This window comes from Nipponia nippon, unplaced genomic scaffold (genome assembly GCF_047370975.1).
Source record: "Nipponia nippon isolate SJK-2023a ecotype South Korea unplaced genomic scaffold, ASM4737097v1 scaffold_10, whole genome shotgun sequence".
NCBI lineage: Eukaryota > Metazoa > Chordata > Aves > Pelecaniformes > Threskiornithidae > Nipponia > Nipponia nippon.
In genome coordinates this window covers 33,256,481-33,397,949 of record NW_028262291.1, presented here as the reverse complement: position 1 = coordinate 33,397,949, position 141,469 = coordinate 33,256,481, and the positions used below count along the sequence as shown (strand labels likewise).

Sequence of the window (141,469 nt, the reverse complement as noted above, 5' to 3'; positions counted from 1 at the left end):
TTTAGCCCATAAAGAGTAGTTTGCTCCCTGGGCAAACAGGATCTCCTGGGAATTTCTTGGGAGCTTCTGCAGCTCTCAGTCCTGTCCTGTCTGTGCTCTGCGCCATTTGTAGCCCGTCCGTGTGCCAGCATATGGCTTACAGAGCTGAGCAGCACCTGTAGCATCCCCAAACACTGCTGTGCTCCCTAGCGTCTGATTGCTGGTGATGGTGCTGTGCTGTCCTGTCCTCTCTGGGACTTGTCTTCAGGTCACTGGGACAGTGTATGGAGCAAGTGGAGTGAGCCCACGGAGAAAAATTTCACACTGTGCAGGCCCCAGCAGCTCCACTGGGGTTTATAGAGGTGACTTGGCCCTGGCCTTTGCTCTGAGGGAAGATGATTTGCTCAGCCAGCAAGGTTGTATCTCAACCCAATGGGCATTAAACCAGTTCAGAGGGGAAACCTCTGCTGAGGGGGGTTGGACCTGCAGGGCTGGTGGGAGGGAGGTGCTGGCAGGGTTGGGGATCATGGCATTGGCAGTATGTGAGGCTGCGGCAGCAGGATAAATCAAAGGGGGTCCTCGAGAGGGAGGAAGGTTTGGTGAGGTTATTACTCCCTGGCTTGCTTTGTGTCCATATTCATCAGTTAGACCTTCCTGGTCAGTTAGTTCTTCCAGGGAAAGGCATTTACTGGGGATGGCTTGTGATTGATGCTCTTCTGTCCTGGGATTTGACAGAGCTGACACAATCATGAAAATGAGCTTAAAACAAAAGAGAAGCATGGCAGCCCCCTGCTCCATTTGTTGTACTAGTGCTAAACACTTGTACGAAAGATATGCAAAAGCTGCAAGGTATATGTCCTGTCATATAAAACTGCTGTTGGACTAACTTCGCAGTAACTGTAAAATGACTAATTGCACTTACCTTTGAGAGTTTTTCATACCTTACTCTAGTTAGGTAATGATTCCTCATGACCCCTGGAGTATGGTTATACTTTTTGAATTTGGCCAAGCCTGCTGTTACAAAAAAATATCTTGGGACCCTGAAGTCCTCAGTTGCTCTGGTTTTAGTGGCTGTTTGCACGATGTTGGAGCTGGCGTGCCTGTGTCTGGTGGCAGACTGTGCCAATGCATGGAGGTGAGTGGCACTGTCTGTATTATAGTCTTGCTATTTTACAAGTGATCAGGCCTAGAGGAATATCACTGTGCTAGTCAAGAAATGAGCCTCTCAAGTTTTCATAGATATGCATGGCATTAATTCCTTTCCCTTAATCCCTTGCTTACAAAGTTAATTTCACTACTTAAATAGTTTCTGGTCTCTTGAACCATGTCAAAACACAAGTAAGAATGTGCTTTCAACAGCAGAAGAGCAACTCAGTCTATTCTGTTACTGAAAGGGAAAAGCGTATGTGAAAGTGAAAAATGGCGAGATGAGATAAGAAGGTTTACAGTACTTCCTGAAATCTTGGTATGTGAATTGTGTTAGAGGTCTCAGCAGTGTTTGGGACAAACCTTAATTTGTGCAAACTACTTTGCTAATCCCTAGTCTAGACACTCGCATTTCCAGTGCCTATTCATCTTTATTTCTGCTTTCATCTAGCAAATTTTTTTTGGTCTATCACAGAGCATCAGTCAGAAGGAACTGGGCTCTTCTGCTCCCATAACTCCCACTTGTTGTTCCAGCCTCAAGCATGGGGCTACAGGGTGTGTAGCTACATAGAGAACTTACAGGTATGAACTGTCCTGTTGATGTGGTAAAAGTCTTAACTCTGCACTCAGCTGTACATACTGTGCCTTTAATATACCCAAAGCTCATATGTGCTTATATTGACATCTCATTTCTTATGAAGTGAGAGGTGTTAATTTGAAGGGAGAGGAAAGAGACATTGGTCCACCCTCCTTAGAGGGTCTGGCAGAGGACGGACTACTATTGCATAGAGAACCTGTGCTGCTCCTGTCAAGTATGTTTTCAATTAACAGTGAAAAATGTCCTGTAGTCAAACATCTATATTCTAGGAAAAGAATCTGATAAAGCAAGTCAGTCTTTAAATATAAGCTTTATGTTTGCTTTGCCAGGCTTGTCTGTAGCTGTCTGGGCTCCACTCAGGATGGTGTTTGCTCTCTTCTCTTTATTGGGCTTTGCTGTTGTGTGCTTTGTAATGAGCTGTAATATCTAGGGCTTTTCTGAGGAGCTGCTACCTTGCTGTTTCTTCCATGTTTTGTATTAGCGCAGACCTGATAAACTGTAGAGGTCTATGGGGCCTTATTGAATTGTATTTATTGTTTTCAGACTTTTTTCCCCCCATTTGTTGAGACAATTTTGAATTCTAATCCTGTTCCCCAATACGTCTGACACTTTCGCTGGATTTCCTGTGGATTTGTTAAATGTTCTCTGTCTCAATATCCAAGGTGCTTACGAAAATACTGAACAGTGCTGGATCCAGAACAAACCCCTAAGACCTGCTCTCACCACAGCTCTCACTGGCTCTCTGCTCTGACAGTGAAGAGCTGGTAATTCTGCTCTGACGGTGGCTTTCCAACCTGTTTCACCCATTCTGCATTAGTTTCATCTAGACTATTATTTCTCTAGCTTGATAATGACAACATCTTACCAGTCCCTATCAAACACCTTACCAAAGTCATGATGTATCTATGTACTGCTTCTCTACACCCTGAAGACTGATTACTCCATCACAGGAGAAAATTAGGTTAGTCTGACATGATGCGGTCTTAACAAATCTCAGTTGGCTCCTATTTATTACCTTGTTATCTTCTTGGTGCTCAAGATCAGTTGTTTGATTACTTGTTGATTACCTGTTGATTACCTGTTGATCAGCTGTCTTTCTGGAAGCTGAAGCTAGGCCCTCTGAGCTATGATCCCCCGAATCCTCCCTTTTCCCTGTTTGAAGAGATACTGCCTGAGATAAAAATGAGAAATGTTCTTAACTGACAATTAATTCCCAATGCTCTTTTACCACTTTTTAAATTTGATGTAATGTGAGTAATGTGAAGTAACGTGAGAACCGTAGTATCTAGAGGAATTACCCCTAATCGTTCAATTTTGAATGTGTCATGCCCCTGAAGGCACTAATGGGCCTTCCTGTCCCTGCCCACTCCCCGGGGCTCCCCCGACCCTGCCCACGGCCCAGGACCCCATTTCAGCCCCCTGGGGCTCCCTCCACCCTGCCTATGGCCCAGGACCCCCGGGGCTGTCAGCCCTTGCCCCAGCCATGCCGCAGCAGGGCTGGTCTCCAGCTCCCCACAGCCAAGGTGGGCCCACGGCCTGTCCTGTCCCCAGAGAGGTGCCCAGTACCCGGGGTTGGGGTTGCCACGGTGCCCCCAGCTGTCCCGCTCCTGGCTGGAGGGTGGGACAGGCCCTGGCTGCCAGGCCCTGCCCTGAGCCCCACCATGGGGAGCCCCCGGGCCCCTGCAGTGCCCTGACAAAATGGCTCCTCAAGACTTGTTGCTACTTCTAGCTTTTTGCACAACGTTCATGGCAATATAAACCAAAACCCGCTGTTGTTTTTCCAGATCTTGGGGAGACAGACATAAGTAGTAAAGGGCAAGCAAGTGACCCCAAAATATTTAAAGGTGCATGATAAGCCAGGCCTTTGCTACAGATCAGTATTGTTTTCTAGGGCAAGAGGAAAAAGAAATGGAAGCTAAGTTTGACAAAACGCCTAGTATGAATTAAAAGAGGAAAACATTTCAATTTCTGGAGGTACTAAAGTAATTATTTTCCTCCTCGTATTAAAAATACCATTTCAAGGGGGAGTCTAGGCAGCAGGCTGTGAAACCAGCCATACAGGTAAGTGAGCTGTTGCCCTAACCCAGCGACATGCCCAGCCGGGGGGGGCGGCGGTGGCGGGGGGACGATGGCGTCCCTCGCGGAGGGGCAGCAGGGCAGGGTGCTCGCTGCCTGCAGGGGTGGGAAGGAGGCAGACTTATCTGCCGAAGTGTGCCTATGCGAGTCCTGCACTAGGGTAAATCCATATGCAGCAGCTTGCTTGTGCAGTGGTTGAATAAGTTTCTTTGTGTTGAAAATAGTGGCGCTTTTTTTATTTCCTATGAAAAGACGTTTCCCACATTCTTGTATGGTAAGAAAGGGAAATCTGACCTTGGCTGTATGAGGCATAATTTGATGGGCCTTCTTCAATTTTTTTCTGACTTCATTCATCTTCTCTCCAAATCAAATAGTCCTAACCTTTAATTTCTCTTCATCCTCTAGTAGCTTCCTTCTAGAGGTCAGTTTGACAAAGCTGGCGCTCTGGCCACAGCTGCTGAGCTGTCACTGATTTCATACAACAGCGTTCACCGTAGTTTCAGTTTTCTCTGTCCCATTCGCAGGGCACTCGATTTGCTGTATTTCCCATCTCGGCAGACCGAGAGTGGGATTTCATTATGCTGTCCACAGCGACGCTCAGATCCGTAACCCGAGTTGTCATGGTTCATTTGAAATCCATCAATGCGCATGAGTAGTTCAATTTGTTTCTTCTAATGTTCATTATCTTGCACTTGTCTACACTGAATTTCATTTGCCATCATCTTACCCAACTGTCTGGTTCTCCTAGGGTTGTCTTTGCTGCAGGGTAGCCCTTCTCAGAGAAAGGGGCAGAGACATTTGTTCTTCTAAGCGCTCTCCTGCTTCAGGAATTTGCCGTGGTGCTGTGTCTCTTGAGTTGTTTCCCAGCCCATTTAGATGGCTGAACCAAAACGCTGTGTGATATTGGGGACCAGTCCACGGTCTCTTGCCCTCTAAAACTCCTAAAAGGAGCCTTATAGCAGAGGGAGAAACATGATCAAGCCTAGTATTAGAGGGTATCCAAACTATTTTACACAGAAGGATCTCAAGATCTGGGGATTGTCCAGCGCTTTGGGTGAGATGTGGATGTGCCAGAATCTGCCTTTTTTAAGGAGCTCCAGCACTCCTTCGTGCAAGGCTGGGAGCATTTTATGGCTTCTTCATGATTTGGTCTATCAAATGGCTACCATAGACAATTTATTAAAATACTTTTATTGTATAAACAATCCTGATTGCTTTATAAGCTGATATTTTACAGTTTCTAGGTTGTTTCCAACCAAAATCTTATATCTAAGAGTTCAGCATGGGCTGGAACTGTGCCTGTCCTCCCTCTCGGTGGTCCTAGTGAATGGTCTTCAGGTGCTGGCATTGCACTGACTCTGTGGCCTAGGAAAGGTAGAGGGAAATTAGGAGAGAGGAGGGATGGCCCAGGAGTTTTAGGTCTTGCATGGGATTGGGGACAGTCACATGCAGCTTCCAACTTTATCATGGGCTTCTGTGAGACTGGGCAAAGCTGGGCAAGGCACAGCAAGGAACCTGTTGCATCAGCTGCCTCTGTGCTTGCATGTGATAGCAACTGCAGAAAGGCTGAAACTGTTTTTCCTCAAAATACTGTGTTTTAGCCACATTGGATGGGGGCTGCTCTCAAACCCACGTTGCCTGGAAGGGTTTCCAAATGCCTGCAGTCTCACACGTTCTGCGTAACAAGCGCTAAAGGGAGTTTGGCTCTGCCTGTGCTGTCAGGAACAGCAGCTTTCGTCCCAAGCTCAGTCAGTAGGGATAGCGAGGCCTGCAGTTGTAACACCCTATCTGTGAGGGTTTCCTGCTTTCCTTTCCAAGCTCTTGCCTGTCCTGCCTTCCCCCATACCTGAGCCACTTCCAGACATGTGGTAAACAACCTGTCTTAATGTGTGTGTCTGAACTTATTACCTGTGTCTAAACATGAGTCGGCTGCTCTCCCTGATGCTCTGATGCTTGTCTCTGCTCTAGATGACAAGGGCTCCCCAAGGAGAGAAGAACAGCCGGAGGGGTTTTGATGAAAAGGCTTACTTGTCCTCAAAGCTGCTGAAGGCCGGAGAAGACCCCTACCGCCAGCATGCTTTTAATCAGCTAGAGAGCGACAAACTCAGCAGCGATCGGCCCATTCGGGACACCAGGCACTACAGGTACCGTGCAGCCCTTGCTCCAAGCCATGGCTGCTGCTTGGTGTGGGGAGTCCACTGCCCTCCTGTGTTGTTCTGCAATGTTGACTAAGGATGGTTTGGGTTTTTCTTTGCCAGCGTCGGTCCATTACTTCACTGTATTTCATGGTTAATCTGGAAAGGTCTCAAATGCACAGAGACCCTTGACTAATTCGGTCCCAGTTTGTTGCTTTTCTAGCATCTCTTCTCCCAGGTCCAAGTGTCATCTTGTTGTTTCAGCACAGCCTCTCCATTGCAGCTCAAATTGCTCATCTGACAGTTGTTTTTTACACAACTCCCCTCACACTCATGGCTTCTCTCAGTGACCCTCTGTCCTGGCTGTAAGGTACACCACTGTTACAGCCTTGCTTTACTCTGGTGTTCCTCACCTGCTGTGCCCTGACCGTCTGAAGCTGGTTTGGTGCCTTCTTTCCAGCCTGAGCATTGCGGTTTGGAAGAAGGCTGCTGAGGTGGGGATGAAACTAATGTGTGAATATTTCGTGGCTTGCAAAGCGCTCATCGTTCTCTCCTTGTTTCACTGGGAGTGAATTTATTCTGCTGACTAAACTCATCTTTAAATTGCTAATAGTGCTCAGGTAACTATTTTATAGTTTCTGGAGTACAAAAAGATAATGTTGTACCTTGTAAACTGTAGGTTTGATAGTGATAGGATAGTGTAAAACAACCTACTTCAATGGAGAAAAGATAGAAGCAAACTAACCATGTCTGAAATGCTTGTCTCTCTGGGCTGGAACATAAACCCCACCTAGGGTTGCAAAGCAACACTTCACAGCTGCTGGGAATGGAAAACCAGGCATCTAACTTGATTGAAACTGTGAAGGGGATGTCAGGACACATGGAGCTTTGTGAGCCTGCCAGCACTGACAGCCATCAGGGTGCTTTGTGAATGCAAGCAGTTGGGACTTTGGTTGTGAGATTAAAGTCTTGTGCTCGTGTTCCCCGGCATAGTACTTGGGATTGGCTTCCCAGTGACTCAGAGGCAGCGGTGCCATGTCCTGCATTACTGACAAGTCTCCCTGCCATGCAAAATTGTTGTTTTCTGTTAATCTGCTGTTATGTTCTGGCCTACAAACAGCTGACTTCAAAGGTAAATTATTGTTCATTTTGATCTGTGGTAGCATGCAGAGCATGCTTTTTGCGAAAAGCCTCATCTGTGCACTTCAGTCTGAAGAACAACATATATGTGATTGCCTGGAAATGTATGGCCATTTCAGCCCCAGCTTTGCAAGGATTCCCTTCAGCAATGGGGAGTCCAAAGCAGATAAACCTATTCCATGTTCCTTCCCTTTGCAGAGGTGGCAGTTTGGGAATGAGGGAGCTGTTTTTGAGTACCTTGTCTTGTAGCATTATTGGAATGGTTGCTGGGGTGGCAGCTTAGGATGAGGACTTAATTCAGCTGGTACAAGTTATATGTGGTTTGAGGAAAGCTCATCCTTGTGTCACAAATGGACCTGGCGCTCTGTTTAAGGAGTGGGGAGTCAATAGGTCACTAACATGTCACTTTTTCTTCAGGCACCCAAGCAGAGCTTGGGCATACTTGACTCCACATCCTACAAGCTCCTTCTGACCTAGCATGTAGCTGTTTTTTTGATCCAAAGCAAAGAGAGGGCCAACTTTCAAGCACAAACTTTATCCTCTGTGATGCTATAGTAATGCAGAGATCTTGGTAAGACTTCCCCAAATAAACATACACCAATCTCTGCTGCTTTTCCACTTCCTGATGCTTAATACATTTTATATGCATTACATCATGGAGTTATTTTGAAATAATAATAAATGTGGTATGTCTCCTGTCTGGTCTCAGGTTTTCCACTTAGTCTTTATCAAGGTTTCTTTATATGTTTGAAAATTGCTGTAAGAAGCTGCTGTCCCCTTAATAAAATATTGCAATGAAAAAGTCATAAACCAGTAGGATTGAATGTGATGATAAAAACAGTAACAGTTTAGTAACAGCCATAAAAGAACAGTAAGTAAATGTGGCAGTACAAGTAGTGGCTGTAAGAACTGAATTGTACTCCCTCCCAGGATGGATTCCGTCTATGCGTGGCCTTGAGTTGTTAAAAACACTAGGCCACAATTTCAGGTGTGGGCTCTTCATCGGGCAGGGAATTAGTGCAGACTGACTGCTGTTCGACACTGGCTGGCAGTTAAGAGGCAGACACTCTGGAGGAGTAGGTCAGCCCAAATCTACCATTCCTAGTATCTACCAGAATTGGATCCAGGATTCACATCTGAGAGTTACTCTCCTCCAAGAATCCTTGTTCTTCACAGGGTATGAGCAGCGCTGGTGCAAGCTGATCCTGACTTAATCCTTGGTTCTGAGTATGAGAATGAATGTATGTACCTAACATTATGAAGTCAGATGTGAAGATGGGAAGAATTGCTTTCCATTGCCAGCTGGGGTATTAGTGTTGAACCTCAGCAACTCCCTGATGCAGGTCACAGTGCTAGCTAGTGTTTTCCTTTCTGTAAAGTCCAGTGTCCAAAGAATTTGAAGTGCTTTACACAGTGATGCCTGGGTGTACCAGCTCCGTGCATCCTTAGCATGTGCGTGTCCTATGCAAAAACAAGATTTTACACGAATGACAGGCGAATCCAGGGACTAGAGTCTGCGATGTTGAATCTTTTTTCCCCATGAAACCCATGTGCCCTCCTCAGCATGCAGCATCGTGAGTTTAGGTATCACAGCCTCAAAACTTTGCCTTTCAACAGGCATGGTTCTTCTTAAGCTCTGCCAGCCTTGATGCAGGGACTGCTGAGGCCTCCCTTGCTGCAGCTCTACTGCGCTGTTTCTGGTTTTAGCATATTATTCTCTTCTCCTTTAGAAATTCTTGGTACATTGCTGCAGTGACTGCTGCTGGGTGATGTTTGGTTTACACTTCTGCTCTCCCATGTTACAGGTGCACTTCTGTACGCTATGACACAGACTTGCCAGCTACTAGCCTCATCATTACCTTCCACAACGAGGCACGCTCCACCCTGCTCCGCACAGTGAAGAGGTGAGTTCAGCAAGGGGTGCTGGGCCCAAACAATGGTGCCTGCAAGGGCACTGGTGGAGGGTTAGGCATTTTACAGCGGTTAGGCAAGCAGAGTGGCTGCAGTCCCCCAAGCGCTTGTGATCTTCCCTCAAGCTGGCCCACTAGGATAGGTCAGGGGCTTGGATGGGCAGTGTGGACATATCTTCAAAGACAGAATATATTTGCAGGTGGCCGCTATATAGCCCCCATGGGGGAATTGTTAGCAGCAGGAAAGGGGCTGCTGGGCCTGTGTCCACAGGTGGGAACAGTCTGTATGAGCTTGGTTTGGAAGAGCGAGGGGGGACCAAAGGGCACACTGTGGGCTGCTAGATGCAACTGAGCGAAGGGGCTTGAGAGGGACTGTGTTTCATAAACGGGAATACTCAGCCAGCCTCCTGCTATGTTACATGTTACAGGAGCTGGGCCTGGCTCAGTGAGGGCAGGGGGCACAGCTTGCAAGTCTTTCAAGCAGAAGGTGGTGAACTCCAAGTCTTGTGGAGACCGAGCCCCTGCGGTCTGAGCAGGTGCTCAGAGTCACTTGCTGGTAAACAGTTGCTGAACCTGGTGGCCCACCAGATCCTTCCCGGGGCTTTCTGCACAGACTCTGCTGAACCTGCAGGACATTTGCTATCTTGTACCAGTGTCTCCTCATATCTGAGTATCAGCAGCAGTGGCCAAATCTAACCAAGTAAATAGGTGGCATAGGGCCTGTCAGCATCCCCAGGTAGATGGGAGCATGCAATTATCTGTACCACAAAGCAATGTTCCAGCTGCTCCTTCCCTTCCCCATCACCCCTGCAGAACCCAGGAAGGCTCTTTTCCTTTTAGTTTTTGCGCAAAAAATGCCCTCTGCCCTCTCTGACTTATCAAGTCATTTCTCAAAGGATCTCTGAAGCCTGCAAGCAGGTCCAGGAACAGCCTGTGGAGGCTGAAGGAAGAGTGAAGAAGGTTGAGCTGATGGTATCACTAACAGGAATGCATTATTCATCATCACCACTTCGTCCCTTGTCAGATCGTGTGGGCTTAGAGAAATGTGCTTTGTGAATAAATAACCAGCTTTTTCAAGTTGGCCTCATGGCTAGAAGGCTGGGTTTCTTTCTGCCAGGTTTGGTGCTACTGTGTTTCCAGAGACCTGTATATATTGCATTAATACATTTTGCCTTTTTACCTCTATCATTTCCTTTTCATTTGAACCATAAAATGAGTTCTACAGAGCCACTGTTCAGAAAATGAGCAGATTTGTTTGGAACCACAGTGCTGCTAGGGCAACGGGAGGATATTTCTGCCAATTACATCATAGGTCAGACAATAAATGGTTAGGTGCTCAGAAACCATGGTAGTAGGATCCTTAAGAAAATCTCAAGGCAGCCAATCAAATAGCCAGATGCCATGATAGTTAAAATGAAGAGAAGATGACATTCAGGGCAACAGTAATGCATAGCATAGAGGAAGAAATTGACATCCAGATCCTATGGAGGTGATGTGTGCTAATGAGCAGATGAGTGTTGCCGATGCATTAACAGGCCAGGCTTGCTCAAAGCAAGGTCAACTAGAGTAGGTTGCTCAGGGCTGCGCCTGGTCAGTTTTTGGTATCTCCAAGGATGGAGACTCTATAACTTCTCTGAGCATTCTCTTCTGAAGGCTAAACAACCCAAGCTCTTTCAACCTCATCTCTTATGTCTGATGCTCCAGTCCCTTAATTATCTTAGTGGTCCTTCACTGGACCTGCTTCAGCATGTCCCTCTTTTTCTTGTCCTGGGAAGCCCAGACCTGGACACAGCACTCAAGATGTGGTATTACCAGTCTCTCAGATGTGGTCTCCTGCAACCCAGAGCCCCCAGCAAAGACCTTGAAAAATGGATGACCCATCTGTTCAAATTGGCCCCTGCAATCCTGCTGCTACGGGAGGAGTGCTGTTGTGAGGGACTGGCTGCACTCTGCTGTGGACGGTGGGGTGGATGGCATTTCCGCCCAGACCTCTGGCTACAGCTGGAGTCTTCGTTGCCAGATGGTTTACAGCCAGTGCATGTGATTGATTTACTCCTTGCTTACATCAGATGTCAGAAGTGTCCATGATTTATTGCTGTCTGACGAAGGATGTTGAAGGCTGAATTCTTGGGCTCTACAGTATTTTCAGTGTCACACAACAAGCATTGGTTAGTAGCCTTGTCTTTGAGGCACAGGAGGTTTGACAGCCATACATAGTGGTGAAGGCTCAGGTCATGGCCGCGCTGGTAGGAGAGGCATGGGGCTGAGTCCCACTTGCAGGTTGACACTGATGTTACAGAGGGAGTTGAAGATTTCACTGTACTCTTCAAGGCCTCTTCTGTAACCCAGGAGTCCTGTCTTTCAGCAAAATGCATATCTGAATGTGCCAGGCTGAGTTACTGCTGTGAGTACAATTGTCGCTCCATTCGCATACACAGTCAGCGCACCAAATACTGTGCAATTACTTTGCAGCACTTTGGGATGTCAAGTGTCAGAGGGACAGGACTGTTCTGTTCTGTTTGGTTTGTGATCTGGCTGCAGAGGACCACAGTGATATTAAGCAACAGGAGGCGTAAAATCGCACTGCCTGCTTAGCTGCTGACTAGTCAGGCTTGCAGCCTGTCATTATTTCTATATCCGTAAGAGCTTTCTTAAGCCAGGTAGAGCAGGATTACTTAGATAATTAGAATTAACTATTTGAGATGCACCTGGTGAAAGTTAAATTTGATTCCACTGTTATTATGGGCCTTTTCCCAAGTTTAGTTATCATAATTACACTATGGGGATTCTATAAGAGAAGTGGGCGTGGGAGACAACAACTGATGGAAATGAGCAGTACTAAGAGCAAAATTTTCTATGGCTGAAAACTTTTTTTAGAGGCCCAGTCTTCAGAGGTGAGTAGAATATGTATTACCAGTTGAAGTTTTCATACCTGAAATCTTTGCAAGCCTGGCTGGTGAGTGCCTGAATTTGGACACTCAAAAATCAGCTGTTAAACTTTGGGAAATTCTAGGAAGAAATATATGAATAGGGTACTGGGATTGAACTAATCTTAAATTAAAACTAGCGGGGGACTAAATGCACTCCCCTGAGCCAGATACCATCTTACTGTGTTATTTTGACAGCTCTGCAAGGTAACTCAGCTGAGCGGCAATGCTGGTACCAAAAGGTCTTGGGAAGTGACCCAGGGATGAGACTCCTGCATTATGGTTGTATTGGGTTTGCATCGCAAGGTTTTGGTAGCAGGGGGGACTGTAGGGGAGGCTTCTGTGAGAAGCTGCTAAAAGCTTCCCGTGTTCGATAGAGCCCATGCCAGCCAGCTCCAAGATGGACCTGCCGCTGGCCAAGGCTGAGCCCATCAGTGACAGTGGTAGCACCTCTGTGATAACATATTTAAGAAGGGGGAAAAGTTGCTGTGCAACAGCAAAAGCAGCCAGAGAGAGGAGTGAGAAAACGTGAGAGGAACAGCCCTGCAGACACCAAGGTCAGTGGTAGAAAGAGGGGGAGGAGGTGCTCCAGGCGCCAGAGCAGAGATTCCCCTGCAGCCCGTGGGGAGGACCATGGTGAGGCAGGCTGTCCCCCTGCAGCCCATGGACCTTAATGGTGGAGCAGATCTCCACCTGCAGCCTGTGGAAGACCCCATGCCGGAGCAGGGGGATGCCCGAAGGAGGCTGTGACCCCATGGGAAGCCCGTGCTGGAGCAGGCTCCTGGCAGGACCTGTGGAGAGAGGAGCCCACGCTGGAGCAGGTTTGCTGGCAAGACTTGTGACCCCACGGGGGACCCACGCTGGAGCAGCCTGTTCCTGAAGGGCTGCACCCTGTGGAAGGGACCCACGCTGGAGCAGTTTGTGAAGAACTGTAGCCTGTGAGAAGGACCCTCACTGGAGAAGTTTGTGGAGGACTGGCTCCTGTGGGAGGGACCTCACGCTGGAGCAGGGGAAGAGTGTGAGGAGTCCTCGCCCTGAGGAGGAAGGAGCAGCAGAGACAACGTGACCCCAACCCCCATTCCCTGTCCCCCTGCGCCGCACAGGGGGAGGAGGTAGAGAAAATCGGCGTAAAGTTGAGCCTGGGAAGAAGGGAGGGGTGGGGGAAAGGTATTATAAGATTTAGTTTTTATTTCTCATTATCCTACTTCGATTTGATTGGTAATAAATTAAACTAATTTCCCCAAGTTGAGTCTGTTTTGCCCATGACAGTAATTGGTGAGTGATCTCTCCCTGTCCTTATCTCGGCCCACGAGCTTTTTGTTATATTTTCTCTCCCCTGTCCAGCTGAGAAGGGGGAGTGACAGAGCGGCTTTGGTGGGTATCCCGATCTGCAGAGCCTTCTTACTAACCACACCTGCATGTGTGCACACGTGGACTTGCACAAGCACCTCTGGCAGCTCAGCAGCTGCCAAGCTCTCCCTGCTGCCCCTGGGATCTCTGCTGCTGGGTGGAAGCAACTGTTGTTGCCACTTGAGGATGGGAGAAATGTTTTTGTATGAGGGAGAGGGGGAAATACAGGAGTGACTGTGGGGAAGAATAACTTCTTCCCTCCAGGTCCTCAGAGGCAGCATGGGCTGCATGCCTGCCTGCTGCTGTGGGCTCCAGCCATTTTCCTCCTCTGCCCTAGGTAAAGACAACAGGCAGCTGGACCTGCTGCCCACCCTGCAAGCTGCCAGAGGGACCAGGCCAGCGCACTAATAGTCCATGCTGCCCCAAATCCTACTGGTCCCATGCAGGGAGTCCTTCAGACAAATTTTGTTCATTTATTTTCAGTGTAGAGGGAGACAACTGGTTAAAAATATCCAGCAAGAGACTAACAAGGGGAGTAGGGAAAAAAAAAATGGGAAATGGGCTATCCACCAGAACCCGTGAACAGGCCAGTTCAAATGGCTTGTTGCTGGCATCCTCCGTCCTTCAGGAGATGTGTGTCAGTTAAGAGCTGCTTGCCTGCGCAATATCTCTTCCTCAACAGGACATAGCTGTCACTCTTAAACCAGTTACTTGCTTGGCATCCTGTTCTCCTTCAGAAATAACCGTCACTCAAAAGGCATTTTGCGTGATTGATGTCTGTGCCTGATTAGTCATTAAGTGATACCATCACTTCTGCTGCCGTGACCATTCTTGCAGAAGGGAGAATCAACTGCTTTGTTGTCTGGTCCCTTTCTTTCTCTTTATTTCTGATTTCAGTCAGTATTGCAGGTACTGTTTGGTTTTGGTGCAAATGTAGAAGTGAATAGTCAGGCTTTAAGTCAATGAACTTGAACAGCTGTCTGGTTCGGTGCCTATGCAGAGAGCTTGTATAAATTCTGATTAAAAGGATGCTGTTGTAATGCTAGAGCATTTGGTATAGAAATGCATTACAATGACAATTTAAATAATGGCAAAAGAGGACATTATTTTAGAGCAAAGGGAAAAGAAGAGATGCTCCTCTGCTAACATCTGGAATAAACAAGATTACCTGTGAGCTGATGAGGGATGGACAGATCAGCAGAGGAGAGAAACTCATTAGCAATGCTGATGTGGTGTCATGCGACAGAGTGGCAGAGTAAGGACACTGATACTGAAAGAAGGAAGCTGTGAGAAAAGACAAAGGAGGTAAGGAATCCATGAGATGAGGCGAGAACAGTCTGTGTTTCTGCTGTAAAAGGCAATTGTCATTTGGATTTTGGAATCCTAGTAATAATACATTTTGTGCCTAAAAGTAATCGATCGTCATGCCAGTCTCTGCACCTCATTGGAGGAAAATACTAGGATTACTGTGTTCCTTGTTAAAAAGACAGACAAGACAAAGTGCAAAGAAGATTAAGTACCTTTCCCAAGGATCCACAGCAAATTATTGCAGAGCTGAGAGCACAACTGGGCATTGAACAATGAGCTGTGAACTCCTCGAGGAGTGTTTTCTCTCTACTGGGGAATCAGTGGGCAGGTGAGGAAGAGGGAAAAAAGTGTTTGTGCTTTTTTTTCCCAGTTATGTTGAGTTGGAAGACCTGAAACTTGGGGCGAAAATGTGAGCATTGCTAATAGTCAGGCTAGTGGGAGAAGGTGTAGAATACCGTTTTACAGCCATTATACTTCAGGATGCAGCCTGTCTGGATTGGTTGCTTTGCATTGAGTTTGCACAGACAAGAATTTCAGCGCAGGGCAACCTTGTCTGTAAAATATGCAGATGATGGCTATGCTGGGAGAAGCTGCACTTATAAGTGCAAAGAGGAACATCCCCCACCTCCCACCCCACCATGCTAGAGGGTCCAGAGAGGTATGAGCCAAGAGAAGCAAATGAGATTCAGCTTTGAAAAATGCAAGCTCAGTCATCTGGGGACATATAAGCTCAAAATACAAATACTCTCAGAGACATATGAAGCAGCATAAATCTGAAATAGAGTGGGATGTGATACTGAGCAGCAGAGCAGTCAGGATTTTGCTGTGTGAGACAGCAGAAAACTCTCCCAAACTGAGGAAACTTTGGCTCTGTATGGAAAGCCATCAGTGATGCTACTTAGCAAGATGGTAATTTATTTCTCTACAGATCCATTCCTGGGAGTATGGGATTACTCTTGTGGTATGTTTCCTGTATGAAACAAAAAAGCCCCCCCAAAAAAGAAAAAAGCCAACAATCTTTCTGCACAATTGCTCAAAATCAGAAGAGCGGGTGCCACTGAAATTAGATGGGTTGCTAGAACCAAGAGGACAGTGTTTACCTCTGTTTTTTAATATTAATGTTTGCATAGGTGTCATCATCACTGGGGTGACTAAATGCGACTGAACAATCTTGTTGAAGGCAATGAGGACCTGCCTGTGCGTAGAGGCATTGGAGAAGGAGGCTGAGAGGGGAAATATGCTGTGTGGTTGTAGTAGAGCCAGGGGAGGGAGAAGAAGGTGGTAGTGGAAAATTAGTTCAAGCATCTTAAACAAATGAGAGGGACAAAGAGGTCAGAATCAGACTGCTCTGACCCCAGGGTATCAGAGTGCATCAACCTCTGAGGAGGGCAGAAGCTTTTATCCCCTCTCCTTGTGTGCGAAAGCCCCTGTGTCCTGCAGATGCAAACCCACTGCAGTCCTGGGGGTATTGTGGGGTATGGTGCGACCAGCCTGAGGAAAGGGGGTGCTCTCAGCAAGCGTGGGGGCTGGTTTGAAAGAAAGACAAGTAACAAGCAAAAGAGGAAAAAGAAAAAACAAACCCAGAATATTGCCAAAGAAAGTTGCCTTCCTCCCAAAGAAGGGAATTGGTGAGAAAGCCCCAGCAGGCCTCATCTGTGGCATTGAGGCAGAGCTCCTTGCTGGGGAAAGTGGCAGCTCTCTTTCTGCTCCCCGACACTGATGAGCTTTGCCCAGAGCCTGGCAGATGGGAAGGGCCTCCTGGCTGCCTCGGGGCAGGTGGTGCTCTCCTCTTTGCCTCTCTGTTTAGAAGCAGAGAGCATGCCACAGCATCCTTTGCTAGCTGCCCCCAGGCAAGTCCCGCAGTCAGCTTCCTGGCTGTGGGTCCTTGTAAGGTCCGGCTGAGATGCCATAGCTCTCTGGGATATTCCTGCTTCCAGTATTGCTCCTGCCAATGAACCCTGGTACAAGGGCAAGGTTACCTCTTCCACATTACTGGAGTTTGGTATTCCTGTTGTAATGCATAGCATAGCAGATTTGTATCAGTCCTACCATTGTCTTATAATGGCAGCTCACAAAGATTGTCTTTTTCCTCCCTGGGTCCCTGCAGTGTCCTGACCCGCACCCCTCCCAGCCTCATCCAGGAGATCATTTTGGTAGATGACTTCAGCTCAGATCGTAAGTATGGACCTATTTCCCTTGCACTTATTTTTTCCCCGTCTGTTTTCCCTCTTTTTGTTTGCTTTGTTCAGTCCCCCTCCCTCACAGAGATTCTCTCTTGTCTGTATGCAAGAGAAAAAGAAATGGGAGGAAGTTCTTCTGTGTTTAGTGTATGTCCATGCATGGCAGAGGCCAGAGCTTTCTTCCTCTTTTTTTCTTTCCATTGGGTCTTCCCTTTCTGTCAGCTTGGCAGTTTTGGCCAGGTTGCCAGAGATCTCTGTCTTGTTTCATTATGCACCATTTTGTGAGCTGTTTAGCATAGATATGTATGTAGCAATGGTGCACATGAGCAAAGTGGGTAATTACAAACCAAGAGAGAGCAAAGGGATGCAATGGAGCCTACAAAAAATTGCTGCCTGGGGTCCACAGGCAGACTGGGACAAGACTGTCTGCCTGTCTCTGTGTGTCTGGGATCCCAGGTGTTCCTGTGGGAGGCCGTAGAAGGGTGATTGCTTTGGGCAGCGCCATACCTTCCCCTGCAGCTTGGCACAGGGATGGAGTGTCTTCTGCATGAGTCCCACCAGACCTGCAGACTGGAGGCTATGGGCTCTTTCCATCTCTACAGTTGCTCTTGCTCCTGGCTGTTGTGTAGTAGTGGTGAGGTGGGGACATAAGACTTCTTGCTTCTCCTGTAATGTGCGCTAGATTCAAGGACAATCTAGTTGTGTGCCATTTAAAATAATTGATAATTACTCCTTCAGAACACTTTACAGATAGCTGAGAATGCCCACCTTGGCCTGCTGAGGTAAGGAAACATTGCCCTTTTGATTTTGCAGCTAAATACTTATGTAGATTTGGCCAAAAAAATTCTTTAAAGGTAGATGCTGAGATTAGGGATTTAACTTTCTGAGGGCCTTAGAGTGTGATTTGGATAAGAACTGAGCTGTGCCCAGCTGTTGGGAGTTGGGTGTTTCTCAGCACCTCCAACAAACAGTCCTAAATGTTCCATATTCAGCATCTAGAAATTCAATTCTCAGTGGCCAAAGTGCACCAGATCAACACTGATGGATCTCTGGGACCTGTACTGCATAGGCCTCAGCCAGAAACTCCCATTTAGGCTCCTAGGTAAATGGAAAGATTTTTAAAAAGCCCCGTCCCATGACAGCTCTAATTTTTCTCACTGGCAGCTGGATATTTGTGGTGCAGCAACTCCCCTGAGGCACCTGCATGAAGGCACTTCAGTGCATGTTTGACATCTGACGCATTGCTTTAATATCCGCCTTGGTTTCTTCAAAGATACAGAGAGCTTGTAAGCTCTGGCAAGTAGTTACAGTCAGAGTGATGTGCTCCACTCCTGGAGAGTGAATGACTTGATAAGGATTCTTGTACTTACCTGAAGTTGTGACTTGGCCAAGATGAGTGTTGCCTTTTCTTGTAGCAGATGTCCAGCAAAATCTGGGTACTCTGTAATTAAGAGCACCTGCCACTTTGCTTGGATGATGCAGCAGCTGCCAAAGTGCCCACACAAGAGCAGTATTTCAGATTGCATGTATCCTTGAGAATGGAAATGCTCCTGCAGGAACGTGCCAAGAGATGCACTTTGGCTAATGGCCTTTGCATTCTCCCCGGAGAGCTCAGTCTGTGGGAGGATGACAGCAGGAAAGGGGAGGTGTGAGACATGAAAAGGAATGGGCTATAAACATGGAAACTGGGGTGAACTTGGTGGAGCAAGTGAAAAGAGCAATTTAGAAATTGTTATTCCTGTGACCTCTGCTAGGGCAGGAATAGAGAGAGGATAATAGAGAACCGAGGACCCAGTGCTCATTGGTACAGCTGGGCTGGAGCCGGTAGCTGTTCCTCTCTGTCATCTTCCTTGGGCAATGTAAATGAGGGATGGCACAAGCTTCTGGCAAGCTGCCAGCAAAGCCCTCGGTTAGGCATCCATATGTTAATGTAATGGTGTCTCCAAGGAAGCAGGTCACATCCCCGTGGCCTTTATTAAATAAAATCAAGCAAAAATTGACCCAAGAACAAATGGTGGGAAATGCCCAGACGAGCCACTGAAGGCAAAGAGGGCGGATGAGATCACTTTATATGACAGGACTCGCTTTTACTTGGCACTTCGGTGATTTGCAGCCCTGGCTCCCTGCGGTCCCTCGGTTTCATCAGTGCTCAGTGCCACGTTGCCAGCGCATGCCCCGTTGTTCTTGTGAAACGCTGAGCATGGGAGGGTGAAGGCCTGGCTGCTCAGAGTATCAGGAAACACAGGCTCAGCTGTCTGAGGAGGACAGCAAGCAAGCAGTGCTCTTCTGTGTACTCTTTAGACAACAGGATTAAGGCCATCAGACTGATTAATGTGATGTTAAGTGAAAGCAGAATTGCCCCTCCCATGGAGAAGCAGGAGAACAGTTAATTGGAGCTCTCTGTTGAAGCCAAATAATTCATGCATGTGTGCCAAATGTTTTTTTTACCTTCCCTAAGCTGAGGACTGCCAGCTCCTTACCAAGATCCCAAAGGTCAAGTGTCTACGAAACACCCGGCGAGAAGGTGAGTGTGGACAGCTTTGTAAGTACAAAGATTTTCCAGATTTTCTCATGTGGCTGTTTGCTTGCCAGCTGCTTACATGTTGTTTCTTATGGTTACAGTTTGTTTTTTTCAGTTTAAAAGTTTGGTATCCTCGTTTGGAGGCTCTGTGGAGGGAGAACCTGGCTTATCAACTTTCAGGCTTCAGGGCTCTCGTTTTGTACTTTGAATAATGAGATGTGGTGTCCAGAGGCCCTGGCTAGAACAAGGATCGCAGTTTAAGATCATTATGAATATAGATGCAGATGTAAGTCATATCCTTTTAAACTCAGAGTGCAAGATAAAAAGCCATCTAGGAGATGTGAGAAAGGGAAAAACAATCATATATCTATCATAAATAGATACAATTAAGGAAAGTTATTTCTTGTTTATCTCCTATGTGCATAAATGGTAATGCTGACTCTCTCATCTGCTTTTCAGTTTGATTCACATGTGCTGGCTTATTTCTAAACCTGTCAATGCACAGCAGGCCTGGAGCAAGGTTCTGGAAGGGGAGGTGGGAGTCACTGCTCAGCTCACAAAGGGCATCCCAGCTAGTGGGATGGTCTGTAAGAAATTACGGAGACATCTGAGGGCCAGGCTGACACCTCTGACCACAGGGCAGAATAAAGGACAAGTGGGAATAAAGCAGATAAGCAGTAAGAAAGGCAACAAGCAGAGGGTACAGCTTGGTCCCATGGAATTGGTGGGAGAGGCAGCGGGGTGCTCTGATGGGAGAGACACTGAGCAGGCAGCAGCAAGGTACCTGTGGGGAGGGCTGGAAGTGAAGGGGGAACATCATCAAGGCAGGAACCAGATGAAAGCTCAGTGGCACGGATGGAAGTGACAGGTGAGGTCATTCTTTGTCTGCTGGGAGGGCCCAGCTGGCAGTGTGTCCCCCAGGGGATGCCCTGCTAAAGCTGCTCTCTGCTCCTGATGGAGGTGTGATATAGGAGAACGACCTGCTCTTCTCCTGTAATGGCTGCACAAAATAGGAGGCTCAGTTGTTTCCCTTCCTAACCTTCCTGCTCCTCTGCTGTCCTTGCCTCATTGTAGGGCTGATTCGCTCTCGGGTGCGAGGAGCAGAAGTGGCTACCGCTGACATCCTCACCTTCTTGGACAGTCACTGTGAAGTCAACAGCGAGTGGCTGCAGCCAATGCTTCAGAGAGTGAAAGAGGTGAGCACCATCTCCCCATCTGGAATGGAGGGGCTGACTTGTCTTGTGCTGGTGGATCCTCTGCCCTCACATGCCATTAGCAGTGCCAGTGAGGACAGCATTCCCAGGTACTTCTCAGGCAGGCTGTCACAGAGGAAGGTACAGCCTGAGCTAGATGGGCAAGAGATCCCTGACAGGCTTCTATGTTCTGCTAATGTGGCATGGCAGTAGGTGCTTAGTGATGGGATGCAAAGGTGAACGCTCGAACCCCTAATTTATACCTCAGGTCTCCTGCAGGTGCTGTGCTTCCTAGTCCTGTCCACCTGTACATAGGATAGCCATTGCAGCAGCACACCCTGTGCAACTTTTCCATGGTTGCCATCTCCCTTCTTGCTGCTGGACCTTGCCATTTGCCTTGTCACTGCCAAAACTTTCCTTCCATTAATGCTCCCACCGAGCCGCCAACACATACCACCTGCATGCAGGTGGCTTCCTAGCACAGAGGAGCTGCCTGTGGGTGCAAGGATGTCCCTTTGCTGGTTCACTTGGGAAAGGATTGACATGAGGCTGGAAGAGAGAAAATGAGACAGAAATATTAGCAGATGTCACCCTGACTGCACTGTAGGGCTGGAGGGGGAGACGTATGGCTCCACTGTAAGAGCAAACTGGGGAGAGGTGGTGGGAGAAGTCACAGCCATGCTTGCAAGCAGCAGGGACTGGTCCCCTCCTCTGAAAGGAGGATAACATGTAGTAATGGGCCCCAGGAGAAGGGGTGGAAGCTCTAATGCCGCCTTATATTCATGTCTGCTTGGCTTAATATGAAGGAGCAGAAGAAGGTGAAACTTCAGGATTGATGATTTAAAAGCTTCTGCTTTTTATTCCTGCTCAGTAAATCCTCCATCTCAAAAGCCCATAAATGTTTACTTTACTACTGCTCTTTAAGTCAAGCTGCAGCAGCAGCAGCGTAGGCGTCCCTAATCAGAAAGGACCTCACTAGTTTCTTCAGGGAAGGATGTAAGTTGCAAAAGCTTGAGTGCTGACTCCAGTATTATGTAGTGAGAAGATTTCAAATCAGCCTATTTCTGACCTGCTTCCTACATTTCTGATGTGCATCCTAGTTCAGATTTCAGCCTTGCCCTACCCAGCCCTAGCACTGGGTGGTTGGAGCAGTGGCTGCAGCACTAGGCTGCCAGGTGACTGCTGGGGGGACTCAGGCTGGGCGGACGTACTCTCACTGTGCAGCCATCACAGCACGGAGGGGAATAGACATGAATGATAGCTTTGACCTAGGATGTGCCATCCTGGCCAAGTGCGCTACAGCAGGAGGAGCTATTGCAAGGCACAAAATGAAGGTTTGATAGGAAAGGCATGGAGGCTGGCAGCTGTCCGGTAACAAAATGCTGTTTCTGGCATTGCCAGCTCTCTGTTTCATCATATATTTCAGCTATCACAAGACTGTCTTTAATGCCCTGTCTCATGATGTTGAAAAACTGTTATAATCTCAACCTCTATTTAATAGAAGAATTGCAAAGGAAAGCTGTAAATACCTATACCTCTTAATGCCAATAAAGTACCCCCAATATCTTAATATTATAATATTATGGTTTTTTCAGTTTGCTCTATGATTCTTAAGTGTGGGGTCTTGATTCATAGTACTTGTTAGGAAGATGATTTATTAGTGGATTGATCATTCCTAGGCTGATGATAATGAGTTAATTCAAGGCTGACTGAGCAGAAGGTATGCTGTCAGTAGATATCAAAAACAAGCACAAAACCTTCAGGACAATGATACATGCCCTGTGACCTGGGCAGGAAATAAAGATCTGTGTCTTAGCAGCACGTCCAGGTGTTGGGGTCCCAGACTCCATTCCCCACATCCATGGCATGCAGCTGGCTAATACCCACCACCTCCATGTTTGGATGTAGTGGCCATGCATCCCTTGCTCAGCTACCAGAACTGTACTGGAGAAGCCAAACAAAGATTTATATGTGCAGCTTTGTGTTTTCTGATCTCTGGCAGCTTTGCCAGACATTGAAGAAAGCCTAACTCTTTTTTTTTTCCCCACTTTCTCTCTCTCCCTTAGGATTATACCCGAGTGGTGAGTCCAATCATTGATGTTATCAGCCTGGATAATTTTGCCTACCTGGCAGCATCAGCAGATCTGAGGGGAGGTGGGTATAATGAATGGCTTGTGTAAGTTAGGCCTGAGGGATGGTGCATGAAAAATAATTGATGTTCTCTTCAGCTTTCTAAGAAAACAGAGTGATGATCTTTCCTGATGGATTCTCTGTCCTCTTTTTCCTGCAACTTGCAAAGTCAGATCTTTTGCAGAGTTAAAACAAAACCCAACTAGTGTTTTCCTCTTGAGCTTGCATCACTGTCACAATGTTTTGCAATTTCAGGGCTTAGTTAACTGATTAAATATATCACCATGCCCTCCCTACATTACATGTACACTGAAGTCTGACAGGCACTTCCAGTTGCTGCTCCTATCTGCCAGGCTATCTCATGGCATCTTCTGAAAAGCATTTTCACCTCTCTCGTGGCAGCTGAACTCCCTTGCAGCGGTTCCTGTGGCCACCCACAGTGCCTGGTGCTTTTCTCCCTCTTCTACGGCTGGGGTTTGCTGCCACACTGCTTGCCGGCCAAAGGCTACTTGTTCTGTGGCTACTGTTAACAATGGTATAATGTTAGTGACTGTGCTGTGCTCAACTATCCACCACATCTCAACTATAAATAGTAGTCTTGAAAGAGGTGATGGTTACAATGAGCTGCAGGCCTTTGTTCCCAGACTACATCACATCCCACAAAGTCCTTTGATTAAATCCTCCTAACTTTGGCAGACAGGGAAGTGTAAGACAGACTGGCCAAAATGCAATTACATCTCACACTGGCAACACTGTCCTCAAGATATGGAGTGGAACTGAGCAGAGATCTGTAATGCTAAGGGATGAGGATGCCAAGACAGAAGCTGGTGACTTAGCTGCATTAGGATAGACTCTTGCCATTTTGGGTAGACCATGAAGGAGGTCAGGGAAGGAAAGCAGGAATAGCCTGTGACATAAAGGTGGAGACCGTCACTGAAGCTAGTAGAAAAACAATAACAAAACCTATATTTTACATGTTTTTTTCCTTGTCAGGGTTTGACTGGAGCCTTCACTTTAAGTGGGAGCAGATTCCTATAGAGCAGAAGATGTCCAGAACAGACCCAACTCAGTCTATAAGGTAGCTGTCTCTGATGGACTGTGTACAGTCCTCCAAATGCCTTTACTAAGCCTTCACCTGTATGGCAAGGAGTGCACAGGGACTGCCTTGCTGAGGACAAAGTGCCACAGTGTTCACTTGATGATGACAAACTTTTCATGTTATTTTCTGAATGCATTGAGGTCTATACCCTAATTCTGAGTATTAGTTCCTGAACATTGTAAGAATAGCAATTATGTACTATCATGGGCTTATAGGCATGCCACCTCTACAAGCCACTTCTTCTATATGTTTGTTTTTGTGGTCTCACTCAACACTCTGAATGCCTCAGAAATCCCTTTGGGGGTTTTTAATTACCTTCATCTTCCAGGTGAAGAATTAAGGAATGAAGCAGCTGAACAGTCACCCAGGAAGTGTAAAGCAGGCCTGGGAGCTGAATCTTGCCTAGTAATTTGCGCACAGAATTATCCTCCCCTCCTAAATATGCATGTCTGTGGACAAAACAGACTCTGTTGGCTGGAACAGTTATTGCCAGCCTTGCTGCTGTGTACATGGTTCTGAGGAGTGTAGAATGTGACAAATCCTGATACAGAAAGTCACAGTGCTTGTCTGTATAGGCAGACAGTTCCCCATTTATAACATAAAAGTATAATTCAATTCCTCTGTGTAATTTCTGAGCCTCTGTTTTGTACTCCAGAAACAACTAGCTTGCTAACAGCAAAGCAGTACATTCAGCAAAGTGTCTCACACCGTGTCTACTTGGTGAACACAGTCATCAGACAGTGCCCCTGTCATTCCTTCACACTGTGCATATTTGTATAAATGCAAAAGACACAGAATTACTCATGTAGTGCTTGCAGGACCATCTAACAAAGGCAGGAGGATGATCTAGTGAGGGGGATCTCAGAAGTCTGTTGCAGGTTCACGTCCCAGCTCTACTATTTTTCTCTTCTAAATGAGATACAATTTGTCAGGCCTGGACAAATTGTCCCCCCTCTAAAATGAAGATGATCGTGGTACATACACCTGCGATTATTTTGTGTGGGCTTGTGTTTTCTTTTCCAGAACCCCTGTCATAGCAGGAGGCATCTTTGTGATCGACAAGTCCTGGTTTAACCACCTGGGAAAATATGATACTCAAATGGACATCTGGGGAGGAGAAAATTTTGGTAAGTTTAGGGTGTTTCAGGGGAATGACGCACTACCATGCAGAACCACTTCCCAGTCTTCATCACCTACCAGAACTCTCCTTTAGAGAGATCTGATCTGCACGTTGATGTAAGGCTAGGGACATGGTCAGGTAATCCCCATGTCGGTCAGAATTGCATCACTGTCAGCTATGTGCAAAGTGAATGGAGGCTTGTTGTGATCAGGGCTATCACTCTCTTACAGGCATGTGCACTATTATACAGGTACTTCCTCAGTACAAGAAACAGGAACCTCCTGATACTTAAATTCTTGCTTGTTTTTGGAGAATATTCCCCCTGTCCTTCACATGACAGTCTGTGTTGCCCCAGCTCTGAAGTGGACAGTCACTCCTGCGCTCCCTTCTTATACCTGTTTCTCTTTCCCAGATAAGTCTGAGTTGCTCTCCCAGCTTGATAGGTCAGAAGGATGTTTTTCCTAATAAAACAAGCCTCTTTGTAAGTGGAATTTGGGTACAAATAGATTCAGAATGCAAATGTTTAGAAGCAGACTAGGGCATCACAAACATCTGAGGAATTCAGAGGCCCAGCGTAATCTGTCCACTCAAGTGCTGTTATCTTACAGGGCATGGTGCTGAAACCCATCTCCTTGCACTTAATGGTGGCACAGATATTCCAAGCGTCTCTCTTTGTCCAGTGTGAAGGGATGCTGCAATGTCACCAGGTGTTAGTGACAAAAGGAAGAAGAGTATTGAAAAGAGGTTCACAGAGACCTCAAGTATTTGGGGCATTCATTTAGAAATGATGCAGGTGGAGCTGAAGAGATAAAAGCCTTACTCTGTTTTGCAGTCAACTTAAATAGACTTTTCTGTAGCTAACACTGCCAAAACAATTATTCTGTTCCTACAGTTTCCATAAATATCACAGATTTGTAAATAAATCCCTTTAAAGAAGAATTTATATGGTGTTTTCTAGCACCTGGAGGATCAATTAGAAGGAAATAGTCAGGAAGAGGAAACTTTTGTTTCTCTGAACACAGGTGGGAGAGCTGCCTCTTTCTGAAATGCTCTCTGAAACCAGGAAATAATATTTTTGGCTGGTAACAGAATATCAAAGTACCACTTTTTTAAAAGAAAGTATCTAACACTGGACGCTTTTAAGACTCAGCTGGACAGGGTGCTGGGCCATCTCGTCTAGACTGTGCTCTTGCCTAGAAGGTTGGACCAGATGATCCTTGAGGTCCCTTCCAATCTGGTATTCTATGATTCTAATAATGAGTGCTTGTGTTCTCCGTTTTCTGAGATCTTGCTTCAGTTTTATGATACTCATTATATTAAAAAGAGATCTTAAATGGGACTTGCACTGGGATCTCAGCAGTGCTAGTAGCATCAGCTAAGCACTGTAGGCAGAAGTAACAGGCAACCTTTACCCAGGCATGAAGATCCCCTCTCCTGTGTCCCTCAGACTCCTCTGCATAGCCAAACTCTGCTCCTTGCTGTCAGTAGCCCTGCTCCAGCTGCAGAGCCAGCCACTTGGCCATCCTGCCAGCCTCTGAGCTGCTACTGTGTAAAAGCTGCAAACCCCAATGATGGAGAAAGAATATTTCTTTAGGTTTTCGCTTGTCTGCTTCTGCCCACCTGGGAGCCCAGCGTTGTTGTTTGGTGTGTATGTCAGTAGCTTGATGCTACGCAGAACTCTCTGCCATAACTGGCAGTAAATTACCTGCACACCCACAGTCCTTCTTGCACTTAGAGCTGATCAAAACCTCCACAGAACTGCTTCACTCTCCTTCAGATTGCTCTTGTAAAGCCTGGCAGTGGCTGGGCCAGGCTATGTGGGAGGGGGCCAGGTGTACAGGGCTTGCCAGTTTTGCCTTGTGTGGTTTCCCTGTAAATTCGTTGTCTCCCATCACTTGTCTCTTATGCTGCATCTCCACTCTTCACTTCAGAGGGCAAAGCTAAGTGCACAATGCTCTGTTAAATGGGGCCTGTCCCTGAGCCACATTGCCGCACCGCCACTGTGGTGACGGCAATGGGAATGTATTTTAAAAACAAAACAGACTACTTTTCTTTTTTAAAGCTACTTTTGTTCAGCTCTTCAGCATAATGTGAGGCAACAAATCAACCAGTGGCTTCTACTTCGAGCCTGTTGCTGTTGCATGGCAGAGGGATAGAAACCAAATTGTATTTGACAACAAAAAATATTAATTTTCCTTGAAGTGTTCAGAATGGTTAATTTACCCTCTTAAAAAAAAGTTTTCCATAGTTAATTGAAAATCAGATTTTGTGATCAAGGAAAAATGTTGATAATATTCTGAAACACTATTTTTACTACAAATTATAATTTTGAGTGGAAAGGAACTGTTTGGATAAGGTCACCATTTGCAGGTGAGGTAGGAGAGTGGTTCTGACTAATTTGGGGGGGGTGAGATGGGCCATTCCCTGCCCATGAAGGCCATTTTTAATAAACTTCTTTGAATCTTTTTTCCTGTGAGGAAACAGGATAAGAGAATGTATGGGAAGGGCACAGAGCCGGACAAGCTCTATGCACACAGCAGGTACACAGAAATGATCAGGCAGCAATTACCAGCTGCTTAAATATCCTTCCAGCTGGATGTGAGCTGATAAACCCCTTTTTTTCCACTGTGATGGGGAAAAGCCACAATGATTAAGTTGTTTAAAACACATATGGACTAGGTCACCTCCTGGAAAATATACATCAAAAAGTTCTCCTATGCTTTCCATCAGAGGATGGATGAAAGTCCTTAATAAGCTATGTTTGATCTCCATTTTCTCTTTTGTACCCAAAATCCGCATTCTTTTGCCCCCTCTTTAAAGAATTCTGTCATTTACAAACCTGGACCTGCAGTCTATCTATCTGTGTGCCTAAGATGTCAATATGGCATGAGGAATCCTCTCTTGGGAAATGGACATCACTTTAAGTTACACATGTTAGATTGAGAGTTTTGTTTTTGTTATCGGCTGGAGTGAGTCAGAACCTCATTCCAGGAGAGCAAATGCCAGCTGGACACACCAACAGACAGAAACTTATGTCTTGGCCTTTTTTTTGTTTTTAAAGCCCTTCCTATCTTTGAAGCTGGAACTCCCTGTTGAAAATAGACTGAAAATAATAAGCTCTAGGAAGGAGTCAGGGAGAGACGAGCTAGGAAGAAATGCCACAAAATACAGTCTAATAAAATGGTTTTTTACTTAGAAACTAGATTAAATACACCATCTTCCCCCCAAAAAACCACACTGTTTAAACAACCTTTTCCAGGAGCTGGAGAGGAAAGCTATGAAGAAAGCTGAAGGTTGGGAAGATGTTAGTGTGTGTACATCCTTTGAAACAGCCATTAGATCTGGATACATAATTTCTTTTTTAATTTCTAAACATCAGAGCCCCATAATTCAGGCATTACTGGAGGGAGATCCCAACTGAGTAAAGTTTTTGAAGTAATCAGTCTATACAACCTGAAGTCTTTTTGGTAAGGTCTACCAAACTACCCAGCTAATTTTCATTTTCCTTCTTCTCTTCTCACCGCCACATGAAACAGAAGTGGAAAACCCCTCCGGTGTGGCAGTGATTAAACTTGTGAGGACAGATCCGTAAGCTTGAGCGAGGTCACATCTCTTCTGTGATGCAAATAAATGCCTGTACATCAAAGCTCCATGTTCTTCTAATCCTTTAACAAAATGTTGAATTTAGCTTCAGGACCAGCTGGATTTCTTCAAGTAGCAGGGTTCTCTCCATATTTTTATAGTCACACTATTAGACTGATTTTGGCTCTCAGTAGCTCCCCCAGCAGAGACAACTGGTGACAAACTGTAACTCAGTCATCCACTTTTTTTTTTTTTTTAAATTAACAGAGCCAAGCAGAACAAGAACAACAAGATATTGTAGGATGGATAACATGGAGGTATGAGGGAGAGGACTCTGCTCTAGCCATTGACTCACTTCCGATGCCCTCAACTTGTTCTCTTCTTTCTCCTTGTCTCCTAAACTCCCTTTCTTCCTCACATGATTTGCTCTGCAGGGTGAATTTTTCTTTTTTCCTTCCATCCATGTGCAGGGCTGGAGAGTTACAAAAGTCCAAAACAAGGTTCCTGTGTTCTCAGTCTGTTGCCAAATGCCATCCTGAAGGCCTGACAGCAAACACAAGGACCTGGTGAAAGGGAAAGGCGTCTCACTGAAATGCTCGGGGAACCAAAGAGAGGAGTGGGACTGGAGAAGGCTAGGAAGTCTCTGAGCCACAAGGGTTGCCTCCATTTTAACAAAGAGAGGACAGTTTTTCCACTCTCACCATGGCATTGCTTTTCCTGGTTTTGCTGTTGCAGGCAATACATCTAGAGCAGAGGGGCAAGGTTTTCAGGCACACTGCTGAAGTTGCCCTTCTTGGAAATGCTGCCAATCTGCCTGCAGCTGTATGACTCTTGGGATCTCTTCCAGAGCTCTCTTTCCGAGTGTGGATGTGCGGTGGCAGCTTGGAGATCGTTCCCTGCAGTCGAGTGGGACACGTGTTCAGGAAGCGCCATCCCTATGACTTCCCTGAGGGCAATGCACTGACTTACATCAAGTAGGTGTTGGGTAGTTCCTGGTAGCAGCCAGGTCACCTTGATGTTGGGCATGTCTAAATAAGCCTGAATTCTTTGTTGTCTTTCTGCCTGATGACAGAGGAGAACAGCTTGTGGCTGAGCATCTGTTCTCAAGGGAAAGATGAGTTGCTGTTTTCTGTGAACAAAACCTGTTCCCTTCTCTGTTTGTATTAGTGCGTCTTGTTCTTCCTCAGTCTGCAATGGAGGGGAGGAGCAGTACCCCAGAGAGAGACCCTGGCCATTCATGGATACTGCCCTATGGCCTGTTTATCAGCAGTCCTTAGTCATCTCTGTTGTCTCTGAGCTGCTTTTGAGTCCAGAGATCCTACTGAGCTGTGTGTGCTCTGAGACAAGCCCTAAGGACAACTTCCACTGCAGGACAGATAGGAAGAGAAAAAAGATGAGACAAAGTGCTTCACAATGAGAGCGGTTAAGCACTGGCACAGGGCCCTAGAGAGGTGGTGAAATCTCCATCCTTGGAGAGTTTGAAACTCAACCAGACAAGACCCTGAACAACATGACCTAACCTGAATCTAGTCTGCTTTGGGCAGGAGGTTGGACCAGGTGATATCTAGAGGTGCTTTCCAAGCTGAATTATTATGTGGTGTTATTCTAATCTGGGGAAAGGGATACTGTAAAGCAGGGTGATGGTGATGGTCAGTCCAGGTGTCTCTGCAGAGGGAGCATGTGTGAAAAAATCATGGTAAACTATGGCTGTTAAAATTTTAACTTCTGAACTGAAGCATCCTTGCAAGGCTTTGTAGACTTAACACATTCAATCTGCACCCATCTGTACTGTCCACTGTGTTTCATGTTTGGGACTGTCCCCTAACTCCCTCCTGACAGACAGGCCTTGGGTCTGCCCACCCAGTGCCTACTCGCTGGGAGGGCAGGTTCTCCAGCAGCACTCAGCAAAGCATCTCCTCATCCCCATGCAGGAACACCAAGCGCACAGCAGAGGTGTGGATGGATGAATACAAGCAGTACTACTATGAGGCCCGGCCATCTGCCATTGGGAAGTCGTTTGGAAGGTAAGCTGCCCCAAAACCTCAGTAGGAGGGCTCTGGTAAGCCCCTTGCTAGGAAGAAATAGTACTGGATCTTCTCTGGAGCTACGTGTGGGAAGCAGAGATGCTCTGAATGGCTGGCTTGCCAGGGAGGTTGCAGCTTGAGTGTCTGGTTAACAAGGTTTGCTTCTAATTGACTTTACTTATCCCCCAGCGACCCTGCATAAATCATTTGTTAGCAGAAGGCCAAAGGGATCTGTAATGAAATTAAAAGGCCAGACATTTTAAGTGGATAGATAGGAATATTTTCTAACACAGCATGCAGCTGCTCTGGAAATGTGAGCTATGCAGTCACTAGAGCTTGATCCGAAGTTCCCGTGTGGATGCAGAATCCTGGGGCAAGCATGGCTAGCTGGCAAATGGGGCAGGTTGCACTTGGTGCATTCCCCTCTTTCCTGGTGAGTGAATGGGTGGTTTGCCTCATTTGTAGGGCAGGAGAGAGCATGGCCAATGGTGAGACATTTAGAAACACAATCTGGTTGTGACTCGTCTCCAGCACTTGCTGAGCCCACTTCTGTGCAGAATTGTGCTCCTTACAGCACCTTTGCTAAAGCTGTCTCCAGGCCACGTGGGATTTGCTGTTATGGGCTTAAGCATTCTTTGTGACCCAGAAATCAGTGATGGACACCAAGACCTGGGATACGGGGAGAACTTGCTCCCTGTGCTAACAAACTCCTATGACTCCCAAATAAACATAAAAAATCCCAGGAGTGGTGTATATCTGTGGGTTATATCTGTGGGTTAGATCTGCCTGTGAACAAGTGACTATTGTATCAGCTTAAGGACTTGGCAGATGTGGTTGTATCTCAAATACGTAGCTACATGCACTGGGTAATGATGCATCTCCTGCTTATTTGATGACAAGCAGGTTTGGTCTGACCCACACACACTTTTTTGTTGTACATTGTGCTTTATTATCATTATGCATTACATATTTTTGTACAAATAGCTTTGCCTACCTAATTTATCTGTCTTTGAGCTGACTGCAGCAGCTGGGCTGGGGCCAAATAGCAAGTAACCCTGCCACTTGTGAAGGAAACAGGACTATTGCATATTGGACATGGATATATTGCTAATGTGTTTTAGGGCCAAAGCCTGCAGTTCTTGTTCACACAGACTTCCTAGTGGCTTTACTGGCAGCACTGGCTGAATAAGAGCTGGAGCAGAGCTGTAGGATTTGATTTCAGGCAATTTCTTGACTGGTAGTAACAGCCCCGTGAACCTGCATTAAATCTAGATTTTAGAATTCAAATGCCTCTGACACCATCACTGTCAACTGGGCCTAAAACGGACCCTCCTTCCCCACAATTTTGATATGAATATAGGATCTAAGTACGTTCTCCTGAGGTATAGGCAGTGCAGTGGCCTCTGTGGGCTGAGTACGGCAAGGAGCATGGGTACAGTTGAAAGTCCTTCCCAACAGACAAATGTAGTGGTATAGCTTGAAGAGGAGAGTCCCTAGTGTCACTGCTCAGTAGGACTGCTTGAGGGAAGTCCCTTTCTTCAGCCAGATAAAGCCAAGCAACTCAGCAGTGGGAGGACTGCTGCAGCAGACAGTTACCGGGATGCTGAGTTAATTGCCCCTTATACTCCTCCCCTTTCCCAAAACTGCCTAAGAACAAATAATTATGTTCTTTAGGTCTGAAACCCAACCTGAGCCTCAAGCTACTGCCATGTTCCCTCACCTCTAGCACACACAGATTAACCATTTGTATATACCTCAGCACCACCACTTTCTAGGCCTTTTCAGGAGCTGATGGTTGTGCAAGTTTCATGGTATGCCTCTGCAGGGGCACCCAGAGGCAGAAATGCTTTCATGGCCCTACAGTAGTTTTTCTGCAATGTATTATTTAACACTGTAGGACCTGAGCCCTGCAATCATTCTGAGCCAAAGGAAGTGCAAGAATTGCTCTCTGAAGGTGTTTATGTCTTCCTTTTCTATTTTGTGCTACTTGCCTCTCTCCTCCTTTTCACCTCAGGTCACTGCTAGTGCTCTGAACCCAGCAACAACTAGGTGGGAGAATGAGTAAGGGGGAAAAGTCATATAGTCTCCCTCAAACCTCCTGGCCAATCTTCATTGTTCCCCTCCTGTTTACTGCCTTATCCTCAACAACCTGCCTTTGTTTCCAGCGTTGCAGACCGAGTGGAGCAGCGACGCAAACTGAACTGTAAATCCTTCCAGTGGTATCTGGAGAACGTCTACCCTGAGCTCAAGTGAGTCAGTTCTCCACTTGTAGAAATCTCTGAAGGATCTGGGAGGTGGGTCACAACAAGAAGCCGAGCCTTGGCAGCAGCAGGCAAAAGAAATACTTATGCTTGGAAAAGGTTTTTCCTCTGTTCTTTTTTTTGGTGAGAAACCTCCTGTGATTTCCTGGCTCGTATCATCACAACAACTCTGCAAAAAGTTTGTTTCTCCTGCCTCTGGGAGCCCTCTGCTCTGCCCCACACAGCTGTCCCTCAGAGATGTGCAACAGTGGTGTTCGCAGAGGTGCAGGGTGTAGACAAGTGCCAGAGCACTACATCCCTCCCCGTTAAGGCTTGGTCTCTGCCTGTTGGATGCTCTGCCTGGAGGTAGTTGAGCCAAACAGAGCTGGACAGCCTCAGTGCAGAGGTACAGGTGGTTCAGAGAAAGCCCTGGTGAATGCCAGAACCAGCTGTGCCTGTGGCTTCCCCTGCCCCGGGTCAGGATGCAGTAGTGCTGTGGTGTTGCTCTGCTGGGAGGCAGCCTGGGTAGAGCTGTGTTGTTAGCACTTGCTAGCTAACACACCCTGGCAACACATCTTTACATCTCAGTCAAGCAAAGTCCGTAGCTAACATGGGTTGAGGCAAAAACATCTGGCCATAGTCTGGCCTTCACAGATCTTTCCTGTATTGCTAGCAATGAGACAGTGAATATGTGCTAGCACTGGAGGGAAGACTCTGGATAAGGGGGAAGCAGGATAAATCAGTGTGGATATGGCTTTTCACTGGCAATGGCCTCTTTCAGAAGAGACATGACACTGAACTGCTTGGGTGCACTTACAGCACCTCATGCCTTCTGAAACAAAAGCGTACCAGCCCTCTGACCAAGTTCTCCATTGACTTTTGTCTCTTCTAGGCATTTCCAGTGGATAGCTAGCATGATATTGTTAATTTTCTATCAAATAAGGGGTTCTATGTTTCAGTAAGGGGCCAGTTACGCCCTTCTAAATGTGCGTGCGCTTTGGACATTTCTGTGTACGAAGTGCCATACAACTGTCATTTTACTTTAAGGGTTCCTGAAAAGGAGCTGATTCCAGGAATAATTAAACAAGGAGGAAACTGCCTGGAGTCTCGGGCACAGGATACCACAGGGAATACTTTGGCTGGCATGGGAATCTGTAAAGGAACAGTGAACAATCCACCTGTCACTCAGGTAAGGCAGGCTTCAGTTAGGTGCTTTGCTCCTGCTTCTGCCCTTTTTATTACCCATGAATGAGAAGGCATCTCTGGCCTTGGTGGGTTTGTACAGAGGTGAATGAAGGAAGAATTTGGCCCTGTTAATGCCTTTAGCATTAAGCAGAAAAAGAAGCTGTGCCCATCTCTTAGAGCTCTGTTGGCTCAACAGACCCAGCAGTCAGGCAGAGAGTGGAAGGTTTTCATCACTCAAAGGCAACAGGTAGCGCTTGAATGCTCAGGGGTGTGACTAGTCTATGCAGTAGGCCTGTAGCCAGGGTTCGAGTCACGTAGCTGTTCCCATTCCGACCGTTGCTTGGGTGTGCTCTGCTTCATCATCCACCCATGAGAAACAGTCCTGGGGTGTGCTTGGCTAGTACCCTGGCACGTGGGTAAGAGATTTTCCCAGGATCAGAAATGTTCCTTGGTCTGCCAGTTCAGCTGTAGCTGCAGATGGCTTGAATTGTGCTGTTTTACAGAGGCATGTCAGCATAAAGCCCAAATAGAGTTTAAATAGCCAAGACCCCAGCTGCAGTAATTTGGTGCAGCTCTCCTAACTGCAGTGGAGCTGTGCTGGTTTATAGCAGCTGAGGATCTGCACTCAGCCTCTTCTTTGGGTGACCGAAAGCAGCAGGAAATCAGCTTGAGAAAGTTAAGGGTCACAGTAGGATATTTTATGCCAGAAAATACATACTCACATCTGTTAACTGTTGGAAACCAGTTTGCAGCCAGCGTTCAACATGCCATTTAACCTGACTCATTGTTCCATGTCATTACCATTTGAAATCTCTGAAACTTACTGCTTTTTGTATTTCATCCTTGGCGAAAGTATAATAATAATAGTTGATTGGGTCAGGTATTGGTGTAGTGAGAGGAGGGAAAAATGAAGTGGCTTGTGCTTTATGTGTGCTGGTGATACATGTTAGCCCATGGATATGCTTGCATGTGTTTTGCTTCACTTGACAATCTATAGGTCCCAGATACCTGTTACAGAACATGTCTGCTATGTAAAATACGCAGAAGCAGTTGCCTGTATGTAAATGAGGGGTTGGTGTCCTCCCTGCTTTGTAGGCCTAAATCTGTAAAGCTGCAGAGCAGGGAGTTGTATGGGATCCAAGGTTAATCAGACAGCTCAGATGGTCAGGGGAGCCAGCTGCAGGCTTTCAGATAGTCATGATGCAGCAAGCCTGAGCATAAACTTCTGATCAGGTGAAGACTGCTGCCATAGTCTTCCCAGGGAGCCTTTGGTAAGAGTTGAACAAAGGATACAGGCTTTTGAAATACCTGATAGAAAAACTCTTTCTCCCTCATCTGATCACCATTATGATCCTAATGAAACCTTTCTTTTTCTTATGCCAAAGGAGTGGGTATTCAGTGACCCTCTAATTAGACAGCAGGACAAGTGTCTTTCCATTACCTCCTTCTCTACTGGCTCTCAAATCACACTGGAAGCCTGCAATCAAAAAGACGGCAGACAGGTAGGTAACTGTGCACCTGTTTTTAATCCCTCCATTGCCACATACCAGTGTACCTACATCAATGCAGCCTGCAGGGGCAAACCTAGTACTGTGAAAGTGTATAAAAGTCCCTTCCATCTTCTGCATCTCCCTCTCTGGTGTGTTCCATAAGCTCAGATGTATGAGATTGCCTACAACCAAAGTGGGGAGCACAGACCACACTAGTGTGTGGGTATCTGCTCTGCCTGGGCCCTCGGCAGCGTGGTTAGCTCCAGCTCGGTAGCACCCCAGCCTCGCGCCTTGGATACGTTTATGTTCAGCCAGGTTGGTGAATGGATGGAGCACAGCATCAACGAGGGGCAGATAAGCAGCAAATGCTTTGAGATACCCAAGGGAAGGGCGGTGTGTGCTATCATTTGTTTACTTATTTAGAAGTGAGAGAACTGTGTTCTTTGTGCTGTCTTTGGACATGTGAACAGACCTTTAAAACTGAGTGTGTGCAACTCATTTGAGAAATACCAACTGACATAAAGCACCGTATGTTCCACCCAAACTGCTCCCTGAGGAAAAATATGCAGCAGGAGTGTTCCCAACAAAATGCAGTTCTGTGAGTCTTATGCTGTTTCCAAGATGTGCGTCCCTGATCTGTCAGGACACATAAGTCATTTTGCCCTACAGCACAAGGTAAGAGATAGCCTCTGCAATGGCCAGGGTGCCCTTACAGAGATGTGATAGGCCTTTTTATCAGAACTGGGCAAAACACAACAGGTAACAGCGCAGCGCTGGCAGACAGCGGACTGGGCTTGTTTCATCTCTAGTTCCTGTGCTTCCCTCTGCACCAAGACAGAACACATTTTCTGTCATCTAAGGCTATGCTGGCTCTGTGTTTTCTGACACGTTTATTATTTTGATAGCCCAAAGGTAGGAGATGGCTCAGCTTCCTACCAGTCCTCAGCAGCATCCTCTTTTGTCAGTACTTTTTAATGCTATATGAATCTCTGAATTTAGTTCTTCCTGAAAGAAAGCACTGAAATCCAGTCTTGCCCATTTATGGGAAGCCTGTGTAGACTTTCCTCTGGAGGGCTGGTTAATGCAGAAATGTCTTGAAGAGTTGCCACCGTGAATACGCTGGGAAAACTCTGAGTTTGGATCAGCCTTGCAAGGATATCCCAGGTGGGCTGTGCTTGCCTGCTCCTTTTCCTTGTTGGTGATCACTCACCCCCTTGCTGTGTAATTAGGTCACTTAGCTTCCCTTTAGGTGCCTTGCAGCATTTTCCTCCCTGGCAGCAGAGAGGACTAGCAGCTGCCAAAATCAGCTGTCTTTCCCCGCCTCCGCTGTCATGGAAGGACAAGGGTCCCCTGAAGGGGGGTGGAGTGCGAGCCCGATTAGCCAGAAGAGATTAATCCACACTAACACAAGCAGGCTCATTCTGCTGCTGGAATAGGATTTATTGAGCCCTGATGTGTTGATTATATACAGGCTCATTATAAAGACATGCACACACACTTAAGGATGTGAGCTGTTGTTTTCCATTACCTTATGTGAACAAACTGCACTTAAATCAAGGACTTGACCTAGCAGATGATTTAGCCAACTGACTGTAAGTGAGGATTTTGTTTAAGCATTTCAAATAATTAGAGACTGATTTGAATCACAGCTGCCATTCCAAACCACCTTGCAGCTGAAGGGATGAGGTGGGAGAAGTGCATTTGAATTTTTAATCTAATTTGGGTTGCAATGCTCTGAAATGTTGGGGGTTTTTTGGAAGTCCCAAACTCCCATTTCAGATTTCTACTTATAAAGCCAGTTCTACTTGCAATGCTCAAGTTTGTTGTGTTCTTGGGGAATGTTGTTATGGTCCCTTTCTTCCATAAACACAACAGTAATTGTTGTTAATACTGACATTGGATTTTAATTAGCTTGAAGTCAGTCATCTTTGCAAACTATCCCATTCTCTGTCCTCCAGTTGTTTTCTAGAGAGGCCACCTGCATCTAATGCAATGTTTTCTGCTTACTTTGGGAACTGACTCCTTCTCTGCTGGGTCCTAGCTAGAGCAGAAAGTGAAGCTGACGACTTTTATGGGGGTGATCTGAGAGTGTATGTCTGGGCTGACAAGGCATGTTTCTGGCTATGGAGAGCCAAGACAGAGAGGGAGTCTTGTTCTTCCTGGGTTGGCAGCTTGCAGAACCCCCTGCCTAGGATGTCACCCAAGCCCAGCTCCTGATATCTGGGAGATTGAGTTTCAAGGAAACTGCTTGTAGAAACGTTAAATTGCAAAATGAAATAGCAAAACTGGAGGGAACAAACTCCTTCAGTTGCCCTACAACTTGCCTGTCTCCTCATGGGTACTCACAGCCCAAAGTGTGAGTGCTGGGGGGAGAGGAGTGTTTTCAAACTACACATGGGTGTAGCCACCCCTCAGTTCAAGTGGACTTCTCAGAAAGTCAGAGGGGCTGAGTGGGAGTGGAGGAAGGGAAGCTGAGCTACTTTAGAGAGGTGGCAAGCAAGAGCCCCGAGTGGGTGGTCTGAGTGGAAGGGGGTGAGCCTGGGCAACGTGCATCACACATACAATATCTTAAGAGGAGACGGCGGCATGGTGAAAGCCCAGCTTTGAACATCTCTGGTGTCACTGTCATCAGAGGTCTGTGGTGGAAGATGTTTGGACTTTTCTGGATCTAGACTTCATGTCTATGTCTGAGTGATGCAAAAGCAAGATTTCTGACAAAAGATGGGGCACGTGATGGCTTCATTTTTTAGTGTCACCAGAGCAGATTGGTTCGATCCTTACGACAGCACCATACAGCTCCTAAAGTTACTTTCTGCTTTCAACCATGCTGAATCTGTGCCCATGCTACACAGCTGTTGTGCATTAAGCATGTCCACAGGGCAGATAATTTTGTTGTTATTTTTGAGTGCTAACAACAGTCCATCTAACATATATGTAATAGTCTAGTGGAAGCTTTACGGTATTATGAGCTGTATCTAGCGTATTACTTCAAAATAAGTCTAGAACTTTGCAAGTAGGAGGGTACGAGACAATGGTCAAAATTTAGATGGTTTTTGGTTCTGTCAGACTATTCTCCCTTGGTTGAAAGGAACCAGGAACAAAATCTATTTGGCACCGTGATCCCATTGATCGTTCAAAAGCAACAGCTGGCACTGCTAGCAGAAGACCAGCCAAGAGCTATTCTGCATAATCAGAACTAGATTTCAAACCAGATGGATGTTATCCATAATGTTATTTGGAGAATAGCATTTTTTTAGTTGAATGCACAATAAATTATTGTCTTTAGCTTTGGTTTTGGCTCTGACTGACGGTGGGAGTGGCGTTTTAATTTTTATTACAGTGAGGACAAATAGAAGGCAAAGTGAGAGTCAAACACTAAAACAAGAGAATGAAAATGAGAAACACTGGCACGGTATTTCCCAACAGAACAAGAAGCATGCTGAGAAATCCTATTAAACAGTCATATTTCATTAAAATGTGCTGAAGGAATGTGACCCCATCCTGAAAATGAGGACACTAAGTTTTCTGGTGAGACAAACAGTATTTGAAGTCCTGTGTGCCTTTGGACATGATTGGGAAATTTTTCCCACCTTGCTTCTCAGTGTATCATATTAACTGAAGTGCAGACAAATGCAACTTTATTATATAGACTATTGGAAAAGAGAAGGAATGAAAACCTGTCTGTTCTGGAGGCACCTGACTTTTGATTACCCTGGAAAATTACACTGCTGTAAACACTTTCAGCTCTTGTATATATTGGGTAGAAGGGGACTGGCTATTTCTGACTTGTCTCTTAGTAATTGCACATGGAGTGCTTCTATCCAGGTCACCTCGAAGTACTTTACAGTGATAGAAAATAAGGATGGAGAGAGAGCTTTACAAAAGAGTGGGGAAATTTTTGGTCGACATTGGGGAAGAGGACCAAGACACAATATTTCAAAGAAAATATGGATTCCTATTTTTCCGTCTCCACTCCAAACCTGCTGTGACCAGTAAACTGTATTATCTCCATCTGCACAAGAAAGCAAGACCAAGGAAAATTTTCAAGCCAAAATTTTTCAGATTGTGCAATGCTTATATCTTCCAAAAGCTTTCCTTCCAAGTCGTAATGTCTGGGTGTAGGAGGGGACTCCCTGTAATGTTTGGCTGAGTATGCAGGAGGTGTCTGCTCTGTTTGTTTGTTTTCCCTAAAGATGGGCATAATCGTTGTCATTTAAAAGTTAGCTGTCCAGGCTGCCCTTGTGGTCTGTGGAGAAAGCTGGGCCCTCCCAGAAGGTGCTTGTACCTTGGACCCCTCCATAAGTATGTCACCAGGTGGCTAGTTTAGACTAAGTTGCCCAGCTCTGAGGTGGCTGACGGTGGGAGATGAGCATCCTATCTCCTGTTCCCACCCATTCCTACTGCCCACCTTCCTCAAGGGTCTGAGATATGATGTGTCCCTACAGGGTAAGGTGTTGGGCTGTCCTTGGTAATCCTGTGATCTGGCAGTCAGGCAGGGGCATCTTGTGAAAGGCTCAGGTGAAGTCAGGGGAGTTGCTCTGGTATCTCACGGAGGGCAGCAAAGAACAGTTTCTGACCAGAAAGGGTAGAATCCATCATTCTGAAAATACCACTTCCATGTGAGGTGAGCAGCCCTACTTTGGCTTTTACTGTCAGTATACTTTATAATAGCTCCATGCATGGCACCTCCCTGCAGCCCAGATGAGCCTTATATTCAACTCTGTCCCCTTTTCAGCATTTCTTCTTTCCCTTCCCCATCCTTGTCCCAGTTTCTGTTGAACACAGGGATCCCGGGTGACTTGAAATGCTGGGCTTTCCAGTGGTGTGATTCACTGAGAAACTGATTGATTTGGTGTAGTTTGTTAGCAGCAGAAAATGTGCTCTGGTGAGTGCTTGCTGGTGTCCTGCTGTGTCTGTTGCTGTAGACTCTCCCTACAGACATCACAGTGGGTACCTGCTCAGCATGGAGAGATGACACAGCAGTGGGTCTCTGATCTGGAGGAATAACATCAGCAAACCTGCCAGTGATGCTAGTTTTCTCCTGAACAGCTAGGCGGGAGAAGAAAACCAGTGTTTCTTGGTAGTTGCCCTTGTCCTCCATCTCAAATCTCATAACAGCATGCTTCTTTACAGCATGGTCTTCTGGTGAGCTATGGGGTGTGTGGGAGAGACAACTGGGGGGCGTTCTCTAGCACATGCACAGAGGAAGGCAGAGGAGGAGGCTGGGAATTCACAAGTACAGAGAGGCAGGGGGAGGGTGGAGGGCAAGGAAGAGTTTCCCTTTTCACAGTAGGTGTGCTTTGGAGAAGGTCAAGAGGCTCTTCACTGAGGTGTCTGTGACCCTGGGAGACAGTGGTGGGGAGGCCGTTGTGCAGAGATTGCACCAGCTAGGTATAGTGTGCTGCTTTCCAGGGGAGAAGACCTCCTGCTTTCCACTCCATCGTTACAGCTGCTGCTTTATGGTATTAACTCTTCCTCGGCTGTTTGCAGGGAGACTTCTGCCAGATGAGAGCCAGATGGCTCTGGGACCTGTGTAGGCATTGGATTGCAGCAGCTGATGAGGGCACTGCAGTGCACAGACTGCATTGTGTCTTCCTCTCCATCATCACTACATTCCTCTGCCCCTTGCCTATTAAAACCAGCTTCTTCCTGCTGCACAAACAGCTCTCCTTCAGTGGTATCCTGTCAGTCAGCTGGCAAAGTGATCCTGCCTCTGGTATTTAGTCTTGAAGGAATATATGATACAGGAGCAACAGATTACTCTGGGCTTTGCAACTGCCCTGCCCTCCAAGAAACATAACCAGCACACAGATTTGGAGGAGAGCTGCCAGCAATATGTGAACATAACTGGATGTCTTAAACCACACAGCACGTGGCAGTCTGTTTGCTGGGTTACCCAAGAATTAAAGTGTTGGTAGGATATTTAGGGATATATAGGGAATTTTTTAATTCCCTTTGCATATCATTTCTACAACAGTCTTGAGGTCCATCAGTGCTGTCAAGCTGTTTCTTTTTCTTCATCAGTCTCATGGGTTAGCCAAAACATCCTCATAGTATTCCTAAGCTGTTTAGTGACTGAGCACCCAGACCCTAATTCTAACTGGGTCATCTGTGTGACTGAAAAGAGTGATGGGAAAATCCCCAGAGCCTGGAGCAGTCACTCCAATAACCTGCTGATCTCAGCTGTTCCCCACTGGAGGGAAATGGCACAGCCTCACCTGGGAGATCCCAAGTCCACAGACTTGTTTCTACTTTTTTTTTCTCTCCACAATCAGCCACAGTGATCCCAGTTCTTTCCAGCAGGGATGGAAGGTACAGCGCTTTCCCAGCAGAATTTGCAGTTCAAGGTTAGGACATATGTTTTGTTTCCTGGAGAGCAGCACAACCAAAGTGGACCTTCGGGAAAGAGTTGCATGTGGGACCTTGTGGGTATGCTCTGAGGGGAGCAGCAGAGGACAGCCCTACAGAAAGCAGAGCAATATGTACCGAGAAGCTGTCAAATGAGCACTTATAAACTGAAATGTTGGCAGGATGGATAAGATTACGAAGAAGAGCCAGCTGAGAAGGGTGCAGAGCTATGAAGAGCTTTCAGTGTAGTGCTGATAAAAATCTTGAATTTGATGAGAGGAGAGATGAGGGGACATGAAAGAGAGATAGATACGATCTAGTCAAGCAGGAAGAAGTGTGATTTTTGCTTTCTGTGAATGGATTGCTTCCCATGTTGAGAGAGCTTTCAATGCTTTGCTTTCTATGGATTGGAAAGAAACCATAGAAGGGTTTCAGGTTTTGACAGGTATCTGGATGCCCAGACATGCAGGACAAAGAATGGCAAGGAAATTGTGAATATAATATGCTTTTGAAAATGCCACTAGTTGCTGATTTTTGTGTTGTTTGCCTTCTAGATGCTTCTGAATATCTGGCCCTATAATTCAGCTAAACTCAAACTCCAGGTATCATTAATACAGGAAACCAGTGCTTTGGAGATGCTACCCATACCCGGATTTTCAGTCTCCCCAGTTGTTGGGGTTTACTTGAGGTTTATGCTCAACCTTTCTCCTCTGGCTTGGAGGCACAGTTCCCTGGTGAAATGGAAGTAACAGCATGTTTCTTCTCTGTCTTCTCACAGAAATGGAAGATGAAAGGCAGTTTCATTCAACACTTTGTCAGTGGTCTCTGCCTGGAAAACCAGACTGGGAGAGTGGTGACCAACCCTTGCCAAGCAGATATACCTGGCCAACAGTGGGAGCTGCTACAAGCAACATGATGGTAGCACAGAGATCTCCTTGTTTCTTTGTGCATGAGACTTTGGGAACAGAGGGGGATCGGGAAGGGAGGAATGGTTTTGTATGTCTGACCCTAAATGTTTTCATTGTGCCCATCTGCAAGCCACCATTTCAGCTGAGCACTTGGTGTTTTTGAGCTTTTCAGAGATGAAGCTGGGGGTGAGAGAGGGATGAGGAAAGTTTTTGTAATCTTCCCATCTGTTATCTTAAGTTCTCCTTTGTAGCTGTTGTCTGTGCACAGCTGCACCCAGAGAGCGGTGAGGACCCAGCCCAGTACTCAGAGTGACTAGAACTGCCTTGCAGCTCTCCCCATCCGTTCCTTTCTCTGCATCCAGAGTCCATGACCTTCAGTCCAACGTCTTAAATGATGCTTATACAAACATCGGTAGCTCTTTAGCTTCCCTGGCTTTTCACCCTAACATCGTGCATCATTTATGCGTGTGCATCTCTTAGTGAGAACTGGCCAGAAGAAGAGTCATCATGATGAGCGGAGCGGCTGGGAAGGAGCTAGCAGACCCTGGGGGCAGGTTTGTGACATCTTTGTGGTGGGCCCGTTCCTTCCTCTGCCTGCAGTAGCTGCCCTACGGCCAAATGGGCCGAGGTTGGGAAATGGGGCACGATGCTGACAAGAGAGCTGGAAAAGGGACAGTCTGTTTTAGCAGCATAACCAGGGATTGTTTTGGGGACTATTCCCTGTTCAGTTCTTGCTTCCAGTTTTGTATGGGTGGAAGGCCAGCCCGGCCTCCATGAGTGATCCAAGCCCACAGGCAGCCCAGCTGGACCTGGGTTCAGGGTACCACGCTCCTGCAGAGCTGGTCACAGACACGCGCTGACACTTTGGGATGCTGGGGAAGCTGGAACCGTTCTCCGGCTGCTCTTCCTGGTGCTACCAGACACCGCCCGCTGCACCCCATGCCGAAGGTGATGCACAGAGCTGCATGGGCAGTGCACGCTGACAGTGCCACTGCACTTGGCTCAGGCCTGTAGCAGGAGCCCGCCCAGTTCCCCATGGCGAGAGGCAGAGGGGACAGCCCCTAGGTCATTGCAGGCTTCCTGCTGCTGGCTGGGCAGGAGTACAGCCCTCTTGCTGGCTCTCCGGCTCTGCATGGCCCTTGTGAACACAGCCCAGCACGACAAGCCACCCAATCCCTCTGTCTAGTTGCTTTTCCCCCCTCTCTCTCAGAAAGAGGCAAAAAGGCCTGGGGCTGCTCCACTTGCTCTCTTCCCGGTGGGCACTTTGGGGATGTTAGTTGGTGAAGCTGAAACTGCCCCCTGCGCAAATGCTGCCACAGTACAGGCCTGCCCTGGGAGATCTCTCCTTTGTGTTCTGGAAATACCAAAGACAACTGGTGTCTCTAGCTAGCATCCCAGTCCTGCTCCCAGTTACCAGTCAGCTGTAGGTGAGTGTGGGTTTTCAGACCTGCCAGGGGAAGCTTACCTATTCAACTAAAAAAAAAAGTCCCCGCAACGTTACCTCTTCCTGCTAGATCTGTTAAATTTTCCTCTTGGAGCTAGGTTTTGTAAACCAACCCTCCTCTTCAAGAGCCTGGCAGGGGAACCAGATGGTGGGGCCACCTTCCGTAGGCAATTTCTTGCCTGGATCCTTTCTGATCTGGTGTAAAAGAAACAGGATGTTCATTTGTTTCTCAACAGCTGGCTGCTTTTGATCATGCTTGTGTCCCTTTTTAATTTTTTCTCCTACCTTGTTATTAGCCCAAACAGTTGACAAAAGAACAGATACTGTTCTTCATACGTTGCATGTGCTCAAAAGTGCTTGTGTGAGAACTGGACAATTTGTTTTCTGTTTTCAGTTCTTAAAAAATTAAATCATCCAGGTGGCAGGAGCTCTTTTCCTGTTTCCCCCCTCACTTTGACATCAGCTCACCATCTCAACACTGATTAACCAGATAAATGACCTGCCTGCACTGTGAAAACTCAGGAGGCAGTTCCCCTTGGTCCCAAGCTTACAGCGTGGTGCAGGGGCACTTCTGTGTGGGAATGGGACCACTGACTCTGCAGAGATTTCTCTTTACCTATATAGAGATGCTATGGGCCTGAACCACTGAGGCCAGGAAAGAGCAGAGAAAGAAAGAAAATAGCCTAGGAACGGAAAGAGGGCAGGGCAGGCGGACCTGTCAGGGGGGAGAGATGCCATCCAACTAGCAATTGTTTTTCTAAACAAGAATTTGCAGGAGACGCTACTTCCAGAACAGCATCATTAGGCAGTAGGAGACAGAACAGTCAAGTTCTCACATACCTGGCTTGAAAAAAGTTGAGAGAAGACAGACGAAAGGCCATTGAGCAGGTACTGTACGTAAGCTCTGTATACAATGAAGTGCTAAAGGATTATGTATTTTCATCAAAATGCATCCTAAGTGGACCATTTGAGCTTCCCCCATTTCACTCTCCAGCAGCTAAAGGGTTGCAGCTAACAGCATGTTCACTCCTCCACCAGGTACTGCTTCCTTCCTTCTTGCTCCCACTGTGTGTGTGCAGCTTTCTTGCAGTTCCTTCTTCATAACCGTACTGGGACTAGGACCCAGCTCCTCTACAAACAATTCTCCTGACTGCTGCAGACCACAGGAGCCCTGCTTATATACAGTCTCCAAGCTTTGGGCCAGCCCTGGTTCAAAGGGCTCTCGTCAGCGTGCTGGCTACTGCCCTTGACTTTGTGCTTGGCTCCGAAGTTGGAGGTTAGAGACTGCTCCCGGAGCAGAGGTACCTGGACTAGCTGTGTTGATTTGTGCCTCTCTTCCTGCTGCTCACTACCTGGCAGAGTGTGAACTGGCACCCATCTGGGGCTGTGAGCTGGGCCAGCTGAAGACTGGACACTCTCCTTCTTCAGGTGCCCCAGCCTGGGGGAGAAAAGGGAAAAGGTGGGCATATGCTAGACGTCAATAACTTACAATTGTCCCTGGAGTTAGGGGCTACCAGAGCCCTAGCTCTGCCTGGTTTTGGACATGTTCTCCTGAGGTCACCTCCCCGCTGCTTACTCTGCTGTCAGCTAAAGCACTGCTCACGGGACCTTCCTGTAGGCCCAATGCAGACCTCCCCCCACATCATCTTCTGGAAGCCATTGGTTTCCAATGGATTTTAGCAATTGCTGAAAAGGAGGTGCATTGCAAAAGGCTGCTTTCAAGTGTGGGAAAACTAAACTTCTCCTCAGAATAAACAAAGTCTTGTCCAAACTAATTATAGGCATACTTTCCATTTCCCTTGCACTGAAGGGAAGGAGGAACAATGTTGCATGGGCTTTTTTCCCCAAGGTCCACGCAGTGCCATGCTTTGGAACAGGACTCCGGTGGGGTTTTTGAAAGCAAACTGACAGCCCTCAAATTTGGCCCGGTGATTTGTTTCTTTAACAGTCAGAACAAGCAGCTGCTTGCCCTTGTTTTCCTGTTTACTTTACACAGCCCCCTAGACTGTCGAGACAGAGCATTTGCATTGGTAATATTCTTTAAGAAAGCTGTTCTTGTATCAGATCATCCAATGTAATTTTGTGTGCTGTGAACCAATGGGGGTTTATTTAAGAGGAGCCAAAACTACTGTTGTACAGAAATCAATTTCAAAAGGTTTATTTTCCTCACTCAGTTGTAAATTGCACTTTGCCAGATGTAATTTATGTGGAGCCCAGATTTGTTTTCCCTTTTCTTGAAGAAAGCATGTGCCAGAATCTGTTTAATGCCTGGAATAAAATCCACTTTGAAACAAGTGTTTCAGCCTGTTCTTATTCCCCCTCACTTCCCATTGGAAAAGAGCCTCCATCCTTTCTTGCCTGGTCCCTGCCTCTGTCTCTCACTGGGTTTGTGTCCCCAGACAGACGTACTCCAGTTCTTTGCATGGGTTCCTGCGTTGCTTCTAGAGCAATACTGCAAGAGCTGGCAGAGAGATTTGTCGGATGCAATGGCGTATCAGTTGAAAATGACTGAAGAAGCCCTACTCGGCTGGCTAGGCAGGCAGGTGTCCTTGCTGGCAAAAGTTAAGAGCAGTTAATGGACTGGCTTTTACACACTGAAAGAAATAGTTGGGGTTGGGGGGAAGTAATTCTTCCTGTTACTCCCTCCTTGATCTTTTCCTCAGGCTATCAGCCTGCCTATTCCTTACTAAGCCTCCCAAAGGCCTTTCTTCTGCCTCTAACTTGAGGGCAGAGAAGCATCACCACCCAGAAATGCCTGCTAGCCTGTGTGTTGCTGAGCCTCAAATACTGTGACTCCCCAAGTAAGCTGGTAAGCTCCCCTAATCTTACTTTAAAAAAAAAAAAAAAAGCCCAGCCAGAAACATCAATTTTGAGGCTTTAGGTTTAAAATCAGGGCTTAAGTGCCTGCTAGTTCACCTGGAGAGGCTTTGTCAGACTAGGATCAGCTGGGTCTGCCTCTACAGAAAGCAGCTGTGCCAGAGCCTCTGTCTCGGAAAGCAGGGTGAGGGCGTGCTGGAAGTTAGCTGGTGTGGGGGGAACCGGTGCTTCCCCGTGCTGCCTGGTAATGTGTCTGGTGTTTGAGGGCTGTGGGAACTCGATAAAAAGGAAAAGAGCTGGGGCTTTCTCTCTTAGTGCTGCTCCTGTAGCAGGACATCAGTAGGGCTGTGTCCCTGGAGTCCTGCCATGCGCACCCTGAGCAATGACCACCGTAGTGCCCTAGAAACCAGGAGATTCTCAGGCTGTAATGATGGCTGGGAAGGCTTTAATTAGTCCTGTCTGGGAAAATGATATATATTGGTCTTCTGAAGAGCCAGACTGGGGGGGGGCGGGGAGGGGGGGAGAAATGAGTGATGGATGGATTCCCCTCTGAGGAGGGTAGGGTCAGACGTGCAGTGACCTGGCACATAAATGAGGTAGAGAAGAATTTGGAGTAGAACCAGTTGCATCAAAGGGAACTAGAACCAAGTGCAGGGAAAATTACCGGGGAGTAATTTCTTTGCAGGAGGTTAAAAACATAGAAGCACTACATTCACAGCGGTCATGCAGTTGGGTCAAATTTGGTAAATGCTTTGTCTCAAAAAGGCAAATCAAGTGTTGCTTGGATTTGTTGTGGTTTATTTTACATACTCAAATAGTTTATTTTAGCACTCACAAAGCAGATTATTAGAAACAGAGATGTTCTCCAAGCTGAGTTCAGTAAGAATGTAGGTGCTAGGAGATCTTTTTCTGCAGTCTGTTAAAAGGGACTTGCTTCATACAAAGACCTTACGTGTCTCTTCATTTTCAAAACCCTCTGCTGTTGGGCTGCGGGGTGTGTTGAGGTTGGTATCTCTGTCCCTCTAATCGGACCTCTTCAGCATTTCAGAAGTACATACTAATCGCAGAAGCACCTGGAAACCCGACTGCTGCTCTTCCCTCGGGCAAGCATCCTAACACGCTTCTTGCATCCTTTCTCTTTCAGTCTTGTACTGCTTGGCCAACACAGCTGAAGAGCTCCTGGATCCCTCCCTCTTAGGGGGCCTAAGATTCATTCCTTTGTTGTCACTTGTGAGCACTTTAAACAGAAGTGAAGAAGCCCTGGAGAGCTGCAAATGTTGAAATTAGATGTTTAGATCTACCTGAAACAAAACTTGTTTTCGGTGTGTTTGTTTTGCTGCTATGGTAGCAAAAAATCAGCAGTGCACTGCCCAATGAAAATAAATGGGGTGCTTGCAGCATGCTGGGCTTCTGGCTCTGCTTCTCCAGTGGAGAACCATGCGTGCCCATGCGTGGACAAGGAGGCATTGCCCCTCCGCCGCTCTTCCAGCTTGGGTGCAAGGTACCGGGGCTGTCATCCACATTTCTAGGGCTTCGTTTTTGTGAGGTGTTTTGCAAATACCTGTGATAGAGTCCAGAGCTGCGTGCAAAGTGTTTCTGTGCTGCAGCGTGTTGCGAAGGTGCCGCTGGGCAATGGGAGGCTGGGTACGGGAGGGGACTGGACAACCTTTTGCTTTTCTGACTGATCTGCATCTTTTTGAGAAATGCTGCTTAAATCTCACCTGTGACTGACCGGTGATTAAAAACAGGCCAGAACGAGGTAGTATTTCTGTGCTGGAAATGACAGTGGGTAAGTGTTCAGACCTGCCTGTCTTTGAGTCAGGGACGTCCCATCCAAATGGAAATAGCAGCTTCTGCTTGATGTATCAATGAAACTTGTGCTTTACAAATCTGAGTCATTAAAATAAATCCAGCTTCATTTGTACTGCATGGTGCAAAAAGAAGAATGAGAGAAAAGATAACAAAATAATCCACTTGGGACAAAATTGTGTTTTAATGTGATTTTGGTGGAAACCAGCTTCTCTGGTTTTGATTTCCATAGAAACTAGTACAGCAATGCTGCTTACCACTGCCTGCGGTGGGGCTGAGCTTGGCAGTAAGGACAGGAGCGGTGCGCTGGGTGATGAACTGGCCAGTGCCTAGGGGGATGCTCAAATTGAATGAGCATGAACTGACCCAAAATGGGGACACTGATCCAAAAAGCCACCCATGGGTCCCTCTGCACCTCCTGATCTGTCTCAGCTTTCTTTTCCCAAGGGCTCTTCTCCCTGAATTGTGTGGTCAGAGCCCAGGCCTGCTTTGCCTTTTCCCTGTCTTGGTCTCAATCGATGCGTGGATCTCAGTATCGCCTTCTCTGTAGCAGCCTGAGCTCCCTGTACGCGTGGTGACGGCTGGCTCCGAGGGTGGTCGTGAGCTCTCACAGGCTTCACCCCAGCTCTCGAGATCCCTCTTCACCTCGCACCCTGGCATGTCACGTCACTGCCCCATGGGGCTCCCATGGGGTCTCCTGATGGTTATTTAGTTTTAACCTGTAGACGTGCTGCTGTCTGCTATTGGCTTCCCTTCAGAAGCTGGATGACCCTGGCCCTGCAGTAAAACTGTATTTTGGAAGTGACCACAAAGGTTTCAGAGAAGTGGGGCAGCTGCATACAAAGTAGAGAGCGCAGCTTATTTGAAGAGGTGACATCTTTTTGTGTTTCACCAGAATTTGTGTGAATTTCTTTCTTTACCCACCAAAACACCTTGTTCCCCAGTCCTCCCAACATATAATGAGGGCAAACCAGAAATCATGTCAATGCTGGTGTATTTTGAAGGCAATGGTTTGAATTTTGCCCTTGCTAAAAAGAAGCAGTGTTGTTCCCAGTCTTCTGGCAAGCAGAAAAGCAGTGGAAGGGGAAGTGCTGAAATAAGTATGAGGGCACTCAAATGTGGGCATGGTTTCCAGAGTAGAAAAAATGGGAAGGTGGCTGATGAGTGCCTTTGAGCTCCATCAGTAGCAGAGGAACAGGGTAAAGAAGAAAGGGGCGTGAAAGGAGCAGGAGTCTTCCTGTGATGGCTGCGGGTGTTTCTAGGACACGACGACTGTGCGTCAGGCTCTGAGGACAACCTAGACCTGCCTCTTGTTTCTAATCCCTGCTGCCCCCAGCCCTTCTGCAAGCTGTCCCCCTTCTGTTTCAGGGGCAGCCATCGGGACCTGGAAGAACGGTGCTCAGGCCGTGACTTTCCAGCCTGACTCCCACCGGAGGGACGTTACGCAGCCGGCAGCGGGGCTGCGCTGGTATGAAGGTGTCTGTATCTCAGGCTGCAGCAGAAGGTGGGGCACCGGGGTGAGCTGAGGCTGATGTCCCAGCCCAGCTGTTGGACCCAGTTGCACCCCCACCTGCTTCTCTCCTTGGCTCTCTCTGAAACATGTCTCCTGAGTCTTGTTTCTCAGGATCTCAGGGAGGATCAGACAGTCCAAGGCTGGCCAGGTCTGAACTAGAAGATCTTTTCCACCCCTCATCCCAGTGATTCCTTCCCTCTTAAAATAAACACAAGAGCCACCAGTGCTACAGCTGGAAATTCAGCGGAGAACACATAATGGGGACAGTTAATTCTGAGTTTTGCCTCATCTTACCAAGGGACAGAGCAAAAAGGATGTGTTCTGCTGTCAGCTGTGATCCTCAGCGACTGCAGACCAGTCACATCACCTCCCAGTACTCCCTTCCCTTCTCTGAACGGGGAACGGTTCCATCTGGCTGCCACATGAAATGAAATTTAATTCAGCCACCTTAGAAAAGCACTTTCTCCATGGCAAAGAGGAGCCATTTTTGTTATTGGTGTTTCCTATTCAATCTCCTCCTGCAAGTTGTTTAATTCTTTGTTGAGTCTTTTTCTTTGCTCGATCAATCTCCGCGTTTGCTGCGCTTGCGGTGCGGCGTGAGGAAAGCAAGCCCTCCCTCGGGCCCGGGGCGCAGCGAGCAGTCACAGTGCACGCGGTGCTGCCTGGAGCGCAGGGCGGCTGCAGCAGCCGTCTGAGCCAGGGCTGGGGCCATTCGCCCGCGCTGAGCCCCTTGCTCTGCTGGCTACAGCAGCGATAGTGCCCCTGTACTCGGCACTGGTGAGGCCGCACCTCGAGTACTGTGTTCAGTGTTGGGCCCCTCACTACAAGAAGGACATTGAGGTGCTGGAGCGTGTCCAAAGAAGGGCAACGAAGCTGGTGAAGGGTCTGGAGCACAAGTCCTATGAGGAGCGGCTGAGGGAGCTGTGGTTGTTCAGTCTGGAGAAGAGGAGGCTGAGGGGAGACCTTATTGCTCTCTACAACTACCTGAAAGGAGGCTGTAGCGAGGTGGGGGTCGGTCTCTTCTCCCTAGTAACAAGTGATAGAACGAGAGGAAACGGCCTCAAGCTGCGCCAGGGGAAGTTTAGGTTGGATGTTAGGAAAAACTTCTTCACCAAAAGGGTGGTCAAGCACTGGAAGAGGCTGCCCAGGGAAGTGGTTGAGTCTCCATCCCTGGAGGTATTTAAAGGACGGATAGACGTGGTGCTCGAGGACATGGTATAGTGATGGACTTGGCAGTGCTAGGTTAACGGTTGGACTCAATGATCTTAAGGGTCTTTTCCAACCTTAACGATTCTGTGATTCTATGATTCTTTGACTGCCCTGCAGCTGGTGTGCGCACCTACGCGTCCCACCTTGCCTTCCCAGCCAGGCAGGAAAACAAGGGTGAAATTTTCGCTCTATTTAGTCTCTGTGTGTTTTGCCATCATCTTCACTTAAATCTGCTTTTCTCCTTTCTGGTCTTAAAACGGACTTTATGGGTGAGGAGATGGAAAAGAGAAACATTTTTCTTAGCAGAAATTGATGGTGGGCTTTCTCCTCACTGCTGCATTTTTCCTTCTCTTTTTGCAGGGTTGTGGGGGTTGTTATTCATTAGTGCGTATGCTTGTCAGATTTGGGAAACAGACTCAGTCTAAACCATTGTTCCTGCTTGGATTAAATTTCTGATTGTGCATTTTAATACTGTTGGCTTTAAGAAATGCGAGTGGCAGGGAGAATGCTGCCAGTCAGCAGTTGCTGGCTTTGTGGCAGACGCTGCAGAATAGAGAGCTGGCCCAAGGCAGGTGAGACTGAGGGCTAGGGGGGAGCTCCGTGGTTATCCTGCTTGTTTTTTCTTCAGCAACAGACACAGACAAACAAGTAATATAACATTTAAATCTTGAAATGGCTACAAGGGAGGAGAGAAATACAGGTAATGCTTGCAGCGGGTCTGCCTTCTGTACTGGCATTGCTCAGGGGATGCTCTGTACAGATCCTCCCTCGGTGTCCAGCATCACCTCTCTTCCCCTTTGAAACACCCTGCCTATCTCAGGTTGTTCATCTGCAATACTGCTCAATACACTGATACTTCTGCCCATTAAAATCAGCTTCATGACAGATGCCGTGCAGATGAAGGCTTGACTACGTGGGCTTTATAATATCATTTGGACTGCCTCTGCTGCTGAACATGCTGCAGGGCAGGCAGCATGTAGATGGTGTTTCAGCAACTCAGGCATGGAGGGACCTCTTTGAGGCAGAAGTTGTTTTTTCTAGGTAATTTCTCAGATTTTTGAGGAAAAGGAGCAAATCGTAGCAGAGACTTGATTCCAAATTGCTGGATTTGCTCAGCTTGGTGTATTAGGCTGCAGGCTGCTTTGTCCTTTTGGCCAGCCCTGAATAGTTTTAAACCATCCCCTAGCCCAGGCTTACTGGCACAGGCTGGCACGGCCCAGCCTGACTGTGGGCTGAGATACTCAGCTGCCCCGGGAGAGTTTGGTCCCTGGCTCAGCAATTGCTCTTACCTCCTGCCATAGCTGGGATTTTCACGGGAGCCTTCACCTCCAAGAGTTTTGTTTGGTCTAAATCACTCAGCCTGTGAGAGCTGATACTGCTGCAGCCATAAATATCTGTTGATGAAAACAGGCATTAAAAACGTGACAGATGTAGCTAAGTCTAAAATCATACCAAAGGGTCTTATGCTTGGGGCTAAATTACGGAGTGCAAGCGTTCAGGCTGGTTCTTTCGCGGCTCCTCTCAAGGCTTCAGTGCAGCACATTTAATCTTTTGTATTTTAACTCTCTTAAACGCTATTGTGTGAGATTTGTTGTGTGCGTTTTTTTTAACTAGAGGCTACGCGTTATAATGCTGTTGACAAGGACAACCAAATGATGTCAAAGTCCTAATTATCCCAAGCTGAAGCGTCACCTCTGCTTTCTGTCTGAGTAGATGAAAGCAATGTTCAAAGAGACCCACTTAATACTGGAGCATCTTTCAAGGCAATCAGCTGCTCCACACTCTTTTCCCCCTAAGCAATCTAAATGCTAAATAGGTCTTTAAAATAATTACCATATCTAAGACGAGGAGCCATTTTCCCCTGCAAACACCTGATGCTCATTAGCAATATTTAACGTGTCACACATCACCTCTGTTTACTCTAAACTTTTTTGGCAGGAGTTTGTCAGGTGTCTGCAAGTGCTGAGCCTATGCTGAAGAGCTTGGGGAAGCCTCTTGAGCACAAATCCTTTGTCCTGAGAGAGAATGGGTCTGGATTTCTGTGAAACTCTTCCCTTTTCCCCCTCTCCCAGCTTCATTTTGATCTTATTAAAAATAAATAGTGTCAGTGAATGACACCAACCTGGCACCAGCCTAAGCCGGGTCCCCAAGTCAGACATGAGCTTAGCACTGAGTTTGTGAGGGGCAGGGTGGTAGAAAAGCTGGCTTTAACCTGTCTTTGCAGCTCCTTTTTCCCAGGTCAAAAGAGGAAAAGCTGGGTCACTGATGGCTGCTTGCAGCATCCAAGAGCCCTTGTCCGGAGCAGCAGCTGCCAGCACGGACGTAGCCCCTTTGCCCAGGGGCGTCTTTAGCTCACGCTGAACTATGAACCCCACGGGGCTGTCACAGCAGCTTTCCCGCAGCAAGCAGAGCCTCCCGCTAGGGGAAATCCATAGGAGGGGGCTGCTCGCTGCACCTCATATGGCTGTCAGGAATCACTCCCACCCTTGTGCCAATGGAATATATTAATGGAGGAACAGACCCTCTGGGTAACTGGGGTTGCTCAAGGTGGAGCCGTTCTTAGCTCTGCCTGCTAAAGCTGCTCTGCTTTACACCTCATATGATAATAAAGCTTAATTAGGGCAAAGGATGTATGATTCTAGTGTAGTGGTTCAAGAGCTTTCCATCTCTGGAGCAAGGCCTGGAGCCTGAGATTGCTTCAGGAATTACTTTGCATTTTTGTTTTGTAACCATTTAATTTCAAGTTCATAAACAGCCTTTGGAGCAGTGCCAGGAATGCAGGACCTTCCTGCCATGCAAATGCCCCAGCTGCTGCTAGAAAACTGTAATTACTTTCCCTCTGCTGCAGGTCATCCTCAGATATTCCATACCAAGGATTTCAAAAAAGCCTCACCATAAGACATTTGGTGTTTTGCCCTCTGATCCCTTCTGCCAGCCCCAGGCAAGCCTATACAGCTTGGTGAAATAGAGAAAGCAGTAACTGGTCTTTTTTTTTCTTGTGTTTATTCGCAATGGCTGTGCTCTGGGAAGGCTCACCGAATCAAGGGAAATGGAGGAATACCTTGTTTATGAGTTCCCGTAGCACTTACTCACAGAGATGGTCTGAACACAGCTGAGACTAAAGCACTTCTGGGTAAGTGTGGGAGCAGATCCTGAATTGTGAAGACTGACATGTAGATGTTTGAGGTGAACTCAGCTTTGGACAACAGCTGGATAAAGGCTTTTTGGATTCCAGTGTGAGATCTAATGATTCAAATCCCATTGGATCTGGGCTTCTGGACACCATACATCATCTGGGGTACAGTCTGGAAAAGAGTCTGCAATCATCTAACTTTGAGCCCTATATTTTGGCTGGGACGCCATACATCCCTCTTAATGCATGCTTCTCGAAGTTCTTATTCAAATGTCTCATTTGAATAATGTGTGCTTCATTACCACAGGGCTTCTTTATCCTGTAATATTCTGCAAACAAGGCTGAAGGTCTTGAGTTAGTGGAGTTCCTGGGACTCTTTCATGGGTGTGCTGTGCACGGTAATGCTATCATCTGTGACCTCTGTGAACTCAGAGCCTCCAGACACCATGTCCATTAGTAAAACAGATTACAAAATCTCAAAGGGCTTCTCCGGTGTTGCTCAGAGGAGAAGCAAGTGCTGCTGTAGAAATTTCCTCTGAATTAGATGATAGTAATTGTCGTGGTTTAACCTGGCAGGCAGCTAATCACCACACAGCCGCTTGCTCACTCCCCGAACCGGTGGGATGGGGGAGAGAGTCGGAAGAGCAAAAGTGAGAAAACTCGTGGGTTGAGATAAAGACAGTTTAATAGGGAAAGCAAAAGCCATGCACGCAAGCAAAGCAAAGCAAGGAATTCATTCCCTGCATCCCCTCGGCAGGCAGGTGTTCAGCCATCTCCAGGAAAGCAGGGCTCCATCACGCGTAACAGTTACTTGGGGAGACAAAATGCCATAACACCAAATGTCCCCTGCCCTTCCTTCTTCTTCCCCCAGCTTTCTATGCCGAGCATGATGTCATATGGTGTGGGATATCCCTTTGGTCAGTTGGGGTCAGCTGTCCCAGCTGTGTCCCCTTCCAGCTTCTTGTGCACCCCCAGCCTGCTCGCTGGTGGGGTGGGGTGAGGAGCAGAAAAGGCCTTGACTCTGTGTAAGCACTGCTCAGCAGTAACTGAAACATCCCTGTATTATCCACACTGTCGTCAGCACAAATCCCAGACATAGCCCCATGCTAGCTACTGTGAAGAAAATTAAGTCTATCCCAGCCAAAACCAGTACAGTAATAAAACCTGACCTGGAGGACTGTGAGCATGTGTGAGAAGGGTTATCTGGGGGCTCCCTCATACCCCAGGGCTCCCACCAGCTGATCTGTTCAATCATGTCTTAATCTGACCATAATCCCAGCAAGCTAATGAAAGGGAACTGGCAAGAAAGGCTCAGTGCCTGCTGTAGCGATGAGTGACCAAGCAGATGGTGAAAGCTGTAGAAGGTTTTAAGGGGATCAATATTCTCTGTGCTCTCATTTCTAATTGGGCTTTATTGCAGGGCTCTGATTCATGTAGTTCATTAAATGGACTCAGATGGAGTTTCTATAACTGAGTTTATACTCCTAGGGCATAGGATCAAAATAGCAGCAGCAAGCAATTGCCAAGGCCCCTAGAACTCATCTGGAGAAGTAATTGCAAGAGGGCTGAAGCACTAGACTTTAAAGAAACATGGATGTGGCTAAATCAGTATTATTAATTGCATTTAAGTTTACAAAAAAAGTTATCTGCCATGTTAAGAGTCACTTTAAAACCCACTCGGTGTCATAAAGCAGATATTTCAACTAATTTGTAGTACCACTTGCATTCTGGGGCAAGTATTTTCTGGGTCTTTATGAAGCCCATGAGTAAACAGCTCCTAAACAGAAACTATATCAGCTAAAGTTACATCATTCCCAGTTTTCTCATTCTCATGACACCATGCCCAAAACACCAAACTAGTGGAAACGATGAGGAAAATACACAATGGAGAAAAATGCTGCCTATTGCACCTCCTTGTCTACCTTAGGTCTGCGTAGACACTTTGAACTTCCCTGCAAAACATCTGAGGAAAACATTAGTCAAGTAGGGGGAAAAACCCCAAACAACCAACCAAACCCCAACAAAATAACCCCAAGATAGAGTGTTTACACATATCTGATCAGATAAAAGTGCCACCTAGTCCACTAGCCTGTTTCTGTCAGTGACCCAAACCAAGTATCTAGGGGAAAAAAAACCCATAAGAACAGGGCAATTGAATGGTGCTGCTCTCCTAAAACACTCTCGCGGCCCTCAGTAACTTCTGACGCACTGACATCCTGAGCCAGGGATGGCATCCTTGCGTTTAACAACTACTGGTGGATTTCTCTTTATGGGCCTTGTCTAAGTAAGTAGGAGGAGGGGTGTGTTTCAATTCTTAGAGGATCCTCTGCATTAACTAATTAGCACTACTTATTGCTGGTTAGGGTGAGTGCCAGTGTTTCATGGAAAGCAGGGCAAGAGATCAGTTAGGTCAATGCATGTCTGAGGGAGGGAAAGGGGGAACTGGACCAAGGTGCTCAGCGTGAAGCTGGCTCAGCTGGTACTGGACTGGGACCTGCATTTTACTATTATCTTACTTCAAGAGCTAGAAGGGAGCCTGGGCAAATCACACAGGGTTTTTTTTCAATCTGAATTACATGTCAAACACCTCTGAGGCTGGACCTCTGTTCTCCCTGCAACTAGATTTAAGTAACGTCTAACTTCTAATGACAGCATGCCCAGAGGTAGTCATGAATTTTCTACAGAAACAGTTTAAATGGAGAAAGGTTTACGGAGCTTAAAATGTTTTATTTGAGGTGTCTTGGGGGGCGGGGGAGGTTGATAAAAATTCTACTGGCTGCTGTTCCCCCACAGGAGGAATCTGGGGCTCCAAGTGAGATGCCTAGGCTTCCCATGGTTAGGGAGGATTGGGGCTGACAGACAGAAGCCAGCATGCTGAGCAGAGAGCTGCCTAGGTTACACAATATGCTAACAAGATAATTAGTCCATTAATTATAAGATGGAGGGAGGCGCCTATTTTTCCTTGGGATTTTCAGAAGGGAAATACTTCCTGGAGCTATGGCTGACCTGATTTGGGTGCCTTTCTGCCAAGAAACAGGGCAACACGGTTTTGTCATTAATGTAGCCCCTGCTCTGCTCGTTTCAGACAGGCTTGGAGTCCTCCGGATATCCCAGGTGAGTGTCCTCATTAAGATCAACTCCTCAGTTATTTTCATGTGTCTCTTTCGCAAGCTTTCTAGCTGAAGTTGTTTCATTTTGTATGAATAATGAGTGCTTTTACTCAGAGATGACAGAGGAAAGGGATAGAGGGTGCACTGAGTGATTACTGAACAATTAAGTGTGTTGTAAACACAAAAACAACATATGCAATTTTAGGAGGCATTAAATGATTCATTCTGGGATAAGACTAAGGAGATATCATTACCACAATATGAAAGATTGGTAAACTTCATTTAGAGCTGCAGGTGCCCAGAATGATAACTATGTTCAATTGAAGACAAACTTAGACAGGAAAAGATGCAGAAAACTGCTAGGATGAGCAGGAGACAAAGCAACTTGTTGTACAAGAAGAAACTACCAAGCACGAGTTACTAATTTAGCAGAATTGAGATGGGTGGATGATTGCTTTTCCTGGGAGATGAGAGGAGAAGTACACGGAGAAAGAAGATAAAAAGATGCTACTAGCACAAAGTGGTTAGAAATTGAAGTTAAACTCACTTGGCCCAGAATCTGGAAGGATACTAATGAGCTGAGAAGTGTATTCTGGAACTGCATTACAAGCCAGGCAAGGAAAACTGCATTGGTTTGGCACTGACTAAACTTCTGGAGATGATGGGGATGGAGAAGAAATAATTCTGGATCTGAGAAATGCACTTCTTTGAAGAGAAGACTTGAATGCTGACTCTGCTTGCTACACTCTGGTTATGTCTCAGTGCTTCTGCTACATTCCAGTGTTACAGTGGAATAGATGTACAAGCTACGAATTCCCTCAGAGATCAAGTTAATGTATTGAGAGGGAAGAGATTCTTCCCCCCCCCCCGCCCCTTCCTTCCTGCCCAGAACCTGGGAGTAGGCATAGCTAAAAATGAAATGTGGAGCAAGGTTTATTTCTAGTCCAAGCAGTGTTGACTTTCCTCTTCCCCCTGCAAGTACATTACTGGATACTGCATGGGGGTGCCTTTCCCTCCCAGTGAGATTGGCAGGGGGTGTTGGGGTGGAGGCAGGGGCACAAGTGTGATTGCTTTTCCCTCCATTGTCACGCATGGCCTGTTTCTTACCTTCCCCCGGCATTTTGCAATGTCCTTGAGCTTTCCCTATCAGTACATCACAGATTTGTGAGGCCTTTTATCTCTTACAGGTTTCTTTTTTTTTTTTAATTTGTTGAGGGCTGGAAAGGCTTGTGGGGTGTGTGAGCGTATGGGGAGGGGGGGCATCTGGGTGGCGGGTCCGATGACCTCTCAGTACTAAACCTCTACGATAAGGCATTATTCTCAGTGTCCCACGTGAACCTTCATTCATGCAAAAAGAATATCAGAACAAGATCAAATCTGACTCTTCTGCACCCTGTCTTTGTCACTGGGGATTAGTTGCGCTTTCTGTAGCCCAGTGAACGCGACCGTTGTGCCACACAAACCTGCTCACGAGTGCTTGATAGCCTGCCATTTGCAGCGCTGTCCTAGGTGGCCTGGGGAACACTGAATTCAAATGCCTGCATGAAATTGGTCAGAGTAGGGATTCAAAGCTTAGGTTTCCCATTTTTCATTATATGGGATGTTCCGGTAGCGAGTCCAATAGAATGATAGACAATTTCGGTTGGAAGAACGCTCCAGAAGTCATCTAGTCAAATGCTGCTCAGAGCAGGTCTAACCAGATCAGGTTGCTCAGTGCTGGGTCCAGTCAGGTCTTGAACATCTCCAAGGACGGATATTCCCCAGCCTCTCAGGGCAACAGGGGTTTGTGTTGGGAGTGTGTGAAACCCAGTCCCCTAGGTAACTGAGAAGGGAATAGTTTAAACTTTGGAGCCTGTTTCCTGCGCGGTCAATGGAGCGATGCAGAAGCTGGCTGAACAGGATTTAAATACATTAGATGGAAACACTGGTGCATTAGAGATCTGGACCATACAAGTGTCATATTTAGCCAGTGGCAGAGTCCAGAAACACAGCCTTTAAGTAAGCAGCCCCAATTTTTCTCTTCTCCAGGTCTTGTTGACTTACACGGCACAAACACAAGGCATGCAGCAGCTACACCGTTCCAGAAGCTGATGGCTGATGTTAAAATAACAGTGCATAGTAACAGCCTTAGTTGGAAGGACTATGGACGCACTGCAGGATTGCAGCAGCAGATCGACTAGGGTGTGTACAAAATTAATAATAAAAACCTTGCTAATGCAAGTTTTACTTGCGTGTCATATGTGAACTCAGCACAAATAGTAGGAATAAAACCTATAAATTGGAGCTGTGCCCAAACCTGATCCAGATAGGCATATAGGCATAGTTCAGACTACAGTAATGAGAAAACTAATTGCTAGAATACGATGCTTCCCTGTAACAAATCCAGATGGGGCTCACTTTAACTTCAGTCCTTTTCAGACACAGTGAGGATGAAGCATTTATTAATGGGTCAGAATAGAGAGCTGCCTTGTGCTACACAGACCCAAACATTTCCATTCAGTGTATTTCAGTGGCAAATTCATTCCCCTGCTATTTCAGTGAATGGTACGTTATATTCAGCCAACACTAAGTAACATTATAGCGGACAGGACACCCAGCACAGAAAAACCTCAGAGAATTGACTAATACTGCAGAGCTTTAAAATAATTTTCTATTTCAACAGATTTATTCTTGCAGTTTATGTATAGCTAGTACAAGTTATTTATCATTTTATCTTGAGACAGATACTGAAGTCAGCACTCCAGACTTCAAGGGAAAGTGGGTACCTAAGGCGAGTGGTTCAGATGCTTGGTGAGGCTGAGAATCTCAGACTCGGTTACTAGCCTCGGCCATACCCCGTCTCCTGCTGGAGAATTGCTAAATTATGCTCCCTGACCCCACAAATGCTCCCCCCGCCCCCCCCCCCCCCCAAAATGGTAAGACAGAGAATTTAGAATTTATTTGTTTTACTGCTTTCCAGGGTCTAGCAGACACTTAAGAGTTTCATAGCAGTTGAAAAACAGGAGCTTGCAATTACTTTGTACTTGTAATCCAGCTCCCCTTGATTTTTCACTGTTTATTAGCTTGCTTGATGGATTGTTTGAGTTGCAAACATAGCTGAGTTCCAGTACAATCAGGCCGTTACTCAGTGGGAATTGCAAATGTACATAACTGTTTATGTACTCTAAAGCAAAGTAGCTGGAGCATTTCCCTCCTCCTTCTGAGTAAGTCAGTCATCTTAAGGAGCATCCTTGCTTTCAGTGCATCAAGAACTAGCTCCTCGCTTGGCACATGGTGATGAGACCACAACCAGCAACTTTCCAACTTTCTTACTTCTTTCTAATGCAAGTGAAAAATCTGGTGGTTCTTCCAGCCTAAAAAATACTATGAGTGGTGAAGTCTCCTCTTGCTATAGACAGGTTTTTCTAAAGCACATAAGTTAGTTACCAACAAAGATAACAAGGTGGTCTTGGCTACCACTTACTCTTTTTCCCTGCTGTACAAGACAGTGGCGTTAAGCACGAGAACAGACTGATGTAATGATGGGGATGCTACTTCCCTGCTGTGCTTATGATGTGCTGCCACGGATGTCATGATTTCAGTCTATTTTAAAAGAACATGATGATGGAAGAAACTGTAGACAAGTATTTTAACTACCTAGCTTATTTCACCCTCAAAGCAGGAATAGAAACTCAATTTTGCTTTTCGCAATCCCCTTCAGCATACCGAAGGAGGCTGCAGGGTGAGATTCCTGTAAGAGAGTGATCCCGTTATTATTGTGATGTCAAATACAACTCAAATCCCAATCCTCGTGGGGTTACATCAGACCTAAGTCCTTGAACTGGCTGCAAGATTTTGGCCTGTACCAAAGGATTAATTAAAGTAAGCGATAGAATAGTGTCAGGCATCCTCCCCTGCCCCAGTCCATTACTGACTGGCAGGAGCGCGCAATGGTAGATAAACTGGTCCTATATAGAGAATCATAGAATCGTTAAGGTTAGAAAAGACCCTTAAGATCATCGAGTCCAACCGTTAACCTAGCACTGCCAAGTCAATATATATATACACACAACAATTTATCTACTGTTTTCTGCAACAGCATCTACCATGCTTGACCTTGTTCTCGAAGCCTCAGATGGGATTTTTTTTTTTTAAGTAAGTGACTGGCTGCTCTGCTTGTTGGTGCCGGCTGACAGTCCTGTCCTCCCCTTCCCCACAGCGCCCAATGTCTCCCTTGTACGTAGCGTGCAGTAGCAGCCTGCTTTTCGACAGCAGTGAACTGTTAGACCAGCTCGGCCATCTCACAGAACTTCACCTTACTATTCACTTAGTGAACAGCCATGCCAAGAAATGAGTTGTACCATCCTGGTCATGCCTCAGCCTGAAATCGGTAGCAGGCAGTCCAGAGACTGCACGAGGGCTTGCCTATTCCATGATTAGAAAAGATGCAGCATGTTTCATGGTTCTACAAGCCAAGCTGAAGTCAGGCAAGTACCTCGGTCGCTCGGTCCTCCTGGCGACGGATGAGGGCTCATGCATCTCACTGAGCTGAGGCTACGCTTGCTTAATGGACTCGCTTTTAAAAAAAAACCAACGTATTCAGTATTTCCACCCTGCTCATAACCCTCCTCACTATATTTCTGAAGGCAGCGATGAGCTGGAGACAGCTTTCCAGATTCTTCTTTCTAACCAGCTGCACATCAGGTAGAAGCTGCAGTATGTTTTGTCCTTCCAGGGTATTCAGTCAGCTGCTCAGTTAAGCAACAAATCTGTTGTTTCATGAATAATCAAGTAAAAGGCAACTCTAAAGGAATATGGAGAACAGCAGCTCAAGAACTATGCACTGGAGAGTTTTAACTACTAGTTTATTTCAGGGAAAAAAAAAAAAAAAAGTCTTGTAGCTGGGGGCACAAGGGGGAAAAGAGATGATGCCCAAGTCCCTTCTCTTACAGTGGTCTACAGACCATACCTTTATATCAGCAGAAGGCCAAGTCTGGCTCCAGAGGCATAAAAGGAATGTTTACTTGCATTTTCCAATTCTGTGAAAACTTCAATTACTGAGATGACCACAGAAGTTTAAGTATTTAAAAAAAATTTAAAAAATTACTGTGAATTAATCTTGAAGTTAAAGCTTGTTCACCTCCTACTTTCCAAAAACCACACCTTCACAAAGTCCCTTTCATAAAGGAGAAACGTTTATTCCCACCTGCTTTAAAGCACCTTCTTCCCGTTTTCTGCTCTAACGTGAGAAATTGATGTTTTGTATGTGTTCGCTGGTCATAGTCTGCACAGTTATACTAGAGCCAAAACCAAGAAAGAGGAAGATTTTATCAGACCGAACTTTAGGTTATCTTTGAAGGAAAAGCTGTGTTATGTTCCAAGTTCCTGATTGCTATAGAGTCACCACGCTCCTTGCACTTTTCACAACAAGGAAAGAGCCTCCATTGCTGGTTTTCCTTAAACTGAAAACAAGCTCATAGAATGAGGAAAATATTAAATCGCTATTTTTAATGCAACAGGAAGCAAGAAGGGATGTTTACTTGGCTTCATTTAAAGACTGCAAAATCGCATCCTACTTAGCACCTTGAATGATCCACCATGAGAATACTGCGATTTTTTAAAAAAAATTGTAAACACTTACCAGAAGTAAACCCCAAACATGTTAGGAAAGAACATGTTATTTTACTACTTGCTATACAGGAGGATAAGCTATACAAGCTGTTTAACTGCTTATATTAAACCTGAACGTCCTTATATAGGGCAATAGTGAATTTTTTAAGTATTACTTACTGTGTCAAGCTGCATTTGAATATGAAACTTCCATAGAAAGGTATTTACAGATTTAAGTGACCTTAAGTGGATTAAATACTTCTGACCTACTGTTTTGAAAATCACTATTTATTATAAAGGAAGCACGTTTTTACGTTAGCAGGTTGAACCGATTCAGGGTCACTGCAGCTGTAGAGCTAGTATGTCTAATCTCCAATTTTTATTCGTGTTGGGAAAAAAGTTTAACACCCCCTCCCAACATCTTCCTAATAATTTCTCTCTCTTCAGTAATTTGATTCCAAGTCTTCAGCGGCTATTACTTATTGCTTAAGTGAAGCTATTTTCATTAAAGCTTTACTATAGACAGCTGATTTGACCTCAGATTCTTTCAAGGCAATCCATTTGCTGTGAGGTCCATCAGAAACTATTGATGTATATTAGGAAGTTAAGTGCACTGGAGAGGACATGGCTCTGTTAATCCTGGAACTGCTCCTGGTTGAGTATACCTGTACAGTCTAAGACTCAAATCTGTACCTGTGGTAGATAAGCTCTAGACTAACGCAAAGGCACAAAGTACCAAGCCACCCTTGCTTTTCTACCTGCTGTATTTTTTGGCCTAACATGTCCTCCAATCCAAACTTTTTCAGTACAGCAAAATTAGAAAGACATCAGCATTCAAGATATCCAGGGGCAGATATAATTTTACAGCACGTGCAAGCAGTCAAGTCCTTATCCTTTGTAAAGAGAAAATGCAGTTTGGGGCAGATTCCCATCAAAACACTTTGCTTTGCCTATTCCTTTCTCAGGGGAAGGCTAGAAACAGACTAATTCATGGGGTCTGTGATGTGATACATTCAGCCTGCTCTTACCCATCACCTATCCCAGAGCAGACACACCTACCTACTTGCCTTGTACAAAGATCAAGTTTAGAGTGCAAGAGGGTTGCTGTGTTTCCCAAAGATCCCCAGGAAAGACATTAGTCAAGACTAGGCCAGAGAACTAACTCGGCAGGGCAGAAATCGAGCCGTTCTGTAATACGGCAAACAACTGTTGGTTCAGTCCCCGTAACCTTTCAAGCCCTGTTCTTTGGCAAACAGGCCAGAAAGATTTCATTTGTTGCTTGGCAGAAAACACAAAATTCAGCACTCAAGTTTAACTAAAGGGTAATTTTTTATTCCCCATTCAGACTGTCTCAAGGACGTAACTAAATGCTGGAAACCCCACAGAAGGGCACATACAGTGAATGTGGCGAAGTACAATGTGAACAGCCCCAGGGGTTCAAATAAGGTAGGACCATTAGCTAACCAGAGGAAAAAACAAATTAAAAATCTGCTGAAGATGTTGCGCTTTCTTCTCCATTTACACTAAAAAAAAGTCAAATCCAACAAAATCCTTGCATCTCTAACAATACATTCAGTCCTGGCTAAAGAGTTTAACAAGATGACAACAGGATGACTATAATACAAAACGTTCACTACTGCACTCTGTACACACCTGTTGTCCAAGCCCTCCCCCAAACCCACATGATGATGGTGCCCCCATTATTTGCTTGCTTGCTGGGCCTGCCTGCGGAGGAGGACGTAGATCTTCTCCTTTATCCAGTCTTTATTGTACGGTTGGTATGTCTGAGTATCAGCACGGTAACTAGAGAGAAAAAAAGAATTAATGTAATATCAGTCTGCCCTGCAGTACATCTACCAGAAGAACTTCACAAACAATTAAGCGTCCTCAAGTGTAAAAGGCAGACAGTTGTATACAGAACACAAATAACATCAGAACTAGATAGGAATTGCCACTTAAAGAGATTTATCCTGTTCCCTAAAACCCGGTTATCCAGCAGATCAATAAGAACCTGAAATAAAACGAGATGCTCCAAGGACTACTGAGTGACTGGATCACAGTGTGTTCACATTTTAATTCATGAATATAATCACTTATGGGAGACAACAAATGGAGCACCTTAATATTCTGGAGCTCAGAATGATGAAGAATAGTTCCACCAGGAAACAATCTAATTTGTCCTGATGAGCCAAACACTTCTTCAACGCTACTTCAAGCAAGTGTTCATGTGAGTCTTCAAGTGTTCCACTTCTGTTTGGAATTTTTAGAAAATGAATAAAAGCATAATTTTCCAGGAGTAAAGGTAGACTCATAGATGGATGACAAAGGATTCTTGCCAGTTGGCAGTGATGGCAAGCTTGTATCTAACAAACAAGGACACTTCGTAAAAAGCAAACTGAAAACAAGAACCCACAGACTCATTTTCTTTGCTACTCAGGGATAGTTGATAAAAGTAGTCCACACTAGCAAGATTTCTTGCCGGGGCCAGAGGACTCAGTTACTCAAGACACTGTTGAACTGAAGCAGAATTAGACTGGAAAATGAAAGCAAATTGTGTGAAGTTATCTGTGTAGATTCATGCCCTCCTTTCTCCCTTAGTTGTTAAAGTTGAATGGTTTTTTGATGAAGATGGTACTTTCAGTGAATGCTTCAAGAACTACTGAAGTCCCGGTCAGTCTTTAAATCTTGGTACACATATTTCTCATCAGGTAAGAAGGGTGAGATGGTCATTGGTAAGAATCTAAGTAAAAATCCAGAGTTAACTCAATCCAGAATAATTTACAGTTCTTACCAAAGGAAAAAAACCCTAAGCATACTATTTCTAAGAAAGCCTTGTTATTTAAAACCCAGCATGACTGGTTCAAGGCCATCGAAAGAGTTTCAGTATATATTGATGTAGTAGTAGTAGTAGTTAGTAGTGGTTCCAGGGCAGTATAGGAAATGTTAGTTTCGGGAAAAGTTACTGATCTCTGCCCGAATCCATTCATAGTGCTACACTGCGAGACCAGATAGCAAGTACTCCAGGAATTTCCACGAACACAAGACCTGTCTGGTACAGTACGTGCTACGTGTGCCACCTGGTGGAAAACTATAAGCTGAAGTAGAATTTGGCACGACACTGAGGTTACAAGCCTAATTAAGGCAGGCACAAGACTGTACTAGGCAATAGTTGCTACTTCATTTGTAATAAGTCACTATCAGTAACATAGATTCTGTATGTCTATCAGAATGCAAAGGAAAGCAATCTAATGCTCAGGGTTTTTTAAAATTGCTTTTTATTTTTAACTGGAATTAACTGGCAAAAGTTGTTCACTGTGCAGCTGCACAAGCACTTGCACTGGGATTTCAGACAGAGCAGTACAGCGGCAGGAATGTCAACACCAGATACTCACCAGCTTAAAAAGTTTCTGGAATTTTGAGCTTAAAAAGCCAAATACTATGTCTCGTGTTGTTTGAATATGAGATTTGTACCCTTATTCCTACAGAATTTCTGCAAAGTTGATACCACTGTCATATCAAACCATTACCTTGAAATTTACGGTATGGAAAGTACCCATGATCTGGACTAAGTGATTTAGTTACAACGTTAAGTTAGGTTCTGAATAGCGAAATTTAACATTTGGTTTCACGGTACAGTCAGAATGGAAAGTACGCGAGACCACCTTTGCTTGCCCACAACTTTAACACACAGATGAGAACTGGAGATAATGTATTCACAAGAACACACAAACAACTAGCTAGGGCTCTCTGGAGGATTCATCTGTTCTTCAGTCACTTCATTAGGATTTACAGAAACTTCCACCTCACTGTATCTTGATCAAAATAAACAATTGGCTGCAATGTGCTTCTATACGCTTCTACCGTACCACTAGTGCAACCCTCAGCTCAATAAAATTCTGTAATCATTCTTCCTCCATAAGAATCAGACCAACTGCACAAAGGCAGACACAGCCCGACTTTAAACACATTCTAGCATTAATTAAATACGTAGCTGGGTTAAACTGTTGGACTTCAGGATTTGAAATGCTGGGAGCTTCAATGTGACTAAAATCCAAGTGGAACCGTCAGCTTCTAAGCTTTCTTTAGAGATACTTTATTCCAATGCAGTTAATTGGAGTGGGCAACATGGCATGCCAGCTGCAACACTGCTGCCTTACTAACACAGTTACTGCAACCCGCCCCCCTCCCCCCCAATCTTACCAGATTTAACATAAAACATGTAAGAGTTTACATGAAAGACTTCTGACTTCTTTAAGTCACTGAAATGGACTTGTACAACTGAACTTACACAAGACAGCTGAGGTCTGCCAAGTCATCAATGAAGTCAAACAATTGGCTGATATCATATGTAATGGATGGACTGTTGGGATTCATTCTCTTCAGATGCTCTTCGTACATTTTACAGACTCCTACAGAGAAAAAAAGATTAACAATGCAATATTAAAAAACCAGCAACCTTATTTGCAGAAACTTCTTCACCTATTGAACCACAGATGTAAGTAAAGTTTAGAGATGACTACCATGAAAACAGAGACATAAACTTCTTACTCAGATTTTGCAGACTTGAAATGCTTTTTTTCTAGCTATTCGCATTGAAACATAATACTAATACTATAAAATCAGGTGCATGGACAGAAGCATCTAGAGGAAAAAGTTTTAGTTCTGTCAAAGATGGAACTTTCCATGCAGTAAGCTCCAATGGAAATCTGTAATTCCTTCTGATAATTTTAAGATGGCAATTGCAACATATATTCCTACCATACAAGTACCTGAGAAAAAGAAGAACTAAAGCAAAATAAAACTACTCAAATCTCAGAAGAGAGATCATTCCTGATGAAAGAGTCAAACAGGGATACTGAGGTAAGAGTGACAGCACAAGCCTGTATATGAATTTAAATCAGTTTTATTTAAGCTAGCCCATAAATAATTCAGATACATTTGAGAAGAATATAATATCAAAGCGAGCACGGAGGCTTTACATAGTCTTTATTATGCTTTTGTTTGCCTTGGAAAACTTCCTGGAATTAGAATTTTTAATGTTAAGTGAATTTCCACATTTAAATCATACAGCTGTAGTATTTCAATCTTCTTTCCAAGCTCACTATGTGTCTCTTAAAGTCATGCAGGACTTTTTCTCTGGCCCACATGCCACGAGGCTGCAAATTATGTATCAACTGCACACATACTTTTATTTTATATATTATTTCCAGTAGCAATCCTTCCTTTACATGGCTAGCACAAAAATTAGTGAGAGAGTTAGGTTCTGATCCTGCAATGAAATGCATTCAGGCAAATCTGCTGCATGGCCCCACCAAGAATATTGCCTACTCTCATGAATTGAATGTGGCTCAATCTAGTTAAATCAAAAAGATACATTGAATATAAAAAGGAAGTTTTAGAAACAAAGAATATCTGGTTTTTAGTTTGCTAAAACATCAGTAAACTAAAAGCATGAGATTTTTGCATTTTTTTGTGAATTACCTTGGGAAAACATGAACAGCAACTTACTTTCTTACTGAGTAAGTCTGGGAATGTGTCAAAAACGGCGTTTTAACCACAATTTTTGACTACCATGTCTGCACCCACCTTCCATGCACTCATTCACCGATTCATAATCAGCATATGTTCTGCCTTCTGGCCTCTTGGTAGGCTGGACAAGTAGAATTGTGTGAGACTGAAAAACAAAACAAACACCAAGAAAACAAATTACTTGCAGAATTTGATATTTTTTTGTTTGTTTAAGTTATTCATCTGAATTAAGCACTAAAAAGAAGCACAATATTGAAACACTGAACTAGCAATCAAGGGCACAGACATTTTCCAAATAGCATTTACTGTTCATATAAGCTGTGTTGTTAATTTTTGTTTCCAATCAGTCCCATCAATCCTTACTTATTTTATTCCAAACGCAAGCTGTTAGTATGAGTTTAAATACTCCAATTAAAGAGCAAAGAGGGAGTCCAACTTAACTTCACTGTCAGTCTCACCTTAAAGATTTTAAGACAAATAGCTATTTTGAGTTATATGTTCAACTTCAAGGGAACACAAATTATACAACAAATCTGCACTTAGTATTCAAGATTATTTCCTGCAAAACAGATGCACTGGTTTTCATGCTTCAGTGAGTCTACTGAAACAGTAATTATGGCACAGATAACTGTTCCAAACGTCAGAGTCTGTAAGATTGTTCTTCTGCAGGAAAGACTTGGATGATTGTACAGTCTGTGGCTTGCATTATTTCTGTAATATTCTTCACATGGCTACAGCAAGTAATTTGAGCAAACAAGCAAGATTTTTGAAGTGTACACAACCTGTGATCTAATTAACAGGTTACACAGCACAGAAAGTTCGCAAGCATGCTACAAAACACCATTTCCAGTGCTGCTAATTGGATCCAACATTTCCAATGCTAAGGTGAGCACACAACATGTAATATTCATGGAGGCAACTGCAGAGTAAGACACACTGGAAACTGACACCAAAGCATGTTATTGGGCTTAAATTAATCAGCTGCTGATAGAAAAATCCTGACCCACACTTTGGACAGATCAGTGAAGATACCAGTTCAGTGTTCAAATGCAGTGACAGAAAAGAAAAATGGCAAATATTAGGATTTACAAGGAACATATTAGAAAAGGGTACAGATTTTTATACCATGACTGATAGTATTCCCATGCCTAGAATGCAGTTTTCAGTTCTTTAAATTCTGTCTCAAATTACATGGTAGAAGGAGATTCAGAGAAGGCCAGAAAAAAGCTACACAAGAAGCGAGACTTTTCCCAATCAGAAATGAAAAAAGAGGGGAATTCAGAGGTATACACTGTAACAAAAATCATACAAAGGAGACTAGACCATGTAAGTCCACTTTCATGTATGCCAGAGGATACTAGATTTGAAAGAAATTCCCCAAGCGGGGCTGGTATCTGGCTGTTCCTAAGTGCACTGTGCTTCAATAGGCATGTCTTACTAGGGAGTCCAAAGAGACTCTGCCAAACTTCTTATTATAAAGTACTTTTTCCAGCACTACCATTTTTATTTGCTGGTCACTGATGACAAGGCTTGGTTCCAGGATTTGAAACTGATTTCCTGGGAGCATTTGACTAAGGATCCCTTATTAACACCAATGGATGAGGTGCATCAGCCAGCTCAGTCAGTGTGTTCTAAAAAACAGCTGTGTTATTTTAGCGTCAGTGTCTTGCAAACTACATTTGTGGTGTCTGATTACATACACATCTTCACCTCTTTCAACTAAACTCAGTATTTAAAAAAAGTTGGGTTTCTTTGACAAAACCTAAGAGAGCACAGATAAAACAGAACTGACTAGGAGTTACAGAACTGTATCATAATTGAGTGAATTCTGTATTTGGTCTCTCAGAATCTTGCTGAGGAATCATATATATTCTGAAATTATCCCAATAATCAGATTAGAGAAAAAAAAAATTAGCGAGCCAGACATGTAAGCCAGTTCTTTTAGAACTTTAAGGCAGAAATTATTTGGGCTTCTGACTTTAAACCATTTATCACTTCAGACACTTTACAATATCCATATCAGATACTGGCCTGAAATTTATTAAGATTAATGCCATTGGGACCATCTGTATTGTAGAACTAATACATCAATATCACAAGCATTTCCTTGGGAACTTCCCATCATTTTACCTTTAACGGGAAAAAAAATGGCTTCCTTTGATAAAATTGCTCCTCCTCTCCCACCTCAGAAGCGCACAAAAGTAACAAGTTCAGAAGCCTGAGAGAAGTTTCCTCCAGCTATTACCTGCCCTACTGAATATGTGCCTAGGTGACAGGGCAAAAATGAGTGTGATTAATAACTATTATGTTTTCCTATAGGTATAAATCTTATTGTTAGGAAAAAGAAAACCAAAACAAGTAAAGATCCATAAACCTTCATGCACTAGGACCAGGTTATCTGAAAGAGCCCAATATGGACTCTCATTATTCTGATGCATAATTGGTTTTTCTTGCATTTTCTTTTAAAGCACAGTTGTACTAGCCGCTGTTAAGCAGGACACTGAAAAAGATACCACATGGTTTATATTACACTGATTTTGAACTTCTAGAGAGCACTTTAGAAAGCGCTCCAATTATTGGAGACACAACCCTGTAAAAATGGCTAAGGCAGCACTGACAGCCAAACCAGCAGGGCTTAGGTGCTAGGCAGCATCTGCCCAAAGAGGCTTCTACCAGTTGTAGTTATTCAACAGTAAAGTAACAAATAATTTAAAAGGAAGAGAAACAAGTATTGTAAGAATAAGATGTGCAGTGATGCAAATACAGGCAGTATGCCACACACTTAGATGCCTTTCAGTTATTCCTGCTGGGCAGAAAAAGTGGTTTAAGTGTCTTCTTTCCCTTTGGACAACAGGGACAGGGCTTGTAGCTGCTCATCCTAGCAGAAGCTAACTGCTTCTGAGCGAGTGCCAGACAGATGTAGAACTTCGCTGCAAGCCCAGAAGCAGTTGTCCCTCCACCGCAGAGCAACAACTTGCTTCAGCATATTCGAATTTATTAAATGAGCGCAACAAACGATTGCGACTGGCAGGCCTTTGTGCTTCAGCACGCCATTCAGACAGCCCACCAATGCAAGCTACCGCCTTTCCCTCCTCCAAGTCCCGGGGAGGAGCAGGGAAAGCAGCATGGGCAGAGGCAGCGTCAATTAACGCAAGCCAGCCATTTAAGGCAGGCAGACTCCACGGCTCCGCGCGGCGAGCGCTGCCGAGGAAGAGCTGCGCTACCAGAAGCCCCGGAAAGGGGCTGAAGCTCCCGGGAAGCCCGCTCCACGCCAGGGCCGGAAGCCTCCCCCCCGCCTCAGGGCCACCGGCCTCCGTGCCGGGGAGGCCCCGGCGGCGGCGGGGCGGCGCCTCGCGAGGCCGCTGCCCCGCCAGCACGTGCTGCCGCCCGCCCGGGCCCGCAGCGGCGGCCGCGGCCTTCCCCGCTACCCGCCGCGCCTTCCCGCCCGCGGTGCCGGCGACCGCCCCCTGCCCTAGGGGGACGGGAAAGCCGCCTGGGCCGCGCGGGCCGACCCCCCAGGCCGGCGCGGGGCGCGAGGAGCCGCCGGGCCCGGCCCGCCGCCCGCCCCGCTCACCATCACGGCTCCCGCTCCTCAGCACCGCCGCGGACAAGAGGCGCGCGACGATCCCCCACAACCCCCCGCGCCCGCCGGAAGCGCTGCGCTAACGGCCGGCCGTGGAGGTGGCGGCGCCAGGGCGGGGCGCTGAGGATGCCGGGAGCGGCCGGCCGCGCCAGGCTGGAGGGGCGGGGTGGGGCGGGGCGCGCGGCCATCTTTGATGAGGGAGCCGCGCCTTCCCGCCGCGGCCCGCGCGGGGCGTTGGGTGGCCGCGGTCTCGCCCGCCATCTTGAAGCCGGGAAACGCGTGAGGACGGGGCGGGGCGTGCCCCGGAAGGGGAAGCGCCGGGTCGCCGGAGGTGCCACTTGGCCTCCGAAGCAGCGGTGGGGGCGGGTGGAGGCGGGTACCGGCCTCGCAGGTTCCTCGCGGCTTCTCCTCACAGCCGTGGCCTGCCTCAGGCCGCCCCTCCGCGAGGAGCCGCCTCGGCGCCCGCTGTTTCCCTGACGCCTCCCCTGAGGGCAGTGGGGTGCAGGGGAAGGTCCCGCTGCCTCAGGTGAGGGCCGGGCCTGCCCGCCCCGGGGCCGGGCCGCTCCCCTCCCTCCCTTCCCCCGGCCGCGCAGGTGCCTCCCTGGCCGCGCCGGGGCTCCCTGCCCGCCCCCTGCAGCGGTGTCGGGCGGGATAGCGGCTGCCGCACGCCGGGCACGGAGGGGCCGAGCCGGCTGGAGCCGCCTGGAGCCGCCGGGCAAGACAAACATGGCTGGAAGCCTTTCCTGGGAGCTCAGTGTCTGCACGGGTTAAGGAGTGCGGGGCGAGGTGGAAAAGTTGCTGTTGAATTTCACTTTAAGGGACCGGACAGAAAGCAGCGAAATGGATGACTTCCGCTCCATCTGCCTGCTGTCTCTGGCCATGCTGGTCGCCTGCTATGTGGCAGGAATTATCCCCTTGGCAGTTAATTTTTCCGAGGTAAGACAGATTCGCCAAACTGCTTGTCGGTTGCTAAGGGAGAATAGCAGAATCTAGATGGAGAGATCTACCTGCAGGAGTTAGTGCTGTCCTCTTTCAAGTACGGCAGGGCTGGTACGGGTGATGTTGCAACTGTACAAGGTTTATAAGGAAGTTGTGAATGAGATGTTAGCTTTCATTCAAAATTGTAGTGAAAATTATGCTTATTCTACAATGTGCATAAAAGCCATTTAAGTGTGCCAAATTTGATCCAAGCCTCTCAGCTACAGATGAAGCAAAGTATCGGCATGTAGTGGAAGGACATGACAGCAGCTGGACATAGTTATTCTTAGAAGCTTGCCTCAGAAACTTCTGAAGTCAGAGATTAACTTTTATTATGTCTCTAAACTTTTATTATGTCTCTAAACTTTTATTATGTCTCAAACTAGGGCTTCTAAAAACAATTCAGAGACCGTTCTCAGAAAACTTTGGTTTGGTTCACAATTTTATTCACAGCTTGTGCTGCTGAAAAGTTAAACTCTAACTCTTTGATTACAACACAACTTCAAGTTGCGCTTCTATCCCAAGGAACTCAAGGCATTCTTTTGGAAAAATATCTTGGATACATAAGGTGTTGTTAAAGGAAAGGGAGACTTTTATGGATTGAATGAGTTTCCAAGCAGTACAGGAGTTCAGAAGTGAATGTATTTGGGTGTTTCTAAGAGATGATTGTTGAGGGGATTATGATTGTTACAGTCTCTGAAAATCTTCTAATATCCTCTGATGCCTGAGGGGTTTTTATCTTTCTCAGTGATGATTGTTGTATACAGGTGTGCTGTAGTGAGAGTTTAGTTGTTCTGAGGTACTAAGAGCTCTCTTAAGAGAGGTTTCCCGTTTCTACTGGGAGCAGTGCTGCTTTTGGAAAGTGAAGCTCGGGAAGAGAGATGTGACTTGCTCTTCCATCAAGTCACAGAGCTGGTTGCACCTGTCCTTTGGTCCCATTACTACTAGGAGGCTTTGGGAGCAGTAGACTCTGAACAGCATGGAAGGAAAGGCTGTTGATTTTGGTAACACTACAGTTCAGCTAAATGGATTGAAACATGAGAATATATTCTGAAGTCTTTACATAAACATTAGCATAGTTCTGTTTTGCCGGTGCTTTGTCTGATGCTTTGATGGACCTTCCCTTGTATGACTTCCAAGGCTGTTGCTTCCACTGTCTTGCTCTTCACAGCACACTTCTGCCCTGAAGTCTACAAAAGATGTTCTTGCAAATTCACCGAGAACACTGCCTAGCGTGCTAATATTGTCTCTTTTGGTATTTAATTCTGCGTTTCCTCATGTATGTGCTTGATAGTTACTTGTTGTCTCTGACTTTATATTCATGACATCTATTCATATATATGTTGTTTGGAGGTAGAGTTCTTGATCTGTGTTTATGTGGCTTATTTATATCGTTGAATCAGGGGGCTGCTAAATCTTCTGGGGCTCCCAACAGCTGCAGGAATACAGATCTGTTGTGGATCCAAAACCATAGCACTCTGCATAAGCAGTAATTGCATATTTATTAGCCTTTTGTGTGTGCAGTATTTTACCAATGGCACACACATACTCAATCAAGTTTATTGTGGTATCTTAAACTCTCAGAAATTCTTGATTTAGGTTTACACTTGTCTTAAATAGGATATTTTAAGGATCCACATGCCATGCTGGTTTAAAAGAGGAGCTGAATCTCTCTGCAAATTATCTGCAAATACTAACTAATCCTGGAAATGTCTAATTAGAATTGTTTTGTTTAAAATAATTGCTTAGGCCTGTGCAACATGGACAACTTGAAACTGAAATGACTGGACTGTGCATTCTATGGTTTGCAAAAAGTTTTGCAGATGGCCTTAGTGAGGAAAAATGCCTCCTCCCACTAGCCACTTATAATGGTTAGAAAACAAAAATGAATGCTTTGTATAACATACCCCAGATGCTGGAGAACAATAAAATTATTCATTAGCATTAATACATTTCCTCAGATGAGTTTTTTTGCCATGGAACTTATTGGTTGTGTTCTGGTTTCTATTCTTTTAGTTAGATTTGGATATCCTTGAAAGTATAAAACTCCAGCAAAGCCAGGTATGACTGAACATTGGTGGTAAAAAGGTACAGACTGAACAGGGCTTCGCTTTATTTCTGTATGCAGATGTATCCTTTCAGTTTAAACCTAATTTATAGTACTCTGTTGGGCTAACTTTGGCCTGGAAACGGTGGTATACCAGTTCTTGAGGCTATCTCTTAAGTTGTAGCCTAAATGCAAAAAATAAAATAAAATTGAGTTCTAGCAGTTTGAATCTTTTGCTGACAGAGGCAGGCAGTGTTGACTGGGCTGGGACTGCTCGCTGCTAAAAGTAGCTGTGAGTTTTTGTTAGGTCCAAGTAAGAGTTTCAGTAGCATGCAGATTTAAGCCAAATACTGAGCTGTGGAACAGCTTGCTAATTTGAGGAATTTATGATTTTTCCCATGCATCTTTTTTAATGCTATTTACTGTGTTGCTCTTGGTTTTTAACAAGAGACACACAGGTGTTTTTGTAACTGAAATGGTTTGATTTCTTGGATCAAACTAGATGACTTTTGCCCGTCTGGGTAGGCTGCAACCATTAGATTGCAGTATTCACTGTGTCTAAGTATTCTGTTGTGAAAAGGAGATGGAGACTTCTCTTGAAACAGTAACTTGTTAGTGTGTCTTATTTTCATGGATCTTTAGAATTCACAGATGCCCAAATGAAAGCAAGCAGTACTCTGTATTTGCAGTTGTAATAAAACCGTATTACTTCTGCCACTTTTTTCCTTGTGTTTATATATGTAAGTATGTAAAAGAGATTATAGTGCTGCAGTATAAAAATAATTTTATTTTTCCTTGTAAGAGACTATATTTTTGCAGAACAACTTTATGAACGGTGGGTGTTGAGATTATCTTTCCATGTAATTGCCACTGTATAACAATTTACCAAGTATAATTGTTATATATGCCAGTGTACAGTGCATGTTTGTGGAAACTTTACAGATGTTTTAATCTCTTGCATATTACTATTTGAGTTTTCCTCAGTAATGCTCTAGTTGTTTCCTTCTGGTCACATTGGCTTGTTTTGAGAAAGCTAGCTGTGCATCTCTCTAGAGCCTCCTATTTCTTCTATGCAAGTGTTGCCTATTTTGGTGAGATTAGACAAGTTGTGTCACTATGGTGCGTGAAGAACGGATGGCATAATAAGGATACATGACACGTGTTTTCCTATTAGTCAAACACTGACCTCTGTCTCCAGGTCCTCAGTAGTTAGCATTAGTATGTTGGTGGCACCTAGACATCTCTTTGTGCAGGGAAGATGATGATGGTTCTGCCACAAAACGTATGCTACATAGTTGTTATGAGGATCTAAACTCCCATGGTTACTACATGCGATATGATAAGGGCTATTACAGAAATGATGAGAAACAGCCTCTGCAAGTTGTGGTGGTTTAGAATCTGTTAGATGTTTATGTAACTGGATTTTCAGTACGTGGCTTTGACTTTAGGCTGTGAATGTTCTAGTCACAAGGAGGCAAAAAGTAGTAGTAAACTGTTCTTATATTGGTCAAACATAATTTGGTCAGTTTGGGAGGGATGATCTCTCTTTCAGCTTTTTGTCCCAAATTAGAATATAACTAGGAAGATAACCCTTACTAATAGTAGCAACTACTTATAAACTCTTTATGTGTATGGTTTTTAGTCTTGTTGTAGAAACTCTTCCTGGAATGTGAACTAAAGTATTTTTCTTTACTGTACTATAAAATCATTACGTTTATGTATTTTTTGTTAAAGTTTAATTGCAAATTTGTGATACTTACCCAACAAATCTATTTTAAACCCTAACTTTGCAGAGGAGAAAGGGGAGTGCCATGGTCTGTAATTATCTGGAGAGTGGAATAACGTTTTATATAGCCCTAAATGCCTTTTCAGTATTTAACTCCTTGTAAAATTTTATTAGAAGGCTTAGAAATGGTTGTAAAAACAAGAAGCACTGTTCTGCATTTGTGCATCTCCTAATCAGATTAAAAAGAGATTGACATAAAATATATATTAGCACCATTATCAGTTTGACTGGTGCAGTTCCCTCATTCAAACTCTAATTTGAAGCCTTTTAAAACTATTTTTCATGCTTCTGGTTTTGGACCTATTTTGGGGATTCAGTCCCTTCTGCCATATTTTGTAGCTACCTGACACTCTGCAAGTGATGTGATACGGTAGTTCTAAAACTTCACCTGGGACTTTTTTTTAATACATGGAACACATCATCAGATCTTTCAAATACAAAAAAAGTATCTTTCTCTTAAATTGCTTTTTTTAGCCACCGTTTTTAAAGAAAGTCTGTTCTTCAATGATACCCTATTAAATAGAAGGCCATTAAAGTATGGCAGTTTTAAGGACAAGCTTCTGCACAAGAGTGGTTATTTGTTTTAGAGACTGAAATATAGTTCATCTATCATGTAACAGTTTTATAACAGCTTAACTTCATTCCTTGTGTCTCTAAACCTGTAGGTGAAAGTACAGCTCCTGCTGCTTTTTTCTCTAAAATCTTCCTTTCCTCTTTCTGTAGTCCTAAAACTTTTCTTAGCCCTTTTCTGTGTTATATAAATATAGCTGACTTAGCTGTTTATACTCCTACTCATCCAATGTATTTGTAGATGCATTTACATTATTGGTTCTCTTGTTTTTTTGGTTTTGCGTTGGTAATTTAGTTTTCTTTCTCATATCTTCCTTTGTTATTTGGATTGGCTTTTTGGGGGAACAGGCAATTTGTCTTGCACTGTGCCATGCTTAGCAGAGATTTCAGGGAACTTCAAGTATGATTTCTAGTAGGAAGGATATATTTGAAAACAAACACAGAATGGAGATAACATGTAGAGTTGCAAACGTGTCAAAATTCAGGCACTTTCAATCTTTCTTTGTCTCTGCAGGCCTTACAGTTTGAGGCCCTAGAGGGTGAATTAGGCCCCAATAACCATTAGTGCCAAATATAGCAATTCTTGCTATTCTTAAGTATGTTGTGCTTCATTTCTTGTCTGTTGTTAAGTCAAGTGGGTCATCTTTAACTTTCATTTCCTACTTTAGTTGATTGCATCGGACACTGGATATGTTCACTTTTCAGAAAGTTAATTGTTAGAAATATAGGACTATGCAACTGAGGCTCTTGAATAAAAATCAGCAAGAGGCTTTGTGGATCATTCACTTCCCCCCCCCCGCCCCCTTTCCCCTGCCCTAACATCTGTTAATGAGGGAGAGTAAAGAAAGCTTTCTCATTCTTAAAGATGATACTTGTTTTGTACTTGCTTGCAGGAGAGATTAAAGTTGGTGACTGTTCTGGGTGCTGGGCTGCTGTGTGGAACTGCCTTGGCTGTCATTGTGCCAGAAGGAGTACATGCACTTTATGAAGACATTTTGGAGGGTAAGAACCAAACCCATGTCTGTAGATGGCCTTGTTCAAGATAACTTAGATCATGGTGCTGTAATATACTGGGGCTTGTTTCTAGGGCTTTTAACGCAAGATTAGTGAGAGGGTTTCACAGCAGCGTGACACAAAGCCGGCATAGAATCACAAAACTGACATAAGCATGATATTGTATGTTTATGGTGATTTGACAGAGAAATGTGATTGAGCTATGGATCAGATGACTCTTGCTGTGTGATCCAGTCATTTGTGGGTCCAGGTACTGTACTGTTCATGGAACCACAGCCTTTTATGCCAGGTCATGTGTAGTGTTCCTTGTTCTAAGGAGAGTTAAAGTTTAACTTTCACTGGAACTTCAAAGGAGGTGTAAGGATGCCTTTAGCAGAGAATGAAACTGTGGACTATTTGCTGTTGCATTTTGTAGTTTAGATCACTTCTTATTACAGCAATCTCAGGAAGTGTTTTATAGATCTATACATACTTGCCCTCATAAGAATTTCCTCCTTTGAAGCTGAAGAGCATCTTGTAATTAAGTTTCCTTGATACACTTGGCTGAAAATTATGGTTATATAGGGCTAATTCACAGAGTAGGAGGCATTTCTTTCTTGGGTGGTGCATGGTTCCAAGTTCAAGCGTCCAGTTCTAGTCTGCTGTTGCTGGTCTTCAAGACCTCATAGCCTCTAATGAATAGCTCAAAGCTAACAGTGGTTGTGTGTCTTGTTAGGGACGTGAGTGTGGAGCACATCATACAATCATTACGGTTGGAAAAGACCTCTGATATCATCGAGTCCAGCCTGTTAACCTAACTGCCTGGTCCACCCCTAAACCACGTCCCTAAGCACCACAGCCACACGTTTTTTGAACACTTCCAGGGACTGTGATTGCACCGTTTCCCTGGGCAGTCTGTTCCAATGCCTAACCACTCCCTCTGTGAAGAAATTTTTCCTAATATCTAATCTCAAGTTGTGCCAGGGGAGATATAGGCCATTTCCTCTTGTCCTGTTGCTTGCTACCTGGGAGAAGAGACCAACCCCCACCTCACTACAACCTCCTTTCAGGTAGCTGTAGAGAGTGATATGGTCTCCCCTGAGCTGCCTCTTCTCCAAACTAAACCACACCAGCTCCCTCAGCTGTTCCTCATAAGACTTATGCTCTAGACCCTAAAGTCTTACCCAAAAGTCTTGGTAAACCTCAATTTGTGGTTATGATATTATTTTAAATAGAGCTCATTACCTCTGTTTGGGGTGCACTTTAAATCTTGCTTTAGCTTGGAGTCTTGTGCTATTACATTACCGTTGCATGTCTGAGATTTTTCCAATATGCTCGGAATCAGAAATGTGTCTGAAGGTAAACAGCAACAACTTAGTAGTCACAGGAGAAAGGACTATAAGGTTGAGGCTGTAGAGAACTTTGCAAGTGTGTAATGTACTGTTGTTGCTAATCTGGGATTGAGAGATAATTGTAATACTCTGCTTTTCTTGTACTACCGTTTTTTATTTCCTTGTTTCTACACTGGTTTGAATTTCTATTTAGTAATACACTTTAATTTATCCTGGTTTAGTTTCCACTAAATTTATGTTGTTCTGCTTAGATCTAAAGCCAACAGAAGATAATATATAAAATCATCCTTTATTAAGAAGTGAAAGAACCTCTGATTATGCTTCTGTACTGTAATTTGTGCACTCTAATGTAGGATGTCTCTAATAAGCTGTAGTTGTGGGTTTGCTCTCCAATTTTAATTCCAAGTATTCTAAATTTTTCTTGTAATGATATGGCTAGCAGCAAATACAATTGCTGTGAACGTTTGCTTTTTTTTTTCCCACTAAATGGAGTGTACTGTTCATGTATGAAATCTACAGCCTGCTGTTCAGAGCTATATGCTATATAACTTAGTTTAATGTGTGGATAAAAAAGGCACTTCCCATTACTGTAATAGTAATATCAGAAGTATTTACCTAGGAAAAGAGAATTTGTTCTGTGAATGAATTCAGACTCAATTCTTAACTCACAGTATTGTGACTAAAGCCAGTCTGTCTGTAAAGATTTTTTTTTTTGTATTGCAGAGAGGCAAAAATCATGGGTATTATAGGTTTAAATGCAAAAAAATTCTAATATTTAGCATATTCCAAGTTAAGCTTAAGATTCTGAGAACTTAACAGCTTTCAGTACATTTTTTTTTGCAACTCCACCCATTTAGGTAATTAAACCTAGAAAGGTGCCTAAGGGAACATTGAGGTATATTCACAAAACTGGAAAAAAAAGAAGAGAGGGAGAGAGAGGTGTCTGTCCAGTTCCAAGTGTAATTTAACTTGGAGACTGGTTGCCTGTTATCAAAACAGGTGTTTGTCATTGATACAGGAGTCATTTATTATTACTTCTGTATTTTCCCACAGGCCACAGAATAAATAACTTCTAACTTTTGACCTTGTAGGCAGAGAGCAAATAGCATATCATGATTCAGTTACTATTTGATCATAAACCTATGTATGTGCGTAGTGAAACCTTGATTTGAGTATTATCAGCAAATAAAATTTCTTTGGCGACTTCAGTCCTTTGTTTTAACTGGTGAAACAGCATAACCGCTGTCAGAAGGATTGCCCTGACTTACCCACTATGTTTTATGCCTTGAAATGATCTGAAGCCAAGTTAACTTTTTATTATAGATGGCAAGAGTCTTGTGTGGTCTACAATTATTTTATTGACTGATCTTGTTCAGCAAAGATGTGTTTGTGAAATCTTTCAAGGGCTATCAAGCCTATTCTGATGTGCTTTGTCTGTAGTAATGGCATTGTGCCAATATTTTATACAGTGGATGGATGTACAATTGTGTTTCATCCAAGAAGATGTATGAATACTCCAATAAGAAGATTACTTGCTAGAATAAGTCAAGTTTTTGCTGTTAATGTCTAAAACTTCTGAAGAGTAGTTGTGAACCAAAAAAACCTCCCTAAAATGACAGAAGTTTTACTTCTGTCACTTAAACCACAGATGTTGGGAAAGCTGTAATGTATGTTCTGCTCCATTTTGTTGCCATTCTTTTTTTTTTTATAAAGTTAGGTGCATGAAAGTTGCACTGTCACTCACTTTAAAAAAAAAAAAAAAATCTAGCGTGAACTTTAAAAATGCAAGGTTGAAACAGGAGGGAGATTCTGTGTTGAATTGTATTTATTATAATCAGTTCAGCCGTGAATATCCTTACCTTGCTTCAAGCAGAACAAATCAGTTGTTCTGAAGTCAAAAAGCTTTCCAAAGCTGAATGATGACTCCTCCAAAAGCCTTGCATATTCTCATACTGAAAAAACATTGCTTGCTGTTAGACCAATGAAACAATCTAGTTAATATCCTAGTTTCTTTTAAGTGCTGTACACAAGTCCTGTTAGTCCTCTTACCATTAAATATGATAAAAAAATAAGCTAAAATCAGTAACACTCTGTCTAGTAAAGATTTTTACAATTTCTGATGGAAACTTTTTGCTTAATCAATGTCATTCTATATAGTATTGTCATCAAAGCATTGCTGTCCTGTGAAATAGCAAGAAATACAAAGTAAAACCAAGAAGGGGTTTGTGCATGTTATTGTTTCAAGTCACTTTGGAAGAAGTCTTTTTCAGAAAAGAGAGAGTACAGCTGATGGACAAGGTCAAGTACGTCATTCCAAACTTCAGGAAGAATTAAAAGGGATAGATAGGAACAATTGATTAATACATAAAGCTCTGTTGTCTTTACACCCTCCCATCAGGTATTTATATACATTGATAAGATCCCTCTGAGCCTTCTCTTTTCCAGGCTGAACAGCCCCAGCTCCCTTAGCCTTTTCTCATAGGAGAGGTGCTCTGGTCCTGTGGTCATCTTTGTGCCTCTCCAGTATGTCCATGTGTCTCTTGTACTGGGGACTCCAGAACTGGACCCAGTGCTCCAGGTATGGCCTCACCGGTGCCAAGTGGAGTGCGAGAATCACCTCCCTCAACCTGCTGGCCACAGTCTTCCTAGTGCAGCCCGCGACTCGGTTAGCCTTTTTTTGCCACAGGGCACACTGCTGGCTCATTGTAAACTGTGTCCACAAGAACCCTGAGGTCCTTTTCTGCAAAGCTGCTTTTCTGATTGTTGGCCACCAGCATGTACTGGTGCCTGGGGTTATTCCTCCCCAGGTGCAGATCTTAAGATCAAGTCGGATCTCAAGAGAAAATATAGTTTCTAATCAAGCATTTGAACATGACAGAGGCCTCTTCATGTTCAGAGATTATATTATAGTGCTAATGGTTGCTTTGTGGGAGAGTAGAAATTAATGTCACCTGCTTCCTTATATTGGACTGTGATGCGTATGTTCTCTAAGGCACTGGAGCTTTGCAAATGAGTTCTTTGGTTTTTATTTTGTATTCAAAAAAACAAATTTCTGTTGAGTTCCCATGTAGATACAGGAAGGTTGCTTGTGTGAGTATGTTCTCTAAGTGTAGGGGAAGGACAGGACACTTTACAAAAATAATTACAGTTAGAGATAGTGATACCATCATTTGGTCTAGCAGAGAAACATAGAAGAAGAAATATTTTCTTAGGAGAACATTAAAGACATTTACAAATATTAATTGAATCTGCCAAACGTGGTGGTAAGGATTGGCCCTGTTCTGGAATGGAGGTAACTTGTACTGAATGGTAGGTAGTTCAGGGCCTTGGAGTATAGCATGCAACTCAGTGGAAGTAGAGTTCCCCCTTGGAAACATTTGAGTAATGCTTATTGTGTGTAAAGCGCCTTACCTGCTGTGGAAGTACAACAATTTATAATAACAAGTATGCTAAGGAGCATTAAATGTCTCTTCTGCATTGACCAAAGGGCTTGCTAGCCTGATGTCTTGTCTCTGCCAGGGCCCATGGGGGAAATATAAAAAAAGAAAGACTGTACGATTCAAGTGAGCACAGAGTCTGAAACGAAAGAGGTCAAACATTTACTGTGCTCTGTATGGTAGTTGGGAACTTAATTCAAAATTCCCTATTCCTCATCTTTGCTTGTACCCTTCTAACAGTGTATTTCTGTATACTGTTGGCAGAAGGCAGCTTAGATGTGATTCTTTCCTTATATCAGCTGGAAACAATGCTTAGAATTTTGGTAAAAAATAGCTTTATTAAATCTCTTTCACATAAAAATACTAAGGCAACTCCTGCCAATCTTTGGTGGCCAGTACTGAAAAAGCTATGTACTTCTGGACATTGTTTGCCCTCTGTGTCAGGTGGGATTGCAGAAGCAGTAATTTCCTGTGGTCATGAGCAAGGTTAGAGGATCTCGGATCTATCTTGGGAGCCACTAGGCCAAAGACTACTGGAAATGTTAAATGCCAGAAAAGCCTTCTCCTTTCTCCTTAGGCCTGTGTAAATTCAGAGTGAGACTGATGTAATTTCTGTTGAAATTGGTGGGAATTTTGTGTGGCGAGTATTTGCTTGTGACAAAGGTCACGCATGCTGAGCAAATGGCAATCTGTAAAAGTTGGTAAAGTTATATTACGTCTCTACTTTCTAAGTCATTGTAGGTAGACACATTTGTCACTTACTAACCTATAAAATATTTGAAAAATTATGAGATGTGGACCAAGTAAAGCATTTTATACCACGGAAACTTAACTAAAAACCTGGTCAGCCGTTTTTTTTCCCCTTCTTAGATTTTAGAGTCATTCTGGGCTCACCTAATTTCAGGGTAGCTCAGTGAGTCAAAGTAAATGTCTTGGGGTGGGCATGGAATTAAAGCTTGTGTAGGGAAAGGAAACACAACCACACAACATTCAACCCCAGGGCTTGGACTTCAGGTTTTTAGGATGGTACTGACATTTCTAGGACACTGTGCTGACTTAACTGTTGTTCTAGTCTGTATCAATGGAGTGTATCAGTACTAACTTGTTTAATTAGAGACTGGTGCTTTGAGATAGAAAGTTCATCTTAAAGATTGCCTTAGATCTCTTAGTGGATGGAACCTGGTTTATCTCTTCATCCTGTATTTTCTCACTTAAATGAAGGCTATGACTTAACTGCTTGACAGTATCTCTAAATACTGACAAAACTGGCAACTTCAATTAAAAAAGGAATTATTCAGCAATTTTTATCAATCAATTTGGATTTAAAATGAAGCATTTAAACAAAGTAGCCTGGCTTATCAAGTATAAATGCTTTCTTTGCTTTTCCATGCTGAAGGTGTATGGGGAGGGGCCAACCAGACAAATGTGTGCTTCCCTAAGTAAATGGTCTAAGACTGACCTTAAATGAGGACTTTTGCGTCTTGTCCAAGAAAGCATGAGGAATGCTTTCAGCAAAGGAGAAGAAAAATGCCCATGCTGCGTTTAGTCCTCTGTCTCCTAATCTGTTTGCTTGCCTGCCACAGGGAAGCATCACCCGGCAAGTGAGATGCAGCATGTGATGGAGTCTGAGAAGGTAGCGGAAATCCCGGTTGTACATGAGTATGGCCACGACCATTCCAGGTTGCATGCCTACATTGGTGTATCCCTTGTCCTTGGCTTTGTCTTCATGCTGTTGGTGGACCAGATAGGCAGTTCTCATGTGCACTCTACAGATGGTAAGTACAGATTCACTTCCATTAGACTTGCTAATGAGTCTTAATTAGCAAGCTGCAATTTTTTTTGAATGCTAGGGGGATTTAATTTGACCAGTCACGTCCAGAGTTTCAGCAGGCACTTTACAAACATAAAGCAAGGTCTGTGTGAAGTGTTTGTGCTAGAAATCTATCCTGGAATTCAGCATAATTTGAGAGCCTGCTTCACTAACATGAAATAACTGTACAAGCACGTATGGTGTGGGTGTGGAGGGTGACTTGACACTTGAGTTATTGTCTGTTTTACAGTATCACCCATAGGGGATTTCTTTGGCTTTCCAAAAAACTTCAGGTTAGTCTTATCTTCATTTGGTTTTCCTACTGAGTTGTCATACATGTAGGTAAAACTTGCAAAGTGTCACCAAAGTTGTTTTGTCATCTGAAAAGGTATTTTATTGCCTTTGGATGCTCATTTTCTCCCACATAATCTCCTCTAATGGTGGAATTTGGCCCTCGAAAATTAAGGAATTGATCTTGAAGGAAAAGTAAAACACACACTCAAAGGAGGCGGGATATGTTTTGGTTGGATCCTTGGCAGTTGACAGTGCAGCTGCACAAATGCTTTTATGGGGTTAGTGTGGTGGGACAGATGGGAGGCCAGTGCAGGGTCTGTGTCACCTTTGTGCTCCTGAAGAAGCGTAAATGGAGCCACAGCCATGGCTAGCTGATTTTTCAGAGCTTTTCAAAGGAAACAGTGGCAGTGAGAATGACAAGGGGATGCATGTGAGCAACTGCCAGGAGAATCCTTGGTTGTGACCCTTTCCTATGTCTCTGATCAGAGCAAATACCAGGAGAAAAGTGACTATGATCGGTCCTGTTATTAGAGATACACACTAAAATAGGATATTAAGTAAAGTTTTATCTAGTCTGTACCTCTGTCACAGGAAATGTAGTAGTGTTTTTGTAACGCTTTTTTAAGCTACCAAAGAAAAACATTTTTCTCATTTGAACCAATGTCTGGTAGTTTTGTTATGTCCCAAGTGGCTAGATTTTACTTTGTCTAAACTAGAAAAATTCTGTAGGCCAGAATGGAGGTACAAAATCAAATGTGGATTCTGTCTTTGATTGTGTTTAGTTCTGGTCAATCCAAAACAAATTTAAAGGAAATGTCCTTTGTGAATATCTCCTCCTGACACGAGTATACCATCGCAGTCATCCAGATGCAGCTTATGCAATTAATTGCTCAAATAGGCTCCCCTTGATTCAGTTGATCAATCTGACCGAAGAGAATACATAACTTTTTAGCCAGCTCGCTTCCCTGATCTGACTCACTGGGCAGCTACGTGGCTGCCTGGGCACGAAGAGAGAGACTGGAGGGCAGGGGACCGGCAGGAGGAAAGGAACAGGACTAGACTTGCAGTTTTGGCGGCAGTGCAGACTTATTGAAGTAGCTGTGTGAGTGTGCTTGCAGTCAGCTTACTGACCACTGGTATAATTAGATAACAGCGGTTCAACTGTTTGGAATGAAACAGTTGAATAAGATGTTTCTATACTTGTGTAGGACTTATCTGCCCTGTTCATTGCAATGATTCTTCATAACGGTTTCACTGCTGATTGCGTAGCGGTGAATGTTGCCCTGTTTTGCTGTATGATGAGCTAGCCTGAAAATGTCCTCAGAGTAGTTGTCAAACAATTGCAGTGAAAACACTGGGTCTCAAGCAGCACTGGCTGCATTTCTCCTCTGTGTTGTATAACGTTGGAGGGAAATCTTTGCAACTGCTGCTGTGACAAGTAGAATTTATTGCTTACTAGGAATTGCTAGAGAATCAGTGCAACAGAGACTGCCCCAGACTGTCACCTGAAGGAAAATGTCAACATTGGGCTATGTGGGGAAAAATCATCCTGACTCCTGGAGCAGCTCTGGATTCTGGGGATGTGAAACTGGCTTTTCTTCCCCGTGGTAGCACAGAACTTTAACATTTGGTTTCAGGAGGTTAAGAAAAACAAATGCTTCTGCCTATATCGATGATCCTGTAAATTGCAAAGAGTTGTCTATGATTCTGTCACTTGTTTGTTGGGAGAACCTCAGGTGATTTGTTGAATATAACTGCCTAAGCAGCTGGTAGAGGCATGTGTAGTGATACTTAAAATTTTTCTTCCAGCATAATTTATGTATTTGTTCTCTTTATCCTAACTTTCCTCATGACCGTTTCAGATCCAGAAGCTGCAAGATCAGGCAACTCCAAAATCACCACAACGCTGGGACTAGTAGTCCACGCTGCAGGTAATGTGGGACCTATTGTTAGCACTTGGCAAGGACTTCCGTTGCTGTGGGGCTCATCTTTAGATGTGATAGAAACACTTGGGTTTTGTTTTTGAAGGTGGCTTTTTATTTAAAAAAAAAAAAAAGCAGGGTGGGGAGAACTAAGGATCTTCCCCAAAACTTACTGGGAAAATGTACTCCAGTGCTCAGAAGGTTCCATGGAGTTTTATTTGGGTACAGTATTTTCATTCTTTTTCCCATCTGAAAAGTTGTGTGATGCTTACTCTCTGCCTCTTCAGTTCTTCTGCTGGCTGCTTTAGCTGCTAAATTTCAATACATGCTGACACATTTGATAAGTAGTATGAAACACCTTTGGGTTTGCTTGTCAGTTGACCTGTGTGGGTTTTTTTTTTAAATATTAAGTTAAAAAAAATAATACCTTGTGGAAAAAAGGACATTATAGGGTGGAGGGCAAAGATTTGACTGAAACACATTTGGGCTGACTTGTAAGGACTGAAAAAGTTATGCATGTGTTGCAGTCAACCCATGTTCATGTTGTAATTATTCAATATATATATGTAGTATAAATATGATGCTTTTTAATCTCTCCTAGTGAAAATTATTGTCTAGATAAGTCAGATGATGTTGGTCAAAATGATATTTCTTCACTAAACGAAGTGCCTATATATATTAAGGATTAATATAGTATCCATTTCCTATTTCATTTAGACAATATATTTATGTTAAATGGTAAAAAAAAATAGCACTTACAATAGTATTTATATTTGAAAATTCATTTAAAGGGTAATAATTAAAATTCTTGTAATGCTTAGAATCTAAAGCAGATTTTTTAATTTAGACAGGAAGCCACTCCTACTATGGAAGACTAAAATAACTAAACTTGTTACCTGATTCTAATTTGTCAGAATGTGTCAATAGTTAATAGATTCTCAGTATGGTTTTTATGGTCTTGGGAAATACGAGACAGCTCCTGTTGAAGGTTGTCTGAAATCCTGAAATTGTTGTGGCTTAAGAAACAGAGGGGAGTGAATCACGTGTTGGGTTGGGTTTGTTAATGCCATTTTGAGTAGCAGGACTTCTCAAATCGAGGTGTTTTATACTGTCAGCCATTGAGGGAGTGGGAAGGCTGAAACTGATGTGGAGGAATAATCCATGAATTCGCACTCCTGTTTCAGCTGATGGCGTGGCATTGGGTGCAGCAGCTTCTACTTCTCAGACTAGTGTCCAGTTGATAGTGTTTGTTGCGATTATGTTGCACAAGGTAAGTCATCATCCAAAAAATCTTGTTTGTTCTTTAAAAGACTGTTAAAGCATACAGAAATTACTAAAGATCTTCAGTTTCCTTAGTGATGTAATCTGGAAATGTGTAACGCTGTTGAAATCAACAGGTTAGTAGTACAGCTTCAAGGACCAAAAAACACTGGTATGATGTATGACAGAATAGCAAATGATGGATGCTAAGTCTGAATGAGGTACGACTGAGAGAGAATTCAGACTGCCTACTGCCTACCTTGGTTGCAGTGGTTTGGAAAAGTCTCCCAACTTTTGGGAGAGACGAACAGGTCATAAAGAAATGTGGCAGCTTCACACTGACTTTTTCTGAAGCTAGTGTGGTGGTGTGTTTTGGTTTTGTTTTTTTTAAAACAAACAAAAAAACCCCAAACAAACCCAAAAAACCAAACAAGATTTCTACTGCTGTAAGAAATGTATTCAGAGGAGTTCTAGAGGGTGAAGCACAGAAGCATATGCTGGTGTATTCAAGGAGGAAAAGCAGTTTTATGCTGATTACAACAGCTTTTTGGTTCTGTGATGTTCTTAAGAAAATGGGAAGGGTATTTGTTATAAAGGGTTTTAGTGTTTAAAGGGTTAGTCTTTTGAAACCACTTAATATCAGAGTACTAAATTACAACTTCTGGTTACCTCTGTTAGTGTAGTAGCTTCGACATCAGTCATATGCCATTTCTGCAGGAAAAAGTTTTAAACGTTTTTCTGATGGTAACAAGCAAACAATGGCACTTGAAGAGGGGAAGATCTTTTTTCCTTAATGTTTGTGCAAAGATATCTATTAGCTATATAGGTTCTAAACATAAGCATGCAGATGCATATTGGACTTATTGTAGCACATGCATTTATGAGTCATACATTCGTCCAAAATCTTGCTTGCATAATTGCATGTTCAAAATGTTAGGAAATCCAGATCTAGTATGTCTTTTCTTCACTGTTCATAAAACTGTGGTTTACATAAGCCCCTTCAAAGGTGGCAATATCAATGTCGCATCTTGCTGTGAAGCTTAGTTTATGTCTATTGCCTAGTGAAACTTGCTTTTTTTTATTCTTAATGTTCAAATTAACTGACAAATTAATTGTACAATTTCAGAAGAGAAAAATTTCTCCTATGAAATATTATCAAGAAATATTTGGTATTGAAAGAGAAATTTATTTCTTCTCTGGTGTCTTTTTATTTTTCTAGTCTTCTGAACCTGATTGATGCTTTTGTCTTTCTCATCTTTTTTCCTTTGCTCATGGTTTCCTCCTTCTAGATTTTAAAAAAAAAAAAAAGATTCCTTGTATTAAAAAATACTTAATATATTTTAGTTTGTCTTTTCTCAGAAATGTCAGGGTGGACTGCTATTGCCTCTATAGGAGCAAAAATGTAGTAAATTTCGAGTAGTAGGACAGCTCTGCCTTGTGGATAAGAAACTGGATGCCAGCAGAGGGGGAAGGAGGCAGTATTTCTTTGCTTCCCAGTGGGAACAGAAATGAAACTGAATGATGAACTAATCAAAAGACCTCTTAAGTCTTTGTTCATGTGGAGGCTGACAGTTATCTTTCTTTGGGAATTTTTTCCCCCTCCATGTTAATTGTAGAAATTTTCTGCTGTAGATAAACTGTCCATCTAAGGATGCATAGTAGTATCAGGATGAAAACAGAAATTACATGAGTTAATGGAGACTTGGGGATTGTAGCAATGACTCAAGTCAGAATGAACATTTTAATATTTATGACTACACAAATATGCGTATTCTGATAGCCAGAACATGGGTTTCCATTAGGTATTGTTATTAAGGTAGGGCAGTCCGCAGAATTCTATTGATTTGCGTTAACTGCGACATACTAGTGCCCTCCCTGAACTTCTTCCAATTCAGTGCATTTCAATGTAGTAAGTCGCATTTCAACTTTATCTCAGATTTCAGGGGATTTTAGAAGGTATGGTATTACCAGTGAATATTGTTTTTTTGCAGGCACCAGCTGCCTTTGGCCTGGTTTCCTTCCTGATGCACGCTGGGCTGGAACGGAATCGAATTAGAAAACACTTGCTGGTCTTTGCGTTAGCAGCACCTGTTATGTCAATGGTGACATACTTAGGGCTAAGCAAGGTAGGTCTGGGATTTTGTTCTGCCCAAAATGTAGCTTAGTGATGAAGTCTGGGGAAAGGAATACCGTATGAGTTTCATAGAACATAATTCCAAACTGCTTGAAAAATTTAGCAGAATGGAGATGTAAAAAAAAAAAAAGAGGGATAAAAAGGTAGCAATGTGAATGTGTGAAGCAAAAAATAACCCATGCTTTCCATCAGAACCAGCGATATAACTCCTTTATAGATTTTTGTATAGCTTTTATTTAGAAGGCTGACTTCTGTCTTTTCTCCTTTCTACTGCTCCCCGCTGAGAACTTAACAATTTACTCACATACCAGATTTTATCTGGTGACTATGTAACTGAGTAATTTTCAGTGTTGCTGCATGCATTCCTATTTTAATATGCAGGCAGAAAATAATCTTTGCTAGTTTCCCCCATAATCCCAGAATTGGTCCTATATGTTCAACATCTTTTCCAGGCTGTGTTGGAAGTTGAATCCTCAGCTAGAATAGCCTTTTTGCCTCTCATACTCCTGAAAGCATAGTCATGTCTTGGCTCTGTACAACAAGTGGCCTGTGAAATGGGCCACTGCACATGAATTTATCATCTCTGTCCAAATCAAATGTTTCTGCTTCTTGCAGCGTTTCCTATGACACCCTTGTACTTCTAACTGCTGTGGGCAATGCTGGTGACACACTGTGGTGGTGTGTCCTAAGGAATCTAACACGTGATCTCATGAAACTCAAGGCATGAGAGAAAAGATTAAATAAATCACCTGGGTGAATCCCTTTACTTCCTGGAAAGGAGTTATATTTGATATTGCAGTACAGGACACAGCAGGAAGGGTTGGGTTTGTAAATAGAAATGAGAATGCTGTTTGAGCATTCTTTTGGTGTAGGCTCACTGAGAATTGGTTTTGCATTTTGCACTTCAGAAAGAGCAGAGAATTGATACGGCCTGAGGGCTGTCACAGTGGTTGTATAGTTCCAGAGCAGATGTATCTCTGCTCTTTGGAAAAATAACCTGAGAGTATACCAGAGAACTAAAGTCACGCTTGGGTTGGAAATTGTTTAAGAAGCATTTTGAAACTGATATCAGTGGGTTTGCATTTTATTACATTTAATGATGTATAGCATGATCTTAGTATGATCCTAGTATGAATGTGAAGAGGTGCTCAGTTTTGATCCTGAAGATGCATTTCTTAATGAAGTTTGCATGGAAATTCTGGAAAAGTTTTGGCTGTTTACTTGTAAATACAAATGAGAGATTGAAAGGGTGATGATTTGGGACTTAAATCTAGCAAATCTTGCTCTGACCATCAGGGCACCAGATATTTAAAGACTATCATCTTATTTGAACTCTTTGTTTAGAAAAAGGAAAAATAAAAAAGTCATTCTTGAGCGTCCTTCCTAAAATTTGTGTCTTTGCAATCTGTATTTTATTTTTTTTCAAAGAACACTTTGTCATTTTGTATGTTGCTGTGAGATGGTCAGACAAGATGCTTCTGCGCAGATTGTGACTTTTTTTTCTTCTATAAGGGTTCCTAGAAGTCTGAAGTGAACTAACTAGGATGAGGGGTGTCTTTCTGCCCCCCACATTAACTTTAGAATGCCAGTTGCTACACGTAAGGTGCAAGACACAAACCAACACATTAAACTGTTGTCATTGTGAGAGAACGAGAGTTGATAAAAATCCTGCTGTGTCTGGACACTTAGAGAAATTTTTTAATATTGATTGAAAAACTTTTGCTTATTCTAAATTTTTTTGCTCTTTCCCTTCCCCCCCCCCCGCCCCCCCATTGCAGAGCAGCAAAGAAGCCCTTTCAGAAGTCAATGCCACCGGAGTTGCTATGCTGTTTTCTGCTGGGACTTTTCTTTACGTTGCCACAGTTCATGTCCTCCCAGAAGTAGGAGGAATTGCTCATAGCCACAAACCTGAATCAACTGGAGGAAAAGGACTCAGTCGTCTGGAGGTGGCAGCCCTAGTATTAGGGTGCCTTATTCCTCTAGTTTTGTCCATTGGACACCATCACTAAACGCTCGAATTTCGCCGTTCTCCTCCTCGATTTGACGTGAGCAGTAAATGTCGGCTGCTCCCTTTATCATTGTCTCTTACCCATCATCCATCCCATCTACTTTATGGAGTTCAGAGGGAACGTTGATTGCAAAATGAGGAATACTGGGAAAGTTTTTAGTGTAGCAAAATGTACTTTGGCAGCCGGACATAAATTCTATGTAACTTCCTTTTCTGAAGACATTTGCTATTTTAATTGTTAACTTCTGGCCCTATTCTCAGGGAAGATGGAATTTGGAGTTGAAGAAAGGTGAGTGGGGAAGAACATAGCGACTCATCATGAAATTGCAATCACCAAAGTATCCTGCAATTCAGCTTTCACAGCTGAGAGCAAAAACAAAGGATGGCTGCCTTGTGAGAGCTTGAAGTCTTACTAATGAAGAAGGGGGCTCTCCCCCACCGGTTCTATGTTGTCCTGACAATGCGGCTGGTCCTTGTAATGTCTGTCACTAATTGTATTGCAAAAGTGGGCTACACTTGGAATTCTGGACAACACTGCGATTGTCACAGAAGTGTCACTGATAGGAAAGAAATGATGTAGACAAAGTGTAGGATTAGAGTAGGAAACCAGCTGGTTAAGAAAGTGCAAACAAATTTTGCAGTGTATTCCATTATTTAAGACAAAGGATAGAAGCAAAGAGAATATTGTTTTGATTGTTTATGCAATTGTTAATAAACTTTAAAAAGACAGTATTTCTTGGGAGATGGTCTTCTGCCAAGTCAGTAAAGCGTAGGCACCAAAAATGTTAGCAGGAATTAGGTAAAGGGTACTGTGACTACACTACTGCTACTGTTGAGAGAGATATCCATAGTGTCCTTTGAAATCCAGCTGTTCTGGGCTCTGAGGAGTAGAAATCTGATGGAGACAGCTGTTGAGGGACCAGGGAACTTTGCTAGCTCATTTTCAAAAGTGAACTGCTGAAATCAGGAGGGGGTGGTGGTTTTTTCCATTAAATAAAAGGCATTAAGGCTAACAAAACAGATGTTTAGTTAAATATCTATGCTGCAGGTAGAGTACAAAGTGTTCCTAAAGCAATTCTAAACAAAAAACCCCAACAAACAAAAAACCAAACTGGTGGGTTCCCAGCAGACCTGTTAGGCATTTTGCTTTTCCTTTGGGAATTGTACATTTGCCTCTTACTGGTAAGCTTTAGTTTTGGTGAATCTACTGGAGGACTTATTGCCGACTGCTGATGCCTCTCACTGCAGAAGAGTGATAGAAGATCCCTCCCTTTCCAAGGCACAGCCTTCCCTTGTCAGGCACCATTTCTCTTACGCAAAATATATTATACTCTAATAACTGTAGTGCATTGAAAAGCCAGGAATGCTTGATGTGCACAGACTCAACATAAAATCCTTTCTTTAGGGGAAAACTTTTTAATGCCGTACCCTTTTTAAGCTGTACTCTGCACTTTTTAAAGATAACATTGCCAAATATATTTCTTCTGATTTTTTTTGTTTGAAATGGATTTTCAGGGCTTGAAATATCTTCTTAACTGAAGTGCTTCTTGTTTCCATTTGAATGATTGTGTCTGTTTTTCGTTTCACTTACAGCTTATACTACACAGGCCATTGTGCCTCTTAACTTCTTTACATTTTTGTCATTGTCCTGTTTGTCTACTAGTTCAGTAACGGTTATGGCCTGGCTCTTCGACTAGTGACTGCTTTGTTGGCTTTGTAACAATACAGGTGTATCCCAGGATTGAACCTAGTGCTGACCCCCAGGAGTGCTTGTTCATTTGTGTGTTTTACTGTATAAAATCAATGCAAAATTATTAGAAATCATCTTTTCCCACAAGACAGTATTTTCAGATAGAATTAGTGTATCACGCCTAAACAAGCACTTTTGACATTAGACCTTCAAAAGTTAATTCTGTTTTGAAAACCCATTGCAAAATTAGTGACATGGATGAGATCCTCTCCTGCATGTTCTGAAACCTTTAACAACATACCTATGTAACTAGTAAGTTACCTGTTTAAAAAGTTCAGTGATACAGGTTACCGACACATGTGAATGATACACAGGGATGTTTCCACCAAAGCTCCCAGTGTTCCTCCCGATTGCCCCCTAATTACCTTCTTCCTTGATAATTTCGCTATTTTACCTTGCTTAATCTTTCCACCTAACTGAACTGTTTCCAAAAGCAGGAGAGTTTGCAAGATCTGCAGCAGAAGCAGGAGATAGTGCAGCATCAGATGCTTATGTTTTGTAAAACGGTAGGTTTTTTCTTTAAACTGTCGTCTGCCCCTTGCACCCCACCCCACGGTTAAGCTGGCTTCCTGACTGCATTCCGCTTCAGCCTCATTTTGTGTATACCAATAGCAGCGGTTTAGGGAGGTGCGTGGGTAAGGTCCCATTTCAGGCCTTTTGCTCCGGTGTTGGAGCATGTGGATAGCACCTTCTTACATGGACGGACCGGTGTGTATTGAGGAGGATGTGACAGCCAGCCTTTTCGCTGCTGACGTAACCTCTGGCGTATTAATCGTAAGAGGTGCCGGTGCTGAGAGGGCTTGTCTGTCTTTTCTCCTGTCCCTCAGATCATGTTTCCGATTTCTGCGGCAGCCACCAGAAATGGTAATAGTCGGTTTAATGATTCATGAACTATAGATGCCAAGTTATAGCAGCAGGTGAGGGATTTTAAAAGAAAACATTTGCAACCTAAAATTGGCACAAAAATTCTAATAACACATACTTTTCATGTTGGCACTCAGTTAAGGGATAGAAGACTTAGGTGATTTTTTTTCCTACCCATTTAGAAGTAGCAATAGCATTTTCTTTTGGCTGTGTCTGTTATCTCTGCTTTGAACTATTATTTTAAATTCTGTAGCTGAAGCTGCAGTGACTAAGGAAGCTTTTGCTTATATGATAAGAATAATATAAAATGTTAAATGATCAAACCTTTCCAAGTTGTTAGTTCCACATGGAGAATTATTTTCTTGAGGCAGAGTATCTTAATGAGTTAAATAAAATGGTCCATTTTATCATATCCCCTTTTTTTACCTAGCTCCCCATCTGTCACTGAAAATCCAAGCATTGCATGTAGTTGGGGCCATCTGGTATCATTTTCTGCTCCTCAGGGGACCTTGGTGCAAGCAAATTCCTCTTACTCTCTCTGTAACAGCCATCCCTGCCTGTGTTTTCTACTGTGAGGTAGGTGGCAGCAGGTTAACCAGGTGCCAGGCACGTCCCCCTTTCCTTCTGTAAATCCCTCTGGGAAATCTATAAGTTCCTCATCAGCTGGTTTGTTGGTTTGTTTTGTTTTTTTTTTTTTTTTCAGTTAATGATTTCTTAATTGGTGATAGGAATTGGACTAAAGCTGTTTCCATTGATCCTGGTGTGTTCAGGTACTTTCCCTACTGTTCTAATTCTTGTATAAAAAAAGGGAAATATTTCTTCTTCGTCACCTGCTGACAGATGCAGAAGCTGCACTGACATTAACTTGAGAGAGGATGGCTGAGCTGTCACGCCAAGATAGGAATTTTTGATCTGTGGCGTCTCAGATGGCCGGGTGTTAAACACAGGAACCCACTGCTGACTTCAAAGAACCATTTCCAGGTGGATTGTGTAAAAGGCTAATGTTAGCCGAGAGACCTGGGAAAACTACTCTGTTTATTCAGGAACTAGTTCAGAGCCTTCAAGGAACTTTTGACAGTAGCAGATGTGTCTGCGTGGTATCAGCTCCATGCAGAATGAGAGAGAGATGCTGTGAAATAAATGTTGCTGCTGCTCCCTTCCCGTTCTGTGCTGGGACTTGGGAAGGAGAGGAGGGAAGGGTACTTGTATCCTTTTAGGGGTGGAAGGAGGAGGAGTGGTTGCGATATGGTGGGAAAGTTTATGATGAATTTCGGATTCCTGTTCACCTCAAACTTCTTTTGAAAATAAAACCTTTTTTTTTTTTTTTCTTACTGTCCTTTTATTACATCTGTTAGCAGCCTTGGCTTTCCAGGGAAAAACATTGCGTGGTCATTGCTGTTTACCTGACTCCATGTATGGAACTGTAATTTTAATGTCTCTTTTTTCCACACCATTTGTACACAAAATCATTCCATGAATGGCTGCCTTATAATTTTTCCACTTTAATTGTGAATGGTTAAAATAATGTTGCCGTTTTCAATTTGTTTTATTATATTAAATTTTTACTAGGTGCAGTGCTTCGGAGTTGGCTTGTCATTTACTGCATGGGGGTTTGTGGCAGGTCCGACAAAGAGAAACGACAGCCTTAAGTAGGATGCAAGCGGTGCAGACAGTATGTTTTCTTTTTGTGTAAGTGCGTTTGCCGCTTTTCTTCATAATGTCTGAGCACCTCCTGGATACCTGAAGTGTGAAACTGCATGTTGGGAGGCAGTCTAGCAGGTCGATTTGGACATGGGTATGAATGGGTTTCAAGGTACAAACACAGAAAGGACTTGACAGCTCCGCCTGAGCGGGGCATTTGACAACTTCTGTCTCCCACAGAGTGTTTAGGAGTTGGCGTGCCCTGCAGCTCTCTCTTCCCCCACCCCCAAGGACATCTCTGATGCTTACAAGGCAGAGACCTCTTTGGAGGGCCACGGGGAGATGATTGGCTCAGGATGGCTCCAGGCCACTGTTAAAAGGCTGGAAGAGACGTTGGGGCAAAAGAAAATTGAGAGCACTGGATGGAATGAAAACAATCTTGTCAGCCCCAAACCCAAAATGCAAATGCAAAGTCCCTTCGTTCTTTTTGGAGACTTTGTGACAAAGTAGCCTTTCGCATATATATATGTGCATCTCTGTGATTTGGATGAAAAGTCAACTTTATGCATACAAAGATGCGAAGAAAACCCTAGCCTGCTTTTTGTTCTTGTCTTATGGGGGAAAACTGCTGCTGAAATCTTTCTTGCCCCTGTTGTGTGGTTTGGGTGTTGTTTGTTCCCCGCCTCCCATCTTCTTGCTGTTTTCAGGCACTGAGTCACAGCTCAGCTTTCCTTGCGACTGCCCTGTGGTCCTGCTGCTTACCTGTTCGCAGCTCTTCCGTATCGCGCTCAGGCGTCGCTACTGACACAGTTTTTCTCGAAGGCAGCTTACCTTCTTCATAGAATCATTTAGGTTGGAAAAGACCCTTAAGATCATCGAGTCCAACCGTTAACCTAGCACTGCCAAGTCCACCACTAACCCTAAGCACCATGTCTACCCTTCTTTTAAATACCTCCAGGGATGGAGACTCAACCACTGCCCTGGGCAGCCTCTTCCAGTGCCTGACTACTTCCTGCAGCGTGCGACAAAATGAAAGCCTGCGTTAAGCCATGGCTTACCTACGTTTTCTCTCTGATGCTAGTTGTGGTGGTCATTGTAACTGAGAGTGGATTGTGTTTGCTGTGAAGAAAAATCAGTTTCTCAGGCTCCTGAATTGCTCTGGAAGGGTTTTATTTGCCTCTGACATAATTTGGAGTTGCAAAGAATAGTTGGAAATTAAATTTTAGTAGTGGTCTCTAAGAGGCTCTCAGGCAGGGGATATGAGGAGAGCTTTGAAAACGAATTCCGTTTTGTTTTCTGAGCAAAAACTTGCAGGACAGTCGGGTTTTTTCCTGCAGGACATTTTAGGCCATATTTTTAGGGTTTGCAGGCTTTATTAAAAGATTCTCAAAAAATGCAGTGAGTTGCACACTGTGTGCTGTGGTTGTAGAAGGGGCAAACTTTTCATATAAAACAGTCTTTTTTTTTTTTTTTTTAAGATGCAACTTTAAAAGGAATGGCCACAGCTAGACACCTCTGACTAAAAATGTTACTTTACCAAACTTGGTTGGGACTAGATTTAACATTTTAATACACATGTAGGGCACAAAGAAATGAATAAATTGCAGGAGTGAACGTTGTGTAAAAAACCAGAAGGGTGCTTGTGCTTGTCTCTTGCCAAAGCATAATAAGTTGTGGTTTCTGTCCTGATGTGTGTATGCTTTTAGGGGTTTGTAGAAGAAAGTTGTCGCTACCACTGCAGCATCCTATGGCTACTGCCAGGATTTAGTGCAAGGATGAGAACTGGAGTTGGGATCCTTGCAATAACTAAGGAATGACTGGGGAGTTGCCTCCCTGTCACGAGGCAGCCCCTAAGGAAACACCGGCAGAGGCTTTGCAGATCTGTACGTAGATCTGTGGGTTTTGCAAGTAAGTGGTCTGAAACTCTGTCGCTTGACCTTATGTGATCAAATGATCAGCTGGAGCAATTCAGGAGAAGTTAATGGTTTAAAGCAGTGAGGCAACCCGTTAAGCGGCTTGCGGAGAGGTAATTAAGGACTCACCTTCGCCTCCCTGATACGGGGGATGGTACCTGGTGGTGTGCCAAGTTCTTTGGCACACGTGGGAAGGCACTAATTGAATGCAGTCTAGAGCAGTAATTGCAGAGGGACCTGTGGAGGTCATTTGGTTCAACACCCCCTGCTCAAGCAGGGCTACCTAGAGCCAGTTGCCCAGGACTGCGTCCAGGCAGCTTTTGAATGTCTCCAAGGTGGGAGACTCCGCAACCTTCCTGGGCAACCTGCGCCAGTGCTCAGTCACCGTAAGAGCGAGAAGCTTTTTCCCTTATGTTCAGAGGAAACCTCCTGTGTTTCAGTGTGTGCCCATTGCCTCCAGTCCTGTCCCTGGGTAGCGCTGAAAAGAGCCTGGCTCCATCCTCCTTGCACCCTCACTTCAGGTACTTGTATACATTGATGAGATCCCTCCTAAAGCTCCTGAATTGACACAGTTTATAGATACTCTTGCTCTCCGTACTCTCCAGCTGCCCTGTAAGCAGGGATTGGTTTTCGGACATGTATTTTCAGAGAAGAGAAAGGGGAATGCCGCTGTTAAAGGATGCGTGGTGTATGCATTCCCAAAATCTTCATGCATCCGTTTAAGAGATACCCTTGAGAGAGATGATTTATAAGCAATTCATTAAAAAAAGGATTTTTTTTTTTTTCTCCTGCTGTTGCTATCTACAGACTTACCTAGGATTCTGTCACTTTAATAGGTAGTGTTTTAGCTATTGCATTCAAGCAATAAGCAATTTTCTCAGCTAATTGCTTACTTTTGATTTTTCTGGTAGCTCATAGGACTTGTGTGTTTAGGAAAAAGTGTAATCTCTTTATATTGGCTTAATCACAAGAGGCCGATTGATGTAAAGTCAGTAGGAGAACTGAAACAAATGGCAGTGTTGCTGTTGTAGCTAGTACAGGCAAGGCAACGAGGATGGGAAGCCAGTACTTTGCCAGATAGGCTCTTGGTTTTCCGGAAAGTAAAATTCAGTTTTAATGGTGAAGCATTATGCAGTATATTAGCATTATTTTAGTGTGTTTCATAAAAATGTCATCTCAGTAACTGGAGACTTAACCACTGCAGTCTGTTGTAAATCCTTTTGGAGATGTGAGGAAGTGCTTTGGGTGCATTTATGTTACAAGAGCTACCACTAAAAACTGAAATATTGAGGAGCTGTGGTGTTGCAGCCTTCCTGATGATGGCTGTAGAGTGTTCCTTCATTTGTTAAGGAAAAAAATTTTCCATCAGCATTTTTATCAGAAACTCATTAGGGATGAGCACAGCAGCAAGAGGATGAGCTGTCATCTATTGTTCCAGCTTACAAATTAAGCCATTTTTCTACTGATATGTGCAAGCCTTATCCAAATATCCCTGCAGGCGGAATTGCACAACATTCCACCCTCCTTATCACAGCACTTCTCCCTCTTGACGGAGAAGTCTAAAGATTAACAAACCCTTATGGTGGAAGGGGGTTAAGGAAAATGCCTCATGCAGAAAACTTGTAGCAGTAATTAAAAGTAAGCTGTATCATGATGACTGACACCAAATCTATATAGTATTTAGAAAATCTAAAAGGCAAGGTGAAATTATTAGAAAGGGGGAAAATGCTTGTTCTGTATCTGTAAGCCCATGCAGTGTCTGAAGTGGTAATTACTTCATGATATATGATCATAGTTAGTTGGAGTCTGTGGAAGTTAAGGGGCTTCTGCTGTCTGAAGAAACACTTTAACCAAGATACTCGTTGTTGCACTGGGCTGAGAGCGCTGCTAAAAACCCTGCTCACAAGCCTCAGTACTAATCTGAATGACTCTTGCTCTAACACCTCTTAGTCAAGCTCTCCTTGCTTGCCTCCAGAGAGCAAAGCTATAAGGAGAATGAGTCGCGTTTTAGGACTGCAATGGATTTCCCATGTTCTGTTTCCTCTCTTTGACAGAGGAACTGAGGGATGGCTGCTCTTCAACAAAACTTTGTGCTCCTGGTACTGCTCTGTGCGGGTGCTTCACGCGAATGTGCTTTGGTGCACATGAAGGGCTAAGCCATGGGTCTGTCTGGGAGTTTTTCCATGCTTATCCCCGCAGCCTGGACTTCAGCAGTATGAAAGAGGCCTCATCTACAAAAGCTGTGTGGCAGTATGGCTCACAGGAGGGTAAATGGAGATGGGTGAGGGAGGAGATGGCCCCCTTAGCCTGCTGTATTTTGTGGAAAGCAATGTTTTTGGTGTCCTTCCTTGGCAGGCTGTTTATCTTTCATCTGGCTGATGGCTCTCCTCGACATACAGGGTTTGCAGTAGAGCTGTCATGGTCTCCTGCTGTGATAGATGGCACCAGTAGATCTTTGTGCCTCTCTATGTAGATAACCACTTGAGAATGCGGGTAGGAAGGAGGCAAGAAGTATGTCTTGTTCCTGTCCTGCTTATGCATGCAGCATGAGCGCTGACCTTGCAGTGCTGGCTGTGAGCAGGACCAGGAAAGAGCGAAACTTGGAGTGGAGGCTGCCGCAGATGAGAGCGGAGGGGTATAGCAGAATGTATAGGTGAAGGGTGTGAAGAACATCGGTGTTGTGGTCCCTGCAGTTTCCACTCCTGAATGAAGTCCTAATTGTAGCGTCCTTAACTTTTTAAGGCACTGTCTTCAATGGTCATAATAGTGGTGGGGGTAAAGGGAACATTGAATGTGTATGCAAGAGCAACTATGGTCTCTGTGTGCACATGCTGGGCATTTTATGGACTTCAGATTAAATAAAAACATGGTTTAGCCAATCCTGTTTTCTGGATATGTATTTATTGTTTAGAAGTTAAGCCTATGACTTCTTTCCCTCTTTTGACCAGAGGGAACAAAGTGGGTAGAAATTAGTGGACTGCAATCAATATCTAACTGTTGCAGTTGAGAAACACCTTGTAGAAAGTAGTCCTGCATCTAACCCTATTTTAGAAACTTGGAGAGTTCAGATCTACTGACTAGTGCTGAAACAGCTGAGGAGTGGGCTTCTCCACAGTGGGCAGCCATCAGCCCTGGATCTCATTTACTGTCCTGCTTCTTGCTGGGCTGTTTTCTCAGATCTTAAAAATGTTGATGGTGCTCCAGTTGTTTGCCTGTGTTACTATGTCGAGGTATTACATTTTTCCCCTCCACTTTTCTTCCAAGGAAACTCTAACAAATCCTTCTCTTTTCCAGAATTTTTTTGGCTGGCCGTTATATCCAAACTACTGCATGGGTATATGTATTCTTGTGATGTTCTGGATTTAGTACCAGTGTCATAGGTGAGGAACTGTGGCTGAGAGAAGACAAGGTACATGGTCAAGTCAGGTAGGGACATTGCCAGGGCTGGAAACTAAGCCCCAGTGTACTGAACCCTGCTTTGGTGCCCTCGCTACCAAGGCAACACTTTCTCTGTGCTCCAAAGCAGGACTGAGTGAGCAATTGCACCTTTGAAATTCTCTGCTGGCTCCCAGAATAACTGCTCTAAACCTTGCCTCTGATCTATTTGTTAGATCTCTGAGTGTCCTGGCACCACAGGGTGCAAAGGGCAAGAAAGTCTTTCTTTTAAAATGGCTGAGCTGGCCTTTATGCAGTCTGTGCTACTCCCGTGGCATGTACGTGCATGTCATAGGTAGTCCTCGACTTGACTTGGAGGTTTTCTGTGCAGAAAAGCTGTGTCACTTGGTCAAACTATGTCCTGGGTAACTCTCTACTGTTGCTACTGTCATGTGTGGGACTGGGTTGAATAATGTTCATCACAAGCAGGTAAGACGTGGATAAAGCGAAATGCTCTAGGAAAGGCAAATAGACACGCAGGTGGCGTGCATGCTAAGCTGCAAGCTTCCCAGCTCTGAACACTGTTACAAAACCTTCTTGGGGAAAGGTTTGCTGTTGCCTCTCCATGTGCGTGGAGGTTCAGCCGCCCCCCGAGAGGAGGACCGCTCCCACGGCTGCTGCGCCCTCCCACAGCTTGGGCAATGGGACGGGGATTTGGCCAGCTGGGGCGGCCCGAGCAGTGCGGCTGGCTAGGCAGCCGTCACCGCGGACAGGCAGCATGGCCCTTCCCCGGGGCGCAAGGGAAGGAAGAGTGTGCTGGTGGGCTCATAATATGAGAAAAGAAAGAAAGCAAAGCTATGTTTGTTTAATGCTGTTGAACAAGCTGCTGCCTGGAAGCAGCCTGTTTAACTATTCCAGTACTAAGCATTTTCTGTTTATGTAAGCCATGTGATCACTTTGTGGTGTTCAGGCTTGATGGGGGGAAAACTGGTATATTGCAGGAAGCCTATCCGGCTATCTTCCGGAGGAAGATTTTTCAAATGTAGCTGACCATTCTCATGTATTCTAAAGTCCCTAAAAAAATGCCTGTTTAGCAGAAACCTTTTTTTTTTTTTCTTTTTTAAAGCACCAGAGTGAATGAGTCGTCTTTTCTAGAAGAGATCTCTTAGAAGGATTAAAAAAAAAAAAAAAAAAGAAATTATCTCCTTTAGATGCTGAGAGAAATAGTCATTGACTGTGGTGTCAGTCCCTGAGCAAGTCCCCCAAAAGCCAGGCTGTGAGTGCTTACTGTCCACAGGGCCATTGGGCTGGCTGCTTGCTATCAAATCTCTTGGCTTCCGTAAACTGGCATTTTATTTTCTGTCTCCCTGTAAGTCTCCTGAAGTGGTGCTATATCCACAGCTAACGGTTTGATTAATATGATTCATGGGCCATCCAACATGGGTCTGGGTGGGTTTGAAGGGCTGGGACTGACGGAGGGCTTTGTCTGGAGCAGGTCACTGAGACCACGTGATTCTCACCAAGGGATGATGTCAGATGGGGTTATACATCTACAAGGATGATGTCAGATGGCATTGTACATCTACAAAGGCTCTTCACTTTAATGCCCGTTTGCTGGAATAACTTTTCTTTGAGCTCTGCAGGACAGCTCTGACTTCCCATGGGACACTAAAAACTTGATCACGTGCAAAAGAAACAAAGTGTCAATGCCTCACACTAAAGAGATGGATTGATGGTGGTTGCTTTTGTTCTATTTAAAATAGCCTCTGCACACAACTGTATGTCTGGGAAGCTGCTGGAGCATCATTTTGATAGATACATGTGACGTTTTATCTTTGCAAGAATGTTATATCATAAATTAAGCTTGAGCTGGACTTTCTTTTTATTTCTCCACGTTGTTCCAGGTACCTGCTGATACCTCCCATAACTGCTAACAGTTCTCTGGGTTGAAAACAGCTACAGAGCCTATCAGAAGCTGTGAGAAGAAAGGGAATCCATACTGGAAGGCAAAATCTGAATCTTTCCAACTCTGCAGCAGCTCTGATCCAAATCTCAATTTCCTGCCCAAGGATTAGTTTGTTCTTTTCTGCATAAAGTACTATTGTAAGGGTGCCCAGAACATAAAGGTATAACTTTTCACTTAAAAAAAATAAAATATACAAGCCTCCTTATCAGCTGCAGTTAGCCAGTATGTGTATCCTTAAACTGAAAGGGAGCATCTTCCAGCTGGACGGTGGCCTGTGATGATGGAGTGTTACTTCTGTGCTAGCTTGCACTGCTGTCTGCTTCAAAGGTTTTTCTGAGCAAAATTTTATTGGCTTGATGTGTAGGAAAAATAGGGACAACGTATTAACAAAACAATTCCTGTATCAGTACAACCTGTCTCTCCACAGGAAGGTTTTCTGAGTAAAGCTCTGGTGCTTTCTCTCCAGGATGTACAGCTGTGTTTCCCCTATGAGCCATCAAGAATGAAACATCCATCTAAAATCTTTAAATTATTATTCTGGAACAAAAATGTTTCAGAGAGAGGGTGAGCCTAATCTGTATCCCTGGAAGGTACAGCCACCTCAGGTTGCTGTGCATGTAACGGATCCAACCAAGTAATGGCTTTTCACCTCTGCTGCTCTCCTTGCAAGGCAATTCCACAACTCCCTTGCTGTGATGGTTACACACCTCATTCATGGCCAATTTAGGCCCATTTGGGACCTTGACAGGCAGGCCCATGCAAACCCCATGAAGTTCAACAAGGCCAAGTGCAAGGTCCTGCACATGGGTCAGGGCAATCCCAAGCACAAATACAGGCTGGGCAGAGAATGGATTAAGAGCAGCCCTGAGGAGGAGGACTTGGGGGTATTGGTTGATGAGAAGCTCAACGTGACCTGGCAATGTGCACTTGCAGCCCAGAAAGCCAACCGTACCCTAGGCTGCATCAAAAGAAGCGTGACCAGCAGGTCAAGGGAGGTGATGCTCCCCCTCTACTCCGCTCTTGTGAGACCCGACATGGAGTACTGCATCCAGCTCTGGGCCCGCAACATAAGAAGGACATGGACTTCTTGGAGTGAGTCCAGAGGAGGGCCATGAAGATGATCAGAGGGCTGGAGCTCCTCTCCTATGAAGACAGGCTGAGAGAGTTGGGGTTGTTCAGCCTGGAGAAGAGAAGGCTCCGGGGAGACCTTATTGCAGCCTTCCAGTACCTGAAGGGGGCCTACAAGAAAGATGGGGAGGGACTTTTTACAAGGGTGTGTAGTGATAGAACAAGGGATTAAGGCTTTAAACTGGAAGAGGGAAGATTTAGATCAGGTATAGGGAAGAAATTCTTCACTATGAGGGTGGTGAGGCACTGGAACAAGTTGCCCAGAGAAGCTGTGGATGCCCCCTCCCTGGAAGTGTTCAAGGCCAGGTTGGATGGGGCATTGAGCAACCTGGTCTAGTGGAAGGTGTCCCTGCCCATGGCAGGGGGGCTGGAACTAGATGATCTTTAAGGTCCCTTCCAACCCAAACCATTCTGTGATTCTATGATTAGTTATTGCAAGCATTGACCTTTATCAATACATTAAGAGGGGAAAGAATGCTTGAAACTAGACAGCAGTCAAATTTTTCCCTTTGTTCTCATGTAAAGAAGTGAAGTCCTTTTAGTTTCTTGTCATACTATGGGTTAACTATGCCTGTGATCATCCCTCAAGTCCTTTTCTGGATCTCTTCAGGGTTGGGGAGTCTGTTTGGCCAGAGCTGTACAGAAGGGATCTCGTGTGGGTCTGGTACCAGGGCTTATGTCTGCCTTCCCTTGTAATGCAGACTATGACTGCATTTTTCTTTTTGCACTGGTGTCACACGATTGTCCTGCTAAAGTCTCATATACTTGCGTCTTCTTCCTCTGTTCTTAGTAAATGACGAGCTCCCAGATTAAATACAAATGGATTATCTCTGTATAAATGCCTGTGTGCTTTTGGGCTGTTCGGTTTCACCAAGATCGTACAGCAAAACCAAGTCTGCTTGTGCTTCCCTAAGGATTTCTGTCCCCTGGAATTTGGAGAAGGCACTTCTGCAGGACCCGACTCTCCCTGCTTACCCTGTGGTCGACCCTTTTCTCTTGGCTGGGTTTTATGACTCTGTTCTTTTGATCCTGAAGTTCCTGGCCAGTTGAAGTAAGTTTTGCATCTGACAGAAATAACACTGAAGAACCTTTAAGCTGGCCCTCGTGCCGTTACCTTCTGTTTGTGAGAGGCAAGTTGCTTAGACCTGTTGTGTTGCTCTCTTGCTCTTTCCTTCACACAGGCCCCTGATTTATTTAGATTAGTACACACATAAAGGAAATGTTAACATAACCACTGCTATAAATTACTTTGTCCAGACGCCAGCAGTTAGAGAACTCACCCCACTGCTGTTTACTGCCCTACTATCGCTGGCTCCTGCCCATGTTTAACTCTTGGTGACTTGACAAAAGCAAGTTGCTTTCTCCCTCCCCTGGACCTGCCCGCTCTAAAGAATTTGCTGTGGCTACTCATTCCCTTGCTTGTCCTGGAAGTTTCTAGAGGAGAGAATATCTGCATATTTTATGTTTGAAGCTGGAGACCTCTTCTCTCTCTTGGTCTCTGTGAGATAAAATTAAAGAAGCAAAGGATGAAAACCTGCTTTTCCTCACTGAAGGTCACTGCTATCAGATCCTTGCATCGCTGATGCAGTACAATGGCAGGGGCACTGGGTTGTCCTTACACGGGAGCTCTGTGGCTTTTCATTGTGCGTTTATAAATTAAGGTGATGATGTTGGGCCCAGAATCCTTTTTACTCTTTGTGCAACATAATTCCGAGGAAACTTTTCCCTCTCCTGCAACCCTGGTTATGAGTAGTATTTTCTTTTCAGTGCAGTGTGTGGAATGGTCACTACAGCATTAATACTTCTCTTCTGCAATGCAGGGTTGTATTCAAGAGCTGGGGCTCAGGTGAGATGGAGGCATCTCTGCTGCTCTCCCCTGTTCCCCATCCTCTCCCTTAATGTCACTCTAAGATGGGATTTGCTGCTCCTTGGGACACGTCTTGTCTGGGACCAAAAGGCCAGTCAAAGCCAGGGTGAGAGAAAGTAACAAAGCACTGAGGTTGCTGACTCCCTCTATTTAGTGATCAATAGTGGCTTTTATCGGGGACCTGCATCTCTAATTTTCCTAGTACCAAATGCAGCCTGTGAGCTTAAGGCAAGCAGTCTGCGTTTCCTCTACTCAAGATGCTTTGCAAGTGCCTGTGACCATATAAAGCTCAGTGGGTCTGTGTCCAGAGCTGTGATCTAGCCTATGGCACATCCCAGTTTTCTAATCTCTGGGAAGGAGAAAGTTCTGTGTGTCTGCAGTGTGTCGCTTCTGAATAACTGCATTGGGAAGGGCTGACTTTTGGCAATTATAGCATCAACATCGATATGCATAGGATGGCATGGGTCAAAACAGGAGCAGATACCTCAGAGCATGTATATGTCTGCATAGGTTATACGATACCCCAGAACTCCAGATGCTTTAACAGGCACAATGCAGGCAGTTCTTCCCCGAATCCTAATCCTAGAAGAAAGGCAGGATGCAGGAAAAAACAATATGATGCTAATGTGCTTTCCTGTGGCCGTCACAAAAGACGGGATCTTTTGGAGGACTGTTTGTGCAGGGAGGAAGGGTTTCCAGAGAGGAACAAGGATTTAGGGAACTAGAATAAAAAGCTTGTTTCAGGAGTACTAAATAGGAGATAAACGGAGACTCACCTGAGCTGTGTGACTATTCCTCTGTCTCTGTGCTGTGGCCAAGAAGGAGCTGGTACCTAAGAGGCAGGGCAGAGGCTGTGCTTGCCATATCAAGAAGTAGCAAGGCATGGAGGCAGGCAGAATTTTGATCCTCTAACTTTGATCAGCAATGGCCCTTTAAGGCTGAGCAAGGCATGCAGCGTGGACACTGCCCAGTCCAGACCCGCAGCCACGTGAACTGTACCCGGGTGGGCAGTGCCAGGCTGGCACAGAAAAAGCCTCCCGATGGCAGAGGGAATCTGATTGAACTTGCTGGCTCCCACCCACTCTGCTCCCCTTTTCCTTAGGACAAATGAGAAGAACCCGTCTCCAAGCGCAAGATTTTGGGGTTATGTGTCAGAGTAAGAGATGCCTGACAGTAAAATGTCCATCTTGCCCTGATTTCAGGCTGGAGTGCTGCAATGCTGAGTGAAATAACCTTCTAAGCTGGCTCTGGTGCAGAGGTATTTTGGCTTATGTTATTGCTGGGAGCTTTCTCTCTGATGAGCTCTTTCTGTCTCTCTGTGTTCCTGATCTCTGGCTCTCGTCACTCTTTTTTTTCCTTGGGCTGGGATGTGTGCTGTCTGTAATGCATCAGGAAGTAATACGCAATGAGGAAACTCTCATCATCTGTGCATCAGGGAGAAAATTATTGACTGAGTGCTGAGCAGTCAAGTTATTGATTCAAACCATAGCCCAGTCTCTCCGTCTGCCGCTTGGAGTGGCTGGTTACGTCCTTCTGGTTCATTGCATTTAATCAGATTCCCCGAGCCGCCGCGCAGAGGGGGAGAGTTAGAACCAGATCCATCTATAATGTTTGCTTCAAAATCCAGTTCCATATCCCCTTCTCCGTCCATGGAGCAGGCAGATTCAGATGCTCTGGACATCAGCACTAAAGTGCAGCTGTACGGCGTGCTCTGGAAGAGACCCTTCGGGAGGCAGTCGGCCAAATGGTCCAGGAGGTAAGCCACAGGCGCTGGGGGACGCTCAAGTGAAATACGAAGCCTAAGGGTGCTGGGGTAAGTTAGAGCCTGCACACTTGGCTCCTCAAGAGCACCTAGCCAGGCGGTTTCACTAGGGGTGAAACTTTGGGCATAGCTTCCCTGCTCTTCTGAGTCTGCCTTACACACGTGGCACCCCGTTGTGCTTTCTTCTTTATCCGCCCAGACCCTGTGCTATGTGCACTTCAGGGTGGGAGTAGGGACTAGCTGCCTCCTCTGGATTATTATCCTATGACCATTTCATGAAAGAGGAAGAGTCAGCTCTCATATTTTTGCCCCCAAACTGCTTGACTTTGTTCATTAGCACTTGTTAAAGCTCTTTGAGTCCTTTGGGTGTGAGATGGCTAGGCTGAACTGACTGCATGTGGGACCGTGTGTGTATGGTCTGCAGGGGTTTGTGGACCAGCATCAGTACCGCTGTGCTGCGTGATGGTGATGGCACGCTTGGAACAGCAAATGCAGACTTTCTTCCCTGGGGGGGCAAGGTGGCTCTGAATTCTCTCCCATCTGGTGCTAGGGAGTTGGAAGCTGCTCTGTGTTGTGTATCAGCAGCCAGGAAGTTTGGAGCTGGAAAGCATTTGCTATAACCTTTTCCCAAGGATGGAAGTATGTTCTATAATACTGAAGTGATGGGTCAGTTTGAGGTTTAAAGTTGGTGTAGTTTCTTTATGCGAATCACTGAATCTCGCAGGGGAGTTTTCCGCTGGTTGTCAAATGATGAGACACGGCGGTGTATGGATGGGTACTCGCACAGAAACATGGTACAGCTCTTTCTCATTGCTCACTGGGGGTACATGATCCAATGGATTAAGCCTTCCAGCATTCCTGGATGGCAGATTAATGTCACTGCTGATAGACGTCATTGGCAAATGATTCAGTTAGAAGACCAGCAGCTGAGAAACTTGCATTTTCACCCTATCACTGCCAGAGATACATTTTGTGACCCAGGATTTGTTGTCATGATCTATTAAAGCAGGATAGGAGTACTTACCCACCTTTAGTAGTTTTATATCTGCAGATGAAAAAGTCTGCCAGGAAAGCAAAGCAATGTTGTTTTCTCCCCCCCCCCCCTCCTTTCCACTGAGGAAGGGCACAAATGAGTCATTAACAAAAGGCAGCACAGGAAGCCTGAGCTGCCTCTGGAGTAGAAGGGCCATTGTGTAGCCTTGGTAGCAGTGTGTCTTAAGGGTTTTTGGAAGAATAAATTAACCTGCATATGAGCGATGTCTGTCGGCTACCTCTGGTACTTACCTTTTGTGGGTACCTTTTTCTGCAGTCTGCAGTGTAGACACAACACATCAAACCCATTTCTAACCCCAGCTTTCCTGGTTTTGCTTTGTGTAGTAACCACAGTGCTGTCCAGTCTAAACCTGTGAAGATGGCATGGCCCGAAAAATAGTTAAATGTTGCTTGGGAAGCAGTTTTGTGTTTGTAGCCATCTTTGACCTGCGTGCAGGTTTTATGCTCTACTCCACCCCCCACCCCTGAAAGCAATGGCCTTTTTTCACCCAGGAGAGAATTTGTGCTGATGCTCCCTACTCAGCTCCCAAACATTGATATTTAAATGAATTATGTCTGGAAACTAATGTGACTGTGTTACGGAAAAGAAGTGGACAGAATAACGGAGGGGAGGGTAATTTGCCATGGAGGAGACATTCTTAAAAGGCTTTCTTCTTCCTAATCAAAATTTCTTGCAGGCAAATGGCTCATCTCTGCTCTCTCTATCATTATTTATTTAGTGCTGTTCTACTCCTAGAAGTCATCCCCATCTTCAGCACATGGTAAATATTTTAGTGATAGCAGGTGGGAAGAGATGGGGAGGTGACTGTGGGGCAGGGATGAAGTGGAAGGTTAGCTGTGAGCACGGCAGCTGAGGGTCCTGGTTGACTAGAGACAGGTCAGTGGGAGACGAACACAGGGAATCCATAGGGTTTGGAAGGAAGGGGTTTCTGGAGTAAAAAGACTGGAACAGGAGGAACAATAAGGTGTTTTTATCATAGCAGAGATTTGCTTTAAAATACAATAACATGCAAGATTTTTTAAGTCAGTCATTATGGGGGAGATAAGGAGCAATTCATCCATTCTCCCTACCTATCTCCCATGCCCAGCAAAGCGCAGCTGGTCAAGTGCATTATTTTATGAAAAGGAGAAGAGATGTTTCCCACTCCAGTTAAATTAAAAGAAAAAAATTGACTATTGCTAGATACAGTTGAGGATCTGATCTCTAAGCAATGTAGATTTTGTCCTGAAGTCTTGGATTACTACTTTTTATCTATTTGGTACTTACAGGTAGTACCTTTGCTGTGAAGTAATTTTGCACTGGACAATAGTACTACTCCCTGTCTCGAGGAAAGCTTTTCCAAGCTACGGGAGATAAACCAGGATGTAACAGGACGATTGATCGCAGCAGGCCATCAGCCGTGCAGATGGGTCTGCGTGGCTGTTGAGATGCATGATACCTACTGGCTTGATCCCCTTCGTTTGGCTGGAGCAACAGTGCTGCTAGAGACACTGGGAAGAAAAGCAAGTGTTTAAGGGAAGGATGGAGGCTGACTGGATAATGGATCAAGGAAAAAAGTCAAGGCATGGTGTCCAGTGCTTTGGCAATTGAAATCCCAGGTTTGGGGATTTCGCAGCAGTAGATGTTATGCAGGGAGCAGGGAGGGATAGCAGAGCCTTGTTTTAGTCAGGGCCGGCATCTGATGGCACCTGGGAGGGCAGCAAGGCTTGACATGAGGCAGTTTTCTGGAGCACTTTCAGTCCTTTCCCTTGCCCACACAATGGTCTGTCCTGCAGCCTAAGCACGTGTGTGCTGCCTCGAGTACTGACCGAGAGGGGCTGGGTGCTTCTGGCACCGGACCAACGTGGCTGTGTTTATCTGCTAGGGCTGACGTCTGAGCATGCTGCCTTTCAGAACTGTATTTTGAAATGCCATGAGCAGCATCCTAGCTCCTGTCTCTCCAAAAGAAGCAGTTCTATTCCTAATGTGAATTTTCTTTCCTTGTAAAGTAATATCCTTCCAAGAAAGCCGCAACCATCTTCTGAGTTTACTGGTGCTTTTGACCAGTCTAAGCTTGGGTCACTGCTGGTGTGGCTTTGGAAAGTCATATTCTCAGCCCGCCCTTGACTTATGGTCCTCCTCTTCCCATCAAACTGCACCCCATTCTTCCTTCCAATTAACAACAAGCAGTTTAGTCTCTTCCCTGCTACAAAAGTTGGGCTGGTAACGGCATCAGCCTGGCATGGAGTCTGGAGTGAAATGCACAAGGTACGTACCTGCCCTGGATGTGGCATGAATGGGGCGCTGTAGCTTTGCAGGTAGGAAATGATGCATCCTTCTCTACTGTGACTAATCCCAGCCCCATATAGAAATGTCAGGCTCTAAGCTGACTGCCACCATTCAGGTGTGAGAGTTTGGGGCTAACAGGGACAGTTCCAGGTGGTCGACCAGAGTCAGAAAAGCAAGGTGGAACATGAGGAATTGAAAAAGAGTAGAGAACAAAACACAAACTTTGCTTAGACCTCTGAGTAAATCCATCAGAGATGCCAGGTTGCTGCTGGAAGGAGGGAAACACAGCACAGGTAAGAGAGAAATTTTCTCCTCTCTTGGACCAGTCCTGGCTGTGGCACTGCAAAGCATGCACGTAACCTTGTTTTCCAGCAGAATGGCTACCAACAGTCACTGGCTGTGGTCACAGGACAGATGGAAAGGATAACTGTTTAGGACTCTTTTCTACTCTAAAAAACTAGGAAGCACATGGCTGCAGAGCAGTGTGTGTGCGTGCAGCACAGGGGCAGCAGGAGCTGCCGAGGCAGCGGGGCTGTGAGTCAAGCAGACCGTCTGCTTCCCTCTCGTCCTTGTAAACTTCCCACTTGGCTGGCTGCTGTCAGGAAGCATCCACCTCTTCCCGCTCCCTGCCCGGCTGGGCGCCGCTCCAGCTCCAGGCACCAGGGCAGGAGGCAGGCAGGAAAGCCTGGAGCTGTCAGGAGAGGAAGAGTGAGGGACAGGTACAGTGGTCTCTGAACTGACATGCTGGTAAAGATCATTTGCCCGTCGTTTTCTTGTGCTGTCCCCAGCAAGAGAGAACTAGGCTGATCTAGTAACTGGGATTCGCTGCCTGTGCTCCTGGACTGGTGCCCAGAATACCACCATTGGAAGGAAGGACCAGTGAGGCTGCTGCAGTTTTATAATGTAAATACTTAACATGGGCCATTATCACTTCAAAAACTTTTACAAAGAGTAGCGAATTAATCTTGTTAGCCCTCTGACACAAAGAAAGCACTTCATCCCAGAGATCGGGTATCTCTGCTCTTCCAGTATAGAGCTGCTGTGTCTAAACCTGACAGATCACGTCTCTGGCTTTACATCCAAGTCACTCAGATTGTTACTCTTCCTCTGCTATTCCAGTTTAATTACACTGCGGTTTCAGTGGTTTCTTGGTGCAGGATCTAGCGGCAGGGGATGGGTGACCCAAAGCAGTTGACCATGCATGAATGGCTCTTGTATTGCTTGTGCTGCACGTGGAGTGTGCACGGTTGTACCAGGTCTTCTCACCTTTGCTGCTGCTCTCCAGGCTTTTTGAATGCTTCTCTGTTTTTAAATCTCTTCTGTTCTGTTTCTTGTTTGTATTCAAAATCTTCCCCTGTCTTTCCAGCACTCCCTTTTCTTCTGCTGGCACATCTGTGCCTAATTCAGTGTCTCCAGCCCCCCAGTCCTAAATGGGTGTCTCTCCCCATTCCCCCTCGGCCATCTTTTCCCTCTCTGCTCTTACTCACCTGGCTGCCGCTTCAGTCTTCAACTTGCTCTTAAGTCTTGTAACTCTTTCTCCTCTACTACTTCACTTCATCCCTCTTGCCATTGTGCTGCATCAATTATCCTTGTATTGTCATATGGAGACTTTGTCCTGAAGGTCAAAGTTAAAGTGGTGAGCTTGCCTGCTTAGGTGTTGCCTCCCTGGTAAGGATAGATGAGGGAATATGATCTGAGCATAAATACATTATGTCCATCAACTAACCAGATTTTCAATGTTTTTCCTTCATTATTTGCTGCGGGGTTTTGTTGTTATTATTTTTTAAACTCTTATTTTGTACATTTTTATTCCAAATCCCCACTGATTCTCTCCACATCTGTGAGGTCAGGGACCTAAAAGTTCATTAATCTGCCAGAGGCACATCAGTTCTCAGAGATCTGTGCTATGCTTTGTTCTTGTTTTTGGTTTGGTTTTGTTTTCCACTGGAGCATAATCTATATTATGGGGATTATGAGGAGCACTGAGCAGACAAAAACTATGTAACTAACTAAAGCCTGGCTTTAACTGGGGGTTAATATTTTGATTAAAAATCGCACATAGTTAAAGACTGGTATCTTTACCTGTCTTGCAAATGCTTCTCGAGGTTGTTCAGACTGAAAAGACTGTTGAAAGCGATGAATAGACTTTCTCCATTTCATGTGGTGTGTTGTTTTTCATTCCTTAGTTTCCTATTTGTGTGCACAGTATCTGGTTCGCTCTGACCCACTGGACCAAGCACAGGCCATTGGCCAGGAGGATTGTTCTTTAAAGATGTTATTTCTGTATTTCTTGAGCAGATGAGGTAACATGTCCCTCTAAAAAATCAAGTCCTCGTTGAACTAAGCATTAGAGACATGAAGTGAAGATGCAGCTACTCATACAAAAACTTTCTTATAGAGTTAATGAAAAGAGATGGGAGGAAAAATGAAAGAGGAAGATACAAGGCTGCTGCTCACAGAAGTGATGTGGACAGGAGGAACCAGAAACAAGCCCTGTCTGCTCTGTGGAGGTCTTTCTGATATCTCCCTTGGCCAGGGTCAGCTCTGAGCCTGCTGCAGGGGTCGTGGCTGCCTGTGCCATTAATGCAAATGTATCTGAAAATACCAGTCCTTGTTTCACACAGAGCACAGAGGTGAGACCTTCATGAATCTACTGTATCAGTAATGTGTCCCATAGAGATGTGCCTAATGCATCTGCTAAATGGACTGGTGTCTCAAAGTTCTGTGAGCAGTTCAGCCCCCCACCTTCTCTGGGATGCTCCTTCCCATCCCTGCCTACTGACATGAGGAATCCATTCTGGTCCCTGATTTGTGATGCTGGCAAGAGATTTAGGATGGAGATTCCCATCACAGGGAAAGCAAGTTGTGCCCCATGGACAGTCCATCTCCGTGTCCATCTTAGGCATCTCTTACAATCATACAGAGAGAGTATGGACAGCTGCCACAGGTGGGGTCACACATTGCTTTCCCAGCTGAAGGGATGTTAGCTGCAGCTCCTCTGGGAGGTGCGCTGGGACACGAGCTCGGGCTGGAAGGGAGATGATCCCCTGAGTGGAAGGTGAATAGTAATTGCTCCTACTCAGATAACTTGCTGGACAGGCTGCACTGTGAATGAGCACCTTTTCAGTCCTCTACTGACTAAATGAGCTCAGTGCAGAAGAGTGATTTTTGCACTGAGTCATGCTGTTCTGCTTAGACAGATTTTGCCAGGCTGTGGTCAGGAACAACGGGTGAGGTTAGGCAGTGAACCATGATGTTCCCGGAGTATCAAATGAGAAGACAGCGTCCTGCTGAGGAAGCAAGCTGGCTGCTGCTTCCCACCTCTGATGTCAACACAAACAGGTATAGATGAGTGGGCAAGGAGAAGAAAAAATTTGGGGCACAATAATTGCTGCCGGTGTTTGTATGTTCTGAAGATTTCTGGGAGTAAATATGCATATGTTCAATGACTGTCACTTTTAAACATTTTGGAGCCGGCGCACAGTAGGTCCAGAGCTTGAGCTTGCTGCAGGCGTTCAGCAGTTTAGCTTTGTTCTGTGTTTTTTGGTCCCTCTGTGAGCCCACGGCTCATGTTTTCACGGCATGTGGCCATTTCATCTATGTTGCCAGAGCCATGGCAGACCATCAAGAGGTGGTGGAAGTGCTAAAGTTTTCTCCCGAGTATAATAATGATGATGATTATTATTAATAATGTATTATAATATATTATAATGATAACTGTGCCAGCTTCAGCTTCTTTCCTTAGCTTTAGGAACTAAACTGGTAACAAATTGCTGTGCTCACCTGTACTGAAGGCATCTGACGGGCCCTCTACTTTAGGAGAGGACTGGGGTGGGATGGGCACGTGGAGGTATTAGAATTGCTCTTGTGGATCAGACCTCTCGTCCGGTGGCCTATCTCTAACGCTGGCTTCAGAGGAAGGTGCAGGAATCCCCAGGCTGCCCACCTGGAAAGCTCTGCCCGGAGAAGTCCCTTCCTGATCCCTCTCAGTGGAGGCTTTCTGCCCAGAAGCAGGAGGCTTTCCTGGGGATGTTCTCATTATTCACAGAAATGCCTTATCCTTTCCAGATTCCTCATGAGCTCTTGTCCTTGGGGCCACATGAAAGTGATTTACACAGCAGTGTTTTGTACTGTGTAAAAAGGCATTCTTTATTAATTTGGAGCTTATTGCCTGTCACTTTCTTTCTAAATCCCTCTATTCTCATATCAGAAAATATGTACAGAACAGTGCAACACATTTCCTTTGTCATTTACTCTTTTGAAACCTTCCTACTAAACTAGTCCCCATCTTTTCAGCTGCTCTTCAGCATTTTTGAGTGCTGCAGAGATTTAGACCGAATTTAAGGTAAGTTAGATATCTTTCCCCTGTACCACTGCCTGCAGGATGAATGCAACCTTGGTTTTTGAAGAGAAGAGGGATTCTCCCCGAGGCATTTTGAACATCCAAATAAGCTACAAGTGGCACTCCTTTAATCACAACTTTGAGGACACGTTCCAGTAAATTAGAGGCTTGGTTTACAGAAGCTGTGATATTTTGTGGCTACTATACAGCGTTCATCAGAGCGTACCTAAGGCTAACTGAGCAGAACAAGGCACATTTTAACGTGACGCATATGAGAAAAAATTCAATTTCCTTTGCATTTACTAAGGTCAATGACAGGTAGCTTTGCCAGAAGCTCTGCTTAAAAATATCTGTAAAATTTATTTCTGCTCCTGAGTGCTGCCATGGCCAATCTTTTGCCTTGAGAGTTGCTTGGGGATGCTAGCCTGTGACTCCCTGACATATGACTTGCTGTTATGGTGGGAACGCTTCTGGCTTATGCCAAGATGACAGAAAAGAGGGTGGTAGGGACTAAATTGCAAAAATAAGTTTTTAGTTGCTCTTAGCCCATGTGAGAGAAACCCTTAAAAAAAGGAGCCGCTCTCTTCCAATAGTTTGAATCCAACACGTGGGCTAGACAAAGCCCGCAGAGGCCAAGGTGCCAAAAGGCTTTGGCTGTGCTTCTGTCTTGGACGCAGACCACCGTCCCATTCCCCTGTGAGTAAATGATGCTACGGTTTGCCTTCAACACTGATGTGTGCGTGCTGTGGTAAACCACAAGCACAACGCACTTGAACTCAGTGCTTAACGTTAAGCACTAGCACTTGGCTATGAACAGGCGTGAGGCACCTCACCTTAGGCTTGGATGGGACTAGTAAACTCTTCTGCTCAGAAAGCAGCTTTACTTAGGTGGAGATGTTATTGTGCTGTGAATCACAACCTCTGTTCTAGCAGAATTTATTTCCTTTCTCTGTCTTAAAGGTTCTTCATCATTAAAGAAAGCTTCCTGCTCTACTATGCTGAGAGTGAGAAGAAAAGCTTTGAAAGTAATAAATACTTCAACATCCACCCCAAGGTGAGTGGCGTTTGCATGGGAGAGGGGGTTATTCTCCTTCTAGCTTCCCAACCGCCCCATCCCTCCCAGCAAGGGAAGAAGAGGTAAATCACAAACTTCTCATAGATCCAGGGAAACCTCAAAAAAAGCAAGACTGGAGGCTGATGGAGCACATGTGCTTCCAAAGGTGCTGATTTCATCCAGCCTGGTTAGGGGCAGCAGGCCACCCATCTGTCCCCACACAGCACGTGTGGGTTGTTGACCTACTAGTGGTGACTGTAATGGATGTACAGCCTCTCTCATGCTACCACACTGTGACTCTGCAACATCTGCCCTTTTGGAAGATCACCTCTTGCTTGATAAAAGAGCTCCCACTTCCATGTTCTAGCTAGCAGCCTTCCCTCCAAGCTGAATGCAGGGGAGTCATCTTTACCCCCTTTCAGATACCACTTGGATGTCTCCTGGTGGTGGCGGAGTCCCTCTGCTTTTTAGGAACTGTGTGTATTGCCCCTCCTGGGATAGCCAAGGCAGGGCAGGGGCCCACAAGTGACCAAGGGTGAAAGTTCAGCTCCTGGTTAGTTAATAGTTACACTTGATTTTACTGACTGATTGGAGTGCTCTGGTTCATCTCCAGGGTGTCATACCCCTGGGAGGCTGCATTGTGGAGCCCAAAGAAGAGCCCAACATGCCTTATGCCATAAAGATCTCTCATGAAGACTTCCATGTAAGTAGAATTATTTTCTTCTCAAAAAAACCAAACCCAACCCAAACACCACAAAACACTTTATTGCTGATGAACAGAGCTAGACTGGCAATCTTTCCCACCCCACCAATGTGTGCCTACCCTCTCTGGGCAGACTGTCCTGAGAAAGAGGGTGGGTTAGCATCCTCAGTCCCCTCAAGGCTTTGCTGCTGCTCCTGCTTTGACAACCAACAAGGAAACTTGCTCTTTCTGACGACAGGTCTTACAATACCAGCAGACCAGTAGACAGATATTCAGGAGCCCTAGAGCTCGTGTCGCTCTATCATTTTATTCCTACCATGACCGCTTGCTGTGTGCATCTCTTTCCAAGCAAGAATGTGTGGCAGGCCTGGGTCGTAATTGCTCCCATGTAATGTCTCCTGCAGAGGTGGAAGCCTGCGGTGGGCTCTCCTCCTGCCACAGCTGTGCTAATTGTGTCCAGTTCATGCACAGAGGTGCATAAGGCACCAGCCTCTCTAATCCGGGTGTTTTTTCCCCCTCCCCTCCCCTCTTCTAGGGTAACATTGTTCTAGCAGCCGAATCAGAGTTTGAGCAGGCTCAGTGGCTGGAGATGCTACAGGAGTCTGGAAAAGTGTAAGCTTCTTTCTATTCCTTATTCTCTTTGATCTGCTCTGTAGATGTGTAAAGGATAAAGCGGAAAAAGCCTGACTAGGAGGACTATGGGGAGGCAGAGAAGCTCCCCAAGGCTAGTGAGATCTTTGCTTGCCTGCTAGAGCACGCTTTCTAAATCTCAGCAGACGCAGTAAGATGTAACGCTTAAAAAGGGATTTGACTTTCCTAAGACAGGTAGAAACTTCCAGAGCTGTAGAGCAGAGCCTACTATTCAGCTATGAGACTTAAAGCAACAAGCACTTTGCTCTGCCCTCCCTGGCCGCATTACAATGCGTATATGTGATCTCTCATGACTGTAGGGACAAAAGCTGCTCTTTCAGGCAAGTTTAATTTGTAATACCAGTGTGTGCATACAGGTATGCATGGTAAAGGAGGTATCTCAGTCAATTCCAACACTATGAGGCTGAAAATGTTCATTTGTAATTAATGGGGAACACAGTATTACAGTGGATCAGCCCAAGCCAAGCTCTGCGCTGCTGCAGTGAGCCTGGTTTTGGTGCTGGAGCAAGCTCAGTTACCTCCATAGTACTGTATGAACTGCAATACAAAGCTGCCCATTAGAGCTTCATGGGAGCATGAGCCCATGGGAAACAAGACCCAAGGCAGAGGTCTGTCACCCACTCAGCATGAGCAGACTTGGCCACTGCAGAGGAGGAGGGACCCCGAATCAGCCCTGGAGTAACTCGGAGGTTTTCCTTCAGTAGCACAGGTCTGCACTTGCCTTCATCAACGTTAGACTTAACTATTGCCAAGGGCAATAATTTGGGGGCCAAATTAATCTTTCAAGTGTGTACGGGAGGGAAGGAGTGTGGCTGCACAGCTCAGGAGGGGTTCTCTCAGGCAAGCCCTGTGCGGCTGCTCATTTCACAGAGCCTGCCTTTTCTCTAGTCCTTGCTCCAATATTCCAGCACTAGTGTTTAAAACAGGAGCTAGAGAGGTGGCTGCTATCATACAGCAGACAACCTGCACCTAGCTAAAAATCTGCCTGTGACACCCCTTTCCCTCCCCTCTCTGCTTCTGTTCTTGCATCAGAGGAGCAGAGTGATGCAGCTCCAGCACCAGCTTAATCAGTGCTGATGATAGCCTGCATGTGAGGAAAAGCACAGATTATGTGATTTATGTTAGCGGGGTCAGGTTGGGTGCCAAGCAGCAGCCAGAAAGGCACAGCGTGGGCCAGTAAATTGATCTGCAATGAATCGGTAAGCTAAAAGGACACAGCTGAAATCTTCTAGGCAACCTGTTTTAGTGCCCTGTTATTCCTAGATGGAGATTGTACTGCTGAAGGCACTGCAGCATTTACGGTTTATTGTGATTATTCTATGTTCTCCCTCATTATTTAGAACCAACCAAAGGAAACAAAAACCCAAAACTCAAAAAAACCCAACTTCATAGACTGAGATTTTGTTAAATAAGGGAAAGAGAAAAAAATGAACCCTGGATGGGAAGTGTCCTCTATCCTCTCCTCTGTTTCAATTTTGTCTGCTGCCTCTTTACATCTGGGACTGGGTGGGGGGCATGGGGGGTGCCTGCACAACTGCTTATTACCTCCACCATCAGAGTGTGCTCAGTGATGCCTTCAGCTCTTCACTTCTTTCCAAGCCTCCTGGTTTGATAGGGAAACCACTTACTCAGTGTGGAGGGGAGCTGATGGTCTCTCCACGCTTCTGAAGTGTTGTGGCTTGGACTTCTCACACTTGCCAGATCTTGAAAGCTTTTCAGAAATGCACAAAGCCCTGATTCCCAGCTGCCCAGGCTCTCTTCCCACACAGAGAGGCTTTTGCTGCTGCTAGTGGGGGAGAGGGGCACACATACGCTCTCTGTGTCCATAGTGGCATTCCCTGTACTGGTTAAAAGTAGACTTGGTGGGCAATGGGGAAAAAAAAAAGCAACAAAAAACCAAAAAAACCCCAACCAAACAAAAAAAAAAAACCCAAACAAAACAAACCAACAGATCACCAACTCTTTTTGTCAGGAGAAAGGCATGAACAACTAGGACATGGTTGAACCCAGCTGAGAATAACGCTGAGTGCTTGTTCTGAGGAACGTGCTAACAGCTGCCATGCCGTGTGCGTACCTGTGACACTCTGCTGGGGCCATTTGGTGATGGGCATAAAAAAATAACCTGGCATTTGGGGAAGGAGAAAAAATTGGGTTGTCCTGGTTCTCTTGTTTTCTGGAAGATATTTGTGGCTGCTGCTGGATAAGAACCAATTCTCTATCTCTACTCCTTCAGGCCCTTGGCAAAACTATGCTCCTTCCTTACCCAACCCTCACACCCTCTACTTAGGCAGCCTTACCTTCATATAGCCTGTCTCCTTGGGTGCCCATACCTTTGTGTCCCCTCTTTCCTCATCCCCATAAATACACAGATGATTATCCATCCTGGGCTGTTACCTATAGAGAACTAGGTAACATAGTACATATGTCTGGTGGGCCATGAAGTGCTAAGTGTCTCCAAAAATTGGTTGTGGATGCTCCCGAGAAAGGTAAAATGCGGGCAAAGCTAGCATGCTGCAAAAGGACTGGAACAGCCTATGTTTGAGCTGTGTAGCAAATGGAGATACTATACAGCTTTGTTGTTTTGTTGTTGGGGGTTTTTTTTTGGTTTGTTTTTTTTTTTTTTCCAGAAGTATATTATAAGGGTGCTTTCTACTTGTCCCGAGAGCCTTGCTGACCCTGTGCTTTCCAGTACTTTAAGCAATGTGGGTTTTTCTGATGAAAACTCACTTGGTAAGAAGTCCAAAATAAAAAAAGCACTTGCTGGCCCCTCAGCTGAAGTCATAGCCTGTACCTCCCCGCTGCTGCGGTTACACACCGGCACTGGTTCCAGCAGATAAAAGGAATAAAAGCTTAAATGCTACCCAGTGACATGGGTGCATCTTATAAGTTATACAGCAGTGGGTGTAGTAACCTTTGAGTTACAGACAGGGAAACATCTTGTTAGGCTGGGGAAGGGAGGGAGCGCTGAAAAAGTGAATCTAATAAACAGACACCTTAAAGGCTACAGCCGTTTTGAAACCCTCCAAGTAATCATATGATAACCTCTGTCGTTGCCCCCGTCCCCCCTGCTCCCTTGAGCTGTTTGCTGTTGCTTTCTCTGGGATCAGATTCATCCTGTATCAGAGAACGTTAGCGGAAAAACACATTCACACCCACATGTTCTCACTCAAGATGAAGATGTCTACCTGTGGGCAAAACACCACCTTTTTAATTAGCGTTCTAATTTCCTCTGCACTTTAGAAATATCCTAGATGCTTGGTAGCTGAAAAGAAACCCAGCTGTCTGCAAAAAGCACAAGGCAGTGCTTGGGCTGCTGGAGCTGTGAGCTGCCTGGTCCCTGGGGTGATGTGTGTTTAATATATTTGTCTGGCTTTTGTAAGAGACAAAGTACAGGTTGCCTTGAAATTGTTTTATAAGAGGTTGCCAACTTAACGGTTTCCGAAAAGCTACAATTTTAAATGGCTCACAAAGACACCTGATACAGGAAAGCTTACAGGTATTTAATATTAATAAGCTCCCTTAAGATTTAACAAAGATGGCAGAATTTCTGGGCAGCAATTGCTGTTCCTGTATGTGCATCTATATAAATAGATTGGGATTAATTTTATGTATGCATTTTATGTATTTTCTGCGTGTAGATAATTTTTTCTAATGGAACATGAATAGAAGTGAGCAGCAAACTCCATTTCTGGTTCTGTTTTTGGTTTGTATGTCCTTGTCCTTGGTATTTAATATCTGTGTTAAAGCCTACCCTGTCCATAAACTCAATCAGTAATGGGCATATGCTCCACAGGCCTTTTTTACAGCTTAGTTTCATAATGTGTTCAAGAGACCTTGAGCTCCTCTGGCCAATGGTCCTACAATAACACAAAGTACTCTGTCAATATGCCTGCTTCCTTTAATTCTCCCTACTTGCCAGCATCTTGTCTGGCTTTTCTCTCTGGTTCTTCGTTGTTTTTACAGGGAGAGGCACTTAACTCACAGTGTAGGGCCAGACACCAAATCCTAGTGGCTTACAAGTTTAGCAGAGGAGGGATTGATTGATTCCAGGATGGATGGATGGACGATGGATACCAGAAAGGCTGAAGAAAGAAGGCTATGGGAAGGAGTCAATAAATGGTTAATGTTTGAAAGGGAAGAGTGGCAATAGCAGCAAAATACTGGAAAGGCTGCAGAAGACAATGTCACTGGCAGATGGGAAGTTAGTTGAGTTAAAAGCTAAAATCTGGTTCTAAAGTCTGTTGGGATCCATTTAATGGGTTCCAGGTACATCCTGTTGCAGTTGGAGGCTGTGCATGTGCTGCCTTGGTCTAGAGAGCCCTGAAGACTAAGCTCAGTGTAGAAATCTCCAAAACACTGGAAAAAACATTTGAATAGCTGTGCAGTGTTGACGTACAGCTCCTGTATTTAAAAAAAAAAAAAAAAATTACTGAATGTCAGGGAAATTTCTCCAGTTCATTTGTGGGGAAAAATTTAGAGAATCACTGTCCCAGCTGATGAGAGTCTGTGTGTTTGAATTCCTTGGTAGATTGCTAGGCTGAGTCCCCTGCCTTAATCTGTGGGACCCTTAGCTCTCTTACATGTCTGCTTTGTGTCTGCTTTTCCTAGGACCTGGAAGAATGCCCAGCTGGGAGAAGCCATGATCGAGAGCCTGGAAGCCCAAGGACTGCAGCTGGCCAAGGAGAAACAGGAGTATTTAGGTAGGAAACTCTTACTTCCAAAAGCCATAAACCCCAAAATAGCCACTTTGCTTTCCTGGAGTTGTCACTGGTCAAGCCAAGCAGCTACAGGTTTTTACTGTTGACTTTTACTGGATGAAGCCTTTCAGTAGGCAGCAGCTGAAATTCACATTTTGAAGGGAGTCAAAACATGAAAATGCTAAGGTAGGATCTGGATATCTGTGTGGAGTGTGAAAGGAAGAACGTGCCTTGGCCAGCATGCTGTGGTCCTGCAGCTCCGGATGGCTGGACTGTACAAATGTTTGCTGCCCCTGAGAAGTTTGGATGTGCTGATTTCAGCTGCTCACCAGGCAAACGGCCAGCACCCTTGTCTCCCTGAATCACACAGGACTGGCATTTCTCAGGCTGATCGCAGCTTTTCATGCATGAGTCTTCCTCTTCTAGCTGGCTTTTTTGGCCTTATTCTACTTGGTCTTTGTCTGCATTTGCCCACACTGTTCATGTTGAAAGTGGGAGCATTTACATGGGCTGGTTTAAGGTGTCTAATAGCAGTGGCTAATTTGTCATTTTTATCTCTGTGGGCAACGGAGAGAGAGCAGTTGCTCCAGACGAACATAGAAGGTTGGAAGAGACTTCTGGAGGTTATCTATTCCCATCACCTACTCAGAAAACAGCCTCTGGATGGCAGTACGCTCCTGACTGCCTCGGGAGGTCCAGCTTTCTCTCCCCACAATGCCTATAGCAAGAGCCAAGGGAGAGCAGCCTCTTTAACCCAGATGCCTCCTAAGTCGGATCATTCCCCAAGATAGGAGTAACAGCCCTTCTGGCCTGGGAGCTGCTGGCCACATGTGTGAGCCCAGTGATTTGCCTGGACAGTCATCTACTCTAAACAAGCTAGTGGCACCTTTGTGTGCTTTCAGGTTGGTGACGCCTGGGGCAGGGGCTCCTGGTCTCTCCTCCAGTGGTTTGATGCTTAGGAGTGATCTTGAAGAGCCTTTTCCATTTTTGCATCCATGCTGATCAAGGGTGATCTCAGTATATGGTCTCAGATGTAACAGTGATCATAATTCAAGTATCAAGGCACGTTCGTTCAGGCCATCTAGGAGCCATTCACACATGTGAGCTGGTGGATGGGCTCGTATGTGAGGCAGGCAGGGAGGAGTGGTTCCACACCTGACAAAGGGGTACCAGGGAGTGCTGAGAGGAGGACCTGCAGAGACAGCAGGAAAGTTAGAAATAGGAAAGTTTTGTCAACACATTATTTTGCAAACACCAGAGCAGACTAAAGAGCATAAGAGACTAAAGATGGCCACAGTATGATAGAAGACAAGGTGATGGAGGAATAGAGAAATATGTGTTCTGTGGCAAACAGGAGATATTTGGAATATAAAATATACGTTCCAGTGGGTTCTTTAGTCCATGACAAGAACATTCAGAGCTGGTCAATTGTCACAGTTGGTTACTTTCTTTGGACAGTGATTGTCTATTTATTCCTCCATAACTGCTGAGGCTTCTACCTCATTAGCCTTACCTTCAATGATCTGTGTCCACCCTGTAGTTAAGTTTTGAGGTCGGGCACTGCTCCTGGAAGCAGGTCAAGGCTCTCTGGAGGAAGCAAACACTGCTCTGGGGAATTCCCTGAATCTCCTCAGAGTTACCTTTCACCTGTCCCCCGCCCAGCTGGGCTCCAGGTTTCTCTCTCAGGGTGGGACTTTGCAGAAGCCTCTCAAGCCCTGGGCTTGCCATCGCCGGGAGGGGCAGAAGAGGGAAGGTGGGAGAGCCTCTGTGTAATTACAGTGCCGCTGTGCTGGGTCCTGGCAAGGAGGAAGCGGGTGAGACAGGGAAGGAAAGGCAGCAGTGGTGCTCAGCAGAGCTTTACGAACACAACAGGAGCCCTGCTGCGGGCAGGAGGTAGTAGAGATCTGCATTTCTTCTAGCAGTAGTAATTCTGCCAGCAGGAGTAATCTCTTCAGATGCCCAGTACAAAGGAAACCGGTAGCATCCTCCTCACCTGATATGCGGAAGACTTAATCATAAGGTGCTACAGTGAATCTGCCCCTGCTCACATGGCAGTCGGGTGGCAAAGCTGAGAGCTAAACCCTAGGCTTAACTATGAGGAATGTGTTTCTGTCTAGTTTCCTGTAAGTATGACTAAGAGCTGCCTAAGGCAGAGCCTCTGTTTAAGGTTAGAGCGTAGCACAACATAGCTACCTCAGGTCACAGTGTAAGATCGGAGCAGGGTCTCTGGTGGGCATGTGTCCTTCTCAGTAGGACAAGAGCAACTGATGTTGAGGGGAGCTATTCTTAACAGCAAGAAGTTTTGTGGCTAAGTTCGGGGACTGATTTCTGGGCTTGGCTGGGACATCTGAAGGTGACAGTAGGAAGCTGGCAGTGACATCCAGGTGGCTGAAGGAGAGGGTGATGTGCTAGGTGGGTAGGGATGGGGCACTGAACTGTCGGAGGAGAACTGACTGCTGCTATGCAGTGTGCGACCCTGGGCACCCACTTAACCTTTCTGTGCCTTTGCTTCCTTATGTGTGAAGCAGAGATAAGGGTATTTTCCTGATTCAGCTACAGAATGGGGAAGGTTAGTTCATTAATGCTCTTTAAGAACATTGAGACGAAACCTTAGGAGGAGTACACAGCAATATGGTGGTTAGTTTTATTAAGCTATTTGGCAGGAGGGAAATTACAGAACATCCCATTAGTGTCATCTCAGCCTTTGGAGCCTCCCAGACAGATACACACAGAGCAATAAGGAGCACTGCGTTTTCAAGCTCCGAACAGTCAGTGTTTCATACTCATAAATATCCCCAGGATATAAATTGTTTTTCTCTGCATTTGGCCTTTGTGTGTGTTTTTGTTTGCAGATAAGCTAATGGAAGAAACAGAAGAGCTGTGCCTGCAGAGGGAGCAAAAAGAGGTGAGTGTTCATCACAAGCCAATTTCCTTCATCTTCCATGTGGCAGGACTGAGAAGTCAGGAGTTGTTGGTTTGAGAGCACACCAGGTTTCAGGAAGGGAGGCTGCGGAGCCAAAAGAGTCTCCAGCCAACCTCTGGGCCCTGTGCACGGAGAGGAATAAGAGCCGTGCCATGGGATGGGTCCTGGAGGTGTATCTCTGCTCCCCTTCCCAGACACTTTCCATACAGCATGCTTTTCGTTGTGTCTCCGGGAGGATCAGGGAGGAAGATCAGATTAAATTCATATTCACTGGATTGAATTAAACACTTGTTATTTGGCAGATTCAAGAGGACTCTGGCAATCAACTTGTCTGTCTCCCCGGTTAGAAAGCAAATAAACAGACCTGACATTGTTCTAGTGTAGAGATACCATTGTAAGAAACAAGGAGCAGCAAAAAGCAACGTGGTTTATTCTTTGGACACACCAGAGATGGGGAAAATAATAAACGTTGCACTAGGAAAAGCCCAAGAGACCACTCCCTTAGATGTGACTATTATACCTTAATTTATCAAGTTTATTATTATTTTCCAAACTATTCCTAAATTATATTTGCTTAATATAATAAAAGTAGCTCATTCTCTTATGTCACCAAATCTATACCATTTTTTATAGCACCATCATAAAGTTATTGCAAGATAGCTTTGCAAATGGGTTGTCCTACTACACGGTAGGAAATCCTGCATGGATGTAGACCACCACATTGCAATCTTGCGAACTGCCGCATGCTCTCTTTTCCAGTTAATCCAAAATGACTGTCGCCCCTCTTTAGCAAAAGACAGCAATGCTGACCTAGGCTTCTCAGGCCTGTGTTTTTCCTGTGTATGTTTCTGCAGAGCTGAAGTCCAAAGGTGGCTTGGACACTCCTTTAGGGCTAAGCTACTTTGGCCTTTGCAGGGAGACATCCCTTTCTGGTGAGGTAGCCTGCTGCACAACCCACAGCCACAGGGAGGGAAATGCCCTTGTCTAAAGACTCTGGAACAAATCTCTGCTCTTACAGAGCCATGCGCAGTATCTCCATTGCCCACAAAGAGCAGATGGGGCCAGGTTAGTTTGATTGAGTTTGTTACTGATGAAGGAATATAGCTCACTGAGCTGTGGCAGTCTGACCTGCTGTGAGCCTGAAGGCTTCAGAGCAATATGTTGGGAAAGCAGCTTGAACCATGTACCTGCACCATGGAGCAAGAGTCTTACTACGAATTTATCTGGCGTCAGTGCTGTTCTGTGACCTGTCTGGGCCTGCAGCAGGAGTTCTGCCTAGCAGTTAAGGCTGCTACCTGACTGGCAGCAGGACCCTCGCTGTACGTTGTCCCTGTCTCCATCTGCAGTAGGTCTCAGTACAACTGCTTCCTCTAGACTAGGGGAAGAGACTGTTTCGCTGCTCGAGGATAGCTTGTGGTATTCGGTGTTCTTTAAGCATGGTTTTATTAGCACAAAGATAGTGACAGGCTGATTAAACTGTGCAAAGCTGTAACTGTGCAGTTCGTGTTTTCCTGTCTCAGTGGGGATGGGAAGCAGGGCTGAGCTAGCAGAAATATCACGCTTCAGGTGTAGCAGTGCTTGGGCTGTCACGTTCCTGTCCAGGCTTTCTGTACCTGCACGTGTGGGTGCCTGGAAGTGGTACATGCATGTTGAGTCCAGCTTTCCCAGGGAGCTTTGGACCTTCTCTATACGTGCAGCAGAGCTGATCTGTGCAGGGAGCATGTCTGGGATCTCCAGGTGCCTGGTAACCTGGCTGGGACTTCTGGATGTCTGGAAATCCTCAACCAACCTTCAATCCCTTCTAATTGCCCCTGGACAAAAGTGTGGTGGAATCGGATGCTCCGTGGCTCTACATAGCTCAGGTTAAAAGTCCCAGGCATTGCTAACATGGAAGCTTTTCCTAAGTGTCAGTGTGTCAGCAGAGTACATTCTTGTCTTCTCTTTTGATCCAGGAACTCGAGCGTCTGAACCAGGTTCTGGAAGCAGAGAAGCATCGGTTTGAAGAGGTGGTACGGGAGCTGCGGCTGGAGCAGGAACAGATCAGACGGTAAGGCGGCAACCTGCGCAGGGCAGGAAAACGACACAAATTCCTGCGCTTGGCAGAAGCGCTGCTGTGTTGGTGAATCAAAACAGTTCATAAAATCCACTTATTTTGTGCATGTGGGAAAGAGATAAATGCTATATGGACCGAAACAGGAACAGTTGAGATCTGTTTACCTGCACTTGCTATCACTTGTATGACCAATAGAATACAGCTTAGTTTCATTTTGCGTTCAGGGCTCCAGAAACTTCATTTTCAAAGGGCTGGGACATGAGCAAACCCCAGATTAGTTGGGGTAGCATGGCAACGGAAGGTGCTAGAGGATTTCAGAGAGGCAATTAGTTTGATTGACTGACCAGCCATGTGGGCTCCAGACATCTGAATCTGGTTTTCCACCATCAGATGAATGACATGGGTGGATGATGAAGTTGCCTCACTGAGAATAATTTTGTCATTTTAAGAGTTACACTATGCAAAATATGAAGAGCAAATCTATTTAGAAAGGGAAGGATCCAAGTGCTTTGCCCTGAGTGTTGAAAGGGCACGTTTTGCCATTGCCCTCTTTTTTTTTTTTTGCCTTTTCTCTTCCTAAATAACATCTCAGGAAAGCCAGTGCAATTTTGCAAACCATTTTTGTTTTCATAGATCTACATCTGCTTAGATAGGACTACCCTGTCTGAGCTCTTCCAGTTGCAACCGTGGCCCTGCCCTTGCTAGAGAAGCATACTAACAGTTGGTTTTGGTTTGCCGATCAGGAGGCACAGTAAAATTCCTGGCACCCGTAGTGTGTTCGAGGTGTGATGCTTCCTGGCAAGCTCCTGACTCTCCAGGGCTGCCTGTACCAACCACCGGTCGCAGGTCCTGCACTAAGAGATCCACAGCCTGCGCAGTCTGAGCGCGGTCTGTGGGGCTAGTGTTCCCCTGCAATAGCTATCACCCTTTTTGCTTCTTTAGGGAGCTAGAGCTCACAGCCCACTCCCTTAAAGGAGTGGAGGAAGAAAAGAAAGAGTTGCGAAGCCTGACACAGTCCTTACAGAAAACCCTAGAGGTGAGTGACCACTTCTCCCCTCTGAGTGACACCATTTTGGGAACAATCCATGAGAACTGACCAGGGCTGAAAGCAATGCTGTCCCATGGAATGAATCTAACATCCACTAGTGCCGGAATGAAGTCCTGTGCGGATGAACAGGTTCATTCGGTAGCTGATATGACTGCCAAAATCCCCTGCAGAAAAGAACTAGAAGTGACACGGAGCCCAGCAGAACCAAATGTTTTCTCAGCAATACCAGGTGATGTGATGTAGGACAATAACCATAAGTTGCAGTTTGGGAAGCTCAGGTTGAACACTAGGGAGAGACTTTTCACCAGACGGGTAGGCAGGCAGTGGGAGTGGCTGAAGAACCTCCATCTCGGAAGGTTTTCACAACTCGACTGTAGAAAGCCACAGCTGACCATATCTTGCTGTGCTGACAGACCAGCTCTGAACAGGAGGCTGGACTAGAGCCTACCAGAGGGTCCCTTTCAGCCAACATGGCTATAAGTCTGATAACTTTCTGATCTTTTTTTTTTTTTTAACTGCAACTCCATAAGTCCTGGTGGAAATTGGAGCAGAGAAACATTCCTTGTTCACAGAAGGGAGCATGGTTCCCAGGGAATCATGTACCACATGAGAATTTAGGAAATGGAGTGCTGATGTATTAAACCCTTTCCTTACTTGGTATCACTCTGGTGGATTGGTGGAAAGTGGCTTTTCTAAATGTATATTGTTTGTGAAATTTCCACACAGCTGGCCTTCTGAAGCCTCAACGTCATCCTTAATGTTCGTGTCAGATCCTGCAAGTTTGTCCAAAAATCTGTTGCTGATGTTCCTTTGAGCTCTTCTTCCCCACAGTTATGGGTATGAAAAAAGCTAGAAAGCTAGGGAAGGACCGTTCATGCCCTAGTTGCACACTGGTCAAACATTTCACAGGAAAACAGCATGATGCATCCTATTGCCCCGCAGTTAGAAGTACCACAGAAGGGATGCCTCTAGTTCACATTGAGGAGCAAGGCAAGGAGGGAAGGCATGGAAGCTGCCTGCATCAGTGATGCACTAGGGAGGCATGAGGCTCCAGCCCCTGAGCTGGGTCCTTACTAGCATATCATGTCAAAGGAGCCTGCAGGTTCTTGCCTCCTTGCATACCGAAGGCTCTGGTGGAGGCTTGCTCCTCGTGAGGCAGGTACGACATGAAAATCAGATTTTGTTATTCCTGTTTTTAACCTGAATGAGGCATGTGGATGTAAGGATGGAGGGACTCAATAGGGAGGAACCAGGCAGGAACAGGAGTAGAAATGTTAGACTTGGCTGATACTCACAATCTCTCCCTTTCTTCAAGGAGCTCTCCCTGGAAAAGCAGCAAATGCTGGAGATGCTGGAAGAAAATGAGAGCCAGCTCCCACCTCCAACCAGCCCCAGCAAGGAGCAAAGCCCCATCTGGGGACTGCACTGCAGCCTGCGACAGATTGAAGAGAAGATGCAGCAACTTCTGGAGGAGAAACTCCTGGCAGAGAAGAGGTGAAGTGGGGGCAGTGGTGCCAGAGGCAGGGATATGGGACAAGATGCAATCCAGTGTGAAGAGGGTGGTGGGAAAAGAGGTGGCTTTCCCCCTTGCAGGTGGGAGGCAATCAGAAAGGGTATGGCTAAATATTTCGAGGTTTAAAATTAGGATCACTTTAAAACTGTTCCCCTGTTTATCCTGAGACCTGCAGAGATGCAAGATCCTTTATAATTTCCATTCTTGGGTGCAGTAAAGGGAAGAGGACGCTTCTGCCCTGCTCAGGCTTAGTGGTGCCAAATGACATTGACTATCTGCTGACTTGCTTTTTGTTTGCCAACACAAGACAAGTCTGGAAGCTTGTCTAGTTCCCATGGCAGGAGTTCAGGTTATAAATGCTTCAGAGGGGACAGAGTGAGGCAGGGCAGCTGAACTCCTTCCTGCTGCTTGGGCCTGCTCCTTTCCAATCAGGACTTAGGCACATGAATCCATTTGGTGTTTATGGACTTGTCCATGAGAAGCGTTTGGTGCTCCTGGACCTCGTCTGGGGGTTGAGAATGTTCCATTCAAGAACTGTCCACCTGGCTTTCTCCAGCAAGGCCTGTGTTATTGAACTGAAACACAGACAGCGCTCCTGTTAGCACCTCTTTGCTCAGGGCAGCCAGGTAGTTAAGCATGCCCCACCACGATCCTGAGCCCCTTCCTTCCTCTGAGTTGTGGTGGGGTGGGAATGGTCGTCTTCCTTTGCTGTGCCGTGCACCAGGATGAAGGAGAATGAGGAGCGGTCCCGAGCGCTGGAGGAGGAGCGGGAGTTCTACTCTTCCCAGTCCCGAGCACTGCAGAACTCGCTCTCGGAGCTGACCGCGGAGAAGCAGCAGACGGAGAGAGACCTCAAGGTATCCCCTGCATGTGTTGCGTATTGCTGTCCCTGGGCCAGAGTTCTCTCATTTTCCCTTTCAGTTCATCCCCTATCAAGTGGGAGCCTTGATTTTATTTTGTTTTCATTTTGTGGTCGCAAATCTTCATTTGCTATGCTTCATATCATGGTAACACCTGAAGTTGCCATGTTTTATCTATGTAGCACTAGTATTTATTTTTTCATTCTGAGGCCAGATTAACCCATTCAGTAAAAGTCTTTTCATTTGCTACTGTGAAAGCATCATCTAAAGATGCAGGGAGGAAAAAAAGTAAAAGAGGAAAGTAGACACAATCAAGAATAAAGATTATATCAAAGAAATGCTAATATGGACATTGCAGAACTGAGCAGAAATCTCCCCTCCTCACTTGTGCTCAGAGAATCAATCTTAAGATTTGTAAATCTTCAAGAACCTCTGCATGAACTTGGGTTCAAAAGCAGAGGAATGCAGGTGAGGTACCAGCCCTCCTCCATCATCCCAGTAATGGAAGATACCTTAATCTACATAAAGGTAATTGGACAAAGTGTGATACTTTAGTTTAATCTAAATAATGTAAAGTTTATGCTTATTATCGGCTGTTTGACACTCAACCTCCTTCTACAAGTATTTTGTCCAAAAAAACCCCAATTCTTCTTTTTCCTGCAGCTCCAAGATTTTCTTATTCTGTAACCTTCCACCTGGCCAAACTAAAGCTAAGTTGAACTAAGCTGTATTAGTTATTCTCATTTCCTAAGCTACTACTGATATTATCTTTTATTTCTAATTTTTCCTGTGTTTTGTTTCTGAAACTAAGTACTGTACACCCCTTTGTGGGAACTGACTGCCTTTATCTCAAGTCTGTCTGAGCTGGAAAGAAGTCCTTCCATTCCTGCTCACCTGCAAGTACTTGCATAAGCACAAATTCACATGTTGAAATACCATCTCTGATGCCACGTGGTTCATACAATGAGAGGGAAGCTGTGAAAATGAAAGTCAGAGTAAAGGAGAATTACTGAAATAATCTGGACTTCAAATTCAGATCTGTCTGAAGACATGAGGAAGAACTTTTATGTTGTCTTACAGTATTTCTATTGGTTTTCCTTACTGTTGTCTTTTCATTTTCATCTGCTTTGTGGATCCCTCACAGACCTTGTGAGTTAGCAGGATGGTTATTGAGATGCAAGCTGTTTTTCAGCAATGCTTATTCTCTTCCTCAGGCTGAGGTGAAGGTGCGCATGGATCTGGAGAAGCGACTGAGAGAAGCCGAGGAAGCGTTGCAGAGCTTGGAGCAAGGCTTAAATTCTCTGGATTGCAACAAGGAGAAGGAGGAGAAGATGAAAGCAGATGTCAGTAACTTAAGAAGTAAGTCAGTCACCCATCCTCTATACTGATCAGCAAGCTCTGAGAGAGGAAATATTTCTACCCATCTTCCTAGATGCAAAAAGAAGTTCCCAAATTAGCAAAGCTGCACATAATGTGCTCTCCCAAATCCTTGTACCTCAACCACACCTCCCTTTTGAGGAGCCAGAACATGCTATGCGGGCACTTAGTGTTTTGCCCTCAAAGGAGGGCAAAATTATCCCAGCCTTCGCTGTTGGGTGGAAGACAAACCTAGGGGCAGCAATGAGCAAATGCTTTCCAAAATGTCAAACAGGGAAGCTGTGGCAGAGCTGTAAAGACTGACTAGGTCTGGGTTATAGAGTTTCCTCTGATTTCTCTCAAGATAATCTTTTTCCAGCCTTGGTTATGAGAACATCAGCAGTTTAAGGAGGACCGTGCTTGCTGTAGCAACGTGCTGGTAGGTGACCCAGCAGGTGAAGTTTGGATCCTTACTCAGAGCTGAATCACTGCATCAGCCCAGCACTGCCGTGCTGAGATGACTGCAGTCCGCAGGTCAGGTGTAAGACTCAGGTTCCTCACAGCCTTGCTTTTTTTTTGGTTTTTGTTTTGGTGGGTTTGTTGGTGGTTTTGTTTTGTTTTTGTTGTTTTTGGTTTTTTTTGTTTTTTTTTTTTTTTGTAAGATGGGGCATTACCCTAGCATCTGGCTTGAGTCAGGTTTGGGAATTGACAGTAGCAGCTTCAATTTTGGGTGAAGTCTTGCTTGTTTTCCATCCTCAGGTATAGTGCAGGGGGAAGCTGTTATGAAGATGCTGTATCTGTGCAGTTAAGGCTTCGTTTCAGTGAAAGGTGAATGCATTGGGCCAGTACAGAAAAGTCAAAAACTCCTGTGGCATTCTGAGCACTCTTACGTATATAAGTATAAATACGTGTATAAATAGTTTATATATATATATACACACATTTATAATTTATATATAAAAATATATGTAAATAAAATAAGTATTATTCAGTAGTTTCTACATGAGATTTCTAAACTGAGACAAAAGGGCATGAGTCTGAACTTAATCCCACTGGCTCAGAGCCATAGTAAGAAAACAGAGCTAAAGTGGATGTGTTGAGCTCAGCATTCAACTAGAGCTGAGCTACCTGCACAGGGCCTAAGTAACCTCTGGCACTGAATGTCTCCTGACACTTATTTCCAATCTTAGATTTCGGGCGATATTTTCTTCAAAAGAGTAAAAATGTACTGATGAGTAAAACGCTAGAGAAAGTGAGGGACCAGGAATTTTTTCTTTAATGTCAGTCCCAGCACAGATTGCCTCAGTCCTTCCAAGCGATTCCTGCAGCTCTGCCCTGCCCTTTCATGTAAGAGTTGGGGTGCATTAGCATGTGGGTCCTCTTAACAGCAAGGGACCAGTGACAGGCAGGAGGACAGCAAGACTGAATGGCAGAAGATATGCCAGTTAGACCATAAGAGGTGAAATGGGCCAGGAAAAGCAGTTTGTGTGGCAGATCGGGACAAAACAACATTGTCAGAGTTTGGACATGGGGCTTTGCATGGAGCCTGTTATGTATATGTGTATGTCGTAGTATTTGCTATGCTTATTAAGAAATCTCTGGCCATGTATGGCCTGTGTGTATGTGCCCATGCTGGTGTTGCCAACACCACCCTTTCTGCAGTTAGACTTGATTGGTTTTAGAAGTCCTTCAAAGAAAGTGCAACAAGCAAGGCTTCGGACCTCTCTGTTGCAAGAGAGTTGAGAAGTTTTATCATAATATCAGAGGCTTTTGGCAGTTGAATCATGAGCAGTTGTGGGAATGATTGATGGGGAATGGATGGTTGCAGTTCTTTCTATAATTTGAGTATTCATTTGTTGGGGACTGGAGGTTTTTGGCACCTTGAACTTGTTCATTCTGATGGTATTCTGGAGCTTCATGGATTGTTGTTCATGAAGATCTAGGGAGGTGTTGAACGTCGTTACCTGGCTCAGCCCATCAGGGAGTGCAGTCCCTTGCGACTGGTTCATTGCTTGGAGTGTCTCTCCTGTCACTGCTCACAGTGGTGTCTTCTCCTCAGAGTTCTTTGAAGAGTGCATCCGCAATGCTGAGCTGGAGGCCAAGATGCCCGTGATCATGAAGAACTCCGTATACATCCACAAGGCTGCCACTCGTCGCATAAAGAGCTGCCGCTTCCACCGACGGAGAGCCAGTGCTTCATGGAATGACTGTGGGTATTGGGCAGCTTCTTACTCTATATTCTGCAGGAGCAGATGTATGCAGATGGGGCTGACAGAGCAGTGCAGTCTGCAAATGTGGTTCATATTTCATATTCCCTAGTAGTAGAATGGAGCTGCAGAGAAACCTGGAGCTTCCTTACCCAGAGAGCAGGTACTGAGTCTGCGTACTAGTTGCCTGTCCCTTCACAGGCGTTGAAAGGTAATGGCTGAGATGGTTCTGGGCCCCTAAAAAAACATGCTCAAAGCTGACTTAATCTGAACGCTTAATCATAGACTGAGTTAGGTTGGAAGGGACACCTGGACATTGTCCAATCCCATTGAGTGCTCAGAGTGGCTACCTGCAAGGTTAGATCAGGTTCTACGTAGAACCCTAGATCAGAGGCAGCTGTAAAGAAGAAAAGCGTTTCCATGCTGTCTGCATTTTCATCCTCTGAAAACAGTACGGTGAAGCTGTTAGAGTGCAATGGTTAGCTCATCCCTTGCCAGGCTCTCAGTCGTGTTGATCGCATGGCTCGTGTGCTCTAGTGAAGCTTTGTCTTCAGTTTGTGTCCCTGATGGAGAGTGCTGACCTTTCTGTGCTGCTCTTGTTTCAGTGAAGCAGTCCCAGTCCTTCATCTTCTCTCATGCAGAAGCTGAAAGCATTGAGGAGCTGAAAGAAGCAGCCAAAAGACTGAGCCGGAACCAGCACTTCAGGGAAACTGTCTATCAAATCATGAGGTCCCAAAAGGATTCTGCTTCAGGGGACGAAAAGTGACTCTTGTTGGGAGGGGGCTTCTGATCTCAACTTGCCATTCAGCTCTGCAAAAGTTATGCCATCAGGTGTGAGAGTCAGAAGGGAGATTTGCCCTTTGGTGGGGAAAGCGGAGGAAAGTTGCGTGTAGGCGATTCCCTCGGTTAGCGGCTTTGCTTTAGTTTGAATGCTCCCTGTAGCCTGGCAGAACTTCTCTGCTGATCACTCCAGATGTTTGCTTCAGCTGCTTACGTTAAGCCACGTTTTGCCAAGATACCACAGTTGGTGTTAAAGTGAACTGCAGATGTAGCTTAGGAAGTGCCTCTTCTTTCCTTTCCTGTCTAGTCTGCCTGCCAAACACAAGTGCTTCTGAGAAAGCCCTTTAACAGCCCATGCTCCAGCTAGCGTAACCTCCCCCGTCGGACACCACTCACCCTGTTCTGCCTGATCCCCTCTAGGAAATGGCTCGCTGCACACCCCCAGTCAATCAGCACTTTGGTGGGGCATATTTCCTGAAGACCGCAGCATTCCCAGCCTCCCAAGCACAGGTAATAATATCAAACACAGGGCAACCTCTTGTCGCTACATCATTTCAAGCAAGCGGTAGCAACACAAGGTGAAGACAACCTGAGGATGCTGTGGATTTGGCTCCAAGGCGGATCGTGTGCAGCCAAGAGCTTATAGGTAACCATTGATGCAAGCTGGAGGGAGGGTTGCATTGTGTTGACTGTGGGCAGAACATCCTGGGGCCACCTTTGCACTTTTTTTGCTTTGGGACATCTGGCTGTGTCACTGTCAGAAGGAGGAGCAGAGCTATGTGCTGCAGGAGGTGTTGTCTATAGGCAGATCCAGTGTGGAGGAGCCTTTGACTCGGCTCTGATGGCTTCCTCATCACCTCTGTAAAACAAGCTGGAGGACAGGGGAGTGAGGAGTGTCCGGCAACAAAACCCACTACCATGTGGAAAATTAAACATTGTCAGCAGCAAGCTGTCAGGGCTGTGGAGGTGGGGAAAGTCATCTCTGTATGTGCTGCAGCGAATAGCCTGTGTCCAAGGCTTTGTACTGCTCTCTATCAGTCTTAATTGCAATCCAGGCTATCTCGGCCAAACTGGGACCTCTGGCAAGTCAAGGCTGGATTGGGAGAGGCGCTGTGGACAGCCTATTCCGAGGTGGGCTTCTGGCTGGCCTCTGTCCCCTCCCAAGTGCTCACCCTGTGGTTATTGCAGGGGAGGATTTGCCCTGAATCTTGCCATTTTTTATGTTATGGGAGAGGAATGACTTTGTTGAGCAAACCTTGCAGCCTCTCCCACCTATTTTAAGCAAGCAGGTGGCTAATCGTTACCCGTGCTACAGTATCAGCACTGCCTGGTGCTTACCGAGCACACGGCAAGCGCTGTTACCCCCGTGGTATAAATTGGGAAACAAAGGAATAAACAATACAAAGGGGAATGAAGTTAGCAGTAGAGGTACAGTCAGGGCTGAAGTGCAGATTTACTGAGGTTTTCAGGGCTGTGCCCCTCATCAGTACTTCTGTGTATTACATCGGTCCAGTGACACTGGGGTAGCTGCTTACCTGTCCCATGCAGACTGTGACACTGCCCAGTCCCAGGCTTTGGCTTCTGGCCACCTAAGTCGTTCCCTACCAATTCAGTGCTGTTTCTAGGGAGAAATCAGGGATGAGGCTGGGAAGGGAGCCCTGGCTTTCCAGCCAGAGGAGAGGCATTGATGCTGGGTGGAGGAGTGTACTGGGAGGGTGTGATGCTCCTGGAGGGAGTCACTCTGGTGTGACCAGAGGAAAAGCATTGGTGGCACAGCCTGTACTTTCCATTGCAGGCACTTACTGACCAGTATCTTTCTGCCAGGCAATGGGAGGTTTTATGCAATCAGAGGGTCCAGCACTGAAGGCTGACATTTTTGTGATGACAGGTGATGTGATAGGAAAAGAGTATTTGCATTCTTCCTTAGCATACCTGATCCTTCTGTGTTTTTTTTCTACTCGTGCTTGCGTGCTAGAAAGTCACAAATGAATTCTTGCTCCTACAAGGCTAAAGGGCTGTGAGAAAGCAATACAGAGTTGGTTTTCCCTTTTACACTGTCCTCACATCATCTCTGGCTATTTTCCAGTTACAAGGTCTATATTATGTGATGCTGGAAGAGACAGAAAAAAGGACAGCCAGGGAGCATATCTGTAATTCAGGCAGTTAGGAAACTCACCCTGTGGCTTGTGAATGCAGCACCTTTGATCTATTACCATCAAAAGCCACAATATCAGACTTTACAGAAGTATTGTACTCAGGAGGTAGCCACATCGGGTCTTCCTTTACTGTGTATATTGACAGCAATAAATAAATAAAAGTTATGCTGACACTAGAGTGAATTCCTGTGTGTTCTTGATACACTGTCACTGAAATGATGTTAAATTGCTTCTGCAGGAATTGAGACGAATCGTTGTGACAAGCTCATTTACTGCCAGTGCACTTCCTCTGCTTCACTGAGTTGTTGTGTTACGTGCTTAACATCACCTCTCAAAAGGACTGGCTGTATGTAAAATGCTTTCACCCTTGCTACCCACTTGCAGTTTTAAAATGTGAATAAAGTTAAAGCCAGTGTATCAAATCTAAAGAGGAAATCGCCCACTTGCTTACCTGAAGCCAGTGAGCAGCACCCTGTGTGACCAGCAAGGCATGCCCTAAGCCACCTGCGGTGAGGTGCTTGCCATCACTCCTTCCTTGCTGCAGATACTAGTCCTGCAGAGGGATCTACTACCCTGTAAGCTCCCTGGCAGAGTCAGCATGGAGCTGGGCCTATGCACCACAGCATCTTAACTAAGTGACCATCTCCTTATTCTGTTTGAAAAGACACAGAATTACTGATTTCAATGTTGCCTGTGTATTTTTAATGCAACGGAGTAACAGGAAGATGGCTTAGGGAGCAACCCACCTTGTTCAAATAACCTTCACTAGTAATCCTGGGTCAGAGTGCTTTCTCTTACTGGGAAAACTGGGAATGAGATGAGAACTCCCTCCACTGAGGAGAGTTCCCTAAACTGTCCCCTTGTGTCTGAGGATAAGAGAAGATATAGGATTGTTTGCACCTCTAAGATTTCTCTTCAGAAGTTGCAGAACAGCTAGACTGGGTCTGAAAAGCCTGTGGCCATTCTTCCACCACCTCCACCTTCTGGCTGTCATCTGGGAACTTCTCTTCCCTCTGAAGACTTTCCTTGTTGTCCCCTTCAGAGACACTTTAAAATACGGTTTCACTTGTAGATACTGCCAAACATAAAGCCTGCTGATCCTCTTCTGCATCATCTTGCCTGCTTTTCACGGTGTGAATGGTGGCTCCCGCTAAGATCAGTTTAAGGGTTAATTTCATCTTCTACATAAGATGCACGAAGCCTCCAGGCTGTTTCACTCCCTGCTGTAGAAGAGTGGTTCCTGCTGAAGGACAGGGCTTTGGTGGCTCCCCTGGTGCTTGCTGCCCAAGGCTTTGCACTTGCACAGAAGTAAACGGCAGAGAAAGGAAGGCAGCGCCAACCCCGCTGCCTCCAAAATGTGCTGCTTCTAAAGCAGAGAAAGTGGACAAGAAATGGAAACTGCCCTCGGGGTCAGAAGTCATTAATAAAAGATAAACAGTTGCTGGTGCGTGTTAGGCATGGCTGTGCACGGCATGCAAGGGACACAGGCTGGTAGCAATTTTCAGCTACAGAGTATGGCTTTTTTTTTAGCTCAAGATGGTAGGCAGGCTTTCTGTTTAGGACATTAGTGTGACATTAGTGTATCTTGTTGGAGATAAGATGATAGTTTTTCACAGAAATAGTCTGTTTTGAATGATTTTTCATGCAGTCACTTTCTGTGGTTAGTGGAAGGACAGAGGATGGCTCATGTTGTGTCTAGTAAGAAGTTTGCTCTCAAGAAGGTGGCCATGCTCTGAAAGTTTTGTCCAAGGCTTAGCTTCAGGCAGGTCCTGGGGCTTGCCTGGAGATTCAGTGCTTCATTGTGCTGGTGTGACTGCAAAGGATGCTATTATTTTCAGCATCATCCGCCTAATACACTTAGCACAAGGATAATTCTGCAGTTTTTCACCTAGTCCACACAAAATTTGTTATCCATCTAGTCTGAGTGTGGCCATGAATGGGAGAAATGACTGAGCCAGAGGAATCAGCTGTAGTCAGTCACCTGAGAGCTGGGTCTGAGGTGGCCTGTCAGGGTGACAGTCACCATGACCGGGGCCAGGTGGGACCATGAGCTCGGCAACCACATGTGGTTTGTTGAACAACCTGCAGTGCCTTTCTCCCCACTGAGATAACATCCCTTCTTCTATATTCACTCGTTTACTTCTTACTGCAGGCTTAACTCTAAATCTGAAATGGAGAAAGATCCAACTGAGTGCTTGGTCAGGTCTGTGGGTCCTTTCTGCTCCTTTTTGTCACCAGTACTAAGTGAAGTGCAGGACATGCCATCTCTTTTTTCAGTGTTGGCAGATCTGGCACTTCAGCGGAAGGAAAAATTATAAGGCCATTTTGTGGGAGTAGCAAAGGCACCTTTTGCTAACTCAGAGGTGTTGCAATAAATAACTCAGCAGGGCCATGTGCTCTTATTTTGCTGTATTATAAAAAGTGCAAACTTTGCATTGCTTAAAATAATAAGTGAACTCGCTTACCCTTGAGTTCTTCTTGACTGCACCCCTGCTTTGAACCTCTCTGTGGAAACCACCCAATAGCAGAGGAACAGGTCTGCTCTTAGAACTGCTGCTCCCATCAGTTTCTTCATCGTTAATTCTGAGGGCAGGAGAGAGCTACCGTTTTCCTCCATATGTC

The 141,469-nt window shown here is 45.0% G+C and overlaps 4 protein-coding genes across 7 annotated transcripts in view; 3 read left to right on the top strand and 1 right to left on the bottom strand.

Annotated features, from left to right (window-relative positions):
• The window catches only part of GALNT16 (polypeptide N-acetylgalactosaminyltransferase 16), a 78,900-nt gene extending 32,606 nt beyond the window's left edge, over nt 1-46,294 (top strand). Inside the window, exons 2-16 of one of the 2 annotated variants that reach the window (XM_087746478.1) lie at nt 5,768-5,943; nt 8,880-8,978; nt 16,677-16,744; nt 19,208-19,273; nt 20,345-20,466; nt 22,530-22,617; nt 23,587-23,671; nt 24,716-24,819; nt 29,242-29,368; nt 30,326-30,418; nt 32,584-32,667; nt 33,706-33,847; nt 35,229-35,345; nt 42,460-42,599; nt 45,072-46,294. In XM_087746478.1, the coding sequence (XP_087602604.1) occupies nt 5,768-5,943; nt 8,880-8,978; nt 16,677-16,744; nt 19,208-19,273; nt 20,345-20,466; nt 22,530-22,617; nt 23,587-23,671; nt 24,716-24,819; nt 29,242-29,368; nt 30,326-30,418; nt 32,584-32,667; nt 33,706-33,847; nt 35,229-35,345; nt 42,460-42,597 (1,509 nt within the window). In that variant the 3' untranslated portion in view covers nt 42,598-42,599; nt 45,072-46,294. Of the gene's footprint in view, nt 1-5,767; nt 5,944-8,879; nt 8,979-16,676; nt 16,745-19,207; nt 19,274-20,344; nt 20,467-22,529; nt 22,618-23,586; nt 23,672-24,715; nt 24,820-29,241; nt 29,369-30,325; nt 30,419-32,583; nt 32,668-33,705; nt 33,848-35,228; nt 35,346-42,459 lie in introns of both variants that reach the window. The other variant, XM_087746477.1, reaches the window with a different exon arrangement.
• Nucleotides 46,295-64,518: 18,224 nt separating this feature from the next.
• On the bottom strand, nt 64,519-72,471 carry ERH (ERH mRNA splicing and mitosis factor). Its single transcript, XM_087746476.1, has 4 exons — nt 72,317-72,471; nt 68,800-68,887; nt 67,502-67,622; nt 64,519-65,016 (listed from the first exon to the last, which is right to left on the bottom strand). The coding sequence occupies exons 1-4, from the start codon at nt 72,317-72,319 to the stop codon at nt 64,914-64,916; spliced, it is 315 nt and encodes a 104-aa protein (XP_087602602.1). The 5' UTR covers nt 72,320-72,471; the 3' UTR covers nt 64,519-64,913.
• A 63-nt stretch (nt 72,472-72,534) lies between these two features.
• SLC39A9 (solute carrier family 39 member 9) lies at nt 72,535-106,354 on the top strand. Of its 3 annotated transcripts, none has more exons than XM_087746473.1 (8): nt 72,538-72,851; nt 73,144-73,261; nt 78,600-78,708; nt 85,072-85,263; nt 87,455-87,523; nt 88,699-88,784; nt 90,766-90,900; nt 92,687-97,089. In XM_087746473.1, the coding sequence occupies exons 2-8, from the start codon at nt 73,166-73,168 to the stop codon at nt 92,915-92,917; spliced, it is 918 nt and encodes a 305-aa protein (XP_087602599.1). In that variant the 5' UTR covers nt 72,538-72,851; nt 73,144-73,165; the 3' UTR covers nt 92,918-97,089. The 3 variants fall into 3 exon arrangements, 2 of the variants coding, with proteins under 2 accessions (XP_087602600.1, XP_087602599.1); XR_015701991.1 differs by adding an exon at nt 104,364-106,345 and having other exon boundaries at nt 72,540-73,261; nt 92,687-93,205; XM_087746474.1 differs by lacking the exon at nt 92,687-97,089 and adding an exon at nt 104,364-106,354 and having other exon boundaries at nt 72,535-73,261.
• Nucleotides 106,355-108,980: 2,626 nt separating this feature from the next.
• Nucleotides 108,981-139,023, top strand: PLEKHD1 (pleckstrin homology and coiled-coil domain containing D1). Its single transcript, XM_009473712.2, has 13 exons — nt 108,981-109,176; nt 117,807-117,900; nt 118,514-118,603; nt 119,139-119,215; nt 123,863-123,954; nt 126,804-126,856; nt 128,827-128,921; nt 129,870-129,963; nt 131,291-131,469; nt 132,213-132,345; nt 133,563-133,707; nt 135,764-135,913; nt 136,517-139,023. The coding sequence occupies exons 1-13, from the start codon at nt 109,028-109,030 to the stop codon at nt 136,675-136,677; spliced, it is 1,512 nt and encodes a 503-aa protein (XP_009471987.1). The 5' UTR covers nt 108,981-109,027; the 3' UTR covers nt 136,678-139,023.
• The last annotated feature ends 2,446 nt before the right edge of the window (nt 139,024-141,469 follow it).

Coding starts and splice junctions, on each gene's coding strand:
- ERH (XM_087746476.1), bottom strand. Junction 67,623..68,799: donor GGTGAATGAGTGCATGGAAG/GTGGGTGCAGAC, acceptor TTTTCTCTGTAG/GAGTCTGTAAAATGTACGAA. Junction 65,017..67,501: donor GCAGACCTCAGCTGTCTTGT/GTAAGTTCAGTT, acceptor TTTTCTCTCTAG/TTACCGTGCTGATACTCAGA.
- SLC39A9 (XM_087746473.1), top strand. CDS start 73,166: ATGGATGACTTCCGCTCCATCTGCCTGCTGTCTCTGGCCATGCTGGTC. Junction 73,262..78,599: donor TGGCAGTTAATTTTTCCGAG/GTAAGACAGATT, acceptor ACTTGCTTGCAG/GAGAGATTAAAGTTGGTGAC. Junction 87,524..88,698: donor ACTAGTAGTCCACGCTGCAG/GTAATGTGGGAC, acceptor CTCCTGTTTCAG/CTGATGGCGTGGCATTGGGT.
- PLEKHD1 (XM_009473712.2), top strand. CDS start 109,028: ATGTTTGCTTCAAAATCCAGTTCCATATCCCCTTCTCCGTCCATGGAG. Junction 119,216..123,862: donor CTACAGGAGTCTGGAAAAGT/GTAAGCTTCTTT, acceptor TGCTTTTCCTAG/GACCTGGAAGAATGCCCAGC. Junction 131,470..132,212: donor AAACTCCTGGCAGAGAAGAG/GTGAAGTGGGGG, acceptor GCCGTGCACCAG/GATGAAGGAGAATGAGGAGC.